This window comes from Pipistrellus hanaki (genome assembly GCF_964339955.1).
Source record: "Pipistrellus hanaki genome assembly, chromosome: 18".
Taxonomy (NCBI): domain Eukaryota; kingdom Metazoa; phylum Chordata; class Mammalia; order Chiroptera; family Vespertilionidae; genus Pipistrellus; species Pipistrellus hanaki.
This window is the reverse complement of record NC_140520.1, coordinates 36,996,604-37,113,300: the sequence shown is the minus strand read 5'-3', so window position 1 is coordinate 37,113,300 and position 116,697 is coordinate 36,996,604. Positions and strand designations below refer to the sequence as shown.

At 40.5% G+C, this 116,697-nt stretch overlaps 4 protein-coding genes across 27 annotated transcripts in view; 1 reads left to right on the top strand and 3 right to left on the bottom strand.

The window, feature by feature from the left end:
- Positions 1-12,615: 12,615 nt before the first annotated feature.
- On the bottom strand, positions 12,616-26,135 carry MPC2 (mitochondrial pyruvate carrier 2). The gene is made up of 5 exons (XM_084867200.1): positions 25,751-26,135; positions 21,123-21,163; positions 16,277-16,361; positions 15,669-15,780; positions 12,616-13,699 (listed from the first exon to the last, which is right to left on the bottom strand). The coding sequence occupies exons 1-5, from the start codon at positions 25,857-25,859 to the stop codon at positions 13,663-13,665; spliced, it is 384 nt and encodes a 127-aa protein (XP_084723326.1). The 5' UTR covers positions 25,860-26,135; the 3' UTR covers positions 12,616-13,662.
- A 565-nt stretch (positions 26,136-26,700) lies between these two features.
- DCAF6 (DDB1 and CUL4 associated factor 6) lies at positions 26,701-109,703 on the top strand. Of its 23 annotated transcripts, none has more exons than XM_084867041.1 (22): positions 26,701-27,057; positions 35,591-35,652; positions 37,518-37,610; positions 41,318-41,503; positions 43,321-43,434; positions 47,735-47,870; positions 50,656-50,870; positions 53,449-53,542; positions 54,737-54,856; positions 56,882-57,082; positions 67,745-67,900; positions 74,823-74,882; positions 86,533-86,650; positions 90,906-91,021; positions 93,007-93,093; positions 94,110-94,437; positions 101,359-101,400; positions 104,026-104,164; positions 105,590-105,746; positions 106,498-106,586; positions 108,269-108,374; positions 109,238-109,703. In XM_084867041.1, the coding sequence occupies exons 1-22, from the start codon at positions 26,961-26,963 to the stop codon at positions 109,300-109,302; spliced, it is 2,781 nt and encodes a 926-aa protein (XP_084723167.1). In that variant the 5' UTR covers positions 26,701-26,960; the 3' UTR covers positions 109,303-109,703. The 23 variants fall into 23 exon arrangements, with proteins under 23 accessions (XP_084723167.1, XP_084723160.1, XP_084723151.1 ...); XM_084867034.1 differs by having other exon boundaries at positions 56,834-57,082; positions 93,010-93,093; XM_084867023.1 differs by having other exon boundaries at positions 26,703-27,057; positions 56,834-57,082.
- On the bottom strand, positions 96,713-97,246 carry LOC311613361 (small ribosomal subunit protein uS19-like). Its single transcript, XM_084867199.1, has one exon. It carries the CDS (start codon positions 97,196-97,198, stop codon positions 96,761-96,763), a length of 438 nt encoding a protein of 145 aa, XP_084723325.1. The 5' UTR covers positions 97,199-97,246; the 3' UTR covers positions 96,713-96,760.
- A 4,745-nt stretch (positions 109,704-114,448) lies between the features above and the next one.
- The window catches only part of GPR161 (G protein-coupled receptor 161), a 21,366-nt gene continuing 19,117 nt past the window's right edge, over positions 114,449-116,697 (bottom strand). For both annotated transcript variants that reach the window (XM_084867074.1, XM_084867075.1), the window contains exon 5: positions 114,449-116,697. This exon is cut by the window's right edge. In XM_084867074.1, the coding sequence (XP_084723200.1) occupies positions 116,641-116,697 (57 nt within the window). In that variant the 3' untranslated portion in view covers positions 114,449-116,640.

Below are 116,697 nucleotides of genomic sequence, written 5' to 3'. Positions count from 1 at the left end.
GAGGAACTACTTAGAAATTCCAACCAGAGGTAGGTCATATTGGGGTACATAAAAGTATTACAAGGAAAAAGTGAGGTAGTTAACATGTATCTTAGAGTAAGAAAAGCATTCTTTTAAAATCAGGGATGAACAGGGACAGATCCAGAGACAGAGAAGCATCGATCAGACTGCCAAACCTCAGAGGGAAGATAGGGGAGGGTGGGGGAAAGGAGGAGAGATCAACCAAAGGACTTGTATGTATGAATATAAACCTAATCAATGGACATGTACACCAGTGGGGTGAGGGTATGAGTGTGAAGGGGGGTGGTGGGGTTAATGGAGAGATGAGGACACATATGTATATAATACCTTAATCAATAAAGAAATTTAAGAAAAAAAGAAAAAGAAAAAATCAGGGAAAACATTAGTATATTTAACAAACTTTTAAATATATAGCAACCTCTAAAAATGAGTATTAAATACTAGAGGTCTTGCCGAAACCGGTTTGGCTCAATGGATAGAGCGTCGGCCTGGGGACTAAAAGGTCCCAGGTTCGATTCTGGTCAAGGGCATGTACCTTGGTTGCAGGCACATCCCCAGTGGGGGGTGTGCAGGAGGCAGCTGGTCGATGAATCTCTCTCATCGATGTTTCTAACTCTCTATCCCTCTCTCTTCCTCTCTAAAAAATCAATGAAATAAAATACTAGAGGTCTGGTGCAAGAATTAACATACCAGTGGGGTTCCTCAGCCCGGCCTGCAGGATTGGGTTGAAACCAGCTCTCTGACATCCCCTGAGAGGTCCCAGATAATGAGAGGGTGCAGGCCAGGCTGAGGGACCCCACCAGTATACAATCAGGGCTGGGGAGGGACATGGGAGGTTAGTCAGCTGGAGAGGGATTGTGGGAGGGCTCCAGGGCGTGTCCAGTCCATCTTGCTCAGTCCTGATTGGTTGACCAGTCAACTGTCTGCCCCCTGGTGGTCATTGCACATTATAGCCAGTGGTTGAGCAGCCTTAGCATGTCATTAGCATATTATATTGCACTTTGATTGTCTGAACGGACGATCAGACACTTAGCATATTAGGCTTTTATTATATAGGATTAGGTATTAGATCATCTGTAAAAGGAAAAGCTGGACCCTAGCTGGTTTGACTCGGTGGATAGAGCATTAACTTGTGGACTGAAGGGTCCTGGGTTTGATTCCAGTAAAGGGCACGTGCCTGGGGTTGTGGGCTCAATCCCCAGTATGGGGCGGACAAAAGGCAGCCATTCAATGATTCTGTCTCATCATTGATGTTTCTATCTCTCTTTCCCTCTCCCTTCTTTTTTGAAATCAATAAAAAATAAAAGGAAAAGCCGTGGTGAACTTAAATGTTAAGAAGTTAACAAAAGATAGAAAAAGAAGCATATAGCTAAGGTTTTTGTTCTGTTTTTTGTTTTTATTTGTTTTTTAATAGCAGCATTAAGCCATAGCATGTATGAGGAACAATCAATAGATAATAAGTAAATAAAACAATTTCTGATAGTGCATTTGATAAGGAAAGGTGTGAGAAAACAGAATGCCAAGAAAAACCTGAGATCTAAGAAAAATGCTGATGTTAAGAGAAACTAACGGGGCTTTTTCAGGTTTTATTGGAAGCAAGGTTATTAATAAAAGCAGAATAACGACAAAGCTTAAGTAGGATGGAGTACACAATTCTTTTATTTCTGCCTTCTCCACTATGGAAAATTGAAAAGTATAACAAATATTGCTGATAAAGAATTGAAATCCAAGATAAGAAAGTGGTGATAAAGCCCCCAGTCATTTAAAATAAATTCGAGTAGTCAGCCCCAGATAACCTATATCCACAGATATTGAAAGCACTGACAGATATGTCTATAATCTCAAAAAAATAATGGGGAACAAAAGATGGGCTAAAAAAACTGGAGATGTTCTAAATTTTGAAAGATGAGCCTATCTGCAGACTCCAGAAAACAGACTTGTAAACATAATGTATCAAGCCAGTCAGTAGAGGTTAGGTTTTGCTTCCTTAACAAGTAATTACAAAATCCCAGTGACTTGAAATAACAAAGGCTTATTCCTTGTTCGTCTTTTTCTCATGATACGTGGCCATTGCAGGTTGGCTCAAGCTCTGCTCTATTCTTGCCCTCACTTTGGGACCCAACCTGGGACCTTCTGGCTGCCAGGACAGTGGGGAGAGTCAGTGGGATAGGCTCATTCCTAAAGTATTCTTCCAGAACTGACATATGTCACTGTCACTCTCGTGACATTGACCAAAGCAAGTTATGCAGACATGTCTAATTTCAAGTAGGTGTGGAAGTGCTAGCCTCCATGTGTGCAGTGGGAAAGAGCTGGAATCCCTGTGAGCAGCCTCGTTACCATACCCGACAATAGGTGAGTGCTTAGGTCAGCAATAGGTTGATTAAAAGGGGTCAAAATGGATTCAGAGCCAAGAGCAAATTAGCATAACTTCCTTTTTTGAAGGGTTATTACACTTTTAAATAGAGAATGCTATGTAACTTGACTTTAACAAGGCATTTAGCTAAATTTCTTACATCCTTGTGGGCAAGATACAAAATTATAAGAGTGATAGAAATGTAGTTGGCTGGTCAACAATCAGACCTGGAGGGTATTGGTTTGTTTGCCTACTGTCCACTCAGAGGGGAGCCTTCCTGGTCATGCCTGGGACTGAAACAAAGATAAAACTGGAAGGAGAGCTAATGTATTGAATGACACAGTCAGGATTCCAAATATCTTAACTGACTAAAATAATCAAATTTCAGAAGAATAAATGCAAGAGCACATGGTGTGAAAAACTAGATTTACTGGAAATTCAATGCTATCTTTTAAAAAAAATTCTTATATTCAAGCATAACTTGTGCAGAAAATGCACAATTCACAAGTGTGTAGCTTGAATTATTTTTAAAGTGAACAGAACCATTTCATCCCTACTCATATAAAAAACAAGACCATTCCCAGCACTACAGAAGCTCCTTCACGCCATCTCCTGTCACCACCTTACTTGTTCCCAAAGGTAACTTCTCTCCTGATTTCTAACACTATAGACTACTTTATATGTTTTTAAATGTTATATAAATAGGATTATACTGTATATAATCCTTTGTGTTTTTCTCTCTAGAGTTTGTGATACTCATCATCAATGTTGTTGTGCATTCATCAATGCTTTTTCATTTTCAGTGCTGTATAGTATTCCTCCACTGCATTATAACAAAGTATTTATCTATTCCACTACTGACCCACGAATTGTTTCTAGTCTTGGGGTATCAGGATTAATGCCATTAAGAACATTCTGGAGATGTTATCAAGTTCCAGGAGTGGTTGGTGGCTAAATCGCCTTTGGAGACATCTGGTCTCTTCAGGGTGTGGAACACGTGCCAGGACTCAAGACTCATCTGAGGCCCAACCAGAAACCCTAAGAGGACAGACACCCTAAGAGAACAGAGTTGCTAGGCAGAACTTTTGTGATATTGGAATAGTAACAAGTACTGAAATAGAGAACAAATGTCAAAATGGTGAGGAAGGCAAAAAGTCCATGTCCCCTTTAGAATCTATTTCTGACAAATCTCTGAGGAATGGAACATATTATCAGTTGGCTCGTCAGCAGTCCATCTTGACACTCTGAAGAGCTGATGCAGAGAAGAGATGTTCAAGAGTCATGGGCAACTGACTGGGAGGTCAGAAAAATATCTATTTTTCTACACCAGGCATGGAATAATCTAATTGTTTAATATTAGTCAGGAAATCAAGTAAACTCAATATTTTTGGTAATACCCTGTTTCCCCAAAAATAAGACAGTGTCTTATATTAATTTTTGCTCCCAAAGATGCACTAGGTCTTATTTTCAGGGGATGTCTTATTTTTCCATGAAGAAGAATACGGTACACATTTATTGTTAAATGAAAATAAAGGAAATTTATTACCTGTATACAGTACGGTAGTACGGTAGTTGTCAACACAAACCAGACAAACTGTGAATCCTACAGTATCAAGAATTTACTCATTTATTCAATGACAATCATGTCATCATCTACTGGAATATCATCATAACAATCCAATTCCTGAATTTTCTGGTGAATTTCTTGTGACTCCATTTCTTTCAGAATCAGTGGACCAAATCTCTCATGTTTAGCAATAGCACTGTCTTTAAATGAGTACTTCTTGTCAAGGTAGCCTGCTCGCAGTGCATTTGCAATGCAACTGTCAGTGATTTTCTCCCATGAATTCTTCACCCAAGTCACAACTTCTTGCAGTTTATGTTTCACAAAGTTTCCATGCTGACTTCTCTCCATTCTATTTTCAATGTAGTCATTAATTTCCATGCGCAAATTGTCTTTGAATGGCTTGTTTATTGCAATATCAAGAGTCTGGAGATAGGCCGTCAGTCCTCCGGGAATCATTATCTGATCTATTTTTCTTCCGTGAAGAAATGTCTTCATGTCTTTTGCGAGGTGAGTGCTGCCTGCATCCCAGACTAGCAGACCTCTTTGGCTCCCTCACATAACAAGCGGCAGCATTAAACCGACCCACTTACTTATAACTGTTTGTGTGGCCCAGGCTTTTTCAGTTTCAAGAATAAAAACGTCCAAAACACGTTAATCTTTTCCTTCTTGCCCTTAGAAATGATTAAAGGTGGGGTTTTTAGTGCCATCCAGAGGAATTGCCAAAATACAGAAAACACATGCACTTTCGTAAGCAGTGGAGGGAATGTACACTAAGGAGGCACCCCGCTGTTCAATTGTTGTTTGAGATGATTGGCCCATAAACACTGCAGTTTCATCCATAGCAATCATGTTGGTAAGATTGTATTTAGAGAAGTCAGCATCATCAATAAAGGACTTGAATGCAAGAGCTCACTTAATAACTTGAGTATCTTCTAACCTAAACAATGTTGTACCGGTAGATCTTCTTAAAGACAGTTCACATCACTGAAGGATATTATCCAGCCAGTGTTGTGATGCTTTGAAGTCTTCGGGGGCTATGTCAAACTGTGGTGCCATTGCAAGGGCAAATTCTTGAATCTGAGCCCTATTCACAACCAAAGTCTTTGCTCTCCTGTCAACAACCCATTCACAGATCAGGTCTTCCAGCTCGGAAAATGGTTGCCGACCTGATCTACACTTGCGCTTTTTAGCATTTCCCTTGTCCACTTGTTCAACGAGGTTACCATACTCTGCTCGTAATTTTCAGACCAATCGAATACTCAACATCTTCTCTTTGCAGAAAGCAGTAAGATTTTGGCCCCAAGAGTCTTCCACGATTCCTTTCTTGTACTCCACGGAGTAGCTTTTTCTTTTTGTGCTCATTTCTAGGGGTTAAAAAAAGGAATTGGGGTATCAAGGTGGGGGGAGGGGGATGACTTAAAATGACACAGGGGGGATCAGAGGGGGGAATCAAAATGGCACAGGAGAATCAGAGGGGGGATTACCATTTTAGTAACCCCTTTTGATCCTCCTGTGTCATTTTGATTGCCCCCTCTGATCCTCCTGTGTCATTTTAAGTGATCCTTCTCCCCCCACCCCTGTGCCACTGACCACCTTCACCAGACATCCCCCCTACCCCTTTATCAGACATTTACCCCCTGGGGCCTGCCTGAGAACTATCACTGGGCTTGCTGGGGCCTGGATCTGGGCTGGAGCAGGGTCTGCCACTGACTGAGAACCTTCAGTCATCATGAGGGCGGCCGCGAGCATCAGGTAGTGTCACCAGAGACAGACCAGCACTCACCACCTTCGCCGCGTCCTGTCCACTCTAATCCTCCTGTTCTTCTACATGCATCTGCGAAAGTCTCCTCCTTTCTCCCACCCCCGCGCTCACCGTTCACTTCGACCTCCGCTCTGCCTCCACACAGCAGTGACGTCAGGACTCCGCATAAAGTCACTGGTTGCTAGACGCCAGTCGGGGCGGCCCTAGTGACCAGTTTATGGTAAATTAATTTTCATTCTGAGACAGAGCCTGGGGGGAGGGGCTTATTTTCGGGGGAGATGCTTTATATTTCACTCAGAAGGAAACCTGTAAGTAGGTCTTATTTTCGGAGAAACACGGTATCACCACAAAACTAAGACAAAAATCCCCAAAGAATTGGACACTTCAACATGTAAGTAAAAAATGAAATGCTTTGTATGAAAAACTAAGAAATCACATTGGTTTGACAGTTTACACGTCCTTAACACTCCAACGAGCTGTTCACTTTTACCACTGTTCACCACATTTCCCAACTGGCTGTCCTGCAGAGAGCACGGAGGGGCGCTAAGGAAATTCATGATGATATACCTGAAGAATACGCACTGTGTGTATGAATGTGAACACCTACACAAATGTGTATTCCACTGAATGGATGAGAAGAGGAGGAAATTGATAGACAAATGGCTCTCTGCCCAAATGAAATGAAGAACCATAGAGCTAAGGGGGGAAAAAAAGACCAAAAAAAAAAAAGACAGGGTTTGAGGCTGCTGAGCCCCAGCTCTACAATTACTCTATGTGCCTGTGTGAAGAACTCCTCTGAGACTCAGTTTCCTCATTGGTAAAGGGAAGATGACACCCACCTCACAGATTGGTGAGGACTAAGTGACAAGCACACAGTAACAGATAAGAAAAAGCTGACAAAACAAAAAGCACTGTGCTGGTTTTCAGTTTCGGGTGTGGGGGGGTGAACAATTGCTTTATTGAAAGAGATAATTGAGGAAATAACACCATAATCAAAAGTTCAAGTATTTTTTATTTTAAGTACATTAAGCTTTCAGAAAAAAAGAGAACTTTCTTATACGTGTGTTTTGGTGAACATATGTATGCATTTCACTTGGGCATATATCGGAGTGGAATTGCTGTGGCAAAGGATATTGAACTGCAGTAAAGCCTGCCAGTTTTCTCAAGAGGTTGTACCAATTTATACCAAGATAGGAATTCAGAGCCCTATATCCCAACTAGCGCTTGCTAATGTCAGTCTCTTTCCATCTTAGCCATCTTGATAGGTCTCCGGGGTTTTGTTTCCCTGGTTGCACTAATGAAGTTAAGCACTGTTTCATATGTTTATTGGCCATTTTGCTGCAATATTAAGGCACATAAGCAGTGCTCAAATCTGATCCAGAGCACTGTGTTAGTTCTGCTCCTTTTATTTGAAGTTCATTGACTATCAAATATAAAGAATGATGGGAGAGTTTGGGGATGTTTTCAGGACATGATGACATTTAAGTGAAAACAGGAGTTGTCCTCACACATTTGAACTGAAATGTGAAAGTTAGGAGACAAAGTTCCCTGTGCAAGTCTAATGTGGGCCCCCACATTCAACAAGAGAACTCGCCTACTTTCTCCCTCCGGCAGGGATTGCATTGGCTAAGCCACAGTAAGGTTCAAGGGAGGGTTAAAGAGGGAAAGGAAAGTTGGTTTTTTTTCCTTGGTGGGGGCAGCTAACTTATCAAACTCGTGACTTAAACAGTAGTTTCTGTACGAAATGACCCTCTGAAGAAGTTCCCACAGAGATGCTGAGGGGCCACCGCACTGAGACAGGACTGAGCAGAACTGAGCCGGGCAGAGTCCCATTCTTCCTCTCCTGCCCTGCTCACTACCTCAACTTCTTCTCTTTGCCTACCACTTGCAAGACTACCAGAGTTAGCAAATAAAAATATATGACATCTAATTAAACTTGAACTTTAAATAAATAATAATTTGGTATAAATATACCCTCTCAAGTATTGCATTTTATTTACCATCCCTACTAGCAGTCCCTTCAGTCTCAGCAATACCACGCCCTCCTCACATGTACAGTATGGACTGTTTTTGCTTTAGTTTTAACACCGTGTGGAGAGTGGGTTCGATTTTTCTCTAGAATGATTGACTAGGATCGATGGCTATCAGTCACTGGGAGGCAAACTTTGAACTGGGAAGTCTTAGGAAGTATTGGGTTTCCTGGTGGGAGGCTGTCTATCTGCCTGACTGTAAGGCTGCAGAGGTGGTTAGTGGAAAGGTGAATTAAATGATTGCTAAGATTCCATGGGTTTAAAGGGTGCGCTGAGAACCTAAACAGCTTTTTCTGAGTTTATGATTACTAGGCAAGAAAAGTAGATGCATTTGGAGATTATGAAGACAAATGAAGAAGGGAAACTAGAATACCAAAATTATTTGTTACTAAAGACCTGGTGCATGAGATTCGTGCACAGGGGGTTAGGGGGGTTGGGGGTTAGGAAGGGTGTCCCTCAGCCCAGCCTGCACCCTCTCCAATCTAGGCCCCTCGAGGGATGTCTGACATCGGGCCTAAATGGGCAGTCGAACATCCCTCTCACAATCCAGGGATGCTGGCTCCCAACTGCTCGCCTGCCTGCCTTCCTGATTGCCCCTAACTGCTTCTGCCTGACAGCCTGATCACCCCCTAACCACTCCCATGCCAGTCTGATTGATGTCTAACTGCTCCCCTGCCAGCCTGTTTGCCCCCAACTTTCCTCCTCCGCCGACTTGGTCACCCCTAACTGCCCTCCCCTGCAGGATTGATCACCCCCAACTGCCCTCCCTTGCAGGCCTGGTGCCTCCCAACTGCCCTCCCCTGCTGGCCATTTTGTGGCAGCCATCTTGTATCCACATGGGGCAGGACCTTTGACCACATGGGGGCAGCCATCTTGTGTGTTGGAGTGATGGTTAATCTGCATATTACTCTTTTATTAGATAGGATAGAGGCCTGGTACATGGGTGGGGGCCAGCTGGTTTGCCCTGAAGGGTGTCCCGGATCAGGGTGGGGGTTCCCTTGGGGCGTGGGGTGGCTTGAGTAAGGGGCCTGTGGTGGTTTGCAGGCCAGCCATGCCCCCTGAGGACCCAAGCGGAGGACCTGGTATCTGGGATATATTTATCTTATACAATTGAAACTTTGTAGCCTGAAGTGGAGCCAAGCCTTCTGCTTGCTCTGTGGCTGCCTGTGGCTGCCGCCATTTCTGTTTGGATTTGTTTACCTTCTATAATTGAAACTTTGTAGCCTTAAGTGGAGGCTTAGGCCGGCTAGGGCAGGTGGAAAGCTTGGCTTCCTCCATTGCCTGGTAAACCCAAGCCTCCTTCTTGCTCTCTGTGGCTGCAACCATCTTGGTTGGGTTTATTTGCATACTCACTCTGACTGGCTGGTGGGTGTGGCTTGTGGGGATAGCAGAGGTATGGTCAATTTGCATATTATTTTTTTATTAGATAAGATGGGCAGAAGAGGCAAAGACCTCTAAACTGAGTACCTGAGAGTTTTTCCTAAGAACACGCATAAGATAATAGAAGTTTTCTATTTTAGAAAATGCTCTTCTGCTTTAAAGTCTACATCAGAAAATAGTGATGTGGCACATTCCACGTGGTAATTGTAATTTATTAAGACCTTTTTGTGTGAAGCATTTTACATAGTTTGTCTTATTTAATCCTCAAAACAGCACTGAGGCAGCCTACTCTGGCTGAATGGCTGTCTCTCCATCCCATAGACACAGACCCTGAAGCTCAGAACCATTAGGTCACACAATTGGAAAGCTAGGTCTTCAGATTTGGAAGACTATGTGCTTTCTACTGTACCATGCTACATCCCATTTGTGTTTTACGACACTTTGGGGATCTTTATGACCCAGAGACAATACATATTTAATTTTAGAGCATGTTGATGGTACCCTCATCAATCATTTGGCCAACTCATTCACAGCCAAGGACAGAGCGTGAACAGAATGGGATCTGAGAAAACATGGATGCACCTAAGAATGAGGATCCTGAAAGAAGATCAATTATATCCATTATTGTTTCTGTAAATAACTCTTCTAGAAATTTCTAACAGATTTCAGTTTCATCCAATTTTACATTAATATGTAAAATAAAGTTTTACGAGTCCAAAAAAGGAGTTGACCTTAAGGAATCATCTTACTGCTCAGGAAACCTCGCCAGACCAGCCAACACAGCTTTTCCTCTGAGGTCTTAGGCACTTAGCTATAAATTCATGCGCCTTATTTTCTATTTAAATATCCTTAATTGTCTATTCATCTATCTTCCTCTGTGCTGTAAACTTCTCTTGTACAGATTGGGTTCTACACCTGTGTTTCCTCCACAGCATCTTCCTAGCGCCCTTCACAGGGTAGGCGTTTGCCATTTGATGAGGGGGATATCACATGAAAAGTAGGTGAAGACAAGTCAGAACAATGGCACATCCAGAATAAACAGCGCAGGCAACACGTATGCCCTCAAGCTTCTAACCTCACGCAAGACAGACAGACAGAAGTGGAACCTTGACTCCTAGCCCAAGGCCTTCCCACTTTCAGCTCCAACACCTGTCATCTTCCCAGAGGGTCACCCTCAGCCAGCCTTCCTGCGAGACTCCCATATCTACATACCTCCTCCTTCTCCAAGGCTGAGGAAAGCCAGAGCCTAGATTAGGGACTAGATCTTTCAGGAGAGTAGAAGCCAGGAAAGGGGCTGGGTGGCATTATTCTGAAGACTGCGGAAGTGCCATGTCTGTCGATAGCTGACCAGTAAAATGACAGTTTTGTCTAAAAGCCGTTTTCCTGGCCACACCCTCATCAGAAGCTCATTGTTTCATGGGCACCAACTATGCTTCTGATTGGCTGGCACTGCCCTGCCTCCCCCTCCCCCGACAGCCCAGGGGGCTAGTGCTCAGACCTGGCCTGGCTCTCAGATTCTCAGGTCTAGACATGTGGGTAAAAGGTCAGTGAAATGAGGTAACAGTTCATAGGTGACCATCATAAAGGTGAGTCTCTCCTGAGTGACGTTTTGATCAATAATGATCATGGCTTTTACCAGGCCAATGGAACTTACCAGTTACAGTGCATTCAGTACTTATTTCCAGGGGCTTTTGTGTGCTAAATTTCTGACTTATCCTTTCTGACTGGTCATGTGGATACTTTTAACCAATTCACCCCCTAAGAGAATCTGCAATCTCATGTGGCACGGGAATGGAGTTTCTTAACCCAATGTGACACTGGTGAAATGCTTAAGACATATTTCCTAACAGCTAAAATTATGGTTTGACTTTCTAACAGTTCATATGTATAGCACAACTACAATTACACTTACTGACACATGTAAAACTGGAATTTAGAAACACTGAACTGGAAAAGCAAGCATACATTCTTAAATAAAGCCCAACCTTGTATTTAAATTTACTGTATTTCAAAATATAAAACACAGTTGATGTAAGGGAAGGAAACATGGGCTCATTTAATTGTTTCTCAAATGAATTTTCTGGTGGAAAACAGTCTTAACATAACTGGACTCACTTCTCCTATAATTGAACAGACCCTGAGGGGCGAAGCCAGTCTGAGGAAGTACCAGTGCTTTCCACTTCTGTCATTGTATTGTATAAGCGAACTCCTATAGCGACAGTTTAGCTTTACAGAGAGGAACCTGGGCTTTGAGGTCAGTCCTGTTAAGATTCAACTTTTCACCATCATTTTAGCAACAGAAAAAAAATCTGTTCACCATGGAGAAACAGCAGACGTACTTAGGAATAATGTTTCCTTGAGAGCAATGCCTAACCACAAAGACGAGGGAAAGAATCTACCTCCTACTGAGCCTTCTCCACCCGCCTCTGTGCCCCGTCCCAAAGACTTGTTTTCTGCTTGAACCTATGAAAGTTTCAAGAGTTCCAACAGTTATTACTTCAGAAGGTGTACAAATAGGTTCACACGGTATATATATTTTGCAGCTACATTAAAAATTCCTTTGTGTAATGAAGTACTTTTCAAGTTGATCTTCAATCAATAAACCTACTATTTTCTGAAACTTTCTATTTAGCACCCATCATGGCCCAGGAACTGTGTTAAAACTTTATCTTGCCGAAACCGGTTTGGCTCAATAGATAGAGCGTCAGCTTGGGGACTGAAGGGTCCCGGGTTCGATTCCGGTCAAGGGCACGTACCTTGGTTGCGGGCATATCCCCAGTGAGGGGGGTGCAAGAGGCAGCTGATCGATGACTCTCTCTCATCGATGTTTCTAACTCTGTATCTCTTTCCCTTCCTCTCTGTACAAAATCAATAAAATATATTAAAAACAACAACAAAAAAAAACTTTATCTTGATTCATCTAGAGACAACAATTCTATACAGTAAGTACTATTATCCCCATTTGATTCTTGAAGAGACTAAAGCTCAGACCAAAGTCTATTTAAGTGGGGAAGACCTGGCTGAAACCCAGGCCTGTCAGACTCACAATGAGAAAACATCTCATAAAGTAACAGCAAGGGCTCAGTAGAGCATTCTGATACAGAATTCAACTCAACTGGTCTGATCAAGTGCTCTGTACCATTACGAAAGGTATTTTTACAGCGTACACTACCTGCTTTGGTAGTAAGAACTTCTAGTCTATCAATTCTTCTTCCTAAGTTTTTTAAAATAGCTGTGAAACTGACCACTGTGTTCCAAGTGGCAGTGCGAGTTTTTGATTGGACACGAATTAGTCATCTAATTTGTAAGGATCAATAATAGATGTATGAGAGTTTGGGGAAGAAAGGAAATATGAGATGATTTGTCTATCTGTGGAACTTCTGAGAACCAAGAGGATGGCCTATGACTGCATCTAAATGCTACAAGTAATTTGACTGACCAGTGGGAACCCATATAAAAGCCCATATAAAAGCCGGATTAAATAAAAAAAGAAAAACTGAAACACCATTTCAAAATATATTTTAATTATTTTTGTGCATCTATGCCATATTTCATAATAGATGTTTTCCCTAAATGCTTAACTCTAGGAAACACACACATGCCAAACAAATTTAACAGTGTAGCTTATAAAAAGGAAACAGTGCCAATGTCAAATTCCTTCTCAAAGATGGACCACAGTGAAGGGATATATGAAAAAGTGCAGGGGCTTCAATGGCTAATTGCCAAATTTTGATTGTTATAGTATATTATTATTCAAGTTCTTTTTCTATTTGCATCTTCAATTTAGAAATAATTTGCTTGCTGATTCTACTAATGGCAGTTCTAACTAGGACTAGCTTTTTTTTTTTAGAAAAAAGCTCCATACGCCAAATTGGAGCTCAGATCCAATAGACTGTTAATTATTTCTAGTATGCAGCAATCTATACCCAGTCTTTCCTCATAATGGGGATGAAGGTCCCAGACATTTACAGAAAGCCTAACATTTAGAAATCCTTCATTACTCTTGTAGCTCTAAAATAATTTCACACAATACACAAAATATAATTTTTCAAGATTTTTCAAGTTAAAATATCTTAAAATAGTTTTAAGTCATTTTGCTAGCCATTCTACCCATTTCTCAACCTCTTTAACTCTATTTACTTCCACTTTTAGCTAATTCACCGTCCTTCACTGAAAATAGATTACTTGACCTTTCAACTATCTTTCAACTTGCTTGAACGTGTGCACTCTTAAACACACACACTTTGGTGAACTAGAACAGGAAGAGACTAGAGGTATGAATGAGCAAGTATGATTTATTACGGGAAAAGAGTAGGAAAAAATGTTACTAATACCTATAGATAAGTCATATGTAGAGAGAGTCACTGTTATTAAAAATTTGCTTTATTTTTCTGCTGAATTGAGCACTAGCTCCTATTTAAGTTAGATTTTTAAAATGCGTTCCAATTATTAGCATAGAGAGCATCACCTTACCAATAACAAATAATAAATCAAACTAGGTCCCAGTGGTATGGCTACATCTAGGTTGTTGGGATGATCAGGAACTCTTTTATTTGTTTGCGCTAGCTTTTAGTTCTTGATTATACCTATGGAGAAAACAGAAAGAAAAATAATCATGAATCATAATACAACAAGAAGGAAATGAGAAGCATATTCCATCTCTTCCCTCTCACTAGTAGAGAGGCTATCTAGTTGTAAATACAATCTTCTCGAGGCAGGAAGGAAAATGACTATTTGCATCTGACTTCCAGCTGCCAGAAAGTTTTAATAACTTAACTGATATGCAGTTTCCTGTACAGAAGTATTATTTTAATGACTATTTTCATTCTTAAACTATACAAGAGCATGACAAAAAGTGTGGACTGCATCACTGACTCAGAGTGGAGGACAGGACACGCATAGGAAGGAACTTACTCTATGACGTAAGCATACCTCCCAGGTCTCTCAAAGGGCCCCGATGCAAATATTCGATAGTGTTTTCCTAAATGCCCCAGAGCCAACATCTGCATCTCTAACGAAATCTCTCAATCTGCTATTGTACCAAAAGGTACCAAAAATTCTTTTGTTAAACTGTATTTTAACTTCTAATATTAAAAATAATAGGGTACTTAGCATTATCTTAGCTCTACTATCTATCATAATGTTAATGTTAAAATGGGATGGTATATGAGAAAAATATAAATAAAATCACTATACAAATTAAAGTTTATATTAAATAAGTCTTAAAAATATTGTGAGGCATACTCTGTAATGAGTTGTTTATTCACCCATCCATTATATGCTAGATGATAATAAAATAATTAAATTATAGTTAATCATTAACCTAGGGATGTTAAAGATGAATTAAATGTACTGTACTCCATGGAATAGAATGCCTTCTGAAAGGAATGTAAATTATAACTTAACTAGAGGCCCGGTGCATGAAATTCATGCATGAAATTCCCTCAGCCCAGCCTGTACCCTCTCCAATCTGGGATCCCTCGGGGGATGTCCTGAGGATCAGGCCTAAACCGGCAGTTGGATATCCCTCTCACAATCCAGGAGCACTGGCTCCTAACTGCTCGCCTGCCTGCCTGCCTGATCATCCCTAACTGCCCCCCCTGCTTCCCTGGTCGCCCCCAATTGCCCCACACCCCCAGCCGGCATGGTTGCCCCTTACTGCCCCCCCCACCCCTCCCACCAGCCTGGTTGCTCCCAACTGCCCCCCCCTGCGGGCCTGGTGGCTCCACAAAACCTGCTGCTCAGTTATTTGTCGCCCCTCACTAACCCCCCTGCCAACATGGTCACCCCACACAGCCTGTTGCTGAGTTGTTTGGTTGCCCCTCACTAACTCCCCTGCTGGCCTGGTTGCCCAACGCAGCCTGTTTGGTCATCCATTCGGTTGCGATGGTCACTTTGGCTTGATGTTTCTCCTTACTGAGATCATTCAATTTTTTTTTTTTTTTTTTTACTAAAGAAAACTATTATTCATTACAGTGTTTTGTAATTTAGAAAGGTTCTATGGTCCAAACAAAGCCAGAGCCTTCATATCAAATGAGCTCATTGCAGAATATTAATGTTATTTAACATTATTTTAAATAACATAATGTTATTAACATTATGTTAAATAACATAATGTTATTTAACAAGTGACCAATGTTAACTGATGGAGTAAACAGTTTGAAAAATTTCCAAAGCTCATGGAACATTTTCTAATGTAACCAAAAGCCTGACTGGAAACATCATTTCCAATACTACATAACTATGTTTCAGTTCCGCTTATTACATGTAATCAAGAGTTCATTCAGAAAACTACTTAGTATATCATAAAGTATATATGTTATCTTAATGAAATAGATTCTATGAAAGAGCTATACATCCAGATAATATACAAATTTAAAACCTAGGTAACATACTGCTTAACACTTTTTAACTTAAAACTTAACTTTTCTAGAAGTGCTAAATTTTTGCTTCATACACATCCCATCTTAGTATTATACATGAATTTTACCAAAAAAAAGTACTGCCACCTGTGGGGCTTCAGAGACACATGTTTTATACCCTCGGTGGGCTTACCTCCAAATACGAAAGAGCTGAGAGGCTCCTGCTGCCCCGACGAAGAAATTAACAGCAAACAGACTCCAGTTTTTTGGAATAATTACAAGTGAGTATCTTGACCAAATAAGCCCTGTTGAAACAAAATATATATATATATTTTTAAAGCATAGGTACTGTTGCAATAACTTATCTGAATATTTAATATTATAGTAAAATATTTCTAAATAAGACTATGACAACATAATATAGGACAGGGGATAAAAAAAAACTATATTCTAAGTCTTTATTAAGCTGCTATAATTCATTGTTACATAAAATACTCAGTTCTTACATCAAATTGAGGCAATCTTTATAGGGGAAGTGAATATTTAATGAAATATTTTTTCTGACTCATGAAATTATGCTGATGACAAAACCCATGAAAAATAAAAACCCACTGCAACCCTCCTCTGCCTTCTCCGTCCAATAACTTCCTAGAGATGAGCCCTGAATTCCTTTGTGTGTGTGTGTGTGTGTGTGTGTGTGTGTCTGTGTGTGTAATGTGTTCTAAACATTAAATTGTGAGGTAAAACAATATACAAATATTGAATGTCCATATGGAACATGAAGGGTATTCTTTAATTTACCTGTAGCCATCAAAACAGCAGACTGAGCTGTGCTGAGTTTTTCTGCAGGTCTGGCCATGTCAGCCAATCCAGCACACACCAACCCCTGAAATACACAGAACAAGGAAAAAGCATCCTAAGTGTCAAGTAATGGTTCTTCACTTTAAATAAAACGCAGAACTGCTTCAGAGATCTCCACATTATAATAGCGGTAATTTTAGTATCCATGCCTTAAGAAATTGTATATCATGAAAAAAGCTACAGTGAATTCGGAATACTTACACAATTAATCTGTATTTTGTTAATCAGATTAAGAAACCTGATATATTTGAAAATCAGTAATGTGTGTGAGATATATATATATATCAAATATATATATTTGTTCCACAAATGACACTTTTTTCACATATGAATTTATATATTCTTTATACATGTCAGGAACCACTGACATGGAGGATGCCTGAAAACTAAGGTAATTTGTATAGATTCCTCCTTTCGTTTTTTTGTCAATGTTATTCTTTTTTTTTTTTTTTTTTTTTTAAGTGCAAGTATCACCAAAGCTCTGTTAGAATTTTAGTGTCCTGGTCAGACAGTTTTTCTTTAATGTCAGAGGACAGCTGGTCATTTTGTCTCTGCTGTGTTTTTGACACTGCCTTTGATGGAATTACCCACTCATATAGTCTTAGGATCAAGGGCAGAAGGTCCATGTTCCTTTTCATCTTTATTCTGAACTTTGTTCATTCAGATAATAAAATTGTATATTCAGAGAGTGCTTAGAGTATACTACAAGATTATATGAAATACTTCCTGACCGTACCTAGATCCACAGTGACTTGTGTGAAGGCAGTCATGTTAGTGTTTAAGAGCATAGACTTGAGTCAAACAGACCTGGAGCTTCCAATCCTGAGCCTGCCACTACAAAAACATGTGCAGCCAGTTCTCTGAGCCTCAGTACCCATCTCTGAAAAATGCTGATTCTATTTATTTCTCTGATATTTTTTGGTGAAGATTAAATATGAGATAATGTATTTTAAATTCCTAATACAGAAGGCTTGGCAGCAGTAAACAAATTTAAAAATGTTTTTCAAATGTCCGAAGCTCAGATTTGTGGTGATTTCAGGCATTTGATTATCTCCATTAGGTAGCATACTCATCCTATATAATAAAAGCCTAATACACTAAGTGTCCAGTTGTCCATTCAACCAAACAAAGTATAATATGCTAGTGATATGCTAAGGCTGCTCAACCACTCACTGTGATGTGCACTGAACACCATGGACAGATAGCTGGCCAGTAGACCAGTCACTATAACATGCACTGACCACCAGGGGGCAGACACTCCAACTGGTAGGTTAACTTGCTGCTGGAGTCCAGCCAATTGGGACCAAGCAAGAAGGGCTTGACACGCCCTGAAGCCCTCCTACAGTCCCTCCCCAGCTGGCCAAACTCCCATGTCCCTTCCTGGCCCCGATAGTGCACTGGTGGGGGTCCCTTGGCCTGGCCTGTGCCCTCTAGCAATCCGGGACCCCTCAGTGGATGTTGGAGAGCCAGTTTCAGCCCAATCCTGTGACCAGACCAAGGGACCCCACTGTTGCATGAATTCATACACCGGGCCTCTAGTAGATAGCATAAAACGAACTTTCTTCCTTTCCTCTTTCTTTCTCTCTCCTTCCTTCCTTTTATTATATATTCTATCTAATAAAAGAGTAATATGCAAATTAACCATCACTCTGCTACACCCACAAGCCATGCCCACCAGCCAATCAAGAAGCGAGCACGCAAATTAACCCCAACCAAGATGGCTGCGGCCACTGAGAGAACAGGAGAAAGATTTGTGTTCCCTTGGCCAATGGAGGAAGCCAAGCTTTCTGCACATCCTGACAGGTAGAGGTGTCCATTCAAGGCTACAAATTTTCAATTATAGAAGATAAATCTCAACAGAAGCGGTGGCAGTCACTGAGCTAGAGAGAGTAGGAGGCTAGGGTTGCCCCAGACAATGGAGGAAACCAATCTTTCCGCACACCCTGGCCGACTTAGGCCTCTGCTTAAGGCTACAAAGTTTCAATTATAGAAGATAAATAAATAGCAACAGAAATGGCTGTCACCATGGAGCAAGCAGGAGGCTTGGCTCTGCTCCAGGCTACAAAGTTTCAATTGTAGAAGGTAAATATATCCCAGATACCAGGGCCTCCACTTGAGTTGCTGGAGGGGGGTGGGGGGGTGGTTGGCATAAAAATCACCACAAGCCCCTCTCCCAGGCTGCCCCACGCCCCAAGGGAACCCCCACCCTGATCTGGGACACCCTTCAGGACAAACCAGCTGGTCTCCACCCATGCACCAGGCCTCCATCCTATCTAATAAAAGAGTAATATGCAAGTTGACCATCACTCCAACACACAAGATGGCTGCCACCATATGGTCAAAGATGGCTGCCCCCCTGTGGACACAAGATGGCCACCACAAGATGGCCAGCAGGGGAGGGCAGTTGGAAGGAACCAGGCCTGCAAGGGAGGGCAGTTGAGGGCAATCAAGGCTGCAGGAGAGGGCAGTTAGGAGTAACCAGGCCAGCAGAGGAGGGAAGTTGGGGGTGACCAGGCCTGCAGGGAAGGCAAGTTCAGGGGGACCCAGGCCTGCAGTGGAGAGCAGCTGGGTGGGACCCAGGCCTGCAGGGGAGGGCAGTTAGGAGGGGACCAGGCCTGCAGGGGAGGGCAGTTAGGGGCAAACAGGCTGGCAGGGAGCAGTTAGGCATCAATCAGGCTGGTAGGGGAGTGGTTAGCAGGTGATCAGGCCGGCAAGCAGAAGCAGTTAGGGGCAATCAGGCAAGTAGTTGGGAGTCAGCAGTCCTGGATTGTGAAAGGGATGTCTGACCCACTGGGATCGGGCCTAAACAGGCAGTCGGACATCCTTTAAGGGGTCTCAGAAAGGAGAGGGTGCAGGTTGGGCTGGCTCCTGTGCATAAATTTTGTGCATTGGGCCTCTAGTACATAAATAAAAGCTTTGGCCTCACTGTAGATGATTCGAAAATGAATACATATTTACATAATTTGAGTTAAAATAAAATATTTAAGGTATAATTTTTATGATTAATTATTTGGTTTCAATTAAAGTGGCTAAGGTCTCCACCACAGTTAAATGTCTGAAGAAGAATAGTCTGAAATTCTTCAGACAGAACACATATGGCTGGCAGGAGCAATTTTTATGTCATATATAGATTAATTACCAATGCTCTGGGAGAAGAACACACATTGTACATAAAGTAAATAACCAGCAAAAGAAGTCTCTGCACCAGCGAACAAGACACAGAAGTTCCTATTGCTATGCAGTCATCAGGAGACTATGTTGATTTCAACACGAACTTAAAATAGATGTTTTTAAAGGAGACAGAAGGCACTCAGGCATATCTGATTCTGTCAGTGTTTCAAAACATTGGTGGAACAGATCAAAGAAACACAAAAGCTATTAATAAAATAAATAAACTCCCAAATTGTGGCAAATTTGAGGTCAAAGAGGACCATATTTATGGTAAATAGATTAAATCATTCTTATTCTTTTAATAACGTAGAAACAATACTTCATTAATCATTCCACTTTATAGATATGTTTTATTATATAATTTGAAGTGTAGTAGGGAGAGGAGAAGAAGGAAACAATAACATACCTTCCATTAGTCTAGGTTTTTTGGAGGCATATCACTATATTTGAATGCTTAGAGTGTGAGCATAATCATCTAAGGTCATATAAGGAAACTTTAAAAAAAAACTAATGGGATCTTTTCTCAATATATAAGTATAAAAAACAACTGCTCTCTAGTTCTAAAATACAGCTCCCAACTACTCATCTAATCTTGCTATTTTATAGCTGAGTATGTAAAATGGCATTCCTCAAAATTTAAATATAGCCCTGCTGGTGTGGCTCAGCAGTTGAGTGTCCACCCAGGAACCAAGAGGTTGCTGGTTCAATTCCCAGTGGGGGCCATGCAGGAGGCATCCAATTAATAGTCATTAATGTTTCTATCTCTCTATCCCTCTCCCTTCTTTAATATGTAAAAATCAATAAAAATGTATTTTTAAAAATATTAAATATAGAATTACCATATGATCCAATAATCCCACTTCTAGTATAACCCAAAGGAACTGAAAGCAGGGACTGGAACAGACATTTTGTCCACCATTGTTGACAGCAGCATCTGGAGTCAGATGTCCTAGACTCTATCACTAACCAAATGTTAACATACATCCCTGGCTAAGCCCCACTAATTTTTGAGACTACCTTTCCTTGTTTCTGTATTGGTGTATCTTTAATTCTCATACTAAATTAACAGTAACAGTTAATTTAGGGAGGAGGGTTCTAACTAGTTTAATGTTTTTCTTAGTCATAAAATTTTAGAATGAAGTTTCATGTTTCAAGGGCTCACAATTATGTTGTTTTTTTCTTTTTAAAAAAATATATTTTATTGATTTTTTTACAGAGGATAGAAGAGGGATAGAGTTAGAACCATCAATGAGAGAGAAACGTTGATCAGCTGCCTCCTGCAAACCCCTTATGGGGATGTGCCCACAACCAAGGTACATGCTCTTGACCGGAATCACACCTGGGACCCTTCAGTCCGCAGGCCAATGCTCTATCCACTGAACCAAACTGGTTAGGGCCACAATTGTGTTTTGATAACAAATATGTTCCCAGGCCTCCTGATCAATGGAGTTCAGAAAAAAAACTAGTGAAAATGATACATCTGAGAATCTTGGCATGACATAATTTAGAGGCATCCCATGAACATTTCAAAGTACATCCTTCATAAAAGTTGCTTCAAATTAGTAAGTTATCAGATAATTTTTTTCAGTAGCTTCTATAAAAACTTAAAACTTACCCATTTCATAATTGGAGCCCAGAAAAAAACTGTTCTAGGACCTGAAACAACAACAACAACAACAACAACAACAAATTTAGGGATAAATCAATTATTCAACCATTCCATATGTCTTTTAATAGCTATCACATTTCAAAAACCTAAAGATTTATCAATCTATTTCTAATCATTTTTTCCATTTTTAATCTTTTACTGTTTTCTACATATTTTGTTCATAAGCTAACTTTAAAAAGTCGCCACAATATCAATCTTTCATACAAGTTCTTTTGATCTCCCCATCAATTATTTGTATTTTTGTGACTTGTTAAAAAGAAAGTAAAGTGTAACGGAGATGGCTTTGGAAAACATAGAACTTAATGTTTGTTCACTCATGGATAACTTCAAGTTGGGGAATTTACAGATTTGCCTTGCCGATGTTTCATCCCAAAGGCTAGAGTTTGATATTTACTCATCTTCAGGGACATCAGGATCCGTTTACATCAGGGTGGCTTTAGACTTTCACTCACTAGTTACTCCCTCTTAAACCATGCCACTCCCCGATCTGGCTCCTGAGAATGCTTTCCATGAGTCTGATGCCAAGATGTACTGATAAGTCAGCTTTGCAAACTGTCTGGTTATTTTGTTTAGCTTGAGCTTCTGGGATTCCTATCCTCACACTGGTTCACTTCTCTTTGTCTATACAAAGTCTCTGGTCATAGGCAGGATCAATGACTAAGTTCATCTTTTATCCCTGCATGAAGCCTGGCTTCATCACTAAGGGTAATTCAGCCAATGTTTTAGTCTCTGGCTTTGAATTTTTTAGTCTCTTTCTATTTTCAAAACTCATGTTTCCTCTTGTGCTTTCCTGAGCAAAGCCTCTAGAGTCTGCTTCTTGACCAGCTTAAGTGATTGATACTTCAGGGTTAATGAACCAGCAGGCTTTTCAGTAGGTTTTCCTGGGAACTAATAAGTGCTCCGAGCTAGGTGACAGTCTTAAAATATTAACCAACTGCCCCTGTCCCGCTAACCAAACCAAACAAAAAAAACTTCAAATATGACTACAGTTACTAGAGCCTGGACTAGGAGCGGTATGAATATTTTAGTGAATTATTTAAAACTACACAACAAACCCTACATTAGTTTAACAACAAACCCTACATAAGTATGAGTTTAAAAATATCAGTAGCAAATAAAAATCAGAGTTGGATATCTATAAATGCAAATCAGTAGTGTTTTCTTCATTGTTTAAAAAAGGGAATATGGCTATCACTCTTTGTGACATACAAAAATTTCAAAGAAAACTAATTTTAGCTCACTCTTCCAATTTATCTTATCTAACATTTTCTACCTTAAGAGTAAATAAGCCAAATAAACTTAAATGTGTAAGAATTCAAGTACAGAGGTTGTCTTCCTGAAAAAAGCAATTAACCAATAGTGGGCATGGTAATGAGAAAAGATTCCAACTTACTTCAAATTTCTAAAGCAAAGTTTTTATAAAACAAAACATTTAAAAATAGATATGCTTATACAGTGACAACACAATGTCACATTAGATCTGAGTGTCATTCTAGAACCGGGAAAACCAGGTTTATAGTCTATAGAATGACACAAATATTCTCTCAGCTGTTCATTAAAAATATGAGACAATTAAATAATTATGATGCCTGAAATGATTATATTACCTTAAGATCAAGATAGGCAGAACTGTAAACTAATAGGGTACATAGCTAATATTCATTATGAGGCATGAAAAAACATGATCAGGTCAAATATACTAAATAAAAATCATCTCATATATTTAATTTGGAGTCCAAAATGAGGGAAATATGTCCCCGTTAGATATAAACATACATTCAATTAGACAAAGAGTTAAATAACAATTAATATATTTTCATCTTGTTTCATAGAAGTCCATTCTTGGAAGATGAAAAAGGCCTCAAATGCTGACAATCTGAAAATATCAAACAAGTATTCAAAATGTATATACACTTTTAAAAATATAAATTATTTTCAGGCATTACAGAAAATGCAAAGGATAATATAATGGTCACTTTCTTTTGTGTTGTTATGGGTTTGTCTTATTTTTAAAGTGAAATTTTTTCAGAGTTCAAATTTTCATAGAAGAATTTGAGAAACTCTGTAAGAGAATATCACACCAAATCTGACATACATTTTCCAACAAATTAACCAATCTAGCTGCCTTGATGAACTTTGATGAACCAGTTAATAAAATGACATAAATTTACCTCCTAATTTCCTCATCTGAAAGGAATCACTGTTAATGAAATATATAAATTCTAGCCCTAGCCGGTTTGGCTCAGTGGATAGAGCATTAGCTCTCAAACTGAAAGGTCCCAGGTTCAATTCTGGTCAAGGGCACATACCTCAGTTGCAGGCTAGATAGATCCCTAGCCCTGGTTAGGACCTGTCTAGGAGCCAACCAATCGAAGTGTATCTCTCACATTGGTATCTCTCTCTCTTGCTGTCTCTCCCATTGGCTCTCTAAAAATCAATGGGAAAATATTCTAGGGTAAGAATTAACAAAAAATAAAAACAAATTAATTCTACCAAGAAACTACGTCATTTATTGTATGCATGGTTTTCTCCCTAAGAAAAGACTTTCTTGGGACGGAGCACCAGTAAGTAATATTACAAACAGGCATATTGAGCTGAGGTGCTCAGTAAGTCCCAACGTGAAAAATAAAGTTTCTAACTGAAGGCTTAATACTTAAATGGGAATGATTCAATAACATACTGTTATGCAAAACAGTACAAAAAAGCTTGAAGATTTAATCTTGTAACTCTTGGGACATAATCAGTGTTTTCTAAGATTTTATTCAATAGTAATATACCAACAGTTATGTTTTTCATACTTCTCCATTCTTACATTGGTGTGCCTACAACTTTCTAATCAAATCATTTTTTGCAGTGATAGGTATTCTTTCCCTGCCTACTGGTTAAAAGCATAGGAGGGACAGAACAAACATCCCTTCAAAGTCTAAGTGCAAACACTCTGCTACATGTTTTACTGACACTGTCATTTAATTTTCATAACAATCCTTTAATGGTGATAATTATTTTCCCTATTTTATAAATTAAAAAACTAAGGCTTTGGGGATTTGAGGCCAAGGTCACAAAGTTAAAATTCAAACCTGGTCTGTCTGGCTTCTAAGCTTATGCTCCTTTTACTGTACAAACAAGAGATGACAACTCATTTAATTCAGGAATACCCAGGTGAAATGTACAATCTACAAATGAAAGGTACTCCTTTGTAGATTGTACTCCTAGTTGAATAAAGTATTATAAGCAAGGAAGGTGGGTGGTTAAAGCCAAGGCCTTGGAAAAGATCACTATAAAACGACCTGTTATTATGGGCTTAAAATTGCTCCTGCTCTACCCTGTCCTTGTCCTAGCTCAGACACAAAGTTGAAAGGGTCAGAATTGACTATGGAATTCAGTTGACTCTAAAGCCTGGATTATTACAGAAGCATTGCCCAACCTCCCTCCTGATATCTTAGCACAAAATGCAGCACAATTCTAAACATCTGAGTATTAAAAGAACTAAAAGGCAAACTAAATAAACTTCAGCAATAAACATCTCTCTTTGAAAGATCAATTTCATAATGGGTTCAATATGTACTGCAGTAAACAACATTATACTCAGTATAATCCCCAAATACAGTTCATTCCATTATCAAACTGGAAATCAGATTTAGTGATAGCCAGTTCGGATTCCAGAGAGTCACTTGGGGGGGGGGGGGTGTCAGGGGGGGAAAAGGGGTAGTCAACACTTCTAATGAGGCCAAGTGCAGAGAAGTCAGCTAAAAGGGCTCCTTTGAGAGTTGCACTTCAATATTTCAGTTTATAGCAGATTTTTCTCCTTTGCAAACTCTTAGGTTTGAAAGAGATCTGCTTTTCATTCCCAGACAACTAAGTATTATTACTGCCCACTGTATAGAGAATTCCGGCTCATACATACAGAGTGGGAGGGACTGGGATCTTCCCGTTTCCGTTTCCTAAAGAAATATATATAAAGAAATATATATATATATATTCAACAGCAAGAACACTGTGTTCCGACAGGGCAAGAGAGCACGCAAACATTTACGGAGCATGAAAGAACAAACATGCATGTTATATTTAACTCTCACCTTGACCATTTTATAAAAACCACAAGACCCAGGGTTTCACCCAAGGTCACGCCTGCAGTTAGGGGCACATCTGGGTGACATCCAGGTGTGTCCACGCAAAAATGGTGCAGGGGTGGTTCACCCATGAATATCACGAAGGACAGACTTAAGCTAGACCCACGGGCCGGGGAGTGACAGGCTCGGAAGCTCGGCTCTGCCAGCTGGACGAGAAGGCGGCGTGACCTTTACGCCAAACCCGCCGGGGCCGCAGCGCTCGGGGCCGGGGGAACGGAGCGGGCTGCAGCCCAGAAGCCGGACCGGGCCAGAGTAGCGCCTAAAGGAGGGGGTACGACAAAGGTCGCCAAGGTTGGTGGAAGATGGTGGACGAGGCAAAGGGAACAGCAGGGAAGGCGAGGAAGTAGACACATTCACTCGAGGGTGTAGGTGACGCCTCCGGGAACCGAGGTGTCCGCGGGCCCCGGAGGCCAGGTCTCGGCGGGAGCCGCTCCGGTGCCTTACCTGCCGGGTGGTTGTACAGCGGCCTCAACTTCTCAGGCAGCATGAGCTCCACTTTGTCGAGGACCCGGTGGTAGGTGGCCCTCAGGCCCCGGACGCCGGCGGCTGACATCTCTGCGGACGGGGGATCGTGGCCAGCTGGGCGGGAGGGTGGCCGCGTACTCGTCCCTGGCAGACGACGAAGGACAGCTGGTCACTTCCCCTGCCTCGGGGCCTCGCGTCCTACACTCCCCTCGGGTGCTCGTCCCGCCGCCGCTCAGCCAGTCCCCCTTGCGAATCACCGAGGGGCCGGGGCCCGAAGAAGGCGGAGGAGGCGGAGGCTCTGCGACGGCCCGCCCAGGGTCGGCCCTCCGCCCGCCCGCCCGCCGCCCACTAGGAGGGGAGGCATGGCAACCGGGGTCAGAAGAATTACCTCCGCGATTCCTCCCGAGCCCGGCGCAGCGCGCGTGCGCAAGCGGACTGACCCACGCTGATTGGCCTGCCCCGCGGAGTGGGCGTGGCCCAGCGCGAACCTCCCATTTCTCCTTCCTGCCCTCGAGGCCATGTTGGAGAAGGGCAAGTGAAGTAGCCCCGAGCCCCTCTCATTTTGATTAAGGAGGCCCATAGTTAAAATGGGCTCGTCGGCCTGCCGTTCCCCAACTAAAGATGATGGCGCACAACTCTCTCTTTGGAATGAAACTCGCAAGCGAGAAACTTCCTTTGGAATGAAACTCGCAAGCGAGAAACTTCGCATCTCCGCTTTCTCGTTTATCCTTGCAGAAGGACGGACTTGGCTGCAGGGACCTGAACCTGCTTTTCTAAGGATGAGGGCGGTTTTTCCTCGTGGGGCCGGACACTAGCGGCTTCCGTCCCCCGGATGATCGTCATCTCGCGAGAAAGCCCGAGGGGCGGGGTCGAGAGCGGGGGGGGGGGGAGGGAGAGGGCGGAGTCGCGGCCGCCTCCGCCTCCTCCCCCGCCCCCTGCTGGAGGCCGAGGGAGGGACTGTTGCCGAACTGGACGTTCCGGGCAGTCTGAGGAGAGTATGAGGCGAGCGCCGGCCGCCGCACGCCCGGGCTTCGGGGGCCGAGGCGCCGCCGCCGCCTTCTGAGGCGCTGCGACCGCCCGCAAGGTCCGGCGCGCGGATGGTGCCCGTGCGGCTCGGGGACTGATCGCACGTCCCCTCCCCCGACCCCTCCCCACGCGGTGGGCTCCCCTCCCACCCGGCGGCGGAGCCATGTCTCGGGGTGGCTCCTGCCCACACCTGTTGTGGGACGTGAGGAGAAGGTCCCTCGGGCTGGAGGACCCGGCCCGGCTGCGGAGCCGCTACCTGGGTGAGCGGGGGCGGCGGGCGGAGCGCCGGGTGCCGCCCAGGCGTGGGGGAGGGGGCCGCGGCCGGGGCTGTTGGCGGCGGGACGGCGCCTCGGCCGGGGCGCCCCGGAGACTCGGGGAGCGCTGGGCGGACCCCGACAGGCGGACCCCGAGCCCCGCCCTCCACGGCCAAGCCCCCTCGCGTGCTGCCAGCTGCCGCCCCGGCCGGGTCTTCTCGCGGGGCCGGACGGTACGGGCCGGGGAGGTGTCGGGGCGGCTTCGGGAGCGGGACTCGGGACGCCGCTTGCCGGGCCTCCCGGAGCGTTTGGAGCAAAGTTGGCGCTCCGGCTGCTCCCGGCGCCGGCCCCGCGCAGCCGGGACCTGCTTTCGGCCGCCCCGCCCCTCCGGCCTCGGGAGGGCTGGGGGTGGGCTCCGCGGCGGCGACCGCCCCCGGGACTGTCACGCTCGCACGGGCTCCGCGGAGCCCCCGCTCCGGCCGGGCTGCCGCCGCGGGGCCGGGGCCGCCGGGCGGCCGGCTCGGCGCCTTGAGGAGGTGTAGGGTTTCACGTTCCCGGTCCCAGCCCCGCGGAGCACACTTGGCATTTTCTGGTTCTTAGTTCAGCTTTCTAAAAACAGCCTTCCGCGCCTGAGGGAGCTGCCTTCCACCTTCCCCCGTTCGGGAAGGAGCGGTTTGGTGGGGATTCTGGGTCACGCCCGGGCCAACCAAAAAGTCCACCGTCTTAAAAGTGGACCTACCCAGCGTGGGTCCTGTTGTTTTCTTCTTGTGCAAACTTGTCATTTCTCTTTATTCTTCATTTGTTTTAATTTGAGGATAACATGAAAGTTTCTTTCCAATTTTGTCACTTTTACGGGCTAAATCTTTTTTGATGTCATTTGTTTTGGACTTCAAGTCCGCAGAGAAGTTGGAAGCATTTTTTTTCTTAGCCTTGATGTTGTTTTTTAGTTTTGCAAGTGACATATGAATATATTCTCCTTGTAAAAACTTAATAAAATGAAGCAAAAAGCCCTGTGATCCTTCCCATTCCAATTTCCCACACACACACACACATCCTTGGAAGTAACAATATTATCTGTTTCCTGAGTATTTGTCCAGACTTTTTTCTCTGCATTCTTACCAGCACATATGTATACATAGAGATGCTATAGTGTGTGTGTGTGTGTGTGTGTGTGTGACCAGCATATGCTGTAAACATTGCTTTGCAACTTTCTTTTTCTACATCTTAGAAATCTTAACATGACAGTAAAAATAGATTTGTTCTTCCTATAGAAACATATATAAGTTTACATATTTTCTTCTGGTTCAGCTGTGTCTACGATAGAATCTATTAAAATTAAAACCCTAGATTTCCCCCCTTCCTATTCTAACTCTAATGGAATGGAGTTTGTGTTGAAGTTAGGGAATAGATCTGTTTCCTCCTGCTTCATACATCAAGGGTCAACCACTAAACCACACCGTCCAGACTAGATCCCATTTTTGAGATTTTAACATTTAAACGTTTTGATTATAGTATTGTAAGTTAACTACATTTCTAGTTTATTTCCATTATTTGTATTCCTGATAATCAATTACTACTAAATAACAGTGAAATTGGGATAAAATGAAGTGACAGATCTTTCTTGTGACATTTGCATTTCAAATTATTTCACCATAGAATGTATCTTTTCAATGGTAGTATTCAAGCTTTGTTGTTTTTATTTTATTTAAATTTGGTTTATTATCTCTTTTCCTCTCAAGAGAGAAAATTACAGTTCACAAAATGTGCTTTACATTGTGAGAATGAAGATAATAATTTGTCATACGTTATTTAGGAGAAAAAGTATATTTACCAGTAGCCCCCAAATTCACCTAAACCAGTAGAGCCTGGGTTGAGACAGTAGTCCAGGGTTTGTCTTCTCTGTGACCCTGATAAAAAATTTCAGTGTAGGATTTATTTTTTTAAACACTAATTGTCAAAAGTCCTGAGTTGGAGACACCTATAAGTTTAAGTATTCAGATTTTCTCAACATGTTGTATACGCTCTAGCCACTGAGCACATTGGGAAGTTCTTTGGAATTCAGTGATTGTTACAAATTATTAGCTACACATTTTAGTGTATATTTGTTTTGTAAAGATAAGCATTGCTTATAAAAGAAACTCATTTCTATACATTTCCTCTTTCCATGTATCTTTCATTTTAGACAGACTTGTCTACTACCTATAATGCTTAAAATATTTAATATAAAGTGTTCAAGTTAAGATTAAGTAGTGTCTTGCTCAGCCTGGGCTGCTGTAACGAATTGCCATAAACTGGGTGCCTTGTAAACAAGAGAAATTGGTTTATAACAAATTTGGAGGCTGGAAGGCTGAGATCAGGTGTGCACATGGTCAGATTCTGTCCAGTGAGGCCTGCTTCCTGGTGCATAGCCATCTTTTCACCATAACCTCATATGGCTGAAGGGCTAGCTTCTTCTCTGGGGTCTCTTTTAGAAAAGCCCAAATCCAATTCCACTGGCCTCCCAAGACCCCACCTCCTTATACTATCACTTTGGGCGCTAGGATTTCAATAGAGGAATTTGGGGATGGGAGCTATATAGTAGGCAGCCTGTGACAACTTTATAGTAGAGGTTGAAATCTTTTTGTAAGGGGATTAGGAAGACTGTCTGAATATTATTAAAGTCAATATGTATTGAAATGGATAATTTTTCATTTACTCTCTTTTAAGTAACTTATTTTTGAGAGTATTGCAGATGTCCCCCATTTTTAGCACATCCTGATTTTATATCCACATTCAGATTTACCAAATCCATAATGTGTTGCCAAGCTACAATATATTATATGAGGGTCAGTAAATTCTGACTTGACCTCCTTGTTAGCTACTGGGGAAGAAGAGTTAGTGTTTCTTTAGTCTTGAAATCTCTGAAAATTGGAAAATGTCTGATTTTAGTAGTGAAAACGTCAAATATGAAAATATGTCAAATAGAATATGCTAATTCTTGAATATAAGACCATCAGAGGCATATTTTCAGTCATAAATGTAGATAGCAGGATAGGATCACTCTGCTGAGGACTTCATCCTTCCCTGGTATTGAATGAATGTGTTGAGGAGGGACAAGAGCTTCTGGTAGCGCAGAACTTGTGTTACAGTTAGATAGTAGGTCAGTGTTTGCAAGTGTTTGACCACGATCTACTGTGAAAATGTATATACATGGCAACTTGAGATACACACGCACACTGAAATAAGATTATAGAGTGGGATTTAGCCTTACTAGGTGAGGTAAATTTTAATTTAGTTCTTTATCATATTGAAAATGTTGGTGTTGACCCAGTACAGTGGTCGGCAAACAGCTGCTCATGAGCCACATGTGGCTCTTTGGCCCCTTGAGTGTGGCTCTTCCACAAAATACCATGGCTTGGTAGAGTCTCTTTTGAAGGTCTGCTTAGAAGAAGTTTAAGTTTAAAAAATTTGGCTTTCTAAAGAAATTTCAATCGTTGTACTGTTGATATTTGGCTCTGTTGACTAATGAGTTTGCTGACCACTGATCCAGTAAATATCCACTAATGAGTTTCAGCTTGAGGTCTGCAAAACTATTCTAGATGATGTGTATTTTTTTTATAACTGTAATTGAATGTTGTTGTCTTCAGGGTTCGAGTGGCTGGGGTTTCCAAGTATAGCAGATTTTAAAAAATGTTTAAAACACTGCTTAAAACACGGCTGATGTCTAATATGGAAGATATAAATAATGAAACTTTTTATTTACACATTGGAAAATAAAACTAGAGCAGGATTCTTTAAAATCCTCATTTATTGGGTAAACAACAGAGAGATTGCTGAGTTATATATGTGTGTTTAACTTCACAAGAAACCGCTAGACTATTTTCCAGTAATTGTACTATACTGCGGTGCTTGAGCGCCCTATTGTTCCACATTTTCATCAACACCTGGCATTGTGAATCCTCCTAATTTTAGTCTTTCTAGTAAGTTTGTAGAGGTACATTATTATCTTTTTAAGAAAAAATATTTTTATTGATTTCTGAGAGAGAGAAAAACATCAATGATGAGAGAGAACCATTGGTCAGCTGCCTCCTGCACTCCTCCTACTGGGATCAAGCCTGCAACCTAGGCATGTGCCCTTGACCGGAATTGAACCCTGGACCCTTCAGTCCAAAGGACGACACTAGCCACTGAGCCAAAAGAGCTAGGGCCATTATTATCATTTTAATTTGTAGTTGATTTAATTCCCATGATTAATGATACTGAGTATCTTTTCACTGTTTATTTGCCACCCATACACTTTGGTTAAATGTTCAGGTTTACCTTCTTAATAATTTAAGAATTCTTTACATATTCTTGATGCAGGTCAAGATATGCGTTTTGGATATGCATTTTGCAGTATTTTCTCCCAGTTTGTCTTGTCCTTTATTTTTCTTAACAGTGTCTTCTGTAATTCATACTTTTGGTATCCTATTTAAGACTCTACCTAATCCAAGATCAAAATTATTTCTACTGTGTTTTTTTTTTTTTTTTTTTTTTAACGTTTTCTATTTTTAACTTACATTTAGGTTTATGAACAATTTTGAATTATGCTATGAAGTAAGGGTCAAGTTTCGGCTCTTTGCCAATGAATGTGCATTGATTCAACACCATTTGGAAAAAGGCAGTCCTTTTCCCTTTGTTGAAAATCAATGGACCATGAACATGGTTTTTTTTTCTCTCTCTCTATTTTTTTTAGGTGATCTTTCTTTTCCCTCAGCAATGCACTATATTTTTATTTTTTTACAGTCTACAAATCTACACATATTTTGTTCTGTTTTTCTCTATATTTTGTTTTCTCTCTCCAGAGGTTTGTCACCCTTTGATTTTCATTTCCAGCTATGTGGTACGATGCCATGGGGGTGGTTACTTCAGGAAGACAGCAGTCAGTAGTGACAGATAATTCTAGGAGGTCAGGAAAAGTATGACTTGAAAAAAGACCATTGGATTCACTGATAACCCATGATTTCCAAGAAAAAAAACAATAAAGAGGAGGGGACCAAAAGCACAGTGTCAGAAAAGGAAGACCTGACCATGAGCCAGGGAGGGCAGCAAATGTAGAGGATGGGAATTTGGCATTAAGAAGCTGCTGAGACAATAGGATCAAGAAAAGTGAGCATTTCTGCACAGGCGCTTTCCTTCTCAGCATCGCTAACCTTATTCTTTTCTCTTAACCACTTGAAGTTACCTCAGCCCCTTCAATAAAGTCTTTCTTTAAATCATCCTTTCTCTTTTCAGACAATATTAACTTAGGACAATCCCACATGTGCATAAGGAGACTGCTAATCTTGAGTGTCTACAGTATATCAGTCACATCTATGAGTTTCCCGTATGCGAATTGTTTACTCTCAGCATTAAACCTGTAAAGGTGATGGTAGTATTCTCATCAGAGATAAAACTTGTACCAATGTGAAAACTGAGGCTCTTAGAGGTTAGGTTTTCCCCAGAGTATGTGTATAGTATGTTTCAAGTTAGATATTTAAACCTAGTTCTGACCTTCCTTGTCTCAAGCATCTAATAATGTAATAAGAGAGCTAGTTATGCAGATAAATAACTTATAAAGCTATTTAATAAGTTTCTCAGTCATTAAAATGAGTAATGGCTCAGTATTGATTGTCATTGAAAGATGTTCCTCCCAAATTATTGAGTGAAACACATTATAGAACAGAGTGAAGACTTTGATCCCATTCATTTATTCATTGATTCAGCAAATACAGATTGAGTGCCTGCTTTGTGCTAGGCACTGTTCTAGGCATTTGCTCCTCTTTTTTATGGAGTTTATAATCCATTAATATTGAATGGAATGCTGAGATTGAAATGGAATCTTAAGAGGCAGTTTGGGTCGCAGAAAGACTGGAGTGGGAAGCCACAGTGATAGGTAAATTCATCTGTCACAAGAGTGTAATTGTTGGCAGAGTTTTCCATGCTTTGTTACATTTCTGCATGTCTTGTGAGCTGAGGCACTGGCTGCTTTGTTCTGGACTATCTTTCCAACGATGTTTACATAGTTTCTCCCTCGGGCAGAGGGCAGACTTATTTATTGTCCAGCATAATGAAGACAATGTGTCCCTTTTATCAGGCAGGTTATTTGATTCAATATTTGGGTCCCCGCAGTTCAGAGCTTTCTGGCTGTGATTCAGATCCAATGCTTGCACATTGTAGCATCCAGACTGCTCCGCATTGCCCAGAGGGAATTGGGGGCTGAGGAGTAAAGTGTTAACCTGAAGCCCATACCGTTTGCTGTGCCGTGAGCAGTAAAATCTTTGCTTCTGGCTTGAGAGTCTTTTTCTTCTGCCAGCTCCCATGAAATGGCAGGTAACTTGTCAGCTTGCAAGTAGGCCAGACTCTGCAGGCATGAGTTTATTTTTACTTTTGTTTGAGGGGGGTTGAGTTTCTTTAACTTACAGCTCTTATTTTCTGATGGCTTTCAGTTCCCATTTCTTGGAAGCGCATTGAATTGCTGAAAGGGTAGAGGGTGTTGACACTTGTTATTTCTAGAAGCTCATTTTATGGGATCTGTGTACACACAACCATTTTGATCTCCAAAGTCAAGTTAAAAAATACTCAGGAGCTATCTACTTAACTATTGTGCTTCAGCGTGTGTTTTAGGTACAAATTTTGTAGATGAGCATTATTCTGGAACTCACTTTGTCTTCATTTGTCTTATGTGCCATCATTATTTTCTGTAGACAGAAATGGTAGAGCTGTGTTTTCAAAACCAGATTTTTGAAGTTTGGAAAAGTTTCTAGTACATTTATAAAAATATTTTAATGAATTGTTCATGTTGTCAATTTGAGTAATACTTTATTTCTTAACTATGAATTGATTACTTCATAGAATTACCAAGCCTGCCATTGGCCAAAGAGAAAAGAATTTTTTTTATTTTTATTTTTATTTTATTTTATTTTTTAATATTTTTTATTGATTTTTCACAGAGAGGAAGAGAGAGGGATAGAGAGTTAGAAGCATCGATGAGAGAGAATCATCGATCAGCTGCCTCTTGCACACCCCCTACTGGGGATGTGCCCATAACCAAGGTACATGCCCTTGACCGGAATTGAACCTTGGACCTTTCAGTCCGCAGGCCGACGCTCTATCCACTGAGCCAAACCGGTTCCGGCGAGAAAAGAATTTTTAAAAAAGTCATCTATTTGCACCCAGATGGTGTGGTTCAGTGGTTGAGTGTCGACCTATGAACCAAAAGGTCACAGTTCAATTCTCTGCAGGACACGTGCCCAAGGTTTGGGATCAATGCCCAATGAATGATTCTCTCTCATTGATATTTCTATCGCTCTCTCCCTTCCTCTCTGAAATCAATAATTTTTTTTTAATTTGTTATTAATAATGTTTTTATAACTGAAAATTAGATTTGAAAAGTTAAAGTACAACCCTGTTCAGGAAAATACCTTACTGAATTTCTATCAATTGTTTTATTCTAGTAAGTTTTGGAAATGTAGAGCATTCCCCACAAACAAAAAGAAATTTTTTAATCCATATGTTCATCCTCTACCTAGACATCTTGACAGTTATAAGGAAGGAGAAAAAAAACAGTTTGGCTTCAAAGAAGATGCTGATCTTTATGTAGCATGGCAAGAAAACATAATAAAGAAATCTGTCCCTGTGACAGTATACAGAAAGCATAGTCAAATTTAATTTTATCTGAGATTTCATCAGCCTGATTACTTAGCTAATTATCGCTCTTTGTCACATACTCAGCTTCCTTTCACTACAGTTTCTGAATAAACATGAAGCTTTTTGGTCCATCTTTGGTAAAGATGATTCATGTCTTAAAGGGAAACATATTTCTCTTTTTCAAAGAAGGAACATGTTCTATTTTTGTAGTGTTTTAACTGATGGACAGTTAGGTTGATTTTATTTTATTTTTTGCTGCCACATTTCATCATTGCAAAATGAGCTTTGAAATATGTTAACATTTCTTAAATTGAGATGTGTTTAAGTAGAGGTGGCAGCTAGCAAACGCTGTGCGCCACCCTATTGCAACTGAAACCCCGTCCTCCACCTCCCGGCCTCTCTCACCCCTTTCTCTGCTTCACTTTTCCATGTAGCACCTTCACCTTCAAGTGTATTGTTTATTGTCTTTCATCCCTCACTAGAGGACAGGGGTCTTTTTCTGTTTTGTTTTACCACCGTATTCTTAGCTCCTAGTATACTACTTGTACAGAGTAAGTACACTGAGTATTCAATGTATTTGTTGGATGACTGAGTGAATGAAGGGAACCTTGAGTGTTTACTGTGGTCCAGACATGGTGCTAAGTAAGCCCTTTTTGTCCTTGAAATCACCCAATCCTTACAGTAACTACAAGAAGTAGGTAGGTACTCTAAGGAGGAAACTAGGGCATAGGATGGGGTTAATTTGCCCAATATCACTCAGTTTATAAATGGAAGAGTTGAAATTAGAGCTTGAATCTACTTACGCCAGATCCTAGGCTCTTAACTTCAGTGTTCTACTTTCCACAGCAATAAATGTTAGGATATATTTAGTTCTTTCTTTCTTTTGAAACAGGAAGAAGAGAATTTATCCAAAGATTAAAACTTGAAGCAACCCTGAATGTGCATGATGGTTGTGTAAGTAATAGTTGTTTTCAACCATGAACGACTTTAAAACTGAGTGTTGAAATGTTTGATAAAATGCCCCAGCCTTGCACACTGAAAGGTTGCTGGTTCATGCAGAAAGCAGCCTGTTGATGTTTCTCTCCTCCTTCCTCTCTCTCTAAAAATCAATTTTAAAATCTTTTTAAAAAAATTCCCCAGTTTTCCCTGAAGAGATTGTAACTGACCAATAAATTGGGAGAATAAAGTTTTACATTGAAGTGATTTTGAATTTAAAAAAGTATATAGTATGTGTTTTTTAAAGTAGAGATGGTCCATGCTACTCCATTTTGACTAAAAGTGGAAGTCTAAGTAGTTTTTAAAAATTTAGATATAGTTCATATGTCATAAAATTGACCCACCTTAATGTGTAATCCAGGGTTTTTTTATGTTTTATATTTTTTATATTATTTATGTATCTATTTTATTGACTATTGGGGAGACATTGGTTAATAAAATTTTATAAAATTCTCTAATACATTGTATATTGTATTGTGTGTTCACCACCCCAAGTCATGTCTCCTTCCATCACCATTTATCCCCTCTATAATTTAGTGGTTTTTTAAAATATAATCATAATGTAGTACTGCCGTCACCACTATCTAATTCCAGTATATTTTCAGCATCTGAAATATAAGTTTGTGCCATTTATCAGTCATTCCCATGCCCTCCCCACCTAGCTGTTGGCCTTCACTAGTTTACTTTCTGTCTCTATAGATATGCCTCTTCTGGACTTTTTATGTAAGTGGAATAACATGTAAGGCTTTTCAGACTGGCTTCTTTCACTATCATTAACGTTTTCAGGGTTTGTCCATGTCACAATATGGGTAATATGGCTGAATAATATTTCATTGTGCAGATATTTTGTTATAAGCAAACACTGTCACATTTTGTTTATAATATTTGGGTTGGTTTCTCTTTGGGCTCTTATGAATGATGCATCTATGGACTTTTGTGTACAAGTTTTTGTGTGACATGTTTTATTTTCTCTTGCATATAGACCTTGTTGTGGAATTAATGGGTACAGCATAATTCTGTGTCAGTTTTGAGGTGCTGCCAAACTTTTTCTCAAAGAGCTGTGCTATTTTGCATTCTTTCAGCAATGTATAAGGCCTCCAGTTTCTTGACATCCTCACCAACTCTTATTTTCTGTGTTTTTGTTTTTTTTTAAATTATTATAGCCACCCTATTAGGTGTGAAATAGTAACTCATTGTAGTTTTAGTTTTCATGAAGATTTACACCTATGTTTTCTTCTGAGAGTTTCATTGTTTTGGCTATTACGTTTTAATATTTGACCATTTTTATATATGGTGTGAAGTAGGAGTCTAAATTCATTCTTTTGCCTGTATATATCCAGTTGTCCCAGCACATTTGTTGAAAAACTGTTCTTTCTCCATTGAGTAGTCTTAGACTCCTTGATAAAAATTACTTGACCATGAATGTAAGGGTTTATTTCTGACTATCCATTTAATTCGGTTGATGTGTGTTTATGGTTATGACACCACCACACAGCCTTGACCACTGCAGCTTTGTAATAAGTTTTTTTAATTCCATTTTAGGTGACCCAGTTTTATGTCTTTGGATATAAAATGAATTAGTTAAAATAATTTAAATAATAAAATTTAAGAGAGACAGACATTTAATTGTGAAATTTCAGAATATTGTGTTTGCTAAATAGAAGTCAACATGTACTTTCAGGTAGTAAATTGGTAAATACTATTTTCCGTACATACAACCTCATTAGTGATATAAATTTTGAACCATCAGTTAAGTAAAAGATTCACACTTGTTTTTATAATATGTTCAGTTTGCTGCAATCCCTTTTTTGCTTTCTTTTTAGGTTAATACAATCTGTTGGAATGAGACTGGAGAATATATTTTATCTGGCTCAGATGACACCAAGTTAGTAATTAGTAATCCTTACAGTAGAAAGGTAAGTAGTTTATAAAATCTACAATTTTATGGGAGTGAGAAAAAAAAATTATAATAATTACGGACTGTAATAGAATATTCTTATTTTGCTCACGTTTGTTATATAATTTATAAGTTATTACAGCCAGGTCTGCTAGTTTCCTTAGCAAAACATTAGGTTTCGTTCTGCTTTTTGATTGTAGAATATTTAAGCATGCTTCATGTTATCCAAGTGGATAACGTTGCCAAAAGTGATATTATCTCAATAAACCATTCTTTGGAGGCCAGGGAGGCAATGTGATCTTTTTCCTTTCTGCTCAGAGAAACTAATTTTCAGCCAAGCAGTATAAGAAACGGTATTTTATCAGTTTAAAAACAGTGGCTAGGTTCTAGTGGTATGTTTCTTCAGTTCCATAAGCTGGGCTAGGAACTAGGATTGCGTTCTGGTTTTACTGGCTCTTCCTCTGACTGCTTATATAGAAGGAGTACGCAACCATTTTTATGTCAGTGAGAACATGGTAAATAGGCACCCTTTTTTAATATTATCAATCTTACAGGATCAATACTTCATGTATTTCTTATTTTCCTTTAGTTAAGCTATTTAAATAAATGTTTGTTGTCCTTCAGCCTAAAAAGAAGTTCACATTGATGCTGTCCTTGATGGAAAAGATAGGTCATAATTTTATTTCAGAGACAGCTTTGCTTAATTATACTGGCTTACCAGAGGGAAACTTGATGTTTCAAACTCTATTTCTCATACGTCTGTAATTACTAGGACTACTACCTTTTTCTTACAGTGGAGAAATTTCCTGACCATTAGAATTTCAGTGCTTATAATATACAAAGCGCTCATCTAGGTACCGACAAACTTTCTTTAAAAAATGCAGAGCTTTATTTTTTAAAATTGTGATAATATGTATATAACATAAAATTAACCATTGTTAGGAGTTCAGTTCAGTGACATTATATACTTTCACCTTTATTGTGATACCCTCGTCCCCACCCAGCTGCAGAACTCTTCATCTTGCAGAACTCAGACTCTGCCCCTTAAACCGGAGCTCCTCGTTCCCCTTCCCGGCAGCCCTCCCACAATCACCAGTCTACTTTCTGGGTCTATGAGTTTGATTACTCTAAGGCACACGTGTCAAACACAAGGCCCGCGGGCCAAATCCAGCCCGCCAGGCCTTGCAATGTGGCCCACACCGCGCTGTCATCACTGCACTCCGCTGTCAGTTTATGACATTGTCAGTTTATGACTGTTCAGTAAACCATTCGGCCCGCGATTTAGGCTGGATTTTAGATTTTGGCCCCTTCTCTGATTGAGTTCGACACCCCTACTCTAAGGACTGCATCTTCTAGGTACAACAACTGGTGCTGCTGGCCCTAGTTTGATGTTAATGAACTTCACATGTGTTTATGCAGCATTTGCCCTGTTATGACTGGCTAATTTTACTCGGCATAATTTTTTCAAGGGTCACCCACTTTACAGCATGTGTCAGATTTTTCATCCTTTTTAAAGCTGAATAATAACCCATTGTGTGGATAGACCACGTTTTATTTACCCATTTATCTATCAGTGGACACTTGGGTTGCTTTTGCTTTTGTCTGTTGTAAATAATGCTGCTATGAATGTAAGTGTATAAATAACTCTGCAAATTCCTGCTTTCAGTTATTTTGTGAAAATGTCCAATGGGCCCTAGCTGGTTTTGCTTAGTGTAGGGATGTTGAACTCAATCAGAGAAGGGGCCAAATCTAAAATCCAGCCTAAATCGCGGGCCGAATGGTTTACTGAACAGTCATAAACTGACAATGTCATAAACTGACAGCGGAGTGCAGTGATGACAGCGCAGTGCGGGCCACATTGCAAGGCCTGGCGGGCTGGATTTGGCCCGCGGGCCTTGTGTTTGACATATGTGGCTTAGTGGATATAGCGTCGGCCTGCGGACTGAAGGGTCATGTGTTTGAATCTGGTCAAGGGCACATGGTTTCAGGCTAGATCCCCATTTAGGGGGCATGCAGGAAGCAGCCTATCAATGATTCTCTCTCATCATTGTTATTTCTGCCTCTTCCCCCCTCTCCATTTCTCTCTAAAATCAATATATATATGTTAAAAAGCCCAATGGCATAATTTTTAGAAGATCAGGTGCTTCTTTTTTAATTGCTTTTTAAAAATGATATTTGTTTTATGCATGGTTCCTAGTAGATTATATAAGTAATAGAGGTCCGGTGCACAAAATTCGTGGCAGGGGGAGTATCCCTCAGCCCAGCCTGCACCCTCTCCAATCTGGGATATCCCTCTCACAATCCAGGACTGCTGGCTCCCAACTGCTTGCCTTTCTGCCTTCTTGATTGCCCCTAACCGCCAGCATGATCACCCCCTAACCACTCCCCTTGCAGCCTGATTGATGCCTAACTGCTCCCCTGCCAGCCAGATTGCCCCTAACTGTCCTCCCCTGCAGGCCTGGTCACCCCTATCTGCCCTCCCCTGCAGGCCTGGTGGTCCCCAACTGCCCTCCCCTGCTGGCCATCTTGTGGCGGCCATCTTGTATCCACATGGGGGCAGCCCTCTTGTGTGTTGGAGTGATGGTCAATTTGCATATTACTCTTTTATTAGATAATATTTGAAAAGCAATTGCTCATTACCCACCCTCATTTCCAATTTGATGAATGACTAATCAGATAATACTTTCAGAGATTTTAGGTATAAGAAGACTATCTTTGTCACATAGTGGTTTTAATAGTTTCAAATTTTGATATCATACAAATATTTTTATTTTTATTGTAAAAAAATTAATGATTGATTACATAGGAAAATTGATTTTTTTTTAATCCTGAGTTAAATCTTTTCTTATAGTTTCACTCTATTTTTAGATCCTGTGAATTCATGGGAAGATTAATTAATACTGAAGAAAGTTTCAAAACACTACCTATAGAGTTAAGAGATCAGAGGTGTTTCTTATTAATGGTATATCTTAATCATTTATACTAATAAAAGGGTAATATGCTAATTAGAGCAGACGTCTTCCGGACATCCTTCCAGACAAAGCTGCAATGGCTGCTGCTGTGAGGCCTGGGGCTGAGGCTCAGGCAAGCTGGAGTGGCTGACAGTATCCGCCAGGTCGCCTCCCACTGAGGGGGTAATGGGGATGGACCCTTCCCCTGATTGGCCGGTCACCTCCTGCAGAGGGAGGCCAGACTGTGGCTTAGGCCCGCTCCCCATGGGACATGTCCTGGGGGCTCGTGGACATTGAGGGGGGCAGGCCGGCCTGAGGGACCCCCTTCCAGTGCACGAATTTTTGTGTACCAGGCCTCTAGTATATATAATAAGTCTCAAATATATTAAAAAGAGAATGTTTTGTTTTTCAAAAATTATGGGCTAATTTATTTGGACCAATCCTCCCACTGAAGACAATGAAAAAAATGCTTGATTAAATAGTCCTAAAAATAACAAATAACTTTTAAAATAGTCCTAATAGATAACTGCCTGGATAGTGAGGCATTCAGTCTAAAATGATTGTCAAAATTCTTAACACCTCAGAGGGAAAAAAGAAAATATGAATGATTTTGATTGCTTTTTTTCCTAATTATAATATTTCAAATCAAATGATAATATTCATTGAGATAAAAATGTTAATGATAGTTTATTCCTGGCTCTGCTTATGTTAAATATGAATTTTTATTTCTAGGAAGTAATAAATTGCCAAGAATTACCTTCTTTGTATGTTTCAGGTTTTGACGACAATTCGTTCAGGACACCGAGCAAATATCTTCAGTGCAAAGTTCTTACCATGCACAAATGATAAGCAGATTGTCTCCTGCTCTGGAGATGGAGTAATATATTACACCAATGTTGAGCAAGATGCAGAAACTAACAGACAATGCCAATTTACGTGCCATTATGGAACTACCTATGAGGTGCAGTATTATTATGATTATATAAGTGATACATATGTGTATGTTTTTATGTAAGTGTATGTATGTAGTACATATGTGTAGATTTATGTATGTACACTCCTTCATGAATTTGTAGGCAAAGATAGTATTGATAGCATATCTAGATTTCAGTAAAGCATTTGAGAGCATGGGTCTTGATATGCTTGGGAATAAAGTTAAGAAATAAGCTATGAGTAATAGTAATAAGAAATAAGCTGTGAGTAATAGTAATTATGTGAGCAACCATACTCTTGGCAAGCAGGTGTCAGCCTTTAAAAGATGCTTCTGTATTGTGCTTCAGGGCTCTCTGTGCTTTCGCCTCTTACACTATCTCTGTCTTGCATAAAGTCTTTATGTCAGTACTATAATACTGTAATGTTTTAAATACAATAGCTTTGAAATATTTTTTGAAAGCAGCAAGTATGAGGCCTCCAGCTTTGTTTTTCTTTGTCCAGATTGTGTTGGCTATTTGTGTCTTTTGAGTTCCATATGAACTTTAAGATATTTTTTTTGGTTCTGTTAAAAAAAAAAATGCCACAGGGTTAAATCTAGATCACCTTTGAGTAGTATGGGCATTTAAACAATATTAAGTCTTGCAATTCATGAACATAGATGTCTTTTCATTTGTGTGTGTCATCTTTGATTACTTTCAACAGTGTCTTATAGTTTTTTGTATATAAGACTTTCACCTCCTTGAATAAGTTTATTCCCAAGTATTTTATTCTTTTTGCTTGTAATATAATGAGGTTGTTTTCTTAATTTCATTTCCAGATTGTTTATTGTTAGTGCTTTAAAGAAACACAACTGATTTTTTTGTTGACTTGTTAACCTGCAACTTTGCTGTATTCATTTATTAGTTTTAATGTTGTTTTTTTTGTATGGAATCTTTAGAATAGTGTACATATAAAACCATGTCATCTTCAATCGGAGATAGTTTTACTTCTTTTTCAGTTTCGATTACTTTTATTTCTTTTTTTTTGCTTTAGCTAGAATTTTCAATAATGTATTGAATAGAAGTAATGAGAGTAGACATTCATGTCTTGTCCCAGATCTGAAAGGGAAAGCTTTCAGTTTTTCACTATCCTATATAATAAAAGGCGAATATGCAAATTGTCCCCTTGACCAGGAGTTTGACTGGGAGTTCCACCAAGGGGCAGGGCCAGCCGGCCAACCTCCTGCATCCCCTCCCCTCAGCCAGCCAGGCCTTATTGCCCCCATCGGGGTAGGCTGGCTGGACCCTGCCCATGCACGAATTCATGCACTGGGCCTCTAGTGGAATATAATGTTAGCCATGAGCTTCTCATATATGGTGTTTATGTTGAGGTAATTTCCTCCCTTTCCTAGCTTGTTGAGTGTCATAATCAAGAAATTTTGTCAAAAATTTTGAGACACCAATTTAAATGCTTTAATCAATTCAGCATCTTATAGTTTTTTTAAAATATTATCATAGAAGAAAATTAGAATGTGTTTATAATATAATTATAAATTTATATCCAGAACTCATAAAAATTAGTCTTTGAATAGCTTGAACAAGTTTCCTGGGGTAAAAATATTTCTTGTAAAAGTTGTTAGAAGTTTATAATTTTAAACAACCACCTATCTGCAGGAACATTCATTTCAAACTTCAAAGTAATGAGTCATATTAATTTAACTATTACTTCTTGTATACTTCTATATGTACTTTACTGTTTTGACATAGTTGCTTTTGCTTTAATCATTTTATAAAACAGTAGCAATGCTTCTCAAAGCCATCTGTTTATGTTCAATAAGAATACCTGTAATTTTGCTCTCATCTTCAGATTATGACTGTACCCAATGACCCGCATACTTTCCTCTCTTGTGGTGAAGACGGAACTGTTAGGTGGTTTGATACGCGCATCAAAACTAGCTGCACAAAAGAAGATTGCAAAGATGTAAGAATTAAATTCTTGTATAAATGATGCAAAATATATAAGATTATAATTAAAATTGAAATAGTAAGCCATAGCCTATGTTTCTTGGTGGTTAGAGCATCAGCCTACACACTATAGGGTTGTGGGTTTGATTCCTGTTCAGGGCATGTACCTGCGGGTTGGGCACATGCATAAGGGAACCAATCTATGTCTCTCTCACATTGATGTTTCCATCCCTCCCTCCCTCCCTCCCTCTCCAGAAAATCAAAGTTAAAAATATCCTCAGGTGAGGATTAAAAAAAAATTGAATAGTGCCGAAACCGGTTTGGCTCAGTGGTAGAGCGTCGGTCTGCGGACTGAAAGGTCCCAGGTTCGATTCCGGTCAAGGGCATGTACATAGGTTGCGGGCACATCCCCAGTAGGGGGTGTGCAAGAGGCAGCTGGTCGATGTTTCTCTCTCATCGACGTTTCTAGCTCTCTATCCCTCTCTCCTCTTCGCTGTAAAAAATCAATAAAATATATTAAAAAAAAAAATAGAATAGTACCAATAAGTTATCTCTGGATTATTGAGATTATGGGTCAGTTGTTTTGAAAAAAATCTTAAATAGCATATGTTTTATAATTAACATTTTTTTACATTAAAATGTTAATAGTGAAGTTAAGGAAGTTGTATTTTTATTGTACATTTCAAATTATATATACATGAGAACTGTTCAGTATATACGTTGGTATTATAAAACTAGAGCATTTATCAATATAGCCCACTTATGGAGATAATTTTGGCTAACCAATAGCCACAATGAAAGTGTGTGGTAGTTTAGTGTCTTCTCTTTGTTTTTACCCTAGCTTTTAAACCAACAATTATATGTTTGGGTTTTTGTTTTTTTTAAGTAACAAGATAACTTTCTATCAATGTGTTCATTAAGATTTAGCACACTTCTCTATAGGCATAGTTTCACTATCAATTTTGTATTTTTAACACTATTGTAAACTTGAAAAAGGCCTGAGAAATCATGTAATGGCCCCAGACAGCTAACCCCAAATGTTATTTATAAACAGTGGCTTTTTTCTCAGATCATTTTGAAGTACCAAATGAAATAAGAAAGTATTACTAAATATATTTTTACTGGAAGTCTCAACCCCCCTCAAAGAAGAATTACTAGTGACGAGGTTAAATGCTTGCTACTTAAACCAGTTACTATTATTGAAATTCTTGATGTGGGGGAGGGGGAGAGATTATTTTCTACATTGAAACAGAAAAAAAATAGAAATTAAGAAATTTTAAATGTATGATTTTTAAGTCTGTTTTTATGTCACATATATGTACACACACAAAACTAGGAAAGCATTGAACTAATATATGAAAGGCAGAATAAGTTTCAAATATCAGATAGTTTACTAGGGTATTTGATATTCCTATTTCTCAGTAAATGGTAGATACTAAAATTTGTTATGTCAAATTCTTTTAAGACATATTTTAGTGTGCACATAGTAAGATTTAGTTGTGCTTTTATAACCAAAAATCCGGTAAAAATAAAGATGAAAGAAAAGCTAATAAGTGAAAACATTGTTAAAATTTTCCTTAATAAAACTTTTTATTTCTTTATATATAAAAATGAATAGAGGCCAAAGTATGGGGGAAAAAAAAACAAAACTGGCTCCTAAAGTAATCTTTAACTACTAAAACAGAATTATAGAAGGCATTTGGTAAACAAATTTGGTATAATAGGAATAAAGTTCTGAGGTCAATACCACTATATAATAAAGAAGTAATATGCAAATTGACCCTCACACCCTCATACAAGATGGCCGCCCCCATATAGTCAAAGATGTCCACCACAAGATGGCCAGCATGGGAGGGTAGTTGTGGGTGATCAGGCCAGCAGAGAAGGGCAGTTAGGGGTAACCAGGCCAGCAGGGGCGGGCAGTTAGTAGGGACAAGGCCTGCAGGGGAGGACATTTGGGGGTAACCAGGCTGATGAGGAGAGCAGTTAGGGGTGGCCGGGCTGGCTGGGGAGGGCAGTTGGGAGTGACCAGGCCTGCAGGGGAGGATAGTTAGGGGTGACCAGGCTGGTGGGGGAGGGGAACAGGCCTGCAGGGGAGGACAATTGGGAGGGGGGTGAGGGGATCAGACCTGCAGTGGAGGGCAGTTGGGGGCAATCGGGCCAGCAGGAAAGTAGTTAGGCATCGATCAGGCTGGCAGCGGAGTGGTTAGGGGGTGATCAGGCTGGCACTTGGGAGCCAGCAGTCCTGGATTGTGAGAGGGATGGCTGACTGCAGGACATCTAGGGATCGGGACTAAACCTGCAGTTGGACATTCCTTAAGGGGTCCCAGATTGAAGAGGTGCAGGCTGGGCTGAGGGACACAAAATTTGTGCACCAGGCCTCTAGTTAAATAAAACATAAGGTGAATATATTTTAAATACACAGCTGAACTGAGAAGAGTGAGGAGCTTGGATTACAGACAAAATAGTATAAAATTAACAGAACACCTTTAGGATATGTGTTCCGGGTCATAACTCTTACATTTTCTAATGCTTATAGAGGGTAAATAGTGACATTATAGTAAAATCTGTCTTTTATAGGCTGTGTGTGTGTGTGTGTGTGTGTGTGTGTGTGTGAGAGAGAGAGAGAGAGAGAGAGAGAGAGAGAGAGAGGGGGGGGGGGGGGAGATTATACTTATATTTAACCTGATAAGGAGAAAGATTTTATAAGTTGAGAAAAGTTTAAAAGTTTAAAATCAATTAATAATACTTTTGTTAGCCGGGACCAGTTTGGCTCAATGGATAGAGCGTCGGCTTGGGTACTGAAGGGTCCCGGGTTCGATTCCGGTCAAGGGCATGTACCTTGGTTGCGGGCATATCCCCAGTGGGGGGTGTGCAAGAGGCAGCTGATCGATGACTCTCTCTCATCGATGTTTCTAACTCTCTATCTCTCTCCCTTCCTCTCTGTATAAAATCAATAAAATATATTTTTTAAAAAATACTTTTATTATATTTTAGTAGTAAAAGAACTAAAATATTATAAGTACCATATAAAATAATTAGTACTAATCAGACAAAGGTAGATTATACCTCCATCTTTACTGTCCAATGGACCAAAAACAGCGGCATTTCTAATGTGGTTAACAACTTATTGATACATTATATATGTGAATGTTTTACATTCCTAAAGATGTTCATTAGTCATAAGCATGAGGATATTTAGGGGGCATTTCTGAGAAATAATTCAATTTGTATTATATCATTATCTGAAGTGCAGCTAGTTTTGAGAAAGGATTTAAATCATGATTAATGATTAGTTTCTTGAATTATTAGCAGCTCTTTTGTAGCTGCTGTTGATTTAGCTGCTGTTGGAGTCTTATATCTGGGAACAACTTTTATTTCTTTCCTCTTTAGAATGTATTTTGAATTACTCAGATGTTGGTTGATTTTAAATTGCTACTTTAATTAAATGTAGTTTTCCACATATGTTTTCTTATTTTGTTTGGTCCATAAGGAAAGCATAAAATTTATATTAGAAGTCAGTTTTGGAATTGTATAGCAAACTATAAAGAAAACAGAGTTTTTCTTAGAGTGGTAAACTGCTGAGGAGGAATATTGACTGCATGTATTTATCTTCTTTTCACATAAGCTGAATGTTTTATTATAGAAACTTACTGATAGAAAGAAATCTGAAAAATGAAAGGAAACCGCATTTTCCCACTTTAAATGTCATACTTATTGAATTAGGATTTCTGAGAAAGATTGTTTTCTTCTAATTGAAGAAAACCTTTTTCAAAATACCGTGTTTCCCCAAAAATAAAACATCCTCTGAACATAAGACCTACTTACAGGTTTCCTTCTGAGTGAAATATATGGTATCCCCCAAAATAAGGCCCCCCCTAGGCTCTGTCTCAGAATGCTATTGCTAAACATGAGAGTTTTGGTCCACTGATTCTGAAAGAAATGGAGTTACAGGAAATTCACCAGGAAATTCAGGAATTGGATTGTTATGATGATGTTCCAGAAGATGATGACATGATTGTCATTAAATAAATGAGTAAATTCTTGATACTGTAGGATTCACAGTTTGTCTGGTTTGTGTTGACAACTACCGTACTACCATACCGTATACAGGTAATACATTTTCTTTATTTTCATTTAACAATAAATGTGTACCGTATTCTTCATGGAAAAATAAGACATCCCCTGAAAATAAGACCTAGCGCATCTTTGGGAGCAAAAATTAATATAAGACACTGTCTTATTTTCGGAGAAACAGGGTAGTATCACCTCTACTGTAAGCTCTATGTAACTGCTGCTATTTTTGTCTTTTGTAGGATATTCTAATTAACTGCCGACGTGCTGCTACTTCTGTAGCGATTTGCCCGCCAATACCATATTATCTTGCTGTGGGTTGTTCTGATAGCTCAGTTCGAATATATGACCGGAGAATGCTGGGCACAAGAGCTACAGGTACAAAGATATATATTAATGCAGATACAAGATTCTGTCAGTTCAGAAAATAAATATGACACTTAAAAATTTTTATTACAATTTAGTATGTAGAATGTGTTTAAATAATATGTATTATAAAAACAGCCTTTCACTAAGTTTTTATGATTCTGTTGGGGTGGTACTTTTGCAGTTTTTCTCTTTAAAAAGTTGTAGCGCTTGATGTATAGTTGTCCTTTACTATCTCCAGGGATGGTTCCAGGAGCCCTGGGGTACCCAACTCCCCAGATGTCCAAGTCCTTTATAAAATGGCTTAGAAAAGTGCATATGTTCAGCCCTCCACTGGTGGAAAGTACTGTTTTCCTTCAGGGGTGGTTGAATCTGTAGGTTTGAAACCTGCAAATAACAAGAGCCAACTATATTAATTTCCTAGGGCTGTATACTAGGTGGCTTAAAATAATAAATTTATTGTCTCATAATTCAGAGGCTAAAGTAAGGATTTTGCAGGGTCGTTTTAATATGGAGGTTCTCAGAGAAAATCTATTACATGCTTCTCTTCTTGCTTTTATTTTAAAGTTTTAAAATTGATTTTAGAGAGAAAGAGGGAAGGGGGTGGGAGGAAGAAGGGAGGAAGAAGGAAAGGAAGGTTGATTTGTTCCCTCATTTATGCATTCATTTGTTGATTCCTGTATGTGCCCTGACAGGGATTGAACCTGCAACTTTGGCGTATGGGGGCGATTCTCTAACCAGCTGAGCTCCCCAGGCAGGGCTCTCCTTGCTTCCTTGTAGTTGCCACTGGCAATCCTTAACATTCCTTGGCTTTTAAGTGCATTGCTTCAATCTCTGTTTCCATATTTACCTGCCTTCTGCCCTGGGTATGTCTTTGTATTTCTCTTTACTGAGAACATCAGTCATACTGGGCTTAGGATCCTAAGCCAGTATGACCTCATTGTACCAAATAGGGTCATATTCTGAGGTTCTAGTGGACATGAATTTGTGTGTGTGTGGAGTGGGGACACTATTCAACACACAACACTTGTTTTTCCTAATTTCTCTTTGCCATTTTTTAAATTCAGAGGATAACGGTAAGATGGTGGAGAGGAAAGAACAGTAACTTGTGCATTAATGTACAGCTTATGTTTCTGCCTGCTTAGCAGATTTGAAGTGCTGTTATCAGTGATGCTACAGCACTGAACTTGAATCTGCCTTCAACTCCTCATCCATTATGGGATCAAACCACTTATGAAATTCCCAATTCAAAGCCAGCCTCCATTAGTATTTCCTCAGGAAAGAAAGCCAGGAATACTTAAACACTCACATACCCAAATATCAAATATATATTCACATAAATTATATTGCTAAAAATAAAAGTGGACTTGGCCAGAAATGAACGCAGTGTCAATCTCATTGTCAATTTATGTCATTAAAAATGGTTATTGAAATGGGAAGGCGAGAGGAAATTATTTTTTTCTCAACTGATTGAGGAGTCTTGTCTATTTGAATATGCCCATTTAGGGAAATAGTATTAAATACAGAATTACAGGCTTCATTATTGTTTCTCAACAGATGGGACCCAGGTGACATTGTTTCTCAACAGATGAGACCCAGGTGTAAGACCTCATTGTGCAGAATTGTACAACTTGGTGTATAATTTAGATTCTTAGAATTGAGCATTCCTGAGTCCTCCAGGAGACAAAGTGCTCATTTACCCTCTCTGTCATATTGCATTGTATTAATGACTACTACAAAGAATTAAAACTGGCATAGTATTGCCACTCTGTAGTCTTAGAAGGAAAAATTTCACTGCAGTCAAATTTTTAAAAAACATGAAGTAGAAGGTAAATCAGTTTAAAAGGATACTGCACTTTTTTATCTAGTATACTAATAAATATAAGCTTTCCTATCCTATCTAATAAAGAGGGGATATGATAATTGATCCTCACACCATTGCAAAGATGGCGGCGCCCACAAATAATAAGGAGGGAATATGCTAATTGACTCTCCTTCCCTTAAAAATGGCGATGCCCACAGTCAGTAGGGAAGAAATATGCTAATTGACTTCCATACCCGCAAAGATGGCAGCGCCCAGCCCCCTCAGCCCTGCCTCCGAAGTCCCCCAGTCCTCTCAGCTCCCGATCCACCCAGGGCCTGCCCGAGGCACAGGCAAGCCTCAGATGTCAGCTGCCCAGCCACCCAGGGCTGGCCTGTAATGCAGGCAAGTCTTGGATGGTGGCTGCCCAGCTGCCCAGGGCTTCCCAAGGCTCAGGTAACCAGGGCCGGCTGAGGCTTGCACTGCTGGCAGTGTCAGCAGCAGAGGTGTGATGAGGCGTCACCTTCCCCTGATCACCAGATTGTCTCCCGCCCCTAAGGGCTCCCAGACTGTGAGAGGGGGCAGGCTGGACTGAGGGATCCCCCCCTCCAGGGCATGAATTTTCATGCACCGAGCCTCTAGTTTATATTACAAAAAGTATATTAATTTGGGGAGAATTTTTTAGAAGATGATTTAGTGTGACTATAATCATAAATTATTTAATTGGTTAAATCATATTTCCAATAAAATACGTAATCTGGCATTCCAGATGATTCTGAATTATTTTAAAGGTACGTTTCCTTTGTATTGTATTCTTTTTCATTTTGTTATAAAATTTGGTTATTGAAAAAAGAGCCTCTTCTTCTAGAAATAGAATGATACCTTTGATTTCTGTTGCTACATTAAATCATGTATCTCCTTGTGCAGATTAAGACTTTTAAAATGTTTTTCTTCAAAAACATGAAATTTAAACACCTTCCTGTTTTCTTATTCTAGGGAATTATGCAGGCCGGGGGACTGCTGGAATGGTTGCCCGTTTTCTCCCTTCTCATCTTAACAACAAGTCCTGCAGGGTGACATCTCTGTGCTACAGTGAAGACGGTCAGGAGATTCTCGTTAGCTACTCTTCAGATTATATCTACCTTTTTGACCCCAAAGATGACACCGCACGAGAACTTCGAACTCCTTCTGCAGAAGAGAGAAGGGAAGAGGTAAGTTTACTCAAAACCATCTTCTTTATTTTACTCAGAAAATACTAATTCAGTGACTTCTGGAGCCTGAAGGGTTTTAAAAAATAGAGCCAATTTTCAAGGCACTTATAGTCTAGGAAACAAAGACACAAAACATAGATGAAAGAACAGAAGCTAATAATTTAGGAAAGGCTCTGCAGCAGTGGTTCTCAATCTTTTTAATGCTGTGACCCTTTAATATAGTTCCTCATGTTGTGGTGACCCCCAGCCATAAAATTATTTTCATTGCTACTTCACAACTGTAATTTTGCTACTGTTAATGAATCGTAATGTAAATATCTGTATTTTCCGATGGTCTTAGGTGACCCTGCTAGTGGTTCTCAACAAGAACTGCTGCTGTCGTGACCCACTGGTTGAGAATCGCTGCTGTAGAGCCTAAGGCCATCAGAAAACACAAATATTTACATTATGATTCATAACAGTAGCAAAATTACAGGTATGAAGTAGCCACGAAAATAATTTTATGATTGGGTGTTACCACAACATGAGGAATTGTATTAAAAGGTCGCGACATTAAAAAGGTTGAGAACCACTGCTCTACAGAGAAGAATTATAAAATATTTTTAAAGAGAAAATATTTAATAACAAAATGCTTTGCTAACTATGAGGTTGCACAATAGCAGCAAGAAATAACCAAAAGTCTAACAGTTACAGAAAAGGTAGTTAAAATAAAAAAATGTGATGTACAGATTTCCAGGAGACTAAATATTTATGTTCACACACTAATTGGAATTTTACCTTTTACCATTTACTATTCATATGTGGCAAGCAGTTCTTCTGTTCCAAAGACTGCCTTGCCTCTCTTTCACACTTATAACCTACTTAGAGTCCCGGTAAACAACATTCATGCACTGGGGGAGGGGGTGTCCCTCAGCCCGGCCTGTGCCCTCTTGCCATCTGGGACCTCCTGGGGATTGTCTGCCTGCTGGCTTAGGCCTGCAGGGAGTTGGCCTAAGCCGGCAGTCAGACATCCCCCAAGGGGTCCTTAGCACTGCCATGGAGGTGGGAGAGGCTCCTGCCACCACCACTGCCCTTGCCAGCTGTGAGCCCAGCTTCTGGCTGAGCGGTGCTCCCCTGTGGGAGCGCACTGACCACCAGGGGGCAGCTCCTGCATTGAGTGTCTGCTGCTGGTGGTCAGTGCACTTTTATATATATACTAGAGGCCCGGTGCATGAAATTCATGCACAGGTGAAGGGGGGAGTGTACCTCAGCCCAGCCTGCACCCTCTCCAATCTGGAACCCCTCAAGGTATGTCCGACCCCAGTGGAATCGGGCCTAAACGGGTGGTCGGACACCCTTCTCACAGTCCAGGACTGTTGGCTCCCAACTGCTCACCTGCCTGCCTTCCTGATTGCCCCTAACTGCTTCTGCCTGCCAGCCTGATCACCCCCTAACTACTCCCATGCCAGCCTGATTGATGTATAATTACTCCCCTGCCAGCCTGTTTGCCCCCAACTTTCCTCCTCTGCCAGCCTTATCACCCCTAACTGCCCTCCCCTGCAGGGTTGATCACCTCCAACTGCCCTCCCTTGCAGGCCTGGTGCCTCCCAGCTGTCTTCCCCTGCTGGCCTGATCACCCACAACTGCCCTCTCTTACAGGCCATCTTGTGGTGGCCATCTTGTGTCCACAGGGGGCAGGATCTATGACCACATGGGGGCAGCCATCTTGTGTGTTGGAGTGATGGTCAATCTGCATATTACTCTTTTATTAGATAGGATTCTTTTGTTTTCAGTTGTTTCTCATTTCTCATTTTCCTTTATTATTATTATTTGTTTTTATTGTCTTTTCTCTCTTTTCCTTTTCCTCTAATTTTTAAACTGAATTTATTGGGGTGATGCCTGCCTCACTTCATCATTGAACTTCTGCATTGAATACAATCTCTCATTTTTTCCTAGTCCCCATAGTTTTTCTTTAACATATACATCCCAAATCTGTAGCACTACTCACCACCCTGGCTACCACTGCTACTTAGTGCAAGTTGTCAGCATCTCTCTCCTCTGTTGTTATGGAGTTTCTAACCAGTTCCCCTGCCACACTTCCCATAATCTTCTCATCAGGTCATGCTGCTCTTCTGATCAGCTCTTCAAGGGGCTCCCACTTCTTTTAGAGCCAGACTGAGGTCTTTAGTAGTGTAGTTTCAAGTAGTTTCAAGGGCATGTATTGGGGGGGGGGGGGGGGGAGACAATGGAAAGATATGTACACATATAATACCTTAATAAAAAATCAAGTAAAAAAAATTTAAAAAGACCTGTATCATCTGTTCTCATACTCCCCTGCTCTCTCTGCTTCTCTGCTCTAGCACATCTGCTCACTCGGGCAGCTAAAGAGGCCTCCTTAGCTGCCCGAGTGAGCAGATGTGCTAGAGCAGAGAAGTGTATATTGTAGAGGGCCCTTGGCTTCCTCTACAATATTTCCTTTGTGTCTCTCTCTCTTCAGTCTACGTGCGTCCTCAGTACAGAAGTAGGGGGAGGGAGAGAAGCTATTAGATTGGAAGTGTGCTTTAGAGGTGAGCAAACAAGTGTCCTTCTCACCTTTTAGTTACGGCAGCCTCCTGTGAAGCGCTTGAGGCTTCGTGGTGACTGGTCAGATACGGGACCCCGAGCCAGGCCGGAGAGTGAACGAGAGCGAGATGGTAACTATACTTTGGTCAGCTTTTTTCTTTTTCTATGGTATTTTAAAATGAGCATTTCACCAGTTTCCATTGTTTTCACTGTTAGAAGTGATGTTGCAGCAAGCGTTCTGGTACGTCTCTTAGCACACCCGTGCAAGTGGGTCTCAGCTAAATTTCCACAAATGGGATGGCGGGGCCACTGGATTAGTGCCCAAAGAGCGCTCCTTTACATTCCTACTGAAAGTGTAAAAATGCTCGTGCCTCATAAAACATCAGGTGTCATCAAACTTCTTAATTTTTGCCGTTCTCTCAGATATAAATGGAATGAGAACCCTCAGTTTCCAACCAGAGTGTTTTATAATAGCACATACATTGTTTTACCCTTCTCTCAGATGCCTTTGACAAGTGTGAGAAACTACCTCAGAAGCTTTAAGATGGCATTTTAAAATGTAATTAATTTTAATAAGTGGGTCTTTAGCGAAAATGTTACTCTAATGACTTCTGAAATCTTTCAAGATCAAAGGCATATTTCCCAGTATATTATCTTTTGTATTATTTTATAATATCTAAATAGCTATATAATATAAAGGCAATGAAGTATACAATAAATTCTATTTTCACAGAAAATTGAAGAACAAATGATTTTCATTTTTAATTATATGATTGTAGAATAGAAATGAATTGTCAGTGTTGATGTCATACTTAATTTTAAAATGCTCAAGAAAACTTGTGTATTTGAAGGAGGAAAAGCAGGGAGGGAAGAGACGAAACACCTCTAGTTTCAGTTAATTTCAAGTATGTGGAATTTGCTTACAGTAAATGTGAAAACAAATTCAGTTTAAGAAAATTTAAGTGAGAGGGCAAACTTTTCTTTTAATCTGAACAGTGTACAATGCACAAGCCCTTCCTAGCTGTGCACTCTTGGAACTAAAGAGGTGGGTTGGGTAGGGGAGGGGAGACCCTAAGACTAGGCAAAGATGTAGAAGCTCAGTCCTATTCTTGAGAAACTCAAATACACATGGAGAGCCACTTATTTAAACTTGTACTGTGAAATGTGATGTGGCTCTTGTGGATCTGTGTACATTCATAGAATTATTTGGGCAATTTGATTTTTTTAAGTTATGTTCATTTTTAAGGCCCTGAAATCTGGGTTTTTGCATTAATGAAAGGTGCTGACTTATTACTAATTCACTGATATGACCTGTGTTTTCATAGGAGAGCAAAGTCCCAATGTGTCATTGATGCAGAGAATGTCTGACATGCTATCAAGGTGGTTTGAAGAAGCAAGTGAGGTTGCACAAAGTAATAGAGGACGAGGAAGATCTCGACCCACAGGTAAGAGCTCTTATTAATTACAGTCATCAGAAAGCTGGTAAAAACTACAGAGTGGGGTTTATTTTTGCCATCTGATTTCCACCAAATTTTAGATCTACAACAACACAAGGTTCTTACTGTTGTGTGAAGCAGGGGAGGGAGAGGGCATTAGGTACAACTGGTCCCTTCAGGTTCCACTAGTTCTAGCCCTTATTTTTTGCTTTTCTCAAAAAAAAGTAAGAGCAGCTGATAGTCCCCATTTAAGACCTTTTTATTTTTATTTTTTATTATTAGAATAGAAATATATAAAACTCTGTAAATAAATATGTTTTATATAATTGAATAGTTTCTACTTTTGGTTACATATATATTGGTTATTAATTACTTTTTTGGTGTTAGCTGACCAGTTTTCATACCTTTGTTCACTACTTTCCAGCTTTGTGGTCTTTGTCAAGTTACTTATCTCTCTCAAAAGTGGGTATATAAAAGTTAACTCCTAAACATTTTAAATCCCCAAATTAAAGATTTGTATTGAATTTTATCTGTAAGTGGATTTTATTAAATCATGCAGATCAATTAACTTTTAAAAAAATTCCTTGGGCCCTAGCTGGTTTGGCTCAATGAATAGAGCATGGACCCATGGACTGAAGGGTTCCAGATTCACTTTTGGTCAAGGGCACATGCCTGGGTTGTGGGCTTGATCCCCAGTAGTGGGTGTGCAGGAAGCACCCAATCAATGATTCTCTCTTATTAATGTTTCTAATTTTCTCTTCCATTTCCTTCCTCTCTGAAATCAATAAAAATACATTTTAAAAAAATTCATTGGACTGTGGATTTGCTAAAGAGTTACTAAATTTGTGCTTAAATTTAAGAAATATTTAAATCATGGTAATTAGAAAAAACAACATTCTGTGGTAGTTGTATCTTGCAAAGCATGAACTTGGTTTGTCCACTCCATTTTTAATAAAATCTAGATTTGAAGGAAAATTTTTTAATATTTATTGAGTATTCATTATCCTTTGCAGATAGCAGGAAGCCTAACATAGCACATAATGGAGACTTAAGCCTTTTAAAATCATGCCTTTATCATGTTAGTTTAGTGGTTAAAACACGGCTAGTGAAATATTAAGTACAGGTGACAGTTTGAAGGAAAAATAAAGAACTTAATCCTATTCTGGCCTATTTGTTGTTTTATTCTTGCTAATAAATTTTTTTTTTGCTAATAAAATTTTTTATTAAATATCTTAAATATTTTACCAAGGACATGATGTTATAGAGTGGAAGTATCTCAGTATAAATCCATTATTCTATTATCCAACTATTGTATCGGAATCATCACCTTATTTATTTACTTATTTATAATATACTTTTATTGTTGACAGTATTACAGATATCTCCTATTTTCTCCCTTCCCCCCTTCCTTCCAGCCCCTACTTTCTCCTTCAGATCTTTACTATCCTACTGCCCATATCCATGTTTTATGCGTATAAGTATATAAATTCTTCAGTTTATCTCTTCTCATCTCCCCAACCCCATATTGAGGTATGTCAGTCTGTTCCATGCCTCCCTGCCTTGGGTCTTATTTTGTTGGTCAATTCATTTTGTTCATTAAATTCCACAAGGAATCGTCATCTTTAAATTTGAGGAACTAGGCAGTGTTTCTAGGCATCTCACAAGTTATTTACTAGTAGCTTTGTCTAAATGAAGCTGCCATATGGAGCATTTTGCTTAAAAGAATGATTATTTTTAATAAGAATGTGCTATAGATAGATGTTTACCTCTATTGACTAGCCTAGTCAAATGGACGAAACTATCAGTGGGTGCTTTTGATTTTCCTGTATATTATATGTTCGTGTGTGTGTGTGTGTGTGTGTGTGTGTGTGTGTGGGTGGGTGTGTGTGTGTGTGTAAGCAAGTGTGCTTGAACATACCTCTTCTGAGTGGTTGGCTTTGGAAAGCATTTAGTATTTGAACTTGCATTAACATGTGCTTTTTGAAGGAGGAACGAGTCAGTCAGATGTTTCGACTCTTCCTACGGTCCCATCAGGCTCTGTTTTGGAAGCGGGTGACACTGTGATGGAAGTAGACACTCCAGCTGAGCAGCTTCTACAACCTTCCACGTCCTCCATGGCCCACTCCGCAGCGTCTTCTGCAGGAAGCCCACCTTCTACTTCTCTGCTGTCCTCTCCAGACAGTGAGCACAGGCCATCTGCCGAGGCGTCTGGACAGCACACACATCATCAGTCTGGTGAGGATGTTACTCTTTAAATAGGCGGTGGGTCGTCTGATGGTTTCTGATCATGATCATTCTCTAGGGACTGTTTGGAAAGATACTAAGTCACATCGACTTATTCCTGCTGGAGCAAATGATCTAAATGACACGTAATATGTGAACATATAACCAAAACATGAAATTCAAATCTGCATGAATTTTAATAAGTAGCAGGAATCTTCCATTTACATAAGAGAGTTTTATAAAAATAGGGTACAATTTAATACACTTAGTTTAATACACTCTCTTAAAGATTATTTTTATAGGCCATTATAGACCAAAATCTTTCTAAACCTATTTGGTTGTAAGTCTTTATTAAAGTAATGGTAAAAATATAGCACTGATTATTATTGTTTCTATTGTATTTATATTTTTTCTTATTTTTTTCTCAAATCATGAAGCATTTTTAATAATTCTGTATAGTGATTTGATGTGATCTGTTGTCAGCAACATATACAGTACAATTAACTAATAGAAGAATTATTTCTTCTATATTTACTTAAAAAAAAGTTGTTTAAACTATTCCTTGCCTTTTTGATGCTTGATATTAGGGGAAAAGTTAACTTCTAAATTCTGTTAAAGTACTATTTCCTCAGTATTATAACTCCTTGTGTTCAATTTATTTTTCCTTCAAACTGTGGCCTGTACTATTTATAACAGTAATTGTTAGCAGTTATGTCTGTAGTTATTTGGCATCTTAACTGTCTATATGTAATTATAATAACTGGTAAGATGTTTTTCCTTGGGTTTTTCTAAGGAACCATTTTACTTGACATATAACCAAAATATTAGCACCTGGAGGTACAACTGGCAGGCCTAAGCTGAAACTGATAAAATTTCCTAACAGTCTAACTGCCAAGCTGTCACTGTATTCTTGTTCTCTGAATTGGATGCCAGATCACCAAATATGGATGTTTTAAAATTAAGCACTTTAAATCAATATTTCCCATTTTTATGAATTCATTTTAGGTTTCTATGGGAATGGAAGCCAGAACTAATTATGTAACTGTTAACAATATGCTCAGTTTATCTATAGTAGTAAAATAAAGCTAAGCTATAAAATCCGGTTTTTCATTCTCTAATCAACATAGCATTCCAACATATGGAAAAATAAAATATTTTGGAAAGTTTGGGAAGTAGGGACAGAATCAGTTAAAATTTGCTTTTCAAAGCAGGTAAAATTGGTAAAAACAAGAATTTTTAAAGTGATAACATTCTTGGAAATATTCTTCAGTATTGTAGTCACGTTCACATTCCAATGCATCTCAACTCATTACAGTTATTTCTGAGAAAAGTACTTAGTGTGGAGTTTATTTTTTTTTTTGTCATAGTTACTTAACACATCTTAATATTACAGTTTAAATTGCTTAATCACTTTTATGTTAAATATATTAAATACTTTAGTCATGTGGATCATTGAACTAGAAAAACTTTGTGATGACCATGTGATCACTTGGCAGTTTGCCTATAAATTTTTCAAAGAAAAGTAAGGAAATATTTTTAACTGGTAGATTATTGAAAGAATTTTGTTTGATTACACCATGGAAAATTGGAATATTTCTATGTTATCAAGATAGTTTTGCTATTAAGGAAAGTGTTTGATGTTAGATGTAACATCTAAGGATTATGTTTATAATTGTTTTGACAGTAGGCCTTTCATTACCTCAGAACCCAACATTTTAACCATAAGGACTTAATGTCTTCCTTTGTTTCCCAATCTCTTACGGACACTTAAGTGCAGAACCAAGCTTTGTAATGGTGGGACTTGTTCATGGAGTGGGTGGGAGTGTCATTTTTGAGCCATAATTTCTCTTACTGCCCTGCATAGAAATAGAGAAAACGAAGTGTGCTTCTTGCCTTGCTGTGTAGACTTCTTTCTGTGAAGGTTTATGCTCTTCCTTCATGTCTCTTGCATTTCCTGTCACTTTTGCTGGGGTGAAGGACAGGGACATTGAGAATGTGAAAACTTGCCTGGCAAAATTCCTTCTCTGATTGAACCTAATTATTCACTCTCTCTTAGACAGAGCTGAGTTCTTGAGCGATAGTGAGGAAGATCATGACCACACACGTCAGTGTGTGCTCCACACTGTCAGGGTAGTCCTTCAACACTGCTACTCATTCTACACCTTCCTCTCTCTCAGGCTCTTTGCCCTCCCCTTTGCCCTCATCCCACCCCAGCTGACCGCCTTCCAGCTCCGGCACTCCCATTGCTGTGATGGGAGAAGTGTCTGCTCCTGTGAAAGGACGCTGCCCTTCCTTCCCAGAACCTCCAGGACTTTCTCTCTCTCCTGCATCATTATTGCCTTTTCTCCTGAATTATTCCTTTTGGCCTCGCTCTGTTATTATTATCCCCTGTCTTTAAAAAGTCTTCTCTTAATTATTCCAATTCCCCTTCAGCCTTATAACTTTGCTTCTTTTAAATCAGTCTTCAAAATAGTCACTCATACATATTATCTCTTTTCTTACCATCTTCTACTTATTTATCCACTAATTCCAATCTGCCTTTCTTTCAGCCCCCTTTCCCACGGAAACCTTTGTCAGAGTCACTAGTGACTTCCATTTTGCCAAATTTAAAGTCTACTCTTCTGTTAGTACTTACTCGAACTTTTGACACAGTTGCATTTAAGTCTGCTGCTCCTTTCTTTCTGGAAACTTTCTTGGCATTTTGATACACTTTTGCCTATGTACCCTGACTACCAACTCTCACGGTGGTTTTCAGTGCTGATGTTTCTTCTGTAGAACCCTGTAGTCCGGCTTCTCTTCTCTATCAGTGATCTATCCCTGGACGACTGTGTCGGTTCCCATAGCCTTTTAAATATCTCCTCCAGGTGGATGAGCCCCAGACTCCTATGTACAGTGGCTTAGAGAACACTGCTTTCTGACTGTCTTTGAACATCTTTAGTTTAGCATGTCCAGACTAAAACTTAATTTAGCCCCCCATGCTTCCAGACCCCTAACCTATTCCATCTTAGTTGTTTTACATGTTAGTAAAGTATAATACCACTGCCCGTTTGTTTGTTTTAACAGCCTATGACTTATTCCTGATTGTTCACTTTCCCTCATGTCCCAGGCCCAGTCCACTATCAAGTCCCATTGTTTCTATATCTTTCCCTCCCACCACCTTTCTTGTCTTCTGATTGCTCTTCCTGCAGTTGTTTTGCTCCCTTTCATTTATTCTCCTGGCAGCAGCCTTGTATTTTTAAAGGTTTTTAAAATATTAACTCAGATTATATAACTTTGCTATTTAAAACCCTTCAAAGAGCCCTGGCCTGTGGGTTCAGTTGTTAGGGAATCAGCTTGCACACCAAAGGGTCACAGGTTTGATACCTGTCAGGGGCAGGTACCTAGGTTGCAGGTTTGCTCCTGCTCCCGGTTAGGGCTTTTTTGGAAGCAACCAATTGATATGTCCCTCTCACATCAATATTTCTCTCTCTCTCCCTCTCCCTCCCTTCCATTCTCTCTGAAAGCAATGGAAAAAATACCCTCAGGTGAGAATTAACAAAAACAAAACAAATAAAACACATACACAAAACATAACCTTCGCCGAAACCGGTTTGGCTCAATGGATAGAGCGTCGGCTTGGGGACTGAAAGGTCCCGGGTTCAATTCCGGTCAAGGGCATGTACTTTGGTTGCGGGCATATCCCCAGTAGGGGGTGTGCAAGAGGCAGCTGATTGATGACTCTCTCTCATCGATGTTTCTAACTCTCTATGTCTCTCTCTTCCTCTCTGTAAAAATCAATAAAATATATTAAAAAACAAACAAACAAACAAAAAAAAACAACAACACATAACCTTCAAAGACTTCTAATTATAATTGGAAATACAACTACAGAAGAAGAAAATCAAACTCCTTGTGGACTTGTAGGAACTGACTTAGCCTCCCATTCCAGCTTTATCTCACACCGCTTTCTCAGTCCCTAAGGATCACTGCACTCTAGCTGTCCTGGATTCCTTTCAGTTTCCCAAATGTGCCACTTTCTTTCTGATTCTGAGCCTCTGAACTTGGAGTTGGAAAATAGTAAGTACTTGAGCTGAGAAGTTCTCCTGACTTAATCAGAGAGTCAACCCCTTGTTTCTTGGGTCTCAGCTCAAATGTCTCCCAAGGGAGGTCTTTCATAACTCCCCTAGCTAGATTCATCTTCTTTTCCTACCCTCCCTAAAATTTTATTCTCCCTTATAAATAGCTGTTTATTTCCTGAAAAGTTCTTATAAAATTTTGTAATTTTCTTGCTTATTTTGATTGACATATAACATTGTCTCTTACTAGAATATATTCTCATGAAAACAGAGAGACATTATCTGCCTTGTTCTACATAAGCCTCCCCCCAAAAATATAGTTACTTTCTAAAGGTACTGTTAAGATTATCTTTAAGCTAGTATAGCTATACTAGTGACCCGGTATATGGATTCGTGCACATTGAAAAGAAATTAATTAGAAGGTGGCTGGTGGGACGTGACTGGGTGAGATGGGCCAGACACACCCTGGAGCCAATCTCCCGCAGTCCCTCCCCGGCATCTGCAGAGTGAGTGGGGTCCCTCCAGCAGGTGGGGTCCCTTGGTCTGGCCTGTGGAGAGCGGGCTGAAACAGGCTCGATCATCCCCTGAGAAGTCCCAGAATGTGAGAGGGCACTCTGCAAAGTTGCTGTTGTACACGGTGTGGAACGCACACACAAGTGTGCAGTAACTAGCAACAACATAACCCACGGCTGAAGGTGGAATCACGCAGCCCCGTGAGGAATCAGGCTCCCTCCTCTCTGGTTTCAGGGTGCGTCACCCAAGAACCACCGCTGCCAAATCACTGCAGCTCGGCAGCTCCTGCGTTGAGTTTCTGCCCCTGGTGATCAGTGTGTGTCATAGTGACCAGTCGGACTATCAGACACTTAGTATATTAGCCAGATAGATAGATAGATAGATAGATAGATAGATAGATAGATAGATAGATAGATAGATAGATGGTATACTTAGCTCTACAGAATGTTAGTCTGTATAGTGTCAGCCCACTCCATTCATTCTGGATGTTTCCCATAGGCTCCCCCATGTGATGTCATCTAGGGGAGATGCTGTGAATGGGTATCCAGTCATTCATCATTTTTGGATCTACTGTTTGCCCTCAACTATTCAGAACATATAAGACTACATTCTTTCCTACTTTGTTCAAAAATATCTTAAGGTAATTTATAGAAATACTTTTAAAATCATTTTTATAAATGATGGAATTAGGACAAACAGAAATATAAGTAGGAAAAAAATAAAATGAAGCCATGAGTGAGGTGAACACACCAAATTCATTACCAAGGAAGAAGGTATCTAGGGAACCCGAGTGGACCATTATTAATTAGGAAAATAAATACATTCAAGTGTAATTTGAAATCAGCTGGTAATACTTTTGTTTGACTTCTTTACTCTTTGTATACTTGAATTTTATTTTGAGTAGTCAGACCATTTGAAACCATACTCTATATACATAACCCAGAATTTAAAGAGACATTTTGATTCTCATATTACATGTGGTCTTTTCTTGAATATTTAACAAAAGGCTGGTTATATAATTATCTAAAAACCAGAAAGGTCTGACTATGCGTTGAAACTATGTAGGTTAAAATAAATCTTCACTGTTTTATGTATTTAAAGGCAATCATAAGATATTTTATTCTTTTCTTGGTAATGCCAATCAGGCATCACTTTTAGTCACTTCTAAATTAAGCCCAGAAATGTCTTCATTTTGTGTGTTGTTTGTAATTTTTTCCCATGGTAATAAGGGAGTGTTACACGAAGCCATCATTCCAGCATGTTACACCTTTTTTCCTTTAGTTGCATTTTAATCTAAATCAAAGGATATGATTAGCAAAGGTGGTTTTGGATTGGACGGGTATCTCATACATACAAAACTCAGTTTGGGAGGCTCCCTTTGGGAAGTGAGTCACATCAAGGGCCCCTGTTTTGAATTAAATGGATCACTTAGACCAGGAGGATTTCATTTTGTTAAGATAGTATATGATTTGGAATATATGTGGATTCCTGCTTATTTACCAACAACTGTGTCTACTCAGATTTATACATTTATTTAGATTTATCCAGAATCATTATAGCTGAATTGAGCTCTGTAGGAAAATGTCTGGGGATATAAGAACTCTATTATCAGAGCACACATTTTGAAGCCCATACATCCAGATTTTAGTTTTCTTAAAGGGTATCAGGGTCTACTCAGACTAGGTAAGGCCATTTATAGATTGAAAACAAGCAGAAATGTTAGGTTAACAGCCACTTTGGGGAAACTAAAGAAGAGGTTAGAGGAATTTGGAAGTCTTAAGTAAAGGAGTGACCAGTTCTAGGAGAAAGAATGCACAAGGACCACCTGAACAAGACACACATCGAGAGCAGGCAGAGAAAGCACCATGGAGTCAGGTATAAACATAGCCCAGTGTTCACGACCAAAGACCCTGTGTATTGGAGAGGCAGCGCCTGACGTTAGAACCAAGCTGGCGTTTGTTCTTCTGTCTCAGTGGGAATTAAAGCATTAAAGAGACTAGCCTGGCATCTTTGAGAAGAACACAAGAAGAGAGTTAGTAGTTTTAGTGATGGAAATACAGATTTTCCTTTAGCATTTCCTGACACATTGTTGAGGATTTTTTGTTTGTTATTATTTTTTAATTCAACCCAAAGATATTCGTTTTAATCACTTTCTATTTTGGCATATCTTAGCAAAACTGATTCTAAGCATTTATTTGTATTATAAATTATATATGTCTGTGCGTGCATTTTTACAAGGGTATAATATGTATGTATTTTACCTGTCTTTAATATGTCAAACCCACTAGCAGAACTATTTGTATGTGTGGTTGCAAATTTTATTCAGTATTTGCTTTTCTTGTGTTGACTTCTTTTTCTAGGCTCATTTTTTTTTTAACCCAATGGGGAAAAGAGCCACCATAAAATCAGCCTTAAAAGCAGGCAAACAAATTCTTCTTTCTAGAGCACTGGAAGCATTGGCTAAATCTTGATTTTTTAGGTTAGAAATCACCAATGCTTGTTCTTAGGACTGCTCTTTCTTTGCTACATCACCTAGTGTTCTAGGATGGAGACTCTTATATTCCCATAAAACATTTGGCAGTACAAAAGAGAGGGTTGGAACAACCATGAAATTGGGTGAATTTTTTGGTGATTTTTTCTGTTTTCATAGCAAAATTTGACAGATATAATCTCACTTCTTATGGCAATTTCTTTTGAAGTATAAAAAAATAAACCTTAGGCCTTTAATGATGCTTTATTTTATATTGTAAAAAGTATTGTTATTATGCTGACAGTCCTATATATAATAATAAAACCTAATATGCAAATTGACTGAACTGCAGAATAACTGGTCACTATGATGCTCACTGACCACTAGGGGGCAGACACTCAGAAACTGCCCCCTGGTGGTCAGTGCGCTCCCACAGGGGTCACCGCTCAGCCAGAAGCCGGGCTCACAGTTGGCAAGTGCAGTGGTGGTGGCAGGAGCCTTTCCTGCCTCAGCGGCAGCGCTAAGAAACAGCCAGCCAAGTAGTAAAGGAGCAGTGAGCAGGCAGGTGGTAAGGAGCCGGGAGTCTCAGACTGCGAGAGGGCTATCCAACTGTTGATCCAGGGGGATTGGGCCTAAGTCAGCAGTCGGACGTCCCCCGAGGAGTCCTGGACTGTGAGAGGGCACAGGCGGGGCTGAGGACCCCCTACCCTCCACCTCCAGTGCATGAATTTCAGGCATTGGGCCTCTAGTAAGGTATATGTGTCTACCTAAAAGGAAAGCACTATGCTATTGAGCATACAGTTCATTTCTCAATGAATACTATCCTCCTCAGTACTGCTGAATTCTCCAGGAAGAACTAGCAGTGAGAAACTATGATGGTACTTGAATGGCTTGTGAAATCTTAGATGCCAATTGGCTAATTGAATAAAACTCTTTATACACAGATGGCATGGTAATGAAAGGTTAGTATCTCTGGCATAATGAATTCCTGAAGTAATAAACCAGTGTTTGCAGTATGTACAAGAGGCTGAAAGCTGTTGTGGCAGTTTGTTTGTTTGTTTTTTTTAATATATATATATTTTATTTATTTTGTACAGAGAGGAAGGGAGAGACATAGAGAGCTAGAAACATCGATGAAAGTCATCGATCAGCTGCCTCTTGCACACCCCCCACTGGGGATATGCCCGCAACCAAGGTACATGCCCTTGACTGGAATCGAACCCGGGACCCCTCAGTCCCCAAGCCGACGCTCTATCCATTGAGCCAAACCGGTCTCGGCTGTTATGGCAGTTTGTATAATTTGCAGCCAGTGTCACAAGAAATTGTGTGCTCCCATCATTAAATCTACAACTATTGACTCTTACCCGTATGCCCCCACTGCCCTTTGGTTCTGATGAGTGAAGCTTTATGCACCTGTCCAATACCAGTTCCTCCTCAGTGCAGCCCATCTCCTTTGGTAGACTCAGGGTATCCTTCTTGTGTTTGCTACTTCTTTTCATGAATCATCTTTCTTTCTGCTCCCATTGTTCGTTAGCATACAAACAGGGATTATCTTCCAAACTAACACAAACCATTCACCCAATTTCTGTGTTCCTCATTAGCAAGACTTGGAATGTAAGTGCCTTTTTTAAAAATATATATATATTTTTTATTGATTTCAGAAAGGGAGAGTGAGGGAGAGCTAGAAGCATCAATGATCCTGCATGCTCCCCACTGGAGATTGAGCCTGTCATCGGGCATGTGTCCTGACTGGGAATACATGAGCTCCTGGCTCATAGGTCAACCACTGACCTACACCTTCCAAGCATATGTGCCTTGATTCTGTATCATTACTTCTCCTTTGTCTTGAACCTGTTCCAGTAGGTTTGGCCCCTGTGATTTCACTCCAACTCCTCTAGTCAAGGTCAGCAGTGATTCCAAAGTGCAAAATCCAATGGGAAGGTCTCAGTATGTTTTTCATTATATAAGCAGCTTTGACACAGTTGCTTACTCCAAACATTTTTTAAAAATATATTTTTATTGATTTTTTTTTTTTTTACATAGAGGAAGGGAGATGGGTAGAGAGTTAGAAACATCAATGAGAGAGAAACATTGATCAGCTGTCTCCTGTACTTCCCCCCCCCCCCCCGCTGATACATGCCTTTGAACAGAATCGAGCCTGGGACCCTTCAGTCCACAGCCTGACACTCTATCCACTGAGCCAAACCAGTCAGGGCTTACTCCAAACTGAATACATTCTGTCACTCAGCCTATAGAAGTCCCTCACTCAGTTCTCTGTGTTCCTTGCGGGCTTCTGTTTCTCACTCCTCCTCTTAAGCACTGGAGTGTCCCAAAGTTCAGTTTGTAGACTTCTCCTCTATCATCACTTACTCCCTAGTCACATCACCAGTGACATCCAGATAACTTGGGAAATGCTAGATTGTCATATTCAGTCCCTGTTCAGCTTCTCTACCTGGATATGTTAGTTCTTTTCTTTCTTCTAATACTGTTTGCTCCTTCTCTGTTCTTCAGTGTTGCAATAAGTGGCATTCTCTTTTTCCTGTTACCTAGGCCATCAGCAGACTGCCTCCATTGCCTGTACGGTAACCCACATCCCAGAGCACTGGCCTCCGAGCATTTGCACTTGTTCCCTCCCTCGGAGTGCCCTTCCTCCACACAGTGCTTCCTTGAGGTCTTTGTTCAAAAACCATCTTGTGAGAGAAGCCCTTCCTCATGACCAAACACAAAGCAAGCTTCCCACTGTCTGTCCCCATTCCTTGTCCTGCTCAATCATCGCATTATCCCACTTGACATGCAGACACATACATGTGTGCTATATACATGTGTGTTCAGTGATGTCTTTTTTTCTCAGAACATAAATTCCACATACATAGAGACTATTTTGTTCACTATTTCATTTAACTCCAGAGCCTAAAGCAGTGCTTCACATATAGTAGGCATTCAGTAAGTATCTGCAGAATTTTGTATACCTTTTTTTTTTATATCTATGATCAAGGCTTCAGAAAAAGTTTAAGAAAATATTAAAGATTATACACACATATTTGAGCATTAAAAAAGCAAACCAAATGACAATTCTAACATAAAAAGAAATAATTTTAGCTAAAAAATACGGAATTTTTACTCTTTAAAGAGCTCTCCACTAATACATTCCAAGAATTGTTTCCAAATGTCTAACTTTTTCATCATTTTAATTGAATTTTAATCATTATTTGAATAAAATTAGTAACACTTTGTAGATTAGATGAGATAACTGATACTTTTTAGTATTTCATTTCTTATCATTTTATTGTAAAAATAAATGAAATTAGTGAGGAAAGGAATGTTTGTTTTAAAATGTTTTAATCTGGAGGACTTCATTTTCATTCTGTTTAATTAAATATTCTTAGAGAACTATATGTGTCTAAATCAAGTTAAACAGAAGTATTAGGGTTTATAAGAGTCTATACTTTATATCTTAATGACTGGTAATTTCTTTTTATATGAGTCATTTGTTTTTAGTATTCCTCCATGCTACATGTGTTTAATTTATATCCTTCTCTCTTGTATAATCAGAGTACTATTTTCGTGTATAATCAGATTCTTGCTATTTTCTATTTTATTACTATCTTTTCACCTTTCTTTTCCTGTCTGTGTCAGAGTTTTTAAGGGGGCCTGAGATAGCTTTGCTCCGTAAGCGGCTGTATCAACTGAGGCTTAAGAAGGCTGAGCAGCAGAGGCAGCAGGAGCTGGCTGCTGCTTCCACTTCCGGTCAGGCTTCCCATGAGGGCCCCACCCAAGACCCTCAAGCTGCAGGTTATTAGCATACAGTGTCCTTTAGTAGCTGGTGGAGTTGGTGTCTAACACTGCTGCTGTGTAGTCAGACGCTTCCCTTCCCCTTGGAAACAAAGCTGATGCGCTTGCAGCCTCTTCTCTTTCTTGCCTATCAGAGTGGTGGTCATCCCATAACTATCTCATCCCATCCCACATTGGCAGCAGTATTTGCCAGAAGGGAATATAAAATAATGCATTGTTTTATTTATATTTGGAGAGGGGCTAATGTTTTTTGCTTTTATAGTCAGTGAACTACTTTCTAATATCTATTGAATTTTGAGCCTCCATTGATATTTCTATTGAAATTTCCTATATCCTTAAATGGCATCTATGCTTATGGCTCCTAGCTGTTCCTCCTCTTTTTTTCTTTTTTTTTTTCTTTTTTTTTTTTCATTGCTTTAAAAGTTAACCAGTATTTCTATTCCCATATAAATGTAGTTATGCTGGATTTTAGTATTTAGTATTGTTTGGCCATACTAGCATACTGACTCAGTCATCCCCTTCTGTAATTATTTGACATTTTCAGTATCTGCTGACTTATCTCTTCTACACATAATCAGCTTTCTGATATGTAGGACAGCAGAAGTACTCCACAGTTTCATGTTCCTGTTTTGATGCTCTAAAACTCTGAGATAGTAATTACCTGTACCTCTCTTTTTCTTGGAGTATTTTACTGGCCCCATTCTTTTATGGCAAGAAAGCTTTTGATGCTCAATAAGCATTTGTTGAGAGAATTGATGAAAGACAGAGCATAAAATAATTTGTCAACTCTTTCCAGATGGATCATAGGTACTGCATATCCTATGTTGTAGATATTGTCTTAGGTTCCATAAATCTCTGCTTAGGAACTAAAGTGTATCTGCATTCTCATACTAAGAGATTATTATACTTTATTTTACTACCATGAGGGGTGGTGAGTTTGGGCATTAATTGCTTTGAGAACTCTGATTTAATTACTTGGAGTTAATTTGCATATTGGTAAAATTGGACAACTTCTCTTTTATTTCAGTATGCGCTCTGATAAAAAAAAAAAGCACATTTGTTATAATGCCATGGTGGAATAAAACAGATTTAAATAACTTATATAGGTGTGCTCTTTGGAACACACTCTGGGCCTGATTTTTAATGTAGTCAGGCAAAGATGTCTCTGATTTGTTTTGTTTTTACTATAGAGAAATCTTTTCCTATACTTGAAACTAACCCACAAAAATTGATTAGGTTACAATCATGGCATTTAATAAAACATTTGCTATGGCTTTGTGTTTGTATAAGGCTTCAGCTAAATTATTTCAGAAGTAAACAATAGATAACCAACAAGAAGACAAAATGTCCGTGTGTGTGTGTGCGTGTGTGTGTGCGTGTGTGTGTGTGTGTGTCTTAAAAATACAGAAACTTAAGTGAGTTTAAGTATAAAACAAAACTGTCTACATTAGCAGGAAAGCAATTTAAATGGAAGTAGGTTCTTTTTTGAATCAGAAAACTTTAGGGAACTTTAAGAAGCTAAAGCTGAGTAGACACCTTTCTAGTTTTGAAGTTGCAGAATGTGTTATCTTTTCTTTGTTATTAAACAAAGTACTTGGGCCCCAAGGCTGCCGCATGCCCAGTATCAGAGACCCTTGGTATTGCCACTCTAGGTGTGCCACTCCCCTCACTAAAGATGGGGTCTTAGTCTATTTCAAATGCTTTTGACATAGCATATGTCTACTCTGCACATGCCCTGGGCTCCTTCCACATGTCACAGGAACACTTTGGTAATCACAATAACTGTTAAACTATGGGCTGTCACTTTATTCTAAAGGACAACTAATAAAATCTATATATTTTATCCAGTTAATTCTGGAAAATACAAAATTCTTCATTATAGAACATATAAATCATAGAAATAAAGAATAGGAATGAAATTTATGAAATTAAATGGAGAGGGGTTTTATTGAAAAGCTATTATTAAAACATTTTGTTATACTTAGTGATTAAATACAATTTTTGTATGTATATTATGGGCATTAAGGAATCCATTCTTTCATGCTAGACGTTACTATTCAAGTCTTCTATCAGTAGCGAAAGTATCTAGATTTTAATTTATTAACAATAAGCAATATGCAATTCTCATATATAAAACCTGTATTTTTTCATTATACCTCGATATCTTTAGAGTATCAGTGAGTGATAATACTGTCAGTAAATTATATCTCTATTGTCTTCTCACCCATTTAAATCTTATCGATATAAGATGCTCAAAGGAGACATTAATGTAATATGGAAACCAAACAATTTTCACAAATGTAGAATTTCTAAATTATTATATTGTCTAGCAAACAGTTTATTCTCTTTTTAAAATATAGGTCTGATGAGAACCTTTTGTGAAAGACTTAAGTTTAAGATGAATCTACAGCACCTAATTTCTGTAGGAGAGTGGGATTAAATCATTTGGTAGAAATCATCTACATTTTAATGGGATGGGGCCTCATGCTAGTAAAAGATAATCCCAAATAGACTATATCTATTTAGTTGCCAGTATTTCTTGGCAAGTAAAAACTAAAACATCATTCGAAGGCACCAAATAGTATCACCTTCAGTTTCAAATTGCTGTTTTAAATGAACTCTGGAAGATGTTAAAATATATTTAAAGTTATTTTCCTCTTCTCCCCCCCCCCCCCAGCCCCCCGCCTCTTTTCAACTGTGAACCTTGTACCAGTCTCATATAGAAGTTCTAAGACAAAACACACAAAAGTGATACTGTTGTGATTTCAGCACAAAAGAAGATAAGGAAGGTTACTCACCTGCTTGCCCCTCGTGCCTCCCCCAGGGCACTGCTGCTCCCTGAAGCACATTTTGAATCACTACTCCTAAAGAATTTTGACACCTATAAAATGACAATTCTACATGGCTAATTTTAAAACATTTTATTTCTCAGTCAATACATTTTTCCTTTATTTAGTGTTTTAAAAAACAGCATCCCTCCTCCCCCCCCTACAATTTTAGGAAATACACCATAACTTATTTCTAGCCTTTCGGTGATTTTTTTTTTTTTTAATCATACAGAAATGAATTTGCTTTCATTTAGATTACTGACTGGGTATTAGACTTGGCTGAGATCTTGTCTCTGGCTCTATGACTAGATGACCTTGGGCAGGTCATTTGGCTGCTTTATGCCTCAGTTTCCCAATTATTGTTGTATTTAGATAGTGTGACTGGCCATAATTTACAGAGATAGCATAAGGATGGGTTAGATGATATGAAAAAGTTTTATACTCCTAAGTAGAAGAGTATACGTAATAATGTATTATCCTAATGTATGTTTCACTTACTACCTCAAACATGCTTTTATCAGGGCCCCATAGGCTGATAGCATCTGGGGTTCTGAATGAGCTGTGTGTATATTTCTCAATCGAATGCCGCAAACAGTTATGGCAAAGGCCTTCGGCATATGGCTGATTTTAAACCAGCTCTTTTTTTTCATTTCAGGTCCCCTGAAGTCATGGGTTGCTGGCTCCTGCTCAGAGTGACAGCACCCTGTGGAGTCTGCTGGTACTGGCCCAACCACCACAGAGCCCCTCTGGAGCAGGGAGCCAGCCTAGAGAGGGTCAGGTAGGAACTGTTTTTTCACTTTATGGCACGGTTTTGCTGACTGGAAAAAAGTAATTTTTATACCCCCCAAAGGGTGTAGAACATTGGTGATTATTTTCAAAAAAAGCTTTTCAAAACTGAGCCATATTGGAAAAAATCAGCACTTACTCGATCCTGGGCAAGCAGGCTCTTTCCATCACTAGATCCCCAGTGTCCGTGGTCACAGTCACGTGTGGCACTTCTCAGGTGGATGCACTCCATCCACATTTTAGTGTTTATAGCAGAGGCCACAGTAAATTTGACATAGTATAGACCTAGCCCTGCAAGCACTCCTTAATGACCTTGAATGAGAGTCCAAGCAAAGTCCTAGAACTTTAAATATGGGGCTATGCTTCATAGTTTTCAGAACAGCTTCCTGTCATCAGTTTTCATTTAACACTGTTCTGAAACACAGGCAAGTGATAATCCCATGAATTAACCCTTTTCTGTGAGCTACTAAGTAGTGTATGTGGATTATCTCATTAAATCTTCCAAGAATAGTGTGTGGTAGCTATCATGTCCATTTTACAGATGGGAAAACTGAGACTTAGAGGAGTTAAATAACTTGCCCAGCATTACAGTACTACTGAGGAGAAAAGCCAGATTTTTTGAACCCAGGGAGCCTGGCTTCTGAAGAGTCCCAGTTACTTACCTGTCAGACTTCAATTCGTTATTTTTTTTTCTATAGTTGAGAAGATTCTAACATCAAAGGGCTAAAGAACTTTCTCAAGACCAAAGCACAAACTTTTCAGAAACATACAGTAATTGTCATGAGACATCTTGAGTTATTATTGAATGAGCTTTTGCTTAAAGTTTATCTTAACCTTAAAAATATCATTCTAGACACTTCCAGTAAGCTGGCAGGCCATATTGTGCTTTATAGTAAATTACTGCTGCACCATATGGTTAGATAATTATTTTGTGATGGTGCCTTCCAGAAGGTGTCGCACAGAGAGATGGAGTAGAGTATGGAAACTAAAGCAAGCAGAATTGAGTGAATAAGTGGATTTTTGAAATATAAGCTATTCTGATAGATATTGAGTTAATTTTTAGAAATATTTCTAAGTAGAAGCCATGGGTATATTTAGAATACCTAGTAATTTAAAAACATAGCACTTCAAATGTTTACATAATAAGCAAATAATCTTTACAATAACAGCTGCAGGGCACCAGAATTAGAAATAGAAGGGAAGCAGGGACAAGAAGGATCGCTTGTTAAAGGCTGATCTTCAGGGTCGGAGGACCGAAAGTTCCCTGAATATCCGTGGCTGGGAGACGAAAAGGAAACCCTTTCAGTTTAATCGTATCTGTCTTAACAAACTTTGTTCATATTTTAAATCCTTTTAACAGTTCAAAATATACACTTTTATGAAAATGACAGCATTCTAGGTCAAAATCAAAGTTGTGGGGGTTTTTTAAGTTTATTCCTTCCTAAATTTTATTTTAATAATTAAATAATAAACACTTCATAACATTTGTATGTTCTGTAAGTTTCTGGAAAAATTAAAGATTTGTAAAAAGATTGCTTGGAGAGTTTATAAGGATCTTCATCATGAAATGAGAGCACAATAAAATGTATACTAAATCCAAACGGATGGAAAATATTTCATAGGCGACATTCTAGGAGGATTTTCCAATATTTATTTCACTCTGACTCTCATTTTTATTACGTTTTTATTCAAATAATAGAATTTTGTTTTTCTGTAAAAATCAACTTATCTATTCTTCAAAAGCAACATAGGATTGTATCCAACTCTGCAGTGGGTAATTGAGAAGCAGTCTTGTAAAGGAGAGGAAAACATGAAGAGTTAGGGAACCGATTGAAGTTCTGTCATTCCTACTTTCTTTTGTGTGTGTGTGGTACAGATTTGTTGAACAGAATGTTCTAATGAAGAGGTGATAAGTAAAGATAAGTAAAGCTGTTATTCAGATGATGGCCATGTTCTATCAAAATCTAGCAATACAAAAACCTATGAGCAAACCGATTATATCAGAAAGTGGACAATTTAAAGTTGATAGAAGGGGTCCTAGCAAAAGGATTCAGACTATTAAATGTACAGATAGTCAAGTGATATATAGTTGCTGAGAATCCAAGATATATTGGAAAACTCTTTGCTATCATGTTAAGGACACTCAACTCAGAAGATCTACTTTAGGGGGCATCAGATGCCCTTATGAACGGGAACTGGTGATCAGCCACAATGCTAGATCTTTGTTTTCTTAACAGAACTTGCCACGAACTAGAGCTTAAGAGATTAGAAACTAGGAACCATTCTTACATTTAAGAGAGAACTGTGCTTATTATCCAGATTTTTCCTTTTCCTGTAGCTCACCTGGAACACTGGAATCCAAGCCAGGAATAGTAGCCACCTCCCACTATTCCCCAGTGCCTTGCTCAGGTCCCCAGGATGGCCAGGAAGAAAGGAGAAGCTTAGGCCTAAAAATCTTGTGACTTGTTCTGGGTCACAGAGCTCATTATCAGAATCAGAATAGAATAAAAAATGATTAACTCCAGCAACTGCTCTTCCATTTTATCATGCTGCCTCCCCTCTATACCAGTGTTTTTCAAACAATAGAGCCCATTTATAAAGTAAATTCTCCCATAGAAATTCAATGTATCAAAGAAAAAATAAAATACTCTTTTAGGAGCCAAGGTGAACATCAGCATGAAGCCAGACCATTAAGCCTTCTTTCTTTCCCCACAGGCACCCATAGAAGCCTGACTTCACAGTACAAATGTGCTATGCACGACACATCCCAGAGTTTTACAGTTACCTCTTTCTGTAGTGGTAATGACCTCACTGAATATTTCTTACATAAACATTTTCTTGTCTAACATCCTCACCTGAGCTTCTTCTCAGCTCAGGGTATAACGAACATCTAGCAAAGTGTAGTGAGCACCTCATTTCATACTTGACTCCTCCAATCCAGAGTAAACTCACCGTAAGGAACTGACAAAGGGGTAAAGAAGGACAAGAAGTCTACTGTTTAGTGGAAGAGTTAGCATTTCTGTTTTATCTCCCTTGCCCCTTCTGCCTGCGCTGAGTGAATTTGATTAAAGGTATATGCATGGAAGTGGAAGGATACTTCCTCAGCTCATTCTTAAAGTTGCTACCTGCTTATCTGGAATAACATATCCTAAGCATATGCCTTGCTTACTCACTGCCTGGGGAACACACCGCAGTCTTACTTCTGTCCCCACCCTGGTCATTTGTTTCTTAAGCTTAGACATGATCATGACCTTGCTGTGCAGTTGTCTGCTGCTTACTTTTAAGTGGAAATCTCATTTTTGTTTCAGATTCTCCTTCTTCAGTGGTTAACAAACAGCTCGGATCCATGTCACTTGACGAGCAACAGGGTGCGTGCAACAGGAGATGTGCTATGCCCGCCATCCATAGTTCTATTGCAGTGCATAGGCCAACCTCTCTCCTTTTCCAGAAGGTTCCATTTCCATTACGGTTTAAGAGTCAGTATTTGTGGGCTAAATTGCCTTAGGTGGTACTGTGCAAGGCGCCTTCTTGACCTATACAAATATATTCTATGTAAACTAAGGTAATTTCTACCTTTGGCCCTTTATGCCAAATCGAATTCTCTTCCAATACCAGTACTGTAATGAATATAAAATATATCCATTTTTTATTCTAGGTATCTATCATAAAGTTGTGTAGAACTGTGGATGTGAGGTTAGCATATTACCTAGTGAGTAATTTAGAAAAGGTTATTTGAACATGGTAGTACTCTATATTACTACATTGCTATAGTCATGATACTTGGCTTGATGTCTCACTTTTCTGGTGAGTAAGCTCTCGATAGCTGTAACTAAGGAATACAGTTATGAGCTACAGTCCTGAGGCTCCAAAGCCACAGTCAGAAAGAAAAGGACTTCCATCTCCTGCCTGCACTTTGGAAGCAAGAGAGGTGCAGAGTCAGCCTCAGCCTGGAGCAGAGCCTGATGAGATAGTCATTGCAAACGTTTTTCCAAACAATCAATAAAAAACTGAGCTCAAAAGCCATAAGCTTATTGGCTCAGTGTTTCCATACGCAGGATGCCTCATGCATAAGCAGTATTGGGAAAGTGAAATATTGCTGAGAAACCTATTTGGTGTGAAATCTAATTTTAATTATCTTCTTGGAGAAATATTCAGAAACTAATTTTAAAGCAAATTGGAAAACTCCTGTACTTCTAATCTTAAATTATTATTTATATAAGTAGGTTTTATGCTACAGGTTTTTCTGTCTTGATTTTTTTAAAATATATTTTTATTGATTACAGAGAGGAAGGGGGAGAGAGAAAAAAAAAATCAGTGATGAGAGAATTATTAATTGGCTGCCTCCTGCACAACCTGGGCATGTTCCCTGACTGGGAACTGAACCTTGACCTTGTGGTTTATAGATCGACTCTCAAATGCTGGCCAGGCAGTTTTTCTGTTCTTGAGAACGAATGAATGAATGAATAGGTAAATTAATTTTAAAACTAAGAAGTTAAGCATACTTTAACTTTATATATTTATTGTAGTGGTATTAACAGTGAAGAATAATTATTTTGAGGTTAAATACAATTATAGTGGCATTACATTTTATATTTTACTACTGTTTAAATTGCTCTCTAATCAAGTAATTTTTTTTTTTTTTTTTTGTAAGGATATCTGAATGTGAAGAGTATGTTACTACCAGGGAGTTTGTAGCCAGCTTCATAGTCTATAAAATCACATGGAATAATTTCCATGGAATTGTATTAAATATCATATTCAATTTAAGTTGGTACTTAATTTACATAAGGTATGGGACATCATGGAAAGAGACAAAGGACAATTCCATATGTTGAGTTTGAAGTATCTTGGGATGTCCACATGGAGCAGTCTCATAGACAGTTGGATGGATATGTGATTCTGAACGTCACCAGAGAGGTCTGAGGAGGAGAAAAGAACTAGGAATCGCCACTTTCCAGGTGGGAGGGGTGAGACTGTTGTGGATAAGAGGGTGAGTGAAAAGGAGTCTGTACAGGAGCAAGCAGAGAAAGAGTCTAGCTCAGAGACAGGAAGGAGTTGTCAGAGAGACAGGAGGGGCACAAAGGGTGCCATTTCCAAAGTTGAGGGGATCTGGTCAGTGGTGCCATGGGAAGCACCGGCGTTGGCAGTTGGCTGGTTATCGATTGCTTTGGCATTGCAGTTCCAGTGAGGTGGTGGAAAGGTGTGTTTTTTTTTTTAAGTGGAGACATTGGCCTGTAGGTGACTCAGTAAGCTCGATTAGGAATGAAATGATAGAGGAAATGTAATATTTAACATCAAAATGTAATTATCTCATCATTGTGTCATTTTGAAATAACATAAAAATGATTATCTCTTATCATTGATGTTTCTATTGGGGATGTCGTTTCAAAACTGTAGAATGGAACAAGTTGTAGATTTAATAAGTTTCTTTCTGAATATATCTCTAACGAATGGTTGTTTAAGCATATTTTAGATTGCCATACTTTTAAAGAAACACTAATGTGTTTTTAATTGGTAATTCAGCCCCCGTGCTTTTAAATGTTTTAATTTAATTTTCCATAGTATTGAATATATTTCTTTATTTGAGGCTCAGGACTTCTGTGTCCTCCGGAGGCTGGTGACATGAATGCACTGTGGCTCTCTCACACTGGGCACTAGGGCGGGGGAGAGAGCCTCAGTCAGGCTCTTGGCTTCCCCACTAACCCTCACTAGAGTGGATTGCAGACCCATGCCGACTAGGAGGCTTCTATCTCTGAGGGCTTGCACACTCCCTAGACTTTGTCCCAGGATGCAGTAACACTTCTAAGTGATACTAAGTGTCTATATTCTTCTACTTGGCAGACCCACACTAATGAATAAGCTGGCACTTGGGGGGGGGGGTAATATTTTATCAGGTTATTTATTTGAGGTGATTACCAAGGATAAAAATGTTCTTAATAATTTATTTTCATTTTAATGGCTTACTTCACTGAAAAAAAAATGTTTTTCTTTCATTAATTATGTACACATTATTGAACTGGTTGTTTGTAAATGGTGTTTTTGCTTATTTATCTTGAATTTTTAACAAAAGTACAACATTTTAGAAACAAATATATTTAGTCTAAACATTGAGAGTCATACTTTCTCCATAGTTCTTATTTTCTTTTATCAAAATACTTTTTAAGAAACAAAATAAGTTTACAACATGCAGATTGTTTCAATCCTGTTCTAAAACATTTTCTAGTATTCTCCAAAGTTAGCGTTGTGTGTACACCCAGTCAGCCCTTCTAAGCTAATTAGAAAATCCATTTGGTAACAATGATATCTGTTGTGTGTTTTCTTTAGTTTGAATAGTATGTCTCAATGAGTAGTTTATTTATATCTCTACGCCTATGGGAAAAAGTCCTCTTCTGGCATATTATTTATTTTGCCTATTCATATTATTGAAACTAACAAATTTTTCCTCTTAAAAATATTTATGCCAGAAATTTCTCCTTGTTCTATTAAAACAACAGCAACAGCAAAAGAAAACTGTGATCTTCAAATTTAATTTTTGAGAGGGTATGAGAAAATAACTTGCCTGAGTTTTACATTTCAGCCATGACTAAAGCCACATGGTTTTGTATTCATCACAGTGACTATCCCTCAGTGGAAGTCAATAATGCTATGAAGTGTACAATTTAAGCCTGTAGGCAGACACTCACTTTCTATTCTATGTCTAAAGAGATATGGATGCTTATTTACAGGCTAAAAAATACAAATGTTAACCTCCATTAGGTACTATTTTACATAAGCAGTCTTCTTTTCTGAAAATATATTTTTATTGATTCCAGAGAGGAAGGGAGAGATAGAAACATCAATGATAGGAGATAATCATTGATTGGCTGTCTCCTGCACAACCCAGGCATGTGCCCTAACCAGGAATCAAATCGTGACCTCCTAGTTCATAGATTGACACTCAACCACTGAAGCATGCCAGCTGGGCCAGACTTCTTTTGATGTTTATAAATATTTACTTATAGAAAGAGACTTGAATGATCAGAATCCAGTGAAACAGATTTACTAGTTTTATTAGGTAGATTGGGAAATTGGACCTGTCACCAAATTGGAATTTTATTTTAGTAATATCATCTTGACAAGATTGCATCAAATTATATTTTAGATAGCCATTAAATTCACTCTGACAATTCTCATCTTCATTAAATAAATACCTAATTGAAGCCTGCTGTGTTAATGGTAAATATAAGTTCAGAGTTCATCACACTAGAATTTATCTCTAAATACTATATTTTAAATTGTAGAGAAAAATAGTAAAATCAGACTTTATTCTAGATTTTCTGTATTCCTCAGAACTAATCATCACTTAGATGTTTAGAATGAAGTAATTCAGCTGGGACCGGTTTGGCTCAGTAAATAGAGCGTCGGCCTGCGGACTAAAAGGTCCTGGGTTCGATTCCGGTCAAGGGCATGTACCTTGGTTGCGGGCACATCCCCAGTAGGGGGTGTGCAAGAGGCAGCTGATGGATGATTCTCTCTCATCGATGTTTCTCACTCTCTATCCCTCTCTCTTCCTCTCTGTGAAAAATCAATAAAAAATATATTTTAAAAAAAAAGAATGAAGTAATTCAGGCCCTTCTCCCCTCTTCCCCCCGCTCCTAAGTCTGGCACGTCCAAGTAGGTAGATACACAGGTCTCCCGCGCTCTGAAAGAAGAGGTTCCTATGATTCTTTTGTAAGCTGAAATGGCATAAAATGAAGATGCAGTTACCATTAATATGGAAAGGTTTTGTAGCGTTTCCAGACCAGATTATACCAAATAACGCATAAAACCTAAAAGGGCACTAACATACTGTAAAAGCGGGGAGAACTAAACAATGGAGATAAAGCCCAGATGCCCACAGAGAGTGCAGAGCTCTGGCGGCTGGTGCCAGACATGCCCAGTGTGGTTCCGGGATTGTGGGGCCACTTGCTGCTTAGGTGCACGCTGCCTCTGTCATGGTTCATGCAAAACAAATACCAATGTCTCTCTTCATAAAAGCAAAGCCCTCTTTGGCTTTCTTTTGGTTTGGTGAAATCAGGTACTAATGTAGGTCTTTTGTCAAAGGAAGTGGCGGAACACAGACTTTCAGAGAGCAGGCTCCCTGTGTTTGTTCTTTTGGAAGTTGAGCCCTATTTAGCTTTTCTGCATACACTTATTGCTCTACTTGCCTGCTAACCAAATCAGTATATCTCCAGTTAAATTGTTTCTAACTCAGAAATGTCTGTGATAAAAATAATTGACATTTTTTGAGTTTTTGAATGTTTTAATTTATATACATTATCAAATTTGTTCTTATTTAATGAGGTACATGCTAATACTACCTTCATCTTCTTGATGAAGAAACAAAAATGCCAAGAAATATGTAAAGACTAGTGCAGTTAATGGTGGGCCATGTTTGTAAATGTCTATTTCATGAGTTCAACTGATATTTAAATGCCTGTCTACCCGTGGCAAGTATTGGGCTCAGCACTAGGATGCAGAAGTGAATAAAGCTAATGCTCCCTGAGCTTAGAACATAGAGTTGATTAACAATAACTCTATTATTAACAATAAGAGAGTCAGCTAATAATAACAATAACATAGATACTTAATATAGCATTTTTTTTTTGTGCCAAATATTACTTTGAGGAATTTTTGTATGGTTACTTTACTTAATCCTCACTACAACCTTCTACAGTAGAGTGTTATTATCCCCATTTTCCAGATGAAGTAACTAAAGCAAAGAGAGGTTAAGAAACTATCGGGTCTAGTAATAATTAATGTCGTTTTTAAACATTCGTTTAAAATCTTGCTTGGCGTTGACTTGTATTGACATAACCTTCAAACACGTGGTATCTACAGAAGGTGTGAAGTGAAATTAACAAGTTTTACTTGAAAAAGTTTGTGTTTGGTTTGGTTTTTGTTGCAAAACTAGGGCTAAGAAGATGGCGGACGAAGAGCATATTCGGCACTGCATGCTTTACGAGTTCCAATTAGGAAGAAAAGCAAGTGAGGCTGCAAAAAACATCTGTAGTGCTCTTGGTCAAGATGCAGTTAGCGCCAGAAAATGCCAGCGTTGGTTTGAGAAATTTCATGAGGGAAATTTTTCGTTAGATGACAAGAGTGGTCGAGGCCATGTGTCCAATTTTGATCAAGAAGCTCTTCAAGCTCTTTTGGTGCAAAATCCTCAAATTACCCAACAAGAGCTTGCGACAACTTTAAATTGTTCACAAAAAACAATTTCCAATCAATTGCGTGCACTTGGCAAAGTCCAAAAGTTTGGAAAATGGGTTCCTCATGAGTTGACCGACAACAACCGTTATCAAAGAGTCACAATTTGCAGTTCGCTCCTCTCTCGTCAAAACTGTTTGCCGTTTTTAGAGCAAATTGTTACCGTAGATGAAAAATGGGTGCTGTATGTTAATTTGAAAAGGCGGCCTCAATGGTTGGACAAAAATGAGGCTCCGCAGCCCACGCCAAAACCTGACTTGCATGCGAAAAAAGTGATGTTGTGTGTTTGGTGGAATTTTAAAGGAATTCTTCATTATGAACTTTTACCATCTACCCAAACCATTACAAGTGCAGTGTATAGTGCCCAATTGGAAAGGTTAGCCCAAGCTTTAAGAGAAAAAGAACCTGCGCTGATTAATCGGAAGGGCGTAATTCTTCACCACGATAACGCACTACCGCGTACTGCAAGAATCACTGCTGAAAAAGTGCGCCAGTTGGAATGGGAAGTTCTCCCTCAACCTGCATATTCTCCTGATATTGCCCCTTCCGATTACCATTTGTTTCGTTCTTTGCAAAACTTTCTTTTTTTTTTTTTTTTTTTATATACATTTTATTGATATTTTACAGAGAGGAAGAGAGAGGGATAGAGAGTTAGAAACATCAATGAGAGAGAATCATCGATCAGCTGCCTCTTGCACACCCACCACTGGGGATGTGCCCGCAACCAAGGTACATGCCCTTGACCGGAATCGAACCCGGGACCTTTCAGTCCGCAGGCCGACGCTCTATCCACTGAGCCAAACCGGCTTCGGCGCAAAACTTTCTTCTTGGAAAAAAATTTAATAATGAAGAATGCCTCAAAAATGCATTGACCGAATTTTTTGCATCAAAATCACAAGAATTTTACAACAGAGGGATTAAAATGCTTTCTGAGCGTTGGGCACAAGTAGTAGAAAACAACGGCAACTATATTGTTGATTAAATTTTGTTGTATTGTTTAAATAAATTCGATTTAAAAAAGTATTAGAAAACGACATTAATTATTACTAGACCTAATATTTTAAGTGTGCCTCAGGTCATACACAGGAAATGAGTCTAAGTGTTAGGGATGTGATTCAGACCCAAGCAGCTTGACTCAGCATCTGTAATCATTACGACCGTGCTTTGCTCATCATCTGTGATCATTAAGACAGATGATGGACAAATAAATGTGTGATGAGTGTCCTAAAGGGAAAATAGCAGAGTTCAATGGGGAACATGTAGGAAAGAGTCTTCTGGTAGGGGCCTAGCAGCTGAGTCCTGAAAGAGGGTCAGGCTAAGTCGGGTGAAGGGAGCAGGGACATCATGGGAAGAGCCTGAGGTAACTACATATGATGACAGGAAGCAACTGGTGTGGTCGGATCTTGTCATCGTATCAAGAGAGGGGGAGGGCCCAGATGGGGAAGGATCTTTTGGACAGTTTCAGGTTTGGGATTTTATATTAAGAACATCAGGAAGCTAATGGAGGATGTGTATTATGGAGTGTAGCCTGGTCTGGTTTGTTCCACACAAGTAGGGAGAATTGTCCGGAGACTAACTCATGTGGGAGGTTCTCCTGGTAATAGATTCTGACCCAATGATAGAAGTAAAGTAGAGAGGTGAAGCGATTGATGAAATATTTAGGATGTAGAATAAACAAGATATACAAACCTAGTTTCTAAATAGTATATTTTATACTACCGTTAGCACACTTAATTTTTTGGTATGTCTTTGAGCATGTGTGTTTAGAACCACAAATAAATATAATTTAATAGTAGTAATGGATTAAATAGTAGAAATATTGTAGATTAAATGGTTTGAAACATGCATTACCAAAAAAAGTTAATTTGTGGTTCTTCTGTGAAAGGCTTGGAAGATACCTAATTAAACAAATAAACTTGAAGTAAGTTGCTTTCAAATTATATTCCAGCCCATATTGAAATTTCTTTCTGAGCCAATGCATTCACCTGACAAAAGGGCTTTTGTACCATTTCTGGAAGGGACCTTTAAATTTGTCAAGAATCTTACGTTATTGACTATTCACTTCTAACCCTGAAAAATGAAATCTTTCCAGGACTTACATTGTCATTTTTATGTGGTTACTAGAGGCCCAGTGCATGGAATCATGCACTCGGTGGTTGGGTCCCTCAGCCCTGTCTGCGCCCTCTTGTAGTCCAGGAGCCCTCAGGGGATGTCCGACTGCTGTGGAGATGGGAGAGGCTCCTGCCACTGCGCTTGCCAGCTGTGAGCCCAGCTGCTGGCTGAGCAGGCCTCCACCTGTGGGAGTGCCCCACCTGTGGGAGTGCGCTGAGCACCTGTCCCCTGGTGGTCAGTGCACGTCATAGTGACTGGTAACCTTTTATAATATAGGATTATTGTGCTTCTGAAGCATGTATTTTAGTTAGGTGTCATTCGCCTTGATTGAAAGCATGCTGAACTACTAACATCATAGGTTGTTTTTCATAACTGTAGTCACTAAGCAATATAGAATGGCGCCTGAAGTCTTAGCAGTGTTGGACAAGGCCAAGTCCATAGTGACTTCCCCACTGCACTGTCCAAGGTACTTTTATCTCTTCTGATGTCTTTAGAGGGGTAAGAGACAGTGCGGTCTCTAAGTGCCCCGGAAGAAGGTGTTTAAGTGGCACCAGAGTCACAGCATGGCTACCAGGATGTTGATCAGTTATAGTAGTGTTGCTGAAGGAATGGTTACGCAGCCCTCTGAGGAATAGCAGCAGTAACTATTTCTGAATCAAAATAGTTATTTATTCAAGCACTCTTATTTTCTACTTTGTAGTCAAGCTATTTCCACATTGGTCTAGTAAGTACAATAGGAGCTTCATGTTGCAGGAAACTAGGTAACTGGGAAAAAAATTTCATCATCTGGAAAGTGGAGATGGTGACAGGAGCTACAAAGATTGAAAAAAAGGAGTATATCTTTCTCCCAAGAGATGAGCACTCAGTACATTCACTTACTGTCATGATGGGGCCTTGGATAGTGTCGTTTGTGTGTTGAGGTGAAGCTCTAACCTTATGTCTCTTAAATTAAATCTCTACCAGTTTAAAAGAAGTCTTAAGTAGTATATATCTGCACTATGTAAGCAAGGCTTTCAGTAATAACATTTTTAGAATGTGCTGATCCAACCTCTAACAAATAAAGCAAATTAGGGAGGACTAATATGGTTATAAATACTTTTTTCAAATACAGTAGATATAAAACAAATGTAATATTTTTGCTCTTTTAAGCAGATTTTTCTTAGACATTTGTAGCTTAAAATATGCACTTTATCAGAAACAAATTGTGAATGAATTTACTAGTAAGTCAGGGAACTCTATTTCAGAGAAAACTAAACCTGATAGATTGTAATGATCCAGCTGAGGAGCATTGAACTGGAAAGAGCAGGATGGAACAGACGAGGTTGTGAGCTCTGGGCCTCAGAGAGACCCTCCCACTCATACGTCGCTTCGAGAAACTTGGTTCTATGCTGCGAAGTAGTGTTTTGGCCAGAGACACCCTGATTATTGCAGTCTATAGGGAGGTGCCTGGATTCGGGAGTCCGAAGTTGTGTAGCTGACAGAGGGGTGCATTCTGCCTAGATAGTGGGACAATTTTACACAGACTGCTGAGTTCCCAACAACTTACACCAACTGTAGTCATTTTATAAATTAAATGAATTCTACTGTGTGTGACATGATTTACATTATATAGGTTATATTCAGGAGAGAGTGGAGGGTAACTCTGTAGTAGATTCCCTAAGGAAGAGGGTTTTAGTTAACAGTGACCATCCAGAGCTTCTTGGTTTTGGGTGGTGGTGGGGCCTGACTATTTAAGTAAGGTATTTTTTACACCATTCTGACCTCTTGACAACTCTGCTTACTATATTCCTGTAGTCATAGCATGCAATCTAAAACCCCTTCTAATTCTAAAGGAAAGCTTTGAAGTAGCATTTAAATTTCACAAGGCTTCCTAACCAAGGTGTATCTAGAAAATTTAGTCCTACAGTTCTTTCACACCTGCATGGTTTTCTTTTTATTCCTTCTTTAAAATAAAATAGCAAAGCACTTTATAAAACTTTGTGAGATAATGAAAAAAACAAAACAAAAAAAAACAACAGTCCCGTTCCGCCACTTAGTTTCCCTGAGCAGCAGTCTTTCGCTGGCCTCACCAACTCCAGATGCCTAAAGACCATGGCTTCGGCAGCAGTGAGGCCAGAATTTCAGCAATAGAACTAAAGAATACAGGAAAGCTGTGTGGACAAATGACTAACAAACATCAAAAATTTCAGAGATGGTTAAGGGCAAGATAGATGTTTTAAAAGTTCCATTCTTGGTAATTTTATGTAATCTAAAAGTATGTTAATTATTTTATCAGAATGTCATTTGGCAAAATACCTTCTATGAAAAAGTGTGATAACAAATCTTTGGATGTTGTAAGGGAGTGCTAATTTATTTCCAGTGCTGTTTATATCGAGGATATAAGTCATAACACAAGTAGTACAGTGATTTTACCATTTGGGAATTCGGCTTTAGAATTGATTTACATGTTTATTTTCAAATAGTAATTGATGTTATGGAAGAGGACTTCTTATGAGACAAAGGTAAAGATAGTGTTATCAGCCTGATTTCTCAGCTCTTGGAGAGAATCCCTTTCCTTCCACCGCAGTTCTGTTTAGAAGTCTTGTGACTTGTTCTCTCTCATGATCAAAGCTAGACAGAGGGTCTCTGAGATTCTCTCTTAATAAGTGCACCAGTGTCTCCAGCAGAATTCAAAAAGATGGAAGTCCTTAATGTAAAGTGGACCTCAGGACCACAGAGCCCAAGTAGTTTGGGTTTTGTTAAGTTGTTAATTGTTTTTGTTGTTATCTTACAAGACAAAGCTTATCTTTATACTATTACATCACTCCTTGAACTGGTATCAAGAAAACAATTATATTACAGGAGAGTTCTCTTTCCGCAGGCACTGGCTGAAACGGTACATGTTTGATTACATAGCAATTTATATTCCCTATGTATTTTAATGCTCCCCTAAGCTGCTATTCATCATAAAAAGGAAAAAATTTTAAAGCCCTATTTAATATTGCTCTTGAATATCTATACTTTGAAGTGGTCTATATCAATTTCTGTAGAGTTTCTTAATTTTATTTGCCACTTTGCAAATATTATGTTCTTTGAAATAGAGGTATGTCATGGATATCACCTACAGATTTGTAAGGGGAAATTCCCTTTTCTCTAATTTAGTGATCAAATTTCTTACAAGATTAGCCAGGAGGAAGAGATTAAATATACCAAAACATATGGTCTAATAACAGAGTTTTAGAAAGTTACAAAGCACTGGAAATTTTCTCCCTCCTCCCCCAGATTGTGTCTATGAATTGGAAAGAATTTCCTTTCGGAGCCCTTGCATCCTCTCAGTGTTCCTGTAGTTACTATTGATGCGATAGCAGCTGAAGTGGAAAATCATGAGCATTCTGTTAAATAAAAGTATCAGTTTATAACGTATGTCATTGCATGTTAATATTCTTTGAGTCCCTAATGATGAAATGCAGTTCTGACTTCCATCTGAATCCAAGGGAGTCATGTACACAAGGCTAGAACAGGATGCAGTGCCGCTTTGGAATATGAGTGTTTCTATGACACTTGCCCTTGAATTTAAGTGAGAACCATAACAGATGTGAGAATTATGATGAGGACAACCTAATTTAAGTTTTATAAATTTTAGGAAATGTCATCTTTTATTTCAGAGACTTTTTCAAATGTTTTAAACACAATTTTCAGATAACAATAATGAAAAGCTGAGCCCCAAACCAGGGACAGGTGAACCAGTTTTAAGTTTGCACTACAGCACAGAAGGAACAACTACAAGCACAATAAAACTGAACTTTACAGATGAATGGTAAGTTCATATTTTTGTAAAGATGTTCTTAGCCATTTTGTAGGATTTTGTTAGATATTATTTGCAGCACTCATCTTTGTGCCTTGCTTTGCTATGTGTGCTTCAGAATCACTTGGAGAGCTCGATAAAACAAAGGACTGGGTCCTCCTCAGAGTTTATTCAGATTGAGGAGGGATCCGAGAATTTGCATTTCTAGAAACTTCCCAGGTGATGCTGATGTTGCTAGTTCTGGGGTATCCCTTTTGATAGAAAATGATGAAGATAAAAAGAATTAATCACCAATAGACCATTTGTGTAAAAATAATGAACCTAGCACTTTGGAGCTTTTTGTAGTCTGGGTCCTGTTTATATTTGTGTGTATCATTTTTGTTTTTAGTTTTAAATCATAATTTTAGTCGTGTTGAACGTATTCTCTCCTGCATTTATTTGACTTAAGTTTATAATAAATATTCACGTTACTACTTTGCTTTGATAAGTATTATTTTACTACCTGTATATAGCCCATCAAGTAGATGTACTACAGTGCACTTAACCATTTCTCTTTAATTGAGCAGTGAATTTGTTTATCCTTTTTTTATTTAACTAAATAAGATTATAATGAATATCTTTGTTTACAGGCTTTTTTCCTACCTTTAAGATTACTGATTTGAGATATGTTTCCAGAAATGAACTACATCTAGGTCAAAGATATTGCCAAATTACTTTCAAAAGAATCTTGTATCATTCCATTTTACTAGCAGCATATGAAAGTACACATTTTGCTATCTCTGGGCCAATATTCAATATATTCATTTTTTTTAACTTGTATATTTGATTTTAAAATAACATTTGTTTCTATTTAATTGATTACTAGTAAGATTGAGTTTTGTATTTATTTAATAGTTGTATAGGTTCTCTTTAATGATATTTCTGATTATATTTATTCCCATTAACCTAGTTAAATCTTACTCTTTTAAAAAAATCAGTTATGTAGACTTCTTATATTCTTTCCCACTGTTTCATGGCCTTCTGCTTCAGATTACCTCCAACATTTTTATTTAAATTTATTACTATTGCTACTTAATATTAATAAAAAAGTAATATGATCTTTCCTAATACGTCCTTAATTATGTATTAATATAACTACATATTATATATAGTAATTGTATTAATCATTTAATAACCAATATATTAATTATTTGGCATAATTAATATATTAACATGCTCAATCACATATTAATATAATATATAATGTGCATAAATACTATATAATGTCATTATATATTGTTTATTAATATATAATTAATTATATGTTCATATGATATTAATATTTATGTAGTCCAATTCACTGGTTTCTTTTTGTGTTTACATGTGTATGTATTTTGCATTAAAATCTGCGATTAAATAATATTTTCAAATATTATAAAATACTTTCTATGTTCCAGACACTATTGTAGATATGGGGAGTGCATCAGTGAAAAAAGTAGGGGAAAAAATTTCTGTCCTGTATAATACATTAGTGTACTAAGTAATCTGGAAGAAAAGGTGAGGGTGGTTGACAGGGTGGGCAGCAGCATTGGGAGGATGAGGAGGAGTGAGCTATGCACAGCTTGGGGAAGAGCAGAGAGAAAGCCAGCACAAGGCTCTGTAGGAGCAGACCTACTATGTGTAAGGATCTGTAAGGGAAGATACATGTGTAGCCAGAGGGGAGTGACCAAAGGAGAGAGCAATGGCAGAAGAGAGCCATTTTCTTTTCATGAACAGCCGACTAAGTAAGGAGGACATTTGAACGATAGAGGATATCTGTTTGCTGTGTAGACATAGATCATCGGTAGAGATGGGACCATGATCAGAGGACAGGCTGAAGCACTAGCAAGGTGAAAGGCGGGGGTGCCTGGGGCAGGACGGGCACAGGGGAGGAGTAAGAGGAGACTGGATTCTGGATATGTATATGAAGGTGCAGTCAATAGAATTTCTTTATGAGCCTTAGCATTTGACCTCTGCTTTTTAAAATTAGGTATCTGTGGCCCTTTCTCTTAATATGTAATTTAAGATCACAGAAGATTATCATCCTTATTCTGTTTATCTTTTCTATTTTCCTAATTCTGAACAGAGGGGCTGGTTTCTTATAAAGAATCTCATCTGAGCACTTTTTTTTTTTTTTAAGAAAAAAAGATCCAATCCCTCTTCTTTTGAACTTTTCCGTCTCTAAAAACTGACTGAATTATATTCTCTTATTCACCAGTTTCTTATTTCTTTATCAAAGAAGTAATTAGCTTTTTTTCTGATTATGAGAGTATTCAATATCATTGTAAAAAAAATCAAGAAAGGATGCAATTTTTTTCATCTCTGCCACAGAGTGTCCTATTCTTAGTTTAGTTTCTTTGAGGACAAATGAGTCAATCGAGCCCATGGATTCCAGTTTTCTCACCTGAAAATGGGCATATTTAATAGAACCTCCTTCAGAGGTGCTTGTAGAGTTAGTGAGACCACAACAGGAAAGCACATGGCACTTGGCACATTGACAAGCCCTAAGTCCTGAGCTGCAAGTACCATCTTTTGTAAACTGCCTTTCAGGTCCTTGGCACAGTTTTCTTCTGTGGTGTTTGCCTTTTTCTTCTTGATTTACAAGAGGTGTTTATAGGAGTCAGTGGGGGAGATACCATTGACTTCCCTTTGTAGCAGATATTTCCCCCCGTTTGCTGTGTCTTTCAGCTTTATGGTAGTTTTGCTCTAAGGTTACAGTGAGCGCATGCCTGTAAAAGTCTGTCCTTCCCAGGATTAGGGAGAAAGCTTTCTCTTGTTGTCCTCTTAATTTCTATGATTTTATATTAAAGATCATATGTTTGGTCCTTCTATAACTTATTTCTCCATAAAGTGTGCTATAGAGCTATATAGCTTAGTAATTTTCCCACACGTTGGTTCCTTTGTCCCAGTCCCATTATTGAGCCGCTTCATTTCTCTGTGATTTAAAATGCCATATTAACATATGCTAAATTTATTTACTTTGTTACTCTGTTTTTTCCACTAATGCCTCTCAATTCCTACATCAGTGGCATGATGTTTTAATCATCATAACTATTATACATGAACATTTTATTTATGCCTGTGTCATAGCTTTTTCAGTAGAATATGACATTAATTTCACTTTACCCAAGTGACTATATACTTTTTTCTGTTTAAAAAGTAATGCATATTAATTGCAAAAAATAATTCAAAATTTACAGAAAAGCACAAAAGAATCACTGACAGTAATGCTACTGAAATGACACCACTGCCTGTTCTTTGACATTTTTCTCTGGGAATATACCCAGAAGGATACACATTCTTTTTTTTTTTTTTTTAATTCCATATTATACATGGATGCCCTTTTTTAAAAAAATCAAATTGACTTTTGTAATTAGCCCAAAAGCATTTTTTATAAAATCTTGGCCAAAAATCTCATGATAATTTGTATTGTTTACTAAGTCACTGATACTTGTCTGTAGTTAATGGTTTTTAGGTTATCATAACTCTTCAAGGAAAGTTTCATTTCCTTGTTCACATTTATTCTAAATTAGAGAATTTGTCACATTTCTGTTAATTTAATTTTAATCTGAGTCAGATACATTTTCCCCTATTTTCTTTCCCTCTCAATTCCCTCTCTATAATACGTGATGTCATGACTGGTCGTCGCAGAAATTCATTTAAGTTGTTTATTTAAATTGGTTTAGCATTCTGCTCTCACCAAAAATGCTAACAGAATTATGGCCATCATCAGGTGGGTAGTAAAACTAACCCAGAAAATGTCTTCTGCTTCTACAAACTGGTGCCCAGTCACCTGCCATATTGAACAGCAGTCCGAACTGGAAGTGGTCCGCAGAGGGCAGTGCAAGGACCAAAGAAATGTCTAGCCTTTTCTAAAGTATTGACTTTAAAGTAGCCTAGGGAAAAACAAATATATAAGCCTAGAACAACAAATCGGGCAAATGATCAAAGTCTGTAGAATCAGTAAGGATTAGGGTGAACAGAAGGGAGACGGTGTAATTAAGTATGAAGTTCAAGAGAGAGCTGGGTAGAAATGTGAAGCCAATCATAGAAGCATTAAAACAGTGTGGAAGCGGTCCTTTTGTATTTCTAGGTCTCCTTTTTAAGATAAGTAGGTTAGAGTAGTCACCTTATCAAAAGTGATATTTTGTAAGTACTATTAAAATAATACACCCTACATTTTATTTGAGCCTGAATTTTTGTTAATGATTGACTTATTGTGGGACCACTCGCTTTGTTTTGATGACAGGAGCAGTACATCCTCCAGTTCTAGAGGGAACGGGACCCATAGCAAACCGGAGGATCAGGAGGAGTCCCTGGTCCCACAGAGCTCGGAGCCGCCTCCGGCAGAAGATAGTGAGAGAGGTGAGCTGTGACTGTGCTTTGTCATCACAACCCCCAGTGATGGATGTCCACCCATTTTTCTGATCCCTCAGTGGTGCCCTTTGGTTTCTTGTTTTTAATGAGTTACTTTTTCCTCTAGTCTAGCTATTCCTGTTGATAAATAGGTAACAGGTTCACCAGGAAGGACATTTGAAAGATAGAGGAATGAACTGTAAAAAATATAATTCACAAGTCTTTCTTTGAAGTCACATAAAGGAGTCTCTATGAACTCACATAATGTCAGCATTTCAGATGGGGCATCACAGTGCAGCCCAGTTTCCCTCTGTGGACAAATGGCCAGGAGACATGGTTACTGCTCTGACAGTGTGTGCACTGTTAGTGTCAGTTTGGATCACCTGTCGTTTTATACCAAGCAGTGGAATTCAGAGTATCTGTCTTGATTTTTTTCAGTGTGTATGTGGTTTATGGAGGAAAAGAAAGAAGGAATATGATCTAAATGAGTTATGAGTGAATCTTGTTTCATACAAGAAGTGCCATTTAGGGACTTTTTCAGAATCCTTTCCTAGAATATTTTTATGTAACACTTGAGGTCCAGTGCATCGAATTTGTGCACGGCTGGGGTGCCTCAGGATGACCTGTGGAGATTGGGCCCCAGCTGGCACCTTCACCCTTGCAGCCCCAGCTTGCACCCGCAGCCCCACAGCCTCGCGTGGCACCCCGCCTTGGCCTGCCACCTCCCCCTCACCTGCTCCACCTTCCCTCCTGCGGGACAATCAATCAGGGCCGGGCCCCCCACCATCACCACTGGTTGTCATCTGTGGGGAGATTGGGCCCCTGCTCACACCCGCCTTGACCTGGTGCCACCCGATCACATGCTCCACCATCCTGCTGCGGGCCTGCTCTCGTCGGGGCCCATCAGGGCTGGCAGCGCCTCCACTGTTGCCCGCTTCCAGCTCCGCATTGACGCCGCCTGCCATGTTTGGTGCCACCCCCTGTTGGTCAGCGCACGTCCTAGCAAGCGGTTGAACTCGCAGTCAAACAACTGTAGAGGAGACAATTTGCAGGATTATATGAAAGTTAGAGTCTAGCAAAGAGCTTTAAACAGTTGATTATCAATAATTATTTGATGAATGAAGGAATAAATGAATTCTGTTTCTTAAGAAATGAACAGATGCTTTAGTGTAACAGTTTATAAAAATTAAATATGTGTAAGACAACTGTCCAGTTAGGTAAGCAGCTATCCAGTTAGGAATAAAAAATGGATCCTTCATGGGTCTTGGAGTTAAATCCCAGAATTAAGTATTTTCAATGGACAAAGCAGAATTTAAAGTAGGCTCAGCTGTACTATTGGTTCATGATAGTTCAGGTTATGCCAAATGTTTGAGGGGCTTAACAATACTCTGTATTAAGTTTGGCTTTTGTGACGATTAGAAACAAGCAAGATAAGGTCATCTTGGCTGTGAGGATCATTGTCACCAGATGTTCTCACATAGAGTTAGTTCCCAAAGGTTGGCGCCTCTGGAAGGGGCTGAGGACACAGCGGGGCACCCTCCTTGAGGGTGTCGTATTCGTGTACATCTGTGTTTGTGTCATACTGAGGTGAGGCTCATCTGAGAATCTAGTTTCCATGGCCTCCAAAGGGTTAAGAACTACTTATGTATAAGAGGGCTGGAGTATTAAGTTGGTGGTTATTTTCCTACAAATGGTCTGGGCCCTGGCCACTTATGTTCAGTGGTTAGAGCATAAGCCTACACACAAAATGGTCATGGGTTTGATTCCCAGTCACGGGCACATATCTTGGTTGCAGGTTTGATCCCCAGCCGCAGTCAGGGTGCATGTGGGAGGCAACCAATCGATGTGTGTCTCACATCAGTGTCTTTCTCTCTCCCTCCCTCCCTCCTTTCTCCCTTCCATTCTCCCTCTGAAAATCAGTGAAAAAATATCCTCAGGTGAGGATTAAAACAAAAAATAATGTGGATTTAATGGTCATTTGGTTTATTTCCCAGAAGCTCCTGAAGAAGCCTCAGAGGGTGTGAACACATCCCAGGAAGGTGCATCTGCAGAAAGCACAGTTCAGAGACAAGTAGACACAGGTGAGCTTTCTTCTCTCTAGTTGCTTCAGGTGTTAGTCTCCTAGAGTCAGAGGTAATTTCCAAATAGACGTGTTGTGGAATTTTCCCCTTCGTTTAGGGCACATTTGTCAAACACAAGGCCCGCGGGCCAAATCCAGCCCGCCAGGCCTTGCAATGTGGCCCGCACCGCGCTGTCATCACTGCACTCCGCTGCCAGTTTATGACATTGTCAGTTTATGACTGTTCAGTAAACCATTCGGCCTGCGATTTAGGCTGGATTTTAGATTTTGGCCCCTTCTCTGATTGAGTTCGACACCCCTAGTTTAGGGAATATTTTAGTTTATATTAGAAAGTAAATATAACTAAAGGCCTGGTGCACAGATTCATGCACCAGTGGGGTCTCTCAGCGTGGCCTGCGGGGATCAGGCTGAAACTGGCAGTTCAGTATCCCCCAAGGGATGTAACAGTGCGTGAAGCGGCAGCTGCTGGGGAGGAGCCCGAGCCCGGGCCAGGCGCCATGCTGCTCCCGCTCATCCCAGCCCCTCTGCGCCTGCCACTGCGCCGCTCGGTAGACGTGTTGCCGCTCCGCTGCGGTCTCCACGCGCCTGTCCTAGGGCAATGCTGGCATGCCCGTGACTGAGAAGCGGCCACAGGCTTGCACCCAGGCAGTCCCAATGCCAGTCTCGATCCTGGTCCTGATCCGGAAGGGGAAGGGGCGCACACAGGGAGTGTCCACTGGAGAGGCTTGCGCCGCTGCAGCCACACTTGCCAGCTGTGAGCCCGGCGTCTGGCGCCCGTCGGTCAGCTGAGTGGCGTTCCTGCTGGGGAGCACACTGACCACCAGGGGCAGCTTTTGCATTGAGCATCTGCCCCCTTGTGGTCAGTACCGTCATAGTGAACAGTGGAACAGAACAGTTGCTTAGGATTTTATATATATAGATACTTTATATTGGAAAATGTCTGTGTCTGCTTTGGAGTTAGATAAAATAGTCAAGGTTGCTGACATGACCATCTGTTACTACTTTACTTTCCAACAGCACAATCAGACAAGTTCTCATCTGAGCCGTCAGATTCCAGCTCAGGAGAAAGGAACGACTTCAATCCTGACAGTCCTTGTGGGGTTCCAGAAGACACTGCTTTGTCTGAGAAAGGCTGGGAACCAGGGACTTCGGATCAAACCAGTGCTGACAGCACTGCCCATCCCAGTAGCCCTGATGCTGAGCCTAAGACACAGACCGAAGCTGTGGGGCCCGTGCCTCCCGAGGAAACGGCAGCCACAGACTCTGCTCTTCAGGACACCGATGACAGTGACGATGACCCAGTCCTGATCCCAGGTGCCAGGTATCGAGCAGGACCTGGGGACAGGTTGGTACATTTTTAATTGAAATGAACTGTAAAAAGTATAATTCACAAGTCTGTCTTTGAAGTCACATAAAAGAGTCTCCATTTTGGACAGTTGCTTTCTCTAAGGATGTCTTAGTCATGTAAACTTATGGAGCTTTTCAAACAAAGTCATTTCACATGTACCTTCTCTAAGCAGAGTGTGCATGAAGAGGGAGCAGTCTCGCGTTTCTCTGCACTGAGGCCGCTCCTCAGCTTGCAGACGGGAGGGAGGGACGCCCAGCAGCCTAGTGTGAAGGCGGTATATTTAGCCATCCTACTGCCTGGTGGACATCCTGTCCTTTAGCAGGTTTTGGATACTTTTTACTCTTAAGTGTATCTGCTTTTCTGTAGACACTGATAAGGTAGTGTGATAGCAGTTCTTGTTTTGAGAACATTATTTTTCTCTGATTTATACTAAATTTTAGTAACTTAATTTAGAAACTGAAAAATTACACCAAATAACAAATATAACCATGATAAAGAATTGAATTGCTACCCAGTCAACATAGCTCAGCGGTTGAGCATTGACCTGTGAACCAGGAGGTCACAGTTTGATTCCTGTCAGGGCACGTGCCCATGTTTCGGGCTCGATCCCAAGTGTGGGGCATGCAGGAGGCAGCCGATCAATGATTGATGTTTCTATCTCTCCCTCTCCCTTCCTCTCTGAAATCAATCCTATATAATGAAAGCCTAATATGCTAAGTGTCCAGTTGTCTGGTTATTGATTCAACCAATCAAAGTGTAATATGCTAATGATATGCTAAGACCACTCAACTGCTCACTATGATGTGCACTGACCACGAGGGGGCAGACAGTCAACCAGTTGACCAGATGCTATGACATGCACTGACCGCCAAGGGGCAGATGCTCCAACTGGTAGGTCAGCTTGGAGCATCTGCCCTCTGGCGCGGCCAATCAGGACTGAGCAAGATGGTTTGTACATGCCCTGGAGCCCTCCCACGGTCCCTCCCACAGTCCCTCCCTGGCGCCCCCTTCCCAGCCCCAATCATGCACCAGTGGGGTCCCTTGGCCTCGCCTGCACCTTCTTACAATCCAGGACCCTTTGGGGGATGTTGGAAAGCCAGTGTTGGCCTGATCCCACAGGCCAGGCCGAGAAACTTTACTGGTGCACGAGTTCATGCACCAGGCCTCGAGTAAAAAATATATTTAAAAAAAAAAGAATTGAATTCCTAACATGGTCAGGTACTTTACTCTGTATTTGTACTTGGAGATTAATCATACGTCTCTACCTGCCCACATTAGTCTTCAGCGTTCTTACCATATGTTCTGGACAACTAACACTTTCCGTACCCAGAGGGAGTCCCACAAGGTTAGCAGGCATAGCACATTTAGAAAATCACATTGATGGTTTCTAAAGGTGGAGAGTGAGAGTTGTGTTTAAGTCTGTATGTTTAAGGCCTCTTGAGGACACATGTCCTTGTTTTTTTTCTGTACATAGGTAACAAAAACAATACTAAGATCATAATGAAAAATAAAATTATCCACTTTTTAATAAAACATACTATATAACTTTCCAGATTTGTTTGCTTAAATAAGAAATTGTATTTTTAATAGATACTAGACACTTGCAGAAAATCATAATTATTTAGCAGCTTCTGTCTGGGCTAATTACAACACATTTTTTTACCAAGTGTGCTTTATACTTGAGGAATCTGAGGTACTAAGCATGGGTTTTCTATATTCTAGACCTAAGGTGCATTTTTTTAAAAAACAGAGTACCCTGTTTCCCCGAAAATGAGACAGTGTCATATATTAATTTTTGCTCCCAAAGATGTGCTAGGTCTTATTTTCAGGGGATGTCTTATTTTTCCATGAATAAGAATATGGTACACATTTATTGTTAAATGAAAATAAAGGAAATTTATTACCTGTATACGGTACGGTAGTACGGTAGTTGTCAACACAAACCAGACAAACTGTGAATCCTGCAGTATCAAGAATTTACTCATTTATTCAATGACAATCATGTCATCATCTTCTTGAACATCATCATAACAATCCAATTCCTGAATTTCCTGATGAATTTCTTGTGACTCCATTTCTTTCAGAATCAGTGGACCAAATCTCTCATGTTTAGCCTGGGCGGGGGGGCACCTTATTTTCGGGGGGATGCCTTATATTTCACTCAGAAGGAAACCTGTAAGTAGGTCTTATTTTCAGAGGATGTCTTATTTTCGGGGAAACACGGTACTTTGTTTTATTCTGTAGGACATGGTAGAGTCACCGAAGGATAAAATTCTTTTTTTTTTTTTTTTTTTTTTGAGGTAAGTCCGCTTTTTATTAACTACTTGAGAGGGATGAAGCGGGAGGAGTGGGTGGCTCCAGTGCCAGGCCTGCCGTGCTTCACGGGCTTGTAGGTGATGGAGAACTCACCCAGGTAGTGGCCAATCATCTCAGGCTTGATTTCCACCTGATTGAAGGTCTTGCCATTGTAGACGCCCACCATGCTGCCCACCATCTCCGGCAGGATGATCATGTCCCGCAGGTGTGTCTTCACCACCTCTGGCTTCTCCATGGGCGGGGCCTCCTTTTTGGCCTTGCGCAGGCGCTTCAGAAGCGAATGCTGCTTCCTCCGCAGGCCCCGGTTTAGCCGCCGCCGCTGCCGGGCACTGTACAGCTGCATCAACTGCTCATATGACATGTCAAGCAGTTGATCCAGATCCACGCCGCGGTAGGTGAACTTGCGGAAGGTCCGCTTCTTCTTCTGCTCCACTTCCGCCATCTTGTCTGTTCCCCGGAAAAAGCCGAAGGATAAAATTCTTACCCCTAAAGAAACTCATTTGAAGAACAGAGGACAGTACACAAGCCACTTATAAAAACATGGAAAACAGTTTATTAAACTTACGAAATTAAATACCGTGCTCTATAAAGATGTACATATGAATGTGATGCCAAACTGTTTATGACCACTGCTTCACAGTTTCATCAATTTTTCTTTGATATTTAGGAATTTTCTTTGAATTATTCTTTCCCAACTAATTACCAAAAATTTGTAAAAACTACTTAGATGAAATGACTTTCATCTAAATAGTTTTTAAGGTTCCTAACTTCCATAGCACCATCTTAAGTCTTGAGCTACCTGTATAAAATATACTTTACTATCTCTGCCCTTCTGTGGGCTCTTCATCCTGAGACTGCTGCCATCTTCTGAATTCAGAGGCATAGCTATGTTGATTTTTATTCTAAAGTGAGAAAGTTTAAGACCCTTTGCTTCTTAGGAACATGGGAAAGAACCATTTACCAGCTTGTAAGTAGGCATATGATTTTTGAGAATTTATTTCTGAAGGTACAAAGGACCCAGAGCTCTGTTGTAAAAAATTCAGTTCTTGAGGTCTCAGGATACATTTCACACGTGGATAGGATGCCCAATTAAAGTGTGCATGCCTTACAGAGAAGCTGATCAAGGTTAGTTTGGTTAGGGTAGAAAAAATGGTCCGAAATTAAAAATGGTGGAAGTGTGTATTTAGGTCTGTACTTTAATTTCTATAAAGAATTACATAGTAGAGCTCATAATTTCTTTTGTCCCAAATTGCGTTTTGTTTTGTTTTTTTAATCCTCCCCTGAGGACATACTTACTGATTTTTAAAATATATTTTTATTGATTTTTTTAATAGAGAGGAAGGGAGAGAGACAGAGAGCCAGAAATACTGATGGGAGGGAAACATCAATCAGCTGCCTCCTGCACACTCCCTTACTGGGGATGTGCCCGCAACCCAGGTACATGCCCTTGACCGGAATCTAACCTTGGACCCCTCAGTCTGCAGGCTGATGCTCTATCCACTGAGCCAAACCAGCCCAGCCAGGGCTTGATTTTTTGTTTGTTTGTTTGTTTTTTGGTTTTTTTTTTTAAGAGAAGGGAAAGGGGGGGAGGGGGAAGATAGAGGATAGAGAAACAGAAACATTGATTGGTTGTCCCCCATACATGCCCTGACTCGAAACCTTTCACTTTATGAGATGATGCCCCAACCAACTGAGTAACACAGGCCAGAGCCCAAATTTAATTTTAAAAAATGAAACCTAAAAAGTTTATAGCCAAGCCATTTTGGACAAACATTTAATAAAAATATCAAAACAGTTCTTTGCAATGCAGAGTAATGATATCTTTTTAAAGATTTGTATTCTTAAATTTTGGTTAAATAAATACGACCTTGGTTTTTACTTTTGGGCTGAGATTAAGCATGAGAGGAAATGTCTCAGAAAATAAAGACCTTAACAACTAACATGGCTATTTTAAAATGGAATGCTCTTATTAACTACAGCTAGTTTCGGTGTAAACAGAACTGGAACCTATAGCAGAGGTCGACAGACTTTTCCCTCAAAGGCCAGAGCGTGAATCTCCTAGGTTTTGCTGGCCAAGAGGCAAAATGGAGGCTGTTATGTAGGTCCTTGTATAATCATTTAAAATGTCACCATTTACAAATACAAAAACTCTTCTTAGCTGCAGGATTAGGTCCAAAAGCCAGAGTTTGCTGTTTCCCTTTGTAGCCAGTCACTCTGCAGCGTTTTTCAACCGCTGTTCCGCGGCACACTAGTGTGCCGCGAGATGTTGCCTGGTGTGCCGTAGGTGCAGACAAGACAAGAATTTTATAATTTTTCACTATTTTGTTTACTTAATATTTCATAATAAAGTAATTATAAAATACTTTCTTTGTGTTTATTTGATTCCTATTCAAGAGAATTACTTTATATATAGTCAATATAGGCACAGAGTTAAATTTTTTAACATTTTCTAATGGTGGTGTGCCTTGTGATTTTTTTCATGAAACAAGTGTGCCTTTGCCCAAAAAAGGTTGAAAAACACTGTGGTAGAGAACCAGGCAAGAGTATATGGTAAAACACGGTGACTGGCAGATCCCCAGAGTTTAGAACATTGAAAAGTGTGACTCCCACATATTAGGTCCCTGTGAACTTGGCCTGGGGCAGGAGCATAGAAGAGTAAGTGAAACTAAAGTGAAGGAAGAAATAAAAGTGATATTGATAAAACAATACATAAAAATAGTATGTGTATCCCGTAGTGATTCTATGTACTGGATTTAGAAGTAGACACACATGCCTGGGAGTGGGTGAATTGTTTTTATGTAAAGTGTTTTCAAGGTGCCTAATTCATCTTAGAGGGCAGAGGCCTAGCTAGTAGCTCTTCCGCCTGTGAAGTTCAGGAATTCTCTGCTCAGAACTGGGGGCATCTAAATAAGCTTCCTGCGAATAGGTTGTGGTTACAGACTCCAAAATACAAGACATTAACCCTCTAAGCCTGTTAATGACTTTTTTTTAATATATATTTTATTGATTTCTTTACAGAGAGGAAGGGAGAGAGATAGAGAGCTATAAACGTCGATGAGAGAGAAACATCGACCAGCTGCCTCTTGCACACCCCGTACTGGGATGTGCTGGCAACCAAGGTACATGCCCTTGACCGGAATCGAACCTGGGACCTTTAGGTCCGAAGGCCGACGCTCTATCCACTGAGCCAAACCCGTATCGGCTATTTTTTGTAATCTTTATCATTGTTTGTAAAATTTATAATTTTTTAATTCGACGTGTCCATTTTTTTTGGTCGGTATTCTTTTCTATTTTTTTTTGTAATTTTGTATTTTCCTTTGTGCTTTATATATATAAATAAACGAAAATATATATATATTTCATTTATTTTCATTAAGTATAAATAAAAAAATTATATGAAATTACGTCCTCCGGGCATGACGTACTGACACGTCCTAGTGAAAGAGTACGCGCCCGTTACAGGTTGCGTAATTAACCGTTAATGGAGCAGGACCTATAAATACGTCAAACATAAACACTATCGGGAACGGGTAGGACATATGAATACGTCCTTGAAATATATGTTGTACCCTGAGAGGGACAGTATATATTTTTTGTAATCTTTATAATTGTTTGTAAAATTTATTATTTTTTATATTTTATTGATATTTTACAGAGAGGAAAAGAGAGGGATAGTTAGAAACATCGATGAGAGAGAATCATCGATCAGCTGCCTCTTGCACACCCCCTACTGGGGATGCGCCCGCAACCAAGGTACATGCCTCTGACTGGAATCGAACCCGGGACCTTTCAGTCCACAGGCCGATGTTTTATCCACTGAGCCAAACCAGTTTCGGCTATAATTTTTTAATTTGATGTTTCCATTTTTTTGTTGCTATTCTTTTCTATTTGTTTGTAATTTCGTATTTTCCTTTGTGCTTTATATATAAATAAGCGAAAAAAATATGTATTCCATTTATTTTAATTAAGTATAAATTAAAAAAATAATATAAAATTACGTCCGCTGGGCGTGACGTACTGACACGTCCTAGTGAAAGAGTATGCACCCGTTGTACGTTGCGTAATTAAAAAGGGAACTCCCCGGTTAACAGGTTGAAGAAAATTGCAGAGAAAAAAGAATAATCATAGAGAAGAAACAGTGTTCCCAGGGCATTAAAAGCTGTGTTGTCCTTCGCTCCCTTGTTATATAGACTTCTGGTTAGGACAGTGGGTCAACTTGGGGCTTAATTAGTTATTTCCCAAAGAGCAGCTCAGCCCTGAGGGGTCTCCCAGGTGCCCAGGGGATGGAATGGAAGATCTGAGTCCTGGCAGGTCCCTCCGCTGGAACAGGGCTGGTTTCTAACCTGTTTAAAAGACAGAGAGAGGAGTTAAGTGCAGGGTCTTCCTTCTAATCTGCCTTCAGTGAGTGTTTCTGCTTCCTTCATTTCCTCAACCATTCATTCAACTATTTAGTTGAATGACATTCTCACATAATACCCTAAATCACAAAGAGCAGCAAAGGTTTTTTAAGGTTGAGATGTTTGGATGAAATGGTGACCTTGATGCTTTACATATCTGGTTCTCTGAGGTCTGTGAGTGACTTTATTGTGTTCCCTTCACTAGATTTATTATCAGAGGAACAACAATAGGTGATAGAATAATGAGGTAATTCAGTATGTTCCTTCATTCTTTTATTTTTTTTACTATGAATTTGCCAGGTCGTCCTTTCCACAGCTAACCACCTTTCCTATTAACAGTTAATACTCCTGGAACGTACTGAACTCTTCAGGGCTAAGATTTGTAAAGCAGGTTGCTTTTCACGAACTGTCGTAGCTGCATGACTGCATGGGGACAGAATGAAGGAAATGTCCTGTATGCACACCTAACGGATGCTCACGTCTAGTGTGTCGTATGCCAAAGCGACTACAACTGAAATGATGTACTTTAATGTTGGTAACTTGCTTTGACTACGTTATTGAGAAATGCAATGTAGGGTATTTTTTTTTTTCATTGTAGGGTATTTTTAAAGCTGTTTGGGATAACAATTAGCAACTTTTCGTCATTATCTCATTTTTTTGAGATCATTAAAAATGGACTTGAATCTAATTCTGTGCATAAAGATTCTGATTTTTCAAAAAGAAAGCTGTATTCTTACAAATACCTTAATAACGTAATAAGGCAACACATCAAGACAATACACAACTCTCAAACACTTCTGCAAGCTGAAGACTAACACGGGGGTACATTTTAAAATCTGACATTAAACCATTATTTATCCACACAAAACCTGGTATACTGACTAAATGAACCTGGTACCTTATTCTGGTGGCATATGCCTATTATTTACCATTTGTTCCTGAAACAAAGTGGAATATGACACAATATATAGCAACAATCAGGAATACAACAATGGTAGAGTTCCCCATGGGGAATACAAAATAAGCCAAAAACTAAGAAATCCCCTGTTATGTCTCAAATTGTTTTTGCTTTTATGCTGGTGTTTCTAGGCTGTTTTCACATTAAGGTATGTTTGAAGTAACTTTTAGCAAATTGGTCTGTTGCCAATTGTCACTTTCTAGTTAAATAACAATAAAATGGAATTTGTTTCAGGGCTTTTTTGAATTTCTGGTTTATTCTTTTTATCCCAAGTACTCAAAGCCAGTTTCTGCTCTTACAATGAAGATTGCAACTAAAAAATATCATGTTGCGTTAAATGAGTCACATTTAACCATTGAAGTGGAGATTATTATGAACTGGTGAACGGTGATAAACAGAAATGTGACCCTTACCTCCCTCAGAGGGAATGAGATTAGACTCCTGCTCTGCCTCAGTTGCTTCTTTCTTCCAGAGAGAGGGTCTGGGAAATTTCTAAGGAAAGGCAGTCTCTTCCTGCCCTTGTCCTCATTCCTATTTTTGTCTTCCACTCATTTTCTGCCTTTTGTGATTTTAACTCAGCATTTTATAGGCACCCATTTTCTTTCCTTTCTTGGCATATCAATTATACTTTTATTTTATTCTTTTAGTGGTTGCACAAGAGTTTACTTCTGAAATTTTCCATACATATTACTGTCTATGAATTTTAAATCATACACCAAGTTAGTATAATGAATCATAAAAGAAATGGTAACTAATATTCTCAAAAACAACTTTGCAAACAGTAGGCTTTTAAGGAATATTTGTTTGCTGCTTGGTGTTCTTCATATGTATGTATATGTGTTCAATGGAAATTTTACAATAAAAGAGTGCACTCTCTTTTTACCTAGGGAACCGCTTTCAGCTCCCAGCAACAATGCCTGTTTTCCTGCATTCTTGCCACTCACTGACAGATAGAAGTTTTGTTCATCTAATAGATCAGATTGTTTTATCGTTATCTCATTATTAGTAAGGCTGAGCATCTTCTCACATATTTACTAACCATTCATTTCTTCTGTAATTTTTCTACTCATGTACTTGGCCTATTTTTCTGTTACAGTGTTCATTTTTCTTACTGACTTAATAGACTTTTTATATATTTTAGATTTTTGGTCTATTACATGTTGAAACACAATGTTTTAAATGACATATTCAGACTAAGAAACTTATTAAGTAGTATCATGTGTTAGGACAAGTTTCTTCTAATAAGTAAATCAGTCTTCAGTCTCCAGCTCTGTCATAAGCTGAGCTCTTAGGAGAGTAAAGTCTGCCTCACTTGCCCCAAGTCTGTATTCCACCGTGGAGTCCATATAGCTTAGATGCTCTGGGAAGGTCTTTCTTTATTGCACCTATGTTAATATTTATTCTCTTTTCTCTTGACTCATCTGTTCTTGCTGGGAACATCTTTAAACAAAACCTCAAAACATACGTTTATCTATTGCTATTACATGTTACCCTTAATTTCTTTTGGTTTTTATTTATGCCTTTACATTTCCTAAAGTAGAGAGGAAAAATGGCATGGACTATAGGACTTGTTTTATTTGTGGAAAACTGCACACGAATTTGTCTGGATTACATTTTTATAATATAGCCCTTTGAACCCCAGTGTGCCGCATGCTGCTCCCCTTACCGTCCTAGCCAGGACCGAATCTAAGTGACCTATTCACTAAAACATCTTGTTCTAGTAACTCAACTACTCTCCTGGAGTCCCACTGTCATGTTTGTCTTTTGATGCTTTCCGTGGGGTGCCTTACTGAGATAATATGTAGTCTACATATTTTCTGACTTACTGACTTAAATGTGCATCATTGATTCCACAGGAGCCTGTGAGTGTTTTTCACTTACTTCTGTTCTTTTCTTTTCATATGTAACTCATAGACGCTCTGCTGTTGCCCGAATTCAGGAGTTTTTCAGGCGGAGGAAAGAAAGGAAGGAAATGGAAGAACTGGACACTCTGAACATTAGAAGGCCACTAGTGAAGATGGTTTATAAGGGCCATCGCAACTCCAGGACAATGGTACCAAGTGCTCGTGGCATTCTTTACAGAATGTGCACTTTCATAGCATGACTGTTTTTGCATAACAATTATCCTCCTGTATTGCCAGTGTGGCTCCAGTATAGCTGGCACCTTCATAGTTATCTCTTCTAGTCCTGTGATTTATCAGGAGAGACCAATAGTTTTTTTAAGGAAACTTTACCCAGGAATTATTGTAGTTTAAATTTTTAGCTTGTACAAGTAACCAGTGCTGCTTCTTTGTGCTCTCACACTTGCTGTGTACTTTTCTAGTAGATTGTTTTGGAGAGAAGGGTTTGGCTATATGAAATCGGATTCATTGAGAAATATAGTCAGGTTGCTTTCATCATCACCCCGTTAAGATGACAAGTCAAGGTTGGTTTTAGTCACTTTGCTCCCTGAACTTCAAGTTCCTCATCTGTGAACTGAACAGAATAGATCTGATGATCTCTAAGGTCTTTTCCAGTTTTTACAGTCCCCACATCTGTGCACCCAGTGCTACATCCGTCACTTACTAAGCGAATATTGGGAGGTGGCTAGTGTGTCAGAACTGTGATTCTGAACCATTTCTGTCTAGAAAGTGCTGTTTTCACATTCACTGAGTTCTCAAACGTATCTATAGAATCGGTTTTAAACTGCTTTCTTACTTTAGGGAAATAATAAGCTCTCTATAGAAATCAGTGGTAGTAACAGTTTAATCATTCAAAAAATAATACTGTTATTAATAGAAGTAACCAATTTACATTTCTTGCATTTTGCTGGTTAAAATTTTAGAGGAAAATAATTAGGGGCTGGAATAAGAAAAAAAGATAAGCAAGTAAAATAACAGCTTCAAGTAAGAACAGAATGGGTTCTCCTCTTTTGCTCTCCCAAAAATAGCAGTGACAGTTGCAGATAAAATGACTGGAGAATCCGATCTGAAGCACAAAGACTTTGATGGTTTATTAGTATGCATCCATTGAAAAAAAATGTCATCATAACTACTCCAACTGTCTATTCCTTTGTCTCATTGCTTCATAAAAGTACATGTGTTTATATCTTTTCTTCTTATTTATGAGAACTTCAAAGAACTAAGAAAAAGATTGGTACTTTTTGTTATACTGTCGAAAACTGAGAAATTTCATTCATTCATTTAGCAGTTAATTTATTCAGCACCTATTGTGTGCTAAGAGCCGTTGCAGGCACGATAAACACAGTATTGAACAAAAACACATCCCTGTCCTCGTGGGGGACTCGTCATTACTGAAGGCCGGGTTCTCTTTGCTGGCAAATCTACCAGGATTTGTAGATACTAAAAGACCAGGACGCTCTTCAATTTGTGTTTTATTTTCTAAGCCAATTAATTTTTTTAACACAAGAATAGAATAAGTCTTTATTTTAATAACTGTGATTTGAATTTCCTTATAACTTTCTTTTCTTAAACCTTAGATAAAAGAAGCCAATTTCTGGGGTGCTAACTTTGTGATGAGTGGTTCTGACTGCGGCCATATATTCATCTGGGATCGTCACACCGCTGAGCACTTAATGCTTCTGGAGGCTGACAATCACGTGGTGAACTGCCTGCAGCCACATCCATTTGACCCAAGTAAGATGACCGTGCATAAGGCAAAGCTAGAAATCATTAGTGTGGCTCATCAGCCCAGCGGTGTTCTAGTTCACATACAAAACTCCGAATTGTTTGTAGCAGCCACAGGAGTCACTTCATCTCTGCTTGGGTTTAAAACCAAAGCACACTTATAACCTGCTTTGGGCAGAAAGTATGGTGAAGTAGGTTAAAGAGTGTTCTAATATTTCTTCTAACTGTTTTAGCCATAAGAGGTTTGGCTGATTGAACTCACTACTTATCCAAATGGAATCTGCAAGGCTCACTGGTGTGCTCTTGCCTTCCATTGGAAATTGCCCATAGTCTTGAATTGATATTCTAGAGTGGCTTTTAGGAAATCTTCAAAATAATATTCTCAGTTAACACATGCATCAGTACATTTCCACTGCAGCTCGCCTTTGCTGTGATGTACACACAGGAAGTCCTCACTGAACGTCATAGATAGGATATGCAACTTTAAGTGAAACAACATGGAACAAAACCGATTCTATTCTAAGCTAATGGTTATAAACAAGGTTAAGTTCTTGCAGCATCTCATCAGTGGCACAGTGAAAAGACGTCAAACAGAACGACTGTATTTGAGGCCCTGATGTATATGTACATATGCCTGCGTCTGTACCCTACAAACACATTGTATACACACACACACACACACACACACACGTGTCTGTGTACATAGCTTGGATAAATGCTTGTGTTCTGAGTTTATGTTAACTGTACTTTTTGTTTCTAGTTCTAGCCTCGTCTGGCATAGATTATGACATCAAGATCTGGTCACCACTGGAGGAGTCAAGGATTTTTAACCGAAAACTTGCTGATGAAGTAAGATGTTTATTGCATTTATTAGACCATAGCTTACCTTGTTCCTGAAATGCTTTCTTAAGAAATATCAAAGCAGCTCTTCCCTTAATTGGTAACATAAAACAATTTCATGCAGGTAAGGAAGTCAGTTTTAAGAAAAAGAAAAATGAAGATAAAACCATGCCTAGAGGTAAAAATTGAACTAGTATTTTGCTAATTAGAAGACTGAGTATTAGTAATAGCGCATTAAGTGTTTTGTAGTTTAAGAAAAATAGGTTGACTGCCTACTGCAGTAAAGAATCATTAAAAACACTGTCCTTTTGAGAAAACTCGTTTCACTGCAGCATCTTCGTCATTATGGCCGAGAGGTAGCAGCACAAATGATGAGAATCTTTTCCTTTGTTCTATTTTAAGATTTCCTCAGCTTCTTGTTAAATCAGTAGTTTTCTAATTGAGTTCAGTGAAGGGCTAGGTTGTTTATGAAATTAGGATAAGAAAGCTGATTTCTAAGCTTCAACTAGGGTTTTCATTTGTTGATTTCCATAGATTTCTTATAATAACTAGGGTCCATTGCATTAATCAGCCAATCATTGCTGAACTCCTATGGGTAGATGAGGGCACAAATAGGTAAATAAGGATCTGTCACTTAAAAATGTTAGTAAATGGGTCAAGCAGCACTCAGGTGAGGTGGACAGCTCAGCACAGTTCCCTTGGGTGCTTCTCCTCATTGAATAGACACACAGCAATGTCAGCCCTGCGCTCAGAGCGCATGGGTAAGAGGAACAGACATTCAGCACAGTATGGTGCAGTCAGTGTCTGAGGTGTATGCCAGCGTTTGGAAGCCTTAGAGAAGTAAAGCTGCTTGTGAATGGAGTCGATGGGGTGGGGACATCCTCACGGAGGCTATAAAAGTCGCTAGGACTGCGTTCACCAGGCAGACAGGAGCACAGGAGCGCTGGAGACACGGGGCCAGCAGGTTCCACGTTGTTAGAAGGTAAAGGAAACATCCATGTGCAGAACCTACAGTGCGAGGGAAAGCTGCTCAGTCAGACTGGAAAGCTCATTTTGGACCGTAAAGGGCCCCGAGGGACCCAGGAGCTGAGAGAGTGGTCATTTCACTGGGGACTGTTGGCCAGAAGGCATCTTTCTCCTCTCAGGCTTCCCTCTCTTCCTTCCCACACTCCGCTTTTCCTCTTCCTTCTTTCCTCTGCCCATGGTATGCATTGGGTTCCTCAGAGCCACAGATATTCAGCTGGCTCCTTCCTTGGTGCTTCGGACACAGGGCGTTGGTAGCTCTTGTCCAAAGGTTTGTTTTTCAAGATTACTTCGCCTCAGTGAAGGTAACAGCTCTCAGAGGAGCCACGTGAGCCAGGGACAATAATTTAACACGACTTTGTCCCAAAGGTACCTGTTCTCCTCTGCACAGTGTAGACTGCTCTGGGGAACAAGTAAAGATAAATTGAATTCTTGGATGTTTTAGCAACTAGAGTTGACCTTTGTCTTCCTGCCAATCACATGAGGCATGTTCTCTCATCTTACTCCTCACACGCAAGTCAAAGTAACTGTTTGGCCTTGAGAAGCCTTAACAGGGAAACGTGACAGCAGGCATCTGGGGATGGCAGGCCGCTCTTTTCCTACCATTCTCCTAACCTCCAGGGGCGGGGCGGGCACTCTGTGTCTCTGACCGTGGTTTCATTGCCCAGGTGATCACTCGGAATGAGCTCATGCTGGAGGAGACCAGGAACACCATCACAGTGCCCGCCTCCTTCATGCTCCGCATGCTGGCCTCCCTGAACCACATCCGGGCCGGTAAGAACAGCCAGCCTCTGTTCCAGTTAGGACTATGTCTCAACAGCATGGTGTTACCTAACATTTATCTGTGACTTCCTGTGTCACACAATGGAGGCAGCTCATTAGCACAGTAACTCATGTGATGAACCTCACTTACTGGAAAGCATCACAATGACAGACAGTCCCCGCTGCTTCTCTGAGTGGAGGCTCCTACACAGGCCTTGTCATCATAAATGCCTTCAGCGGTCCATTCGCTCCAGGTCGGCAGAGCCCAGACGAAAGAAAGGTAGCATGCTAGGGAGGCTGAACAGGCACCTCTCTGTTTTCTTCATCTTTGTTTTGTCTTAAGTGATAAACTGAGGCTCAGTGTCACAGATAACACAAAATGCATATATTGTAACTACTATTCAGGAAGGAATTCAAAAAAAGCTATGCTCATAACAAGAAAAAGTTCCAGTATTTATTATCATCAAGAGTATGTTCACTGACCTCATGAATGAAATATCTCCCTGTGCTGAGCATCCCGTCAGTTCACGGCAACAGTGACCACCCTCATTGAGCTCCAGCCTTCTCAACGGGCTTTCTGTAATGACTTACCCAGGCCACACCAGACACGTGGCAAAGCCATCTGTAGTGTTTTAAAAAATGTTTGTTTAGAATGACATCCATTTTCAAAGTTAATACTGTTGTTTCCTTTATTTTTTAAAATTCCCCTGTAGAGGCAAAAATTTAGTATGTACACACAGTGGTGAACTGAATTTTACATCGTAGTGTGTTGAGTTCTATACATTTTAAGCAGCCTTACATAAAAGGCATTGAAGATTATCTTAATCATAACCCTAAAAGTATTTCTTTTAACGAATCTCATATCTGTTTTCCAGACCGGTTGGAGGGTGACCGATCAGAAGGCTCCGGTCAGGAGAATGAAAACGAGGATGAGGAATAAGCAACTCTGAGTGGCCAGCACTTAGGATGTTTTGATATTTGTATAAGACACTTATATTTTTTTCTTTACAGAGCTTCAGTGCAATTTTAAGGTTATGGTTTTTGGAGTTTTCCCTTTTGCGGGGGATAACCTGACATTGGTGTGGAGTGATTGTGTGCATGAACTTGAGAGAGTGTGTGAAATAAAACTAGCAGAATGTTTTAAAACCTAGTTGCCATGTATGAGGAGTGCTAGCAACGAAAGTGCAATACTGCCAGCCTCCGCACGGGGGAGCTTGGATCAACGTTGAAGAGCAGTTCTCATGGTAGAGACAATGTTGGTTCAAATAAATTTCTACACTTGCCATTTGCATGTTTGTTGCTTTCTAATTAAAGAAGCTGGTTGTTGTAAGATCTCCTGAATTTGACATTGTTTTAATGCCTGTTACCCTGGCCTGTGTTTTCCAGTCTTTCCTATCACATAGTTTCTCTAGTTATAACCATCTTTTCTGTTTTGACTTGTGACCGAATCACATAGAAGAGAATTACTCATGTCTCATTCCAAAGTGCTTCATCTTCACCATCAATCATCATCTTAATGATCAGTGAGACTGCGTTACCCACAGACAGGAGTCAGGCCCAGCTGAGACCAGAGCGTCTGGGTTCACATGCTATAAGAGCATAGGCTAGTTCTGGGGGCCCTGGCTTCCTGTCCTCCTGACTTCAGCTAGATTCCAGCTGAGAGCTGTGACCACCCTGTCTTCTACATCCTGGCCTTCCTTAGCTCCAGTGTCCACCTGCAGTCCAGCCATCGGAACCCTGCCCTGTAACTTATAGGTTATGACCTGAATCTGTTCCTGCACACTTAACCCTTCAGTCACCCTCCCTTCCCACTTTTAAATTGTCATCCTTTTCTCCGGCTGGGCCATGAGGCTCATAGGTTAGCCAAGCAGAGCACCCCTCTCCGGTGTGGAGACCGGGGTCGCATCTTCCCAGGTGGCTGCACACGTGGGGCCCTGCTGCTGATGGCAGGTTGGCTTTGTGGAGAGGAAAAGCCCCCTCGGTGGCTCAGTCACTGGAGCGGGACCGCCACCCCTGGCCCTTGCCCTGCATGCACAGGTGTCTCCACATTGGAGAACGAGGTAAGTGGGTGAAGAGAAGAAATTAGGGTTTTAGTAAAACAGGGCAGCTGACTTGGCTACAGATAACTTCTGGAAAGTGCCAGGGTCTTAGTTCCTGGTTCCCAATTAGCTCTGTGACCTGCTGGGGCCACCTGACTTGTCTGGGCTCCTGCTCCATCTCCCAGGGGCTGAGTTAGGGCCCCATGACACCCAGAGGAGGAGGCACTCTACAGAGTAACTGAAAACACTACTGTCAGCACATCCAGGACATCATTCTCACTGGAGTGAAGCAGTTGCAGGGATTCTTAGAGTGCTGAAAAGCTGGCAGGACGGGCTACTGGAGGGCTCCAGGGGGTCAGGAGTAACTGGCAGGAAAAGCAACCGAAAATCAAAATGGTCTGGGTACCCTCCGGGCAGGATGGGACGGGGGGATGGGCAGAAGTATGTGGGACCTGACCTTTCTGCTGTTTTGCTTGGAACCCAAAACTGCTGTAAAGTTGTTATTTTAAGTGATTTTTTTATTCATTGTTAGAGAGGAAGAGAGAAGGATAGAGAAACATCAATGAGAGAGGAACATCATTGATTGGCTGCCTCGGGATTGAGCTCACAACTTTGGGCATGTGCCAATTGTGAGTCGAACCATGACCTCCTGGTTCATAGGTCAATAACCCCTGAGCCACACTGCTGGCCTATTATTTTTTAATGGTATTTGTCAAAGGAATTACCGTGTTTTCCTACTTTGGGTGATTGTGTAGAGTTTGGTGTGTTAAATAGGCACAGGGCGGACCAGACCACAGTCCAGGGGCAGAAAGAGGACATGTTCCAGGGAGTTAATAGGTCCTGGCCATGGTGCAGTGCATGCTGGGGGCAGGTTAGGCAGCTGGAGTGGAGCTCACCCATGCACTCAGCCAAAGGAACTGCCTTCAATTGAAGCCGGTGAGGGCTCAGGTGGGGGTGCTGGGTTTTATGCCCTGAGGTGGTTTTGAGTCACTGATCATCACACCCCCTTGACCTTGGTTATGGGGTGACAATGTGGAGAAACCCTATAAAATATGGGATAGGAATATTTGTTCTGTGTTGACACTATTCCATGAATCTCACCGTCTTGGGGTATTTTGAAAATGCATGGATGGATGTACCCAGGTGACTGGTGTGGATCACACACACACAGTCTGCAGTAGCCCTTCCTGCTCAGTCTCCTTCCTCTTTTTAGCCCTTGGGAAGGGGGAAGGGAGAAAAGGGGCTGTGGGAAACGGGGATATGGGGGGAAGGAGGAACACCCAAAACCCACAGTCTACAAGTCCAAGTACAAATTCACCATTTCCACATCTGTACACGTACCAAAAACATTTACTCAAGTAAACAAAGCTATTCTAAATACACTCTTACTTGTTTATAAATAGTGATTTATAATAACCCTAAACATTTTCTTGTTTTAAAAAAACAAAGTTTCAAGTGAAATGCATTTCAGGACTAGCTTGTTTTGTGTGAAGGTTGGTGTTTAACCCCGTTTGCATCCTGGGCTCCATCACCAGAACACAGACCTCCCCTCCACAGACCCACGGCTGGACCGCTGCGCCCGCGCCGTGGTCTCCTCCCACTGCCCCGGTGTGGCCCTGCCTGCTCAGGCCCCGGACTGTCCTTGCCCCTGGGAGGGGGTGACTTGCCTGGGATTGGTGACACTGCAAAACGGTGGTGTCAAAAGGAACAGCAAGTGGCCTCAAATTCCAAGCTATTGCTGCTGCTCAGGAAGGTGCTTCCTGGGGAATGAACAGCTGTGTGATGTCCTAAAATAACGCTGAGCAAAGTGGTGCCGTGCTGGCCTGCAGAGAGGGTCTGTGCTTTGGATCTTTCCAGGGAGTCTAAGCACATCTCCCGGGCCTGTGATTTCTGCGGGCTGGCAGGCGGGTGCTCCAGGCTGCAGGCACTCAGCCACCAGCTCTTCTACACAAGAAAGCCGCAGGCCTGCTTCTGGGAATGCCTTCACTGCCCCTCACCCTCCAGCTGCACAGCTGGCTCCTTCCCCTCGGTCACGTGGCCAAAACCCGGTGCTGGGCCCTGACGCTGGTGTCCTGCACCTCGAGACCTTGGGCATTTCTTCACTCTCTAGGTCCTCCTGGATTCTGTCTGTCCCCAACCCAGGAGGAGTGTCCATTCTGCCTCCTCTTGTCGATATATGACTCTCAGCCATTTTCCTTTGCTTCAGGCGAAAACGGTGGTTTTCCTCCAGCTCCTCGTGGTTCCCCTTGGGGTTCTGCACGCCCTGGGGTGGTAGATGGGCTCCGATCCCTGCACTGACCTCCTCAGGGTAGAGGATAGGAGAACCTGAACCCGAGAGCCACCGCCACGCACTCACTGTCCTGCGGGCCGGACTGGCCGCAGGGGCAGTCAGGTCTGCGGGGCGTCCCTTCTGGGCTGGGAAGCTGAGCTGACAACACGACACGGGGTCGACACCAGGCCCGGCCATCACCCTGGACAGACACTGTGTGCCCCTCAGACCTCTGCGGCTCCCAACGCCACACCTTCCTCTCCTCTCCCTCCCCTTCCTCGCCACATCCCTTAATCCCACGTCCTCTTGTGCAGCTCAGCAAGCAGGACAGTTCCCACAGCGGAAGCCGCGACACCTCTGATCTATCAATAGAACAGCTCCTTAGAGGCCCTACGAGGTGAGAAGAGGACACCCACCTCGCCCGGCCCCACTGCATCCCACGTGGGTGCCGGGAGCTTAATCCACGTGGCCTCCCGTGGAAGGGGGCGGGGGCTGCATTCTACATCCCCACAGGAAACGGGTGATGAGAAAACCAAAGAGAAAAATGGACTGGCCCAAGAACACCCAACTACCCAACAGTCGCGTGGGTCTGAATCCAGAACTTAGCCCAGCCGTCTGCACTGCTCCCATGTGTACACGGACACGGACACGGAATGAGAGCTCTCAAGTGCCTAACACGGACACGGAATGAGAAGCCGCACAACAGGCACACAGTAGGTGCTCAGCCCGGCCACCCTCCCAGTTCCTCCCAGACAGGACAGGGGCCAGAGCTGGACACCGGAGGGTCTCCTGGGCTCTGTCCGGACACACGCCTCACGTGCAGGTGTCTCAGCGAGTCCGGTGGGAACACATTCCTGCAGTGAAACCTAGCAGGCTACGACCTCTTGCTGGAGCAAGCTTCTTCCCCTCCTGCCCCCTTTCCTGGCCGACTGCAAATACTGCTTAGTCTCACTGGCCACTCAGGTGTAGCTCCTGGGATGACAGCACATTAGCACCATTGGCCCTGGTCTTAGTCCTCAGCCCAGCCTCATAGCAGTTGCTTAAGATCTTACATCTGAGCAGGGGCAGAACCTGCTGCCCCAAAAAGGGTCACACGTGTGAGCAAGCTGGGTGGTCCTTCCAAGGCTGAGGACCAAGGTGGAGACAAGTTCAAAGCCAGAGCTCTGCTGAGGCATGCCTTCAGGTGTTTCCTTAGCGCTCCAACTGCTGCCACCTCATGGCTAAGGTGCTGAACTCCAGTCTTCCCAGGCCAGGGAGCCCAGTGCCTCTGGGTCATAACAGTCCCAAGCCCGGAATCTGGGCAGGCACAGCACAGGGACCATCAAGTGGCGATCTCAATGAAAGAAGCAGAGATGGCAATAGCCCTAAACTCGGTCCTGTCAAAACCAAGGACAGAAGTGTGGACAAGTGGCCAAAGTGCCACCTGCCACTGTCCATGTAGCCACTGCACAGTCTAAAGCAGGGGTCCTCAAACTTTTTAAAGTGGGGGCCAGATCACGGTCCCTCAGAGAGCTGGAGGGCCGGACTATATGAACTACTAATTCCTACTGTAACACCTTGGCTGCGCTCACTGCCCAAAAAACCTGGCGGGCAGGATCAGACTCCCCTGGGGGCTGCATGTGGCCCGCGAGCCGTAGTTTGAAGACCCCTGGTCTAAAGCTATGGCCTGGGTTCCAGCCCGCACTAAGGGCAGGTGTCCTCAGAAATGCCCCTCGGGAGCTTCAGAATGTATGGGACTCCCCACTCCTCCCACCCACCTCTTCTACCTCCTCCCTCCCCCACCCCTTCTCTTTCTCCCAGGCTTCATCGGCAATTTTGAATTCTCGGTTATGCAAAATATGGTTCCAGCTGCCAGATATCCTCCAAGGCTTGGCTCAACTGCCACCTCCACGAAGCTACATGGAAGTGGTCACCTCCCTCTGGAGCCCACCGTTCTCTCTGATAATCACTCGACTTTGCTATTTATCAGCACCCCCTCCCCCAGGTCTGTCCCCAAATGAGAGTGCAAACACGTCCATGCGACTGCTCACGGGCCCAGCTCGGTGCTCTGCACAGGTGACGTGCAGGGCCTGGAAGATGAATAAACGAATGGTCCTCGGTAAAAAAAAATAAATAAATAAAAATAAAAATAAAAAAAAAAGGAAACAGTGAATCCTTCTATGATGCGTGGCATTTCTAGATAAGTTTAGATTTAATCCTAGTAAATCCCAGCCAGTCTGCAACCAGCCAGTGCAGACTTGGGGTCTTAGGACTTTCCCTAGAGCCCGGCCCAGTGCTGCCCAGGGGCGCACACTCCAACCCCGGGCTCCCAGCCAAAGGTGCTGCACTTGGGCCTCACCAGCGAGCGCCCTCGGTCACCCCAACGAAGTGGCGATGTCCCCTGCCAGGAATATGGTCCCTCTATAACGACAAGTGCTGGGAAGATGTGAGAGTAAAGCGCTGATTGAGGAATGCCATGGAGTGAAAGCAACCTGACTTGCCCGTCTCCTTAGCCGAACCTGCAGGTGACGCCACCCTGCTCCTTCCCTCCCGCCCACAGCCACCGCCAGCCGGGGAGTCCTTCTCCATAAGCTGATCACCACGAAGGTGCAAGCCCCCAGGCCTCGCAAAGGTCTCTGCCAACTGCAGACTGAGGACCAGCCAACCACTGGTGTCCACACCGCACACCCACTCCCCTCCTCCGAGGAGGCATCTCTCCTCCGCGCTGGCCCCGGGCAGGCGGCACTCTGAGCGGAGGAGCCGGGAGCCACACCCCCGGGCCTCCGGCTCTGTCCGCACTCACTCAGGGGCTGTGCCAACATGGGCCCAGGGTCCCTTTTCCTTTCCTCTCTCTAACTCACAGAACATCAGAGGAGGCAGCTGGCAGCGATCCCAGAGACGTTCAGTCTGACAGCTCCCTCCCTCCCCCGCTGCACAGAGTGCTGGGAGGTGGAGGGAGGTGAGGAAGAGGGGAGCTGGGCGGGTGCAGGTGCGGGCTCAGGCCAGCGCTTTCCATTCTGCCTTATCTCCTGTCAATCACACTTCACACTCGGAATGCAGTCCCTGGGAGGAGGTTTTCCTCGTGAAGGGAGTTCCTCCAGCGACAAGTGTCTCCCCCTGCTGTTGGACTCCACGGCCGGCCAGGCCTCTCCTAGCCCAGTGGTCGGCAAACTCATTCGTCCACAGGACCAAATACCAACAGCACAACGACTGAAATTTCTTTTGAGAGCCAAATTTTTTAAACTTAAACCTCTTCTAACGCCACTTCTTCAACCTAGACTCGCCCAGGCTGTGGTATTTTGTGGAAGAGCCACACTCAAGGGGCCAAAGAGCCGCAATGTGGCTCGAGAGCCGCAGTTTGCCGACCACGACCCTAGCCAAACAGTTTTCTTTAATTCTTGGAAATGAAGCATCTGCCTGTCTGTCACAGTGGTTTCTCTCTCCCTTCTTTCGAAATAGCAAAGGATCAGCGAGGAGGGAGGGGGCCCGGGGCTGCCCCTCGAGCCCAGCAGGTGGCTCCACCGAGGCCAGGTCGTAACCAGTACTGAGGCCTGGGCACTGCGTGGGGCCCTGCTCCCGGGCTCTCCTCTGGGGACCCCACACGGCCTGCTTCCACCCTGCAGAAGCCGGGGTGCCTCACCCCCGTGCACTAGGAGAGCCCCCTCCTGAGCCTCCCGGGGGACAGTGAGCAGCAGATGTGAACAAAGAACATGACCCGCCCGTGGTGCCCCCAGCCTGGTCTCTGGGCCCCACCCGTGTCCCCTTCCCAGAAAGCCACAGCCACACCTCCATCTGCTTTTCTTTGTGCTTTTGATGCCTCTGTCCCTTCACGGGCATCTAGGAGCCCGCGGGTGGGCTGGCACGGACACAGAGCTCCTGGCGTGGACGCAGTTCTCGGTGTTGTTTTCTGGTGGCTGCACCCCAGAGGCCGTTCCTACCCCGCTCCCCGGGGCTGTGGGCACCGTCCGGGGCACGGGCCCGCCCGAGGCCCTCACTTCTGCTCCGCAGCTGGCACGCTCGCCTCCTCGATGCTCTGCAGCTGGAGCCT

Excerpts from the sequence above, each read along its gene's own strand:
- DCAF6 (XM_084867023.1), top strand. The coding sequence starts at position 26,961 with ATGTCTCGGGGTGGCTCCTGCCCACACCTGTTGTGGGACGTGAGGAGA. Across the intron at positions 27,058-35,590 it reads GCTGCGGAGCCGCTACCTGG|GAAGAAGAGAATTTATCCAA; the intron begins GTGAGCGGGGGC and ends CTTTTGAAACAG. Across the intron at positions 50,871-53,448 it reads CAGAAGAGAGAAGGGAAGAG|TTACGGCAGCCTCCTGTGAA; the intron begins GTAAGTTTACTC and ends CTCACCTTTTAG.
- LOC311613361 (XM_084867199.1), bottom strand. The coding sequence starts at position 97,198 with ATGGCGGAAGTGGAGCAGAAGAAGAAGCGGACCTTCCGCAAGTTCACC.
- MPC2 (XM_084867200.1), bottom strand. The coding sequence starts at position 25,859 with ATGTCAGCCGCCGGCGTCCGGGGCCTGAGGGCCACCTACCACCGGGTC. Across the intron at positions 15,781-16,276 it reads TGCTGTTTTGATGGCTACAG|GGCTTATTTGGTCAAGATAC; the intron begins GTAAATTAAAGA and ends TTGTTTCAACAG. Across the intron at positions 13,700-15,668 it reads CAGCTCTTTCGTATTTGGAG|GTATAATCAAGAACTAAAAG; the intron begins GTAAGCCCACCG and ends TTTTCTCCATAG.